This window comes from Rhamphochromis longiceps, linkage group LG3 (assembly GCF_057381845.1).
Source record: "Rhamphochromis longiceps isolate RC_006_pf linkage group LG3, R_longiceps_female_GT1.1, whole genome shotgun sequence".
NCBI lineage: Eukaryota > Metazoa > Chordata > Actinopteri > Cichliformes > Cichlidae > Rhamphochromis > Rhamphochromis longiceps.
In genome coordinates, this window is record NC_140559.1 from 1421426 (window position 1) to 1550937 (window position 129512).

At 42.1% G+C, this 129512-nt stretch overlaps 3 protein-coding genes and 3 long non-coding RNA genes across 12 annotated transcripts; 3 read left to right on the forward strand and 3 right to left on the reverse strand.

The window, feature by feature from the left end:
• Positions 1-17760: 17760 nt before the first annotated feature.
• Positions 17761-28593, forward strand: LOC146672462 (uncharacterized). Its single transcript, XR_014908279.1, has 3 exons — positions 17761-17806; positions 28302-28433; positions 28518-28593. It is a non-coding gene; the product is annotated as an uncharacterized LOC146672462 (long non-coding RNA).
• A 1982-nt stretch (positions 28594-30575) lies between these two features.
• On the forward strand, positions 30576-44432 carry LOC146672463 (protein NLRC3-like). Its single transcript, XM_085385988.1, has 5 exons — positions 30576-30685; positions 30848-31058; positions 31215-33003; positions 42518-42564; positions 42715-44432. The coding sequence occupies exons 1-5, from the start codon at positions 30683-30685 to the stop codon at positions 43263-43265; spliced, it is 2601 nt and encodes an 866-aa protein (XP_085242114.1). The 5' UTR covers positions 30576-30682; the 3' UTR covers positions 43266-44432.
• Positions 44433-58571: 14139 nt separating this feature from the next.
• LOC146672464 (nuclear factor 7, ovary-like) lies at positions 58572-60283 on the reverse strand. Its single transcript, XM_085402223.1, has one exon. It carries the CDS (start codon positions 60278-60280, stop codon positions 58895-58897), a length of 1386 nt encoding a protein of 461 aa, XP_085258349.1. The 5' UTR covers positions 60281-60283; the 3' UTR covers positions 58572-58894.
• A 6835-nt stretch (positions 60284-67118) lies between these two features.
• Positions 67119-70580, reverse strand: LOC146672465 (uncharacterized). Of its 2 annotated transcripts, XR_014908252.1 has the most exons (4): positions 70499-70580; positions 70181-70361; positions 69406-69491; positions 67120-69321 (listed from the first exon to the last, which is right to left on the reverse strand). It is a non-coding gene; the product is annotated as an uncharacterized LOC146672465 (long non-coding RNA). The 2 variants fall into 2 exon arrangements; XR_014908251.1 differs by having other exon boundaries at positions 67119-69321; positions 70181-70527.
• A 406-nt stretch (positions 70581-70986) lies between these two features.
• LOC146672466 (uncharacterized) lies at positions 70987-76708 on the forward strand. 5 transcript variants are annotated; one of them, XR_014908263.1, is made up of 4 exons: positions 70987-71113; positions 73016-74821; positions 75044-75105; positions 75208-76708. It is a non-coding gene; the product is annotated as an uncharacterized LOC146672466 (long non-coding RNA). The 5 variants fall into 5 exon arrangements; XR_014908262.1 differs by having other exon boundaries at positions 73016-75951; positions 76208-76708; XR_014908264.1 differs by having other exon boundaries at positions 73016-75951; positions 76235-76708.
• A 1287-nt stretch (positions 76709-77995) lies between these two features.
• On the reverse strand, positions 77996-105087 carry camta2 (calmodulin binding transcription activator 2). Of its 2 annotated transcripts, XM_085385866.1 has the most exons (26): positions 105036-105087; positions 103940-104031; positions 100974-101077; positions 99977-100044; positions 99749-99884; positions 99368-99439; positions 98066-98213; positions 97840-97968; positions 97543-97753; positions 96100-97132; positions 95306-95977; positions 93295-93421; positions 93071-93205; positions 88723-88889; positions 84280-84461; positions 84128-84206; positions 83426-83693; positions 83128-83343; positions 82848-83050; positions 82564-82745; positions 82276-82480; positions 81706-81777; positions 81582-81602; positions 80606-80799; positions 79163-79237; positions 77996-79086 (listed from the first exon to the last, which is right to left on the reverse strand). In XM_085385866.1, exons 2-26 carry the CDS (start codon positions 103971-103973, stop codon positions 79032-79034), a joined length of 4788 nt encoding a protein of 1595 aa, XP_085241992.1. In that variant the 5' UTR covers positions 103974-104031; positions 105036-105087; the 3' UTR covers positions 77996-79031. The 2 variants fall into 2 exon arrangements, with proteins under 2 accessions (XP_085241992.1, XP_085242002.1); XM_085385876.1 differs by lacking the exon at positions 81582-81602.
• Between the last annotated feature and the right edge of the window lie 24425 nt (positions 105088-129512).

Here is a 129512-nt window from a genome sequence, read left to right on the forward strand (position 1 = left end):
CAAGCGGCACACAGGCTAGAGAGCACTGCGTAGCCAAATATGATCAACTGTGGATTAATAGAGAGGACACCGAAGTTAGCATCTTGCTCAGGCCGGAGATCATTTATTTCTACATATACACAATACAAATCACACTAGACCATGCATTCTTCCCATAAAATAACAGAGTTCATAAACATAAATAAAGTTACAAAAAGCATTCTCTCAAAAGCAAAATAAATACAAACTAATTCAAAATGACTTTACATACTCACAACTTAAACAAAACACTCACGGTTAAAGCATAACAACATACCAAAATAACCCATCTCACATTCATACAACCTTTCCCCACATTCGCACCATATACGCTATTACTTTTGAACATGGCGTCCCCTGAACGCAACACAACATGGCGGCAGACGACTGCAAACATTGTTTCACCAACAAAAAGCTTTCCCCTTAATACATGTACTCAGTACTGCTTGGCTAACACTAAAACAAACACTACAACACATTTTCTGAAGCCGCAGGTTGCGACTGTCATAGCATATACTTATAGTGCTACGTAGCATTATAGCATTATGTCGATGATACACTAATACTCGTTACAACAAAATGCCACAAAACAACATCATCACTATCATCTTAAAATATAGCCGAACAGTTGTTAATCAACTTACATGACATTTAGAACCAGTTTGGTAACATAAGAGTTTGTTTGTCAGTACCTGTGGATTAATAGAGAGGACACCGAAGTTAGCATCTTGCTCAGGCCGGAGCTCATTTATTTCTGAGCTGCGCAGGTGCAGAGCCTATTGCTAGAGTCTCTCTGGTAGTTCCACAGCAGTGCAAGAGCACCATCTACTGGCATGATGAAATATGACTATGGTCTGGCAAAACATAACAATGTCAAAATAATAAACAAAAAATAAGGGGGTAATTGGTTTTCTTACAAAAATAAACATGTAGTTTTTTCAACCTGCTACAGTTGCATGCAAATATCATGTGATCTAAAAGTCAAATATCTGCTGATGGAGCAAAACAAGGCCAGATGTTGAGCAGCTGTATTGCTGCATGTCATCAGTGTCATGGAACGGCTGTGTGCAGGCAGGAGAAGGACCCAAAGTGCAGACTCTGGAGACAGAAAGTAACTCAAAACAGCTTTAATGCTGAACTCTAGTGATGGCCCGCTTGAAGCTGACGCTCCGATGCCTGTGTCAAAAAAAATCAACACACTGCTTCAGAAGCACTGTGTCGAAGCTTGATTCGCTTGGCCAGAGTCACGTGATCAGTGACGTCCGAAGCTTCATTTAGAGCCTAACTGCTTCGGTGTCTGATTCAATGGTTTATAAGTAAGTGAATCATTCGCGGAATTTGTGGTGTTTTGATCAGCGAACCACTGATCATTCCACTGAGAGACTTGAAGCCAGCGAGGAATAGAGGAGGTTCTGTTGTGTGGGAGTATTTTGAGTTGATTTTGATCAGTTGGGTGGGTTTTCCAGTTTTGTGTTCTGGCCGTTTGCTTTTGTTTTGTGCGTGTTTATTTTAACTTATAATGGGAAAAAACTTAAAATGTCAAAAAATCTGCTTCCATAATATAAATATCGTTAAATAACTTTAGAAAAACTTCCACTTGACTCTTTACATGTAATGTTATAAAAATATATATTTTATTGTTTAATTAATCTGAAAATGTTAGTCTGCCAAATGTGCAGCAATTTAATCTATTTATTCTCTTTAGCTGATAGTTGGTGGGGCCCAGGTAGACTGTATAACTGCATCTCTACCAGTTTCTCTGCACTCCAGCCTCTTCTGTTCCATGTGAAGGGATTTTCCTTAATGCAGAAGAAATTATCTCCACGAAAAGGAACAGGTTCATCCATCGCACAGAGGAACAAATTCTCTTCTTAAATAAAAATGAAAAAAGGGTTACCTTAAATGCATCATGTTTTTAATTGGCAAGTTCATAAGCATTTGCCTTTTCCATTTCACAATCAATTCCACCCCCAGGTCAAAAATATGTCTAGGAAAATTTCCCTAATATAATATTATTTATTATATTAGGACCTCACAGCAGAAGCATACTCCATAATGTGTTGTACATTATTATATGTATATTATATGTAACGTGGTATTTTTCAATTATTGTATTTACCAACATCAAGAAGTCACAAGCAAAGAAAGACCACACCATGGTGCATGTTTGAACAAGGAGAGTTTACTGATCAAGATTATTTATTAAACAAATAAACCACATTTTTTTAACCCCCCAAAAATACACGTTCAAAGCAACACAACGGAGGCCCAATATCAGACAGAATTCCACTCTGTGGAGTGGGCAATCATAATGAAGCGGTTGGTTTTATTTTGTGGATTCAAGCTGCTCTTCATATTTTTGGCCACCAGATGTCACCAGAGAGGACTTTGTTGAAAAGCTTCGAGTAATGAACCGTTTTTCAATACAAGCTTCAGTGCTTCAGAAAGCTTCATTTGGCCATCACTACTGAACTCAAAAGGGTAACAAAAACGACACAGACACAGACACAGACACAGACACAGACACAGACACAGACACAGACACAGACACAGACACAGACACAGACACAGACACAGACACAGACACAGAGCACGCTAAAGGTAGATCGCGACAGAGACACAAAGAAACAGGGCTTAAATACACAGAGGGAGCAATCAGGGAATGGGTAACAGGAGGGAAACACAGCTGGGGCAAATCAGAACTGATGAGACAAGGAAGCGTAATCTGAACACACTGAGATAAGACAGAGACCTTCAAAGTAAAACAGGAAACACATAACACAGACTGAACAAAAGACACAGACTCACATGCAGGCACTGCAACAGAGGGAACAGAGACGTGGGACCAGGGCAGACACACACACTGACTGCACACGGGGATATAGTGGACATGGGAGACAGCAACTAAGGATTACACAGAGACAAACCATAAGACATGACTCTAACAAAAACCCAAAGACTAGAAATTATAAATAATAATAATAATAAACTCAAAAACCCTGGGTCAACGACCCAGGCATCCTAACAATCAGCCCACAGCAGCAGAGACCATGGAGCCAACATGTGAGAAACAAAGCAACACGCTGAACATCTGAACCACAGCAGGAAGTGCGACTCTTTGTAGACCTGTGGACAGGAAACACACAGCAGGTCCTGATCAGTAACAGGGTCCAAATACAAACATTTGTTTATCAGCATCTGTATATATGAGCACACAGAGAGCTCAGCTGGACACACACTTCAGTCCTCCATCAAACACAACACACCTACACACTGTTTCCACCAGCTGCAGCACAGTCCAGTCTTTACAGTCAGGGAGGGCTTTTAATTTGAAAGGCACCACACAGGAAGTTTCAGAGGAACAGAAGAAGAACCAAAGGATGGTCTGTGATGTTAAGGTTAGGGTGATCAGCATCAGCTGGAAACATGAAACATATCAAACATGTGAGGAAGAAGCAGCAGCAGCTCACACGTTTACCACAACCACACACAGTCCTCTGAGAGCAGCGTGGCCTCTATCTTTGAAACACACAAACTCAAACGCACAAACTCACTGATTGATTATTGATTGATTGATTTTAAGGGATAAATAATTAAAGTTTATTTATTAAGCTCTTTTCACAGCGGTCACAAAGCGCTTCACACAAAAGGATCAAATAAACATGAACATTAGGTGAAATAAAAGATTCAGTAAGACTGTCACGGTTCTGGGTCCGTTGGACCCAGTATTTTGAGTTTATTATATTTTGGTTTTATTCTGCTTCATGTATTGTTTGAGTTCCATGTATGTATTCCATGTTATTTTGTCTCTCGGTGTCGAGTCTGCGTTCTTGTTTAGTAATTCATGTTTCCTGTTTTATTGTGAAAGTCTTTGTCTTATGTTAGTGTGTGCAGCTTGGTTCCCCCGTCTCATTAGCCCTGATCTCTCCCAGCTGTGTCTCCCTTCTGTTGCCCATTCCCTCATTACTACCCTGTGTATTTAAGCCCTGTGTTTACTAGTGATGGGCAGATGAAGCCCCATGAAGCACTGAAGCTTTTCATCCAATTGGTTCACCCCAACGCGAAGCTTCATGAAGCTTCATTTGCTCTAGCAGGACACCTACTGGACGTAAAAATAATAGCTGGTATGAATTTGAAGAGTGTGGCATTTTGCACACAGCCTGTAAATGTCAACAACAAAAGGAGTGTGTAAAACATCTATATTGTAGTGATGCAGTATACTGTGTATATTTATGCTGGCAGTATGGAAAGACAATAAAAACAAAGCACAAATTTAAATATCACACACGTCACTTATTGCATTGTATGATATTGTTATATCATTTAGTAACATTACAGCATGCTATAGTATCATGGCATTTGATGGCTCACCTGGTCTTGCTCCACAATCGGTGTTCCCCTTATTCTCATGCATAGCTCTGTAGTGCCTAAGCATGGATGAGGTGTTGTTGTTATATCCCAGCTCCCTGGCACATAGCAAACACCTCACCTTGTACAAAAGTACAGACAGCCTAACATAGGTTTTATTGCACCATCAGTATTATGAAAATCCATCTTCTGTGGAAATTCACATACCTTGTTGGGAGGAATAAGATCAAAATGTTCCCACACAGGGGAGGACATCCTCCTCTTCTTAGCTGGCTCCATTCTCTCCTGACTTTCTCTCCTCACTCTCATAAACCTCCAAACTGTCTCCAAACTCTCACTAACCGCAACTCTTCATCAAACACCCACATTTTGAATGAAGTCTGAGGGGTTTATATCGCTCTCATAGCTCGCGGAAAAAATTCGAACCGCTTCATGAACCAGTCACGTGGTACAGCCGGGCAGCGAGGCTTCGGACGTCATCATTTTCAGCTCCTCCCATAAATGAAGCAAGCCTCGATACGCGCTTCGCGGAAACGCCCCCTCATTACTCGACACACGCTCCGAAGCCTCGATACAGAACGTCCCATCACTAGTGTTTACCCATGCTCGGTGTTGCGTCGTACCTTCAGATTATGCCTGTGTGTTTTTGTGTCAGTGTTTCACGGTCATTGCCATTGCTCAGTTTATGTTTGTTTTCTGCCAGCAAATAAAGCTGAGGTTTTTGAGTTACAGTTCAGTGTCTGAGTCCTGCGCTTGGATCCTCCTCTCCGCCTGCTCGCACACAGAGCCCTGACAGAACGACGCAACCAGTATTGGATCCAGCGGACTCACTGAGGAAGCGCAGCTCCCATTTTGACGGGACCCGGCTAGCGCTTGGAGGGCCCCCATGCTGCCGTTCCTCGCTAGCAGCCTACCCTTAGGCCCACGTACCTGCTTATTCCCCCCGGATGCCCTGGTCTCACAGAAAACGCTCCAGCCGGTCCCGGGAGGATTACTATGAGACCGCAAGCAATCAGCTTACACCTGCACAAGCTTTTTACAGGATTTTAGGGATTATTATCGTGCCACCTGACTCACCCAGCGTTTCCACATCACAGCAGGAGCAGCCACAGCCGAGTCCTCCCTCGTCACATTCCGCCAGCGCTGCTCCCTCTTCAACAGGGAGGCAGCGAACACGCCGCCAGCACTCACAGCCCCAGCAGGAGCCTGGGATTCTTTTCAAACAACCGCCTAGGGTGAGTGACAGAGTCTCCCTTCAAGTGTAAAGTAAAGTGTGCGTGTTAGTCCCCATAGGGAAATGGTTCCTCTGCATTTAACCCATTCACCCAGTGAAGCAGTGGGCAGCCACCAATGCAGCGCCCAGGGAGCAGTGTGTAGGGACGGCACCTTGCTCAGGGGTACCTCAGGGTAGCCGTTCAGTGGAGTTGAACCCCCGACCTTCCGATCATGGGGCCACCACTCTACCTACTGAGCTATCCCTGCCCTTCATTCACCTTTTGTGCCTAGGGATAAACAGACTGTTTCCCCCAAGGCTGTGAATGCCAGCTTCGTGAACCCTAGAGCTCGTGTTGCTCCTGTTTGGGGAAAATAACAGTATTAGTTTTGAGAACGATTATTTTCCCCCTGGCTCAAGAGACTGTGCTCCTGCTGTTCCTTCGGACCCAGGAGTTAGGACTGTTTCGTCTGGAACTCTTTATTCTGGGGCTATGTTTATTCAGTTAGCTAATCAGCAGCCACCTTCAGCTCACTCAGCTGACCAGCAACCACCTTCAGTTCAGCTAGCTGCTCAGCAGCCACCTGTAGCTCGCAGAGCCCGTCCAGCCTCAAGTGTCGTCAGCTGGAGGGCCCGAGTCGCCCGTCCAGCCTCAAGTGTCGTCAGCTGGAGGGCCCGAGTCGCCCGTCCAGCCTCAAGTGTTGTCAGCTGGGGGTTCGGGTGAACCCAGCCATTGTCCTGCCTCGTCGGCTAGAGGGTCCGAGGAGCCCGTCCAGCCTCATGCCACGTCTGCTGGAGGGTCCGAGGAGCCCGTCCAGCCTCATGCCACGTCTGCTGGCAGGTTCGAGGAGCCCACACAGCACCACACCTTGTTAGCTGAGGGTCCTAGAGGACCGAGCCAGCACATCCTCACATCTGCTGATGGTCCGGACAGGTCTGTTCAGCCGTCACCTGCTGAATCATCCCCCGTGACTTCTACATAACCGCCTGCAGCATCACCGCCTGCAGCATCACCACCGTCAGGTTCCGCAGCCGTCCCGTCCCGCTGCCGCCTGGTCCAGCCTCTGTCGGGGACGGCCTCCGGAAAGAGTTCATTGCCGCCGTTGGCATCGGTCTTGTTTTGTGTATCTGGACTCTTGCTCCTTGTTTTTTGTTTGGTTTCTGTCCCTCTGTCCTGGACCCACTCTGCCCACCCTGGCCTGGTACTTTGTTTTGTTGTGCTTTTTTTGTTTAGGGCTGAGCCAGCCCTTAGAGGGGGGTACTGTCATGGTTCTGGGTCCGTTGGACCCAGTATTTTGAGTTTATTATATTTTGGTTTTATTCTGCTTCATGTATTGTTTGAGTTCCATGTATGTATTCCATGTTATTTTGTCTCTCAGTGTTGAGTCTGCGTTCTTTTTTAGTAATTCATGTTTTATTGTGAAAGTCTTTGTCTTATTTTAGTGTGTGCAGCTTGGTTCCCCCCGTCTCGTTAGCCCTGATCTCTCCCAGCTGTGTCTTCCTTCTGTTGCCCATTCCCTCATTACTACCCTGTGTATTTAAGCCCTGTGTTTTCCCGTGCTCGGTGTCGCGTCGTACCTTCAGATTATGCCTGTGTGTTTTTGTGTCAGCATTCATCCAATCACACACAACATACAGCATAACCCTGTTATTTCATCACATAATAAGTTTCTTCTCATGTAAATAAATGTGTGCCATGGTAAAACTTCACACACCAGAAACTCACAATCAGCTCACTCATTTAAGACCTCTCATCAGCATTCTGTTTTCTACTCTATGATGCAACCATCTGTCCTCCTATAATATTCAGTCCACTAGTCTATGTATCACTTTCATCTTACTTGGATGAAAGTTGGACAAGATGACAAACAGAATCTCATGCTTAAGATGCTGTCTGGTCTTCATGAGTATCATGTTTTGTGTATGCATATAGGGTTAGTATAGGTAATGCATTTTCTGTATGTTTTTGTGTTCCTCTCTCATCACATTTTCATTATTCTCATCACTGCTTAAAACAACACACATCTCTCTCTCTCTGTTTTTTTTAAAAACTGTCCTTTTCTCCAAAACAGAAAGTAGCATTACAGCTGTTTCAGACTGAGAAACACCAAACACTCTTCATGCTATCATTCACCAACACAACTATTTTATTTCTTTTTATCCACTGGGCAGGTGATCTGCATAATCACGTCTGCCCCAGCTGGATACCTTTTCACACACACCGTGACGTCAGACACACTCACACTCGCTTCTGCTTAGAGCACAATTTCACTTCATTCGTCAACAATCCACACACCACATGCTGCCCAATAAAAACTTTGCAGTGTATTTCATCCTCTTTCAAGACAGACTTACAGTTAATTCTCCATTACAAGACAACAATCATCCACACTCACGCAGACCACGTCTGGCCCGCACACGCACAACATAGGCCTATCACTTGCGTCTACACGCACAGCTCTCATGGACCTGCGTCCTAAACGCACAGTCTCAGTGACGCATAAGGCCTTTTCTACTCACTGTTCGTGTTGTTTCCATTCATGGGAATCACCATCCATCCCCAGGGGAGTTTAGGCGCAAATTGTCCGGCCTGGTAGCAAAGCAAAGTACTAGGGCTTTGGTCAATCGTCCCAGACGATGGCTGCTAGCAGACTGCGGTGGCGTCCTCTCCCTCTCCTCGGTGGATGCGATGTGTTAGGATCCCGCTCCGAAGGACCAAATAATGTTGGGTCTAAACTCAGACCCCGCTGTATCCAGGACTCATTCCCGTGAAAGAAAAACAAGACAACAGCGATCGATCGTTTCACTTGCAAGGGAGGTCTTGTCGGTATCTCAGCTCATCACAAATGACCCCGACGACGACCTCCGCTTGCGGCCTTTTATTGACAACGTTCACATAATAAACAATAGTTTACAACACGTACCTTCCCCACGTAACCCCCCTTGGTTACAAAGACAAGGCACTGTGTGTGTGTGTGTGTGTGTGTGTGTGTGTGTGTGTGTATGTTACCTCCTGCTGACCAAAGGGTCATAAACGCAGGAGCAACATCACAAAAAACAGATCTTCCAGATAGGATGTATCTGCAATAAAATACTACAGCCCCCCACCCAGAATCTCGAGAATCTGGGGGTAAGGACAGTGGAATTTCTTTCATCAGAGTAGGCAAGCATAGAAATGACAACATTTAACAATTCACTCTACCAATAAGCTTGAGGTTTGTGTCTACTTGAATTGATAAATGTGCCTTTGGATCGATATGATTTCTGCTTATATGTCAAGGTTAGTGCTGTGGCAAGCAAGATGAGGACCCAAATGCAGGACTCACAAGACACAGGGGGATAGGGAGGCAGCTGTATTAGTGTAGCAAGCCATTCAAATATAAAAGCCCCAATAACCAAAACTCAGGAAACTAGGAACTAGAAACGTGGAACTAAAGCTAGGAAATTGGAAAACTAAGACAGACAACTTGGAATTACGTGGCGCTCTGCAGAAACACACAGCAACGAAGGATAATGATGTGACAATGGACAGAGGAAAACACAGGGTTTTAACACACCAGAGAGTGATGAGGCAATGGGACACAGGCGGGAAACACAGGTGGGACCAATCTGACAAAATGAGGCAGGGCGGAAGAAAAATTGAAAACTGAACCCAGGACACAAGACTGTCAAAGTAAAACAGGAAACATAAGAGAGGCACGGGAGAATGTGAGGAATGAGGAAGCTGTGAAATTTCAGTCAGAAGATCTAGAGTGATTTAGAAGATTTTGAGTGATAAATGCTGGTGTGTTTTATTTTTTTCCATTTTGGTGTGTGAGGTTTTAATTTTTATAATAGTTTTTTCTTTTAGTTTAAGGCTGAATAAGCAGTTACTGGGTGTTGTCTACTTTCTCTTTCTGATTCTAAAAAGCATGTTTCATAAAATCCTCTTAGGGAAGCGTATTTTAAGTGATTCTAAGTGGGTGAATGTTGTGAGTACTGGACTTGAGTGATTCTGTGATTTGTACAAAATAATAAATAAGTAATAATAACACTACGTAGGTTCATAGTGCGGGAAAAAGAGGAAGTCTGAGAGAAGAGAGTGTGTGTGTCAAACAGCAAGTCTGAATATAGCTTGTGAGCTGGTGAGAGACGTTGCAACATGAAAACAGAGGAATTAGAGACTGAATGTCTTAAGAAAAAGTAATAAAATGATATTAATTACATGTTTTAGTGTGTCAATTGTAGGAATGTTTAGCTGATTTAGAGTTTAGAAACGTGTAAACATAGAATGTCGAACTATTGTAGAGATACTGATACTGCCCTTAATATAATAAAGGGCTCATTGTGTTGTGAACTTAGGAATAGATTGTAGGAGACCCCTCCCCCACTTGAACTGTGAAAGTAAAACAGAGAGGAGTTAATGCTGAGTGGAATTTCCCCAGAGGATGTTTGGGTGGGGGTCTCAACATTTGTAACTGGATAACTGTGGTCTGGAAGGGAGATGGGTTTTTATGACCTCTAGGGAGTCACCTACCCCCACAGTGTTTTAACTGTCACACACACACACACATCCACACACACACTCACTCATGTGCACTCACACATACACACAGGTATACGTACACAGTCACACACGAGCACTCATATAGACACGCGGGAACGCGCACATGTAGGCATTCACAGGTTCGTACACACACAAGTGAAAGTATGTAAACATAGTACGTAGTTTTATGGCACCTTGTAGAGGGTTTAGAAAGGGGGTCACTGATACAAAACTGCATGTAACAGACAAAGAAGTTGAGATCTGCAGAGGAGTTCCGGGGTCCTGTACATCTCCCTTCTAGAAGGTGTAATCAATAGGTATAATCAATAAGTGTGATCAATGAGTGTGGATTAATAAAAGTGTTGTGAATTGACTACTGAGTCCCCGGTGTTCTTTCTGGAGGCCTGAGGAATCTACGAACCGGGCGAAACTGTGGAAAGGTAACACAATACAGGTGGAGTCTTCTCAACCTCAAAACATGAGTGCAGCGGCAAAAGGAGAGATTAACAGAATTGGGATGAGAAACAGGCCAGCCTTTGGCTTAAAATTTTACAGCTTGACCTCTCAATTTGTCCCAATCCTACGAAGAAGTTTAAAGGACAGTCGATCTCCTGATGAAGACAGACAGAACACCATGGACTTGAAGAGTTAACAGCAGGCAAAAGTCAGTGCAACTGACCTATAACACTGAAGGGTCAAGCAACAGCATGTATGAATACCACTGATGGAACATGAGCTTTGAATGACAAGCTGGAAACTTGACAAGTGACATGACTGTTTGAAGGCACTGAACGGGATATTTGCCAAGCTGGGAGTTGACCTACAAGAAAAGACTGAAAAGATCAACGGAGAAGAAACAGAGAAGAAGAAACAGCTGAGTTGGGCCTGTTATTACCTGTTATTACCTGCTGGAGATTTGAAGATTTGAAGGCCACACAGGACACTGTGAGAAGAGGGACAGGGACCAGTGAGAGGTAAAGCTCGGACGAGCTCGAGTGTAGTGATGTTCGATTCGTGAACGAATCGTTCAATACTCGAGAATCACTTTACTGACTCGTGAGTCATGATTCACAAGCCCAACTGACTCACTGACTCATCCCTGTTGCTGTTAGCAAACTAATTCCACTAGTAGAAATATATCTAGCTTATAATTAAAATCGTGGGGGGGGGGGGGGAATAACAGCCAGTTTCGTAACAAAAGCATTTGTGCTCTGAACTGGAAGAAAACCCCCTGAGTAGAAGCTCACATCAAGAAAATAGCTCCTCGGTTCACAGTAGCATCGCGCTGCTAACATGCTAACAGCACATTTGAGCTACTCACCCCCTCCCTTCCTGTGCTGAATCGTAAGCATAAGCGAATCACTCAGGACTCGCTCACCCCCTCCCTCCTGTGCTGAATCAAAGAGCGAGCGAACGAATCACTCAGGACTCACTAACCCCCTCCCTCCTGTGCTGAATCAAAGAGCGAACGAATCACTCAGGACTCACTCACCCCCTCCCTCCTGTGCTGAATCATAGAGCGAGCGAACGAATCACTCACTCACCCCCTCCCTCCTGGCTCACAGCTTCTTCTTCTTCTTCTTGGTTGGCAACCAATTTTAAGGCGCATTACCGCCCCCTGGCTCATAGCGCAGTGGACATTTAGATGAGAAAATATATATTTGACACACTTAAGGAAAATACTAATAAAATACAAATAAACAAAATAAATGTTTATTAAGCAATTTTGATAAGAAATTGCTTAATTTTAGAAATGTTTTTGGGTTTTTTTTATCATTCATCTTAGCAGTGGGATTTACATGAAAAGAGAAACAAATTAAGTTTGAGTGAAAATGTTAAATTTTTGCGCTCTCTGGTCAACTGACTCAGTGAATCAAATGACTCAAAACACCCGATTCACTTTGGTGAATGACTCAATAACACTCGATTCAGTAAAAAGAATCAAATTTACCATCACTACTCGAGTGCGAAAATACAGGATATAATTGGATTGAAAATGGAAGCTGAATCATGGAGGTTTAGGATTGTCCACAACATCAAAAAAAAGAGGCAAAGAGGCATGAATTAAACCTGATTATAAAATACACATGCAATGAAGAAGCAGCTTCAATTAATATTACCACATAACATAAATGCAATGAAGAACACGCTTACACTTATAGACATGACATGAATTGGTATTTCTGACCGGAGAGAGAGAAGCGGGTCGGTTAAGCACTCATGATCTGGATCGATTTTCCACATGCAGCGGTCGGAAGAAAGTTATAGGTTAATATCATTAGAAATGTTCAGGCCAAGTTTTTGGTTGAATTGTTTACAGCGCCATGTGTTACTAAACCTCACCAGCAAGCTCTCACCCCTGGCTGAAGACAAGGAATGCAGTTCCAAAGAGCAATAACATGGATGAGAAAAAGAAAGCTAAGCTCAAAAGCTCTTTGCCCGAAAATCAAACTTGCAGCGTAACATCTCACAGTCCATGTCCACACTGGGGACTCAACCTGAGAAGGATTCATCTCTGAGTGGCAGCCGCTCATCTTGCCTCCTCAGTATCAACTCTCCTGATGTTAAGAAGAAATGCAAATTGGGACTGTTGAGGTTCAAATATTGAGGAAGGAGAGTACAAACAACCAGGTCCAGAAGATCTTGGTCAAACAATTGATTTTAATGAATACACGCGTGGGAAGACCAGTCCGTACGCAGACAGGGATTGATCTTCAACTTAATCAAAGCATACACAGATTTTTATAGCATCAGGGTTTGAATTAATGACGCCCCTTCATACGTCACAGACAGAATATATACATACGTCAAATCAAAACCACAATGACTTTTAACACAGTTTAAAAGAACATTGTCTTCTATCTCGTCTGGAACACGAGCCCCACATCCTGCCAGACGCTGTTCCTCTTTCTTGCAGAGACAACAAGAAACTGTTCCTCTTTCACAGTTGCGAGTAAACATAACTAACCTCTCACCTATAAATTATTCCCTCTAACTCAGTGTGTGTGTGTGTGTGTGTGTGTGTGTGTGTGTGTGTGTGTGTGTGTGTGTGTGTGTGTGTGTGTGTGTGTCGTCCTCAAATGCTCTCTTATCACACCTGTTGCACTTCTGACCTTTCACCAGAACAGAGGCTCATCCTTATGTGTAACAACCTAACTGAAACTATATGTACTATATTGAATAAATGTTTTAATCAAGAACCTCTACTAAAAGCTTAATAAAAGAATATAAAAGTATACCAGACAATTTGAATAACCTAGTAATTCAAATAGCCTCGTCTAACCAGCTCCTCAGAATAACTTAGACTCTGCTCTCGGTTTCATTTCTACAAAGCCTGCAACTTCCTGTCAGCCTGCAACTTAATCTTTCTGAAAGACACACACTGTTTAAACATCTGAATGCAATATCAATGCTGCCGATTATATTATTAATGCAATAGTAATGTTGATGATTATTAACAATAGCAGTAAAATAATTTCCCTGCTCTCCACAGGACACAAACGAACCGGCAGCTCTGACAGCAAGGTGTCTTTGGGTCCTTTCTCACTGATGGGCCACTCTAAGCAGAGCAACAGCGACCTGAACAACCTGTGCATTAACGGCAGCCATGTGTACACAGAGGAGACCAAACCCAAGAGTGGATTCTGTCTCGGAAGGAGAACTGCCTGGTACTGGACAGTTGAAGTGAGAGAGGACAACAGAGTGAGAGGAGGAGGTGGAGAACACAGAGGAATGCTGTTATTTAATGTGGGAAATCAAAATTTGGGAAAGAGAAAACTGACTGCTCAAGTTGGAAAATTGTGAAGGAGTCTGACACACTGCAAAAAGAAACATATACAAACTCACACACAAACAGAAAATGCATTGCACTTAGAAATACAAGAGAGCTCATGAAGACTAGACAGCATGTTGAGCATGTGAGTCTGTTTATCATCTTGTCCAAATCGCTTAGTGTGGAGCAGTTTTTAGAATAGCGGATTAGAAGTGCTCTTGTACAGATGGATCAAAAAAAAAGTGATCACTGTAGAAAGAAATAAAATAATTTAATAAGGTGGTAATGTTTAAACATGTCTCGGGACAGGAAAAGAAGAAGAGGAACTTGGGTTTCCTGTCTGACTGAAGGAGTGAAGCTTGCACTGGAGGAGACACTGTGACTGTGTGGCGTTTAACAAGATTTTCTGTGTATTGAGCAGGTGAAATTATGTCAGTTGACCTGAGAGTGTCAGGACCCTGAAGAACTTGTGGCAAAACTTTTGTGTGTTTAAGATTTTTGAGGTTGTTGTTGTAGTGATGGGTTGATTCGGTTAGTTTGCTTTGGGTGTTCTTCTTATTTTAATAGAGGGAGTTTCATTGAACACGGACATGTCTAAGAGGGGCCCATTATTTTTGTAAAAGTGCACTTACAGAAAACCTGGCAGGTGATTTTGTTTTGTGCTTTGATGAGCAAATAATCAGCTCTCTCTTTTTTCTCATTTTTAGTAAGTAAGTAAGTAAAACTTTATTTATATAGCACCTTTCAAGATAAAAATCACAAAGTGCTTCACAGAAGCTAAAACCTAAAAATAAAAATCAACCAAAAGCAAGTTTAAAAAGATGGGTTTTTAGCTGTTTTTTAAAAGCGACCACGGAGTCCACAGATCTCAGGCTCAAAGGGAGAGAGTTCCATAATCTGGGGGCCACAGTTCCAAAAGCTTTGTTGCCTTTTGTTTTCAGCCTCGTGTGTTGGACAGCAAGCAAGCCCTGGTCACATGACCTCAGGGACCTGCTGGGAATGTATGGATGTAAAAGTTCACTTGGTTGGTGCTTGTCCATGCAGAGCCCTGAAAGTCAAGGTCAAAACCTTAAACTGGATTCTGAATTTAACGGGGAGCCAGTGCAGCTGAATCAGCAGGGGTGTGACATTGGAAAACTTGGAGGACTTGGTCAGAAGCTTTGCAGCAGCGTTCTGAACAACTTGCAGACGCTCCAAAGAGGCTTTACATAAACAAGTAAACAAAGAATTACAATAGTCCAGACGAGATGAAACAAATGCATGAATGACAATTTCTAATTCGGAGCGCGATACAATGGGACTCAGCTTAGCAATGTTTCTCAAGTGATAAAAACAGGAGCGAACCAAAGATTTTACATGGGCATCCAAAGTCAGAGCTGAGTCAATACTAACACCAAGGCTCCTGATAGACGGTTTTGCAAATGTAGCAAGTGGACCCAAGTTTTCCATAACACTAGGTACAACATTTTTAGGAGCACAAACAAGAACTTCAGTCTTCTCCTCATTTAGTTGAAGAAAGTTTCCAGCCATCCAACATCTAATGGAGTCTATGCACTTGTGCAAAATCTGTAGCTTGGAAACATCATGGGGCTTAAAGGAGATATATACCTGAATATCATCTGCATAGCAGTGATACGAAATGTCCTTAAAAGTGCTCAATAAGTGTTGAAGAGGAAGTAAATACAGTAAGAACAATAAAGGCCCCAAAACTGAACCTTGTGGCACACCATAGGCAGGAAAAGTAAGGAAGCCCGAGACCGAACGGAACCAACCAGAGAAAGGAGAAGAACGGAGCATAAAGACACCTAGTTGTTTACATTGCAAAGAAGATCAAAAGCTTGTTAGACACAGGTTATAATGGGAGCATAAAAGTAATGAGAGGGACTTTAGGAATAGTTGCAGGATTTATATGTTATGTAAATTGCCCAAACACAGTGTTCAGGCCGGATATGCGCTACCCGTTAAAGGGGGCGAAGAAACCAGGCTTAAGTTTTAAAGATGAAACGGTTTAACTAGAGGATGTTTCCAAAGGTTGACAAAATAATCTAGGACCCTTTACCAGGAAAAGCTAATTCTATCTTTTGGGAGTTTACAGTGAGCTCTGAGGGAAGTAAGGAGTGGTTTTAAACTAGTTGAAAAGGGGGTGAAGGAAGTAGATTTAGGGCAGCTCACAGCCTGGCATAGATGCAAGGTGCTGTCTCACAGCTTGATTTAATTGTTTGATTTATTTTTATGACAAAATAATAAGGAAACATTGAAAACATACAACCCATTGAGGGGTAAGATAGGGTTGGGCAATTGAAAGGTTTTGTTTGTTTAACATAATCTCTTTGGTTATATTTTAGCTTTTAACATGGAACACGCCTGTCTGGACCTTCTCTCCTGATGCTACCCCGTCAAAAAATCCTTATCCATAGAGATTGTTTCAGCTCCCAAACAGACAAAAACAAACTAAAAGCCAGCAATAAACAACTTAAACAATCACAAAGAAAGAACAACACAGAATCCACATCTGAACCAAAGATTAAAACAGTGAAATGTGGATTATTAAATATTAGGTCTCTCTCGTAAAAGTCTCTGTTATCTCACCCCAACCGGTCGCAGCAGATGGCCCCGCCCCTCCCTGAGCCTGGTTCTGCCAGAGGTTTCTTCCTGTTAAAAGGGAGTTTTTCCTTCCCACTGTCGCCAAAGTGCTTGTTCACAGGGGGTCATATGATTGTTGGGTTTTTCTCTATACCTATTAAGCGCCTTGAGGCGACTTTTGTTGTGATTTGGCGCTATATAAATAAAATTGAATTGGATTGTATTTAAGTAAACTTAATGTGCTAAATTAGGAATTAGTTCATTCCTCAAGTGAGAAATGAAAAAGGGGGACTGTTAGGGATAAGAGAAATATTTTTTAATGTGTATCTGCTCATTATATTGTTTTATGTACTTTAATAAAGGCTTGTAGAGCAAGGCCACTTTTAACTCACAAACTAAGTGCTCAGCCAGACTGAAAAACAGGAAGTTTTAGTGCACAGCCATATTAATAGATAAGACACTGAAATGAGGAACTTGCCATATAAGCAATGTTTGAGACTGTGTGATGTGTAAAGTACCAAAATAACACCTATATGAAGCACAGTTTATGATTCTAATGTTAGAGAGCTCTTGCAACTGGCGTTTGAGCTGTGCAGAGGTCTCTCTCTTCCGGAAGATGATTGAATAAAAGAAATATCAATATTTTAACACACTATGAGTCGGTTTTCTCTGTTCTGTCATGGGGACAAATGAATCGGGGTTTAATAGCCTTTACCCTCAAACTGCAACATCAGGTTTCAGTATTTACAGTTGGATGTTGGAGCTGTAGCATAAAAAAACCTAACAGGTCATTTCATTTTGTTTATGTTTGCTTACACAGCTGAAGGACATCAGGGTGATGAGGACAGTCACTCCTGATTATTCACAGTGTGCAATGTTGTTGGTGTGCAAAAGTGTGTTGGAATGGTGATGTAACCGAGTGAAAAGTAACTGCCTTTATAAACCTGAAAAGAAAAAAAACACACAAAGTTAAACAACAAGTCAGTTTGATAACCACAAATCATGTCTCTTAGTTCTCCTAATGATTATGTTTAACACGTCCACCTCCACTGAAATCAAAGCTCAGTGTAAATGGAGCTTTGGAAAGGATGAAAGAAAAAAGGGAAAGGGACCTGAAGGAAGCCTCACTTTTCACATCAGAGTCTGTTTGTCAGGAACTTCAAGTATGTTGATAAATGAACTCGGCTGCTGCTCCTGCTGAGCCCCTCCCACCTGTCTTGTTTCAGGTGGAGTCCCGCCTCCTTCCAGGAAGCAGGTTACCTGTGTGTCCGTGTTTAGTGTCCAGGTGTGGAGTGGAGCTTGTTGTTGGTGTGTGTGTGAAGAAACTGTAAGTTTGCTTTGTTTCCTCCTTTAACAGTTTGACTGTTTGTTTCTTTTGATGTTTGGACCTGATGTTCAGCTCTTATTTCAGGACAAACTTTGATCACTCTTGTGTTTGAAGACAAATCTACATGATAATAGATTATTGATTGACTGAATCCACACTGGTTAGCAGTCAGTAACTCTGCATAAAAACACCGGTTACTGTGATGAACAGTTTAAATTGATCAGTATGAAACTTTAGACACATCAGACGCTGATCCGTGATCTGATGGAACATTGTTCTGCCCTTTAACTGGAAACAATTAGATAAAATCAGTTTGTTCTTAAGAAGTTGACATTCAGGTTTTACTTAAGTGCCATTGGAAAAACAGGAAACAAAGCAGCTCCAGTTCAGTTCAGGGTTACTACAAGGAATGTCAGAAGAAAATATAGATTCTCACAAGCACCGTGAACATTTACAGCATGTTTTAAATCCTGTACCTGCTGATAGTATCTGTATGTGGAGGCTGTTACTTGAGTCATGCATAATGTGCAGAAAAGTAGCTTGGTCTAAGAAGCTTGGAAAGAAAATGTCCGAGAAGCTTCTTCAGTTCTAAGGTCAAATGGTGAAGAGTCCCAGATTTAAACCCCGTGGGAGTATCCCCCCCAAAGAGGGACAAAGCACCCCCTGATGATCCTCTACCTAATCACATTAGCCAAGGTGTGAAAGCGGGTGTGGGTCACAATCAGCCAGGGTTTCGGGTGTGAAACCTGGCCCCCACCCTATCATGTGATTTCCTGAGGTCAGATGGCCCAGGATGTGAGTGGGCGTTAAGGCGTCTGGGAAGGATCTCAAAACTGGATTATAGATGGCAGAGAGTTGGTGTCGTAAACCACCGCCTCTGTTCAAAGATGGTCGCTCACAGTGGACATAGATGGCTTCTTTCACTCCTCTTTCAAACCATCTGTCCTCTCTGTCCAAAATGTGAACATTGGCATCCTCGAAAGAGTGTCCTTTGACCTTTAGATGCAGATGGACTGCTGAGTCTTGTCCCGTGGAGGTGGCTCTTCTGTGTTGTACCATGCGCTTGTGAAGTGGCTGTTTGGTCTCTCCAATGTAGAGGTCTGGGACTCTCCACCATTTGACCTTAAAACTAAAGAAGCTTCTCGGATGAGAGGTGAAACATCTTCAAGCAACTTAAAGAAGTCCAGACGTTTTTCTTTCCAAGCTCCTTAGACTAGCATGACCTGAATGACTGAGAACCTTCACAGATGTGCAGAAAAGTATTTTACCTTGGCAGTTTTTTCATGTCTTCGTGTTGCTGTCATGTTCACTTTGTAATTTGTGTTTTTAATCAGTAGATTTTAGTTTTGTTCTTAAGTGTTTGAAGCTTTTAATCATTAATAGTGTTTCTCCCTATTTTGAGGTCCCAAGTCTTTGGATTTTCTTTGTTTAACACTTTGAATTTTGTTCTTTTCGAAATGTTTTCAGTCTCAATTAAAGCTTGATCTTATTTCAGTCAGTTTTCCTGGATTTGGTTACAAACCTCTGCCAGCTAATGCCAATAATTTTATGTTAAAGACATTTATATAGTTCCTAATTGGTACATTTAGAAGAACTGATACTTGTTAAACTTCTAAACGTCTGAATGCTGGACACTCGGTGTCTATGAGTGGGAGACCAGAGATCACATTAACATATGTATCCCTGTATTAACAAACATGCCATATTGGCTCAGTTTATTTTTCTTATCATTGTTGTGAGGAGACCATAAATAGCATTTGTATTTTCTGTTGTATAGTTCATTTGCTGTTATTGAGTTCTTGTTATGGATAAAAAGTGTCTTTTTTTTGTTTCAAAACAGCTGATACCTATTCGCTGATAGCTGCCAACATCTGTGAACAAATATAATTCTATAAAGTGGTTCTATATAGTGTGTAACTGTTAATATAGAGCGTTATTAAATTTATTGCTAATGCAATATGTGCAATATGGCACACTGACTTCTGAGGAAATTTTAGATGGCACTCGTCATCAGAAGGGTTGCCGACCCTTGGTCTAGACTATTAATTCTGATGGTATTATAGTTAATCTTGGTCTTTCTGTCTGCTTAATATTTAGCTTCCTCCACTCACAATGGGGATGTTACTAAAGGTTGTGTTTTAATCCAAAACATGATGATGAAAGAGAAATTACAACCAAACACTCTCTCCTCCTTTCTGGTGTGTTCAAAGATGTTGGTCTATTAGAGATGGTCTATCTCTAATCTCTTCTATGCCATTAAAAAAAAAAGCAAAACAAAAACAAACAAAAAAAAAACCAACTGGATTTAAAAAAAGAGAAAATCTGTTTTTTTTCTTGGATTCAAATATATTTTATTCACTCTCCACTGCAGTGGGTGGAGGAGATGGAGCCTTCAAGCAGAAGAGAATTGAAAAGGCTTTTAGACAGAGGATGAGATAGAATGAATCTTAGTTAGTTTAAAGAGGGCATAGAAATTATTATTTTTTAAACTTTGAATCACAGAGTTACTCCAATCACTAAATTCTCAATAAATATTGACTGAAATATAAACCTCATGTAGCACTGGTGGTGTAATACTGGTAGTGGGCATGTAAGACCTGTTAGCGCTACTTCTAGCCTTCTTTACCTGTAGTACATGCAGTATAGTTACCTTTAACCGCAGTACGAGGACAGAAGGGAAATATGGGCCAGATCAGACAGGTTCTAGATTCGGGGGAGCCAAGGGTGTATGACAACAGAGGAATTAGCAGGTTATGCACAATTAACAAAAGTAGAGCGGGCTTCTTGAAAATAAAATAAAATAAACCCACAAATAGTCGACCCAAGGATATATTGTCTTTTGTGTCCTTTTTTAAAGTCAGTTTCAGTCTGTCAATGTTCAACAGTCATTGTGTGTCTGTAACCAGTCGGGTTACAATCTACCAGCTCTTTGAGCTGGGCTCGCCATCCAGTACTGGAAAAGGGATTCTCGATTCTTCTTGAGTCCTCAAAACCAATCCAAATAAGCAAAGAAAAAAACCATGTGAAGCAACAAAAGCAACAAATGCTACACGGGACTTCACAGTGCTCATGCTGGCTCACGGCCTCTGGAATACGCTATCACTGTTATTATTTTCACCGGAAAAGCTTTTAAATCCAGTTGGCTTCTTCACAACCCGAGTAATTGATCTCTCTCTGCCTGTATCTCTGTTGTAGCTGACTAGTACACAAAGGCATACACAGGTGTTAGAGCAGCGCACACAGATTGGGGGAGGGTCAGACCAGCCAATGATTGGTTGCTCAGTGGATCTAACAAAAACACTCTAACGGACAAAGTACGTTGTATTTTATCAAAATTTATTCCCATTATCAAATCATATTTTAATTAAAAGAGTATTAATATTTATGCTTTTAATCCCGTTTTTAACACTGGGTTACACTCAGTTACAAAAGAAATATCAAACGATAAAAGAAGTAAATCAGAGTCTATTTACAGAACAAAAACAAATCTGTCCTGCTCAACTAAAGCTGAGAGCCAGTGAGAATAAGTAGTTTTCAATTACTGACAGATTAGGCAGTACTTATGTGAAAGGGCGGGTCTAAATCATATAAGCCACTAACTTAAAGACTCACCTCGGGTTTGAGTCCAGATTTCAAAAATATCTTAAACCACTTGGTGCATAGATCTTGGGGTCATGTTAAGACTGACAGGCTGGGAAATTTCACTTCACAAGTAGGGTTATACCAAACCAGACCGCCTTCGCTAAGAGCCAAACAAGAAACGAGTTTATATCAGAACTGGTGCAATAATGGCACCGGATATCGGTACCCATCCCTAGTAGTAGACAGTCTTGTCAATGTGGACTTAAACTGTGGTGAGAAGTTTAATTCCTCTTTAAATCTCATGAGACAAAGTTAAACAGCCAGAAACTCTGACCCCTCCCTCCTCCCACCTGTGCTGAGCTTCAGGTGGAGTCCTGCCTCCCTCCAGGAAGCAGCTGTCCAGGTGTGGAGTGGACCTTGTTGTTGGTGTGTGTGAAGAAACTGTAAGTTTTCTTTGTTTCCTCCTTTAACAGTTTGTCTTTATGAACTTTGGGAGCAAAACAGAAAGTGAGACATTTTTATTTACGTAACATAAAATAAATCATATAATGTATAATCAAACAAACTCCTGACGTGTGTTAGTGTTTTTACAGCTCTGTTAAATAACATACTGTTACTGTTAATGCTTCACAAAGATCAGGTGTGCTGTAAACTGAAACTATGCTGCATGCAGTTACTAGTTTTTCTAGTTTAAACTTCCATGAAGAATGTTTCCTTGGATGAAAACACCAAAAGGCTTTCAGACAGAGTATGAACACGGTTAAAATAAAGAGAATAAAGGATTATTTTTTAACTTTTAATCACATAGCTAAATACCAGTAAAAATGAACTGGTTTTAAAGTGTTATTAAATTATTGAAAGTTTGGGCAGCTCTTATATGAAAGTGTAGTTTAAAGATTAGGATCCATCACAAAAAAAACTTTATCACCTCTAAATGTGTATAAACAGTTGGTTCATGGACCCCCCAGGACTCTGATGTCTATGAATGTAATATGACAGGTAGTGCAATAATACTAATATAATAATAATAATAATGATAACAACAACAATAATACTTACTCCTGTGATAAATAATGTACTGCATTATTTTAAGAAAGTAATGAGCAATGTGTAATACAGTAATAATTACTTTTCTCCAGTAATAACCTCAACAGTGCACGTCAGCAAGGAAACTTTACTCTGGCTCAGTCTGACTAGTCAGACGACATATTTTTGGAGTGAACACATGAGTTGTGGCACCAACACACACACAGTTAAATCCAGTTTGAAGTGAGGCACAAAGATCAGTTTGCACACAGACAGTAAAAAGCTGCATTTAGATAAAGGAAAACTTCTTAGTGGAATTCTTAATTTGTGTGATCTCAGGATTCAGTAAATGTGGGCTGCATGACTGTAAACTCAGGTCTGATGTGTTCATCAGTTGAATCCAGAATGATTTTCCTGCCTCCCTCAGTCTGTGGAGGAGGTGTAGAGGAGCCGCTGTCTGACCATTACCAGTTATTGTGTCAACAGCTGTTGGAGGTTGGGGGTCTTTATAATTACAGTGTAGGTGGATGCATAGATGTGGTAAAGAACTGAATTAGCTGAATTGGCTTCTGTGTGAATAAAAATACTGCGTCACAAACTGTTGGATCTGCTTCAATAAGAGGTAATTATGACCACCATTCTTTATATAATAATAACAAAAAGGTTTATGCGTTTATTTATTCAAACTGACTTCATTAGAACAACCAAAAATATTATATTACATTTGCATGTGTCGTTTAATTACTGTTAACTTCCCAGAAAATTAACATATGAGTTCAAATTGGTATGTCAAAAAACTATGCCAACCTTGACACATCATGTGTCAGATTTTGAAAACATTTTTTATTTCAAAATATGTTTTAATAAGATCATATTGATGAGATGGACGATATAAAAATACAGTTGCTTGTACTATAAAATGGTGTAATTCTACATGATAATATCAAATGACAGTTATTGATTTCATTTTGTACAAAGACATGATTTAAGTCAAAGTGCAGATGCCAGTCTTTCTCTCGCTCTCTCTCCAAAGTGTTTGCAGTTAGCTGTCCATCTGATATACTCATTTCTAATTGTGTCCCTGTTGGTCTCTTTCAATGATAATCTTACACCTCAAACTTTTAGGAGTTACAGCTTACTTTTCCCCTTTCCCCTAGTTTAAATTATAGCTACACATACAGAAAAAATGCAGACTTAAGTGAAAATTCAAACTCTTCTTATTGTGAAAATCTGCCTTCATTTTGTTTGCTGCTAACATTAATCCTGACCTTACAGACACGGTTTCTGAGCTGTCTAAAAATCAGCCAATCCGCTTCAGATTTAGTTTTTCTGGCCTTAGCCCAGGCAGCATCCCTTTTTTGAGTAAACTGGAGAGCTGAGGAGAAAACCAAGGGTTGTTTCTGCATTTTACTCTATTTGCGCATGGGGGCATGTTTATTTATAATTTTGATAAAAGTGTCATAAAAATAATTCCATGCCAGCTCAAGATCAGTTATCAGGTAGATTCTACTCCAGTTATAGTGCCATAAATCATGAAAGAAAGCTTGCTCACAGAAATGTTTAAAATCATGTTTAAAAGTTATTTGTGGCCTTGATTTTGGGAGCTTTAATTGTCTGACTACAGCTACCACACAGAGGTCACTGATATCATTTGTGAAAACCCCAGTGTGAGAATATTTATACGGCATGTTAGTTAAAAATAAATCAATAAGTGATGACTTTTCTGGACAGTTAAGATTTGGACGAGTTGTGCTGTAAATTAGTTGTGTGAGATTATATGAATCACACATGGATTTAAAACTGTCTGAGGCAGAGGACAACCAGTCCCAGTTGAAATTTCCGGCCAGAACAATTTCATTAAAATCTAAGGTAGATAGTTTTTCACTTAGTGAAACTAAAGCCTCACTACTAGCCGAGGTGGGTCTATAACAGCCCAAAATGGTAATAAAATAGCCCTTGAAAAGTTGGAGCTTGAGGGCAAGAAGTTCAAACTGTTTACAAACAGATACAGATGAATCGACAGTAACATGGAATTTGCATTTTATCTAAATTGCAACACCGCCACCCTTTCTGGGGCGATCGCAATGGAAAAGATTATAGCCTGTTATTGCAATGTCTTTGTCAGTAATTGATTTTGTAAGCCAGGTTTCTGATAATATAAGAATATCAGTATCTAACTCTTTCATCCAAATTTTCACAAAATCAAGTTTGGGAAGAAGACTTCTGACATTTAAATGAGTGATACCAAGACCTGTTCGAGCTTTAAAATCACAAGGAGTACTTAAGCATTTGCAGTCTGGACCGGGATTAGGTTGCACATTTCCAGATAAAAGAAGCAGAAGAACAATGAAACATTTTCTTTTCACAGATTTTTTTCGTAGGATTACAGACTGATTTCTCTTAGTGCCCGATCTCTTTGGGGGGTAAGAGAATTGGGAAATAAACCAGTGATATGGAATAAATAAATCAGTTAAATCAGTTGGATCGAGATCTCTGCTGATGATCACATTTGAGAAGCTTCTAAAAGACGTAAGATCCCACCTTGTTCCCTTTGAGAGGAGTAAGAAGTATGGTTTCTCTTGCTCTGCAGACTGTTCCTGCACCTCATGTAGACAAAAAGCTTTCAATAAAAGCAATAAAGGAAAAAAAGGCTACTGAGTACAACATGCTGACTGAAAGAGGAAAAAAAAAAAGGTAGACCTGGTAGACCTGTGGTAGAGCCTGGTTGTGGCCTGCTGGTTGGACCAGCTAGCTGATGGTGGAGCCTGGCTGGACCTGCTAGCTCAGTGGTTCTCAAACTTTTTTTGCTGGGCCCCCCTTTGTTTTAAAAGAAAAATGTTGTCCCCCAAGCCCACACACACACACCCCGCGCGCGCACGCACACACGTACGCACTAACACATCCTCCAACCACACACGCCGATATTTTGCTCCATTGCGGTTTATTTCACACCTCAAACATTTAGTAAACAATTAAGCAAATACAAGTAATCTGCAATAAATTACAGGTAGTAATAAAATAAACTACTAAATCTTTTACGCTACGTCCGCACCTACACGGGTGATTTTGAAAACGCAGCTGTTTCGTCCACGTAAACGGCGTTTCAAATCACCGAAAACTGAGATTTTTTAAAACTCCTTTTTTTTGCGTTTACGTGTGGACGAGGAATACAGAGTTCGTCACGCAACGTCAAAGGTATGCGCCTTTTTTCACATCACACTGTGTGCCATGTTATTGTTTACATGAGATGAATTGCAGAATGGCAGATAGAGACAAAATACTGTTAATCTGACTATCTGCAGGTTTTACACGCTTACATAAACATGCAGTTACTGTCCCTCCATTTACAAAGGCAGAGGCGTCACGGTGTAATTATTTTACATGTAGTTGTTTTTTTCCTGTGTAATAATATTCAACATTGCTATCAATACATTTTTCAAAAAAATGCCTCTCTGTGCAAAATGGGTTTAAAAACATAAACAGCTGTGGGATACTGTTAGTCCGTGATTTGAACCGAGGGAACAAATCGTGGCAGGATCAGCCCCCCCACACCCTCTAGCAGATTATTACATGAAGGAACCTTTTAAAAAAACAAAAAACAAGCGCGTCCATGCTCACAGGTGTACACACGGGTGATCACACCCACAAACTACACCCTTTTTGGCTCCTACCTCAAAGCACACTGTGTTCTGTTGATCTTACGTGCTGCACAATAATGTTTACCATTTAGTATTTACTGTCATATTCCCATATATCATTGTGATGTTGTTTATTCTATTACTCTTGTTCTCTTCTGCTTGCTTTCTTTTTTCTTTCTCAGCAGGTGATCCAGGTGATTGATATATGCATTTTTTTTTCTCTGCCCGTTCTGTTGGTTTTTGTCTTTTGCCCTTCTCCCCCGTCCTTCTTCTCAGCTGTTTCTCTTTCCCTCTTTCTTTCTCCCCTTCTTTCCCCCAGTCAAGTCTGTCCCGTATTCAGTAAGTGAAAATAAAATAAACAATAAAAGGTGAATCAAATGGACCATTACGGCAAGGCTGGGATGGTCAGTTTGGTAAAGTAAATCCGTTGGGCATCTTTCTTCGCCTTTAGACAACAATTCTGATGGCAAAAGAGCCAAACGGGACAGGCCAAAAAAAAAAAAAAAAAAAAAAAAAAAAAGGAAATCCACTATTTTGCAAGTGAGTTAATTACATGTATTAGATATTAAAATGTTATTTAAAAAAAAAAAAAAAAAAAAGAAGAAAGGATCAGCCTGATATTATTTGTAACAACAACAACAATCTTTATTTATAGAGCACATTTAAAAGCCTTGGGCATACCAAAGTGCTTTACATAAAACAATAAAAGGTTCAAACATTGATAACGGATAAATAAAAAATAACGAGTTATGTTCATAGATAAAAGCTACCAATAAGAATGACTACAGCACATGGGTAATAGCAAGATAAAAGCTGTACCACCATAATAAAAGACACCAATAGAAAGATAGGAGGGAATTAATACAAGAGGTCAATAGGTCACAGCAACCAAACAAACAAACAAACAAACCAGCAATTAAAAGGTGGAGAAGGCAAGTTTAAAAAGATATGTTTTAAGCTGTGATTTAAAAGAATGAATAGAATCAGATGCCCGGATGCCAATCGGGAGATTGTTCCACAGCACAGGTGCAACAAGAGCAAACGATCGATCACCTCTAGTCTTAAGTCGAGATCTGGGCTCAGCCAGCAGTAACTGTGACGATGACCTTAAAGCCCTAGCAGGAGCATAAGGGTTTAAAAGGTCCTTAAGGTAGCTGGGTGCAGTGTTGTTAGTAATTTTAAAAGTAAACAACAAAATTTTAAATTGAATACGATATTTGACAGGCAACCAGTGCAGATCGGCAAGGACAGGAGTAATGTGGGCAAACTTGCTGGTTTTGGTTAGAATGCGAGCTGCAGCATTCTGAACTGTCTGTAATCTCTGTAAAAGGGAAGAGTGGAGACCACAATAAAGTGAATTACAATAGTCTAGCCTCGACGTTACAAAGGCGTGGATGAGCTTTTCGAGATCTTTATGCGGGATATAGCGCCTAGCCTTAGAGATATCCCGCTGTAACTTTACTGTATAAAGAGCTAACATCTCCAAAATATCAGGAGTAGTTAGTCATTACAACAAGTGTTAGTGAACTAAAAATCAAGAATGTGGAATATGGTTTGTCCATGATTTGAAGAGCCAAGCCCACGCTCGCAACAAAGGGAAAACCAATCCTGCAGGGAGACCTACCTCGGCACTTGTGCAGGTGAAACCAAAGGGAAGATTTGCTTCACCATATTTTCTAGTCTTAGAATGAAGTTGGTTTGGAAACATATTCAGCCATGCTTCATCTCCTGCTTTGCGTTTGTGTAGGCGCCCCATGCTAGCAGTGTCCAAACGTTGTTGTTCTTTTTTTTTTTCATGCCGCGACCCCCTACAATGGCTCTGTGCCCCCCCTAGGGGCGGGCCCCACACTTTGGGAAGGTCTGTGCTAGCTGATGGTGGAGGCTGGCTGTGGCCTGGTGGTTGATGGTAGAGCATGGCTGTGGCCTGCTGGCTGGACCTGCTAGCTGATGGTGGAGGCTGGCTGTGGCCTGGTGGCTGATGCTGCAGCTGGGCTGTGGCCTGCTGGCTGATGGTAGAGCCTGGTTGTGCCCTGAATGCATCATGTGTGGTTCGTGGCTCGAGCCAAGTGGACTGATAGTAGAAGTAGAGAAGCTGATGGCAGCTTCCTCTGCCTCACACTGCTGTCTGACTGCATTCAGCTGACACTGAGATGAAGCAGGAAAGAAGCAGCTGATATTTGGACAGCACACATGATGGAAAGGAGGATTTCAGTTGATGTGCACATGAATGATTTGTGTTTCCTCTGCAGGTGAAGGCAGAAATTGTGTGTGAGCTGATGTGAATTCAGCAGCATGGATCAGTGTAAGGAAAGAGAGGAGGGAGCCCCTCCCTCTAAAACCACTCTGTGTGGGGAACATGAGAGCCAGACCAAAGCTCAGAGGTGAGATGACCATCTCTAACTGTCCATGACTCTTCTCCATGTCACAGCTCAGCACTCACATCACTGCTCCATCATTATTCACAGGAACCCACCTGGACCTCCACCCAGCTCTCTGTCCTTACAGAGTGACCAGTCTAAAGGTTATGGTATTGACTTTAAAGAGAGGTAATGTGTGTGTAAATGTGGTTGTGTGTTTGTGAATAAATCCTCCATGTTTAATGTCAGCTCTGTTTCACACACATGTTCATTAGTGATGGGTCGTTCGCGAACGAAATGGCTCTTAGAGCCGGCTCTTTGACGTGAACGACGAGAGCCGGCTCCTTATCGCGAGCCGTGACGGCTCGTGGGTTTTTGTTTTTGTTTTCTTTCTCTCACCCTCTCTCTCTCTCTCGCACTTTTTTTCCGCTTCACTCTGCACGCGAGCCTTGTGCTTTACGCTGGGCAGAGGGGGGAGGGGCGGTAGTTACACTCAGTAGCACAGGAACAGAGCCAGAGAGAGAGAGAGAGAAAGAGAGCCAGGGACAACAACTTCACATTAGAAAGGTATAGTAATCATCCACAACTATTTTCGGTTGCAGATGATAAAGGATTCAGAAAGTGCGGATTCATGCGGGCCCATATGACAGAGAATGTGCATGTTCTTTTTGTTTTCATATTATAATTTATATTTAATTGTGTTTTGCAGTGTTTTGTGTTGTTTTCACTTTAAATTTGTAAAAGGAAACAGCTGAAAATTTAAATAGTTAAAAGTTGAAATGTGAATAGTTGATTTTTGTATTATATGATTTATTTATTACATTTTATGTGGCGTGAATAAATAAAAATATATTTACAGTGGTCCCTAGAGACAAAGCACATACAAACTTCAAATCACGTACGAACTCTGAAGCATGTACAAACTCAAAAACACGTACAAACTCCAAAACACGTAAAAACACGTACAAACTCCAAAACACGTAAAAACACGTACAAACTCCGAAGCACGTAAAAACTCAGAAGCACATAAAAACTCAAAACACTTACAAAAGACAACAGAAGTGCTCCAGGATGCTGGGCGCAGTGTTGAGCTTTTGTTATCTTGTGGCTACACAATCCAGCAAGTACCAACGACCGGATTTGGTGTGTGATAGTAACAGGTAGATGAACTTTTTTTTAAATTATTTGAATATATTTGAGTGCCTGTGTATAAATACACAAACAATACACACATGCTTTCAATTGTGTAATTTAAGTGATCTAGTAGCTCGGCTTTGGAAGTTCAGTTCATGCTAGAAATGTGTTTTGGAGTTTGTACGTGTTTTGTCTCTAGGGGCCACCGCATATATTTATATATAAACATATATAAATAAAACCACTTTTTTTAACGTTAGTAATTCCTTTTGTGCATAATTTTATATTATTGTGAATAATAAATTAATTAAAGCAACAAAACAACCTGAAGAGCCGGTTCGGAGCCGAAAGAGCCGGCTCTTTTTAGTGAGCCGAGCCGAAAGAGCCGGATCTCTAAAGAGAGCCGGAAATCCCATCACTAATGTTCATATGTGCAGTGGTGTGTGTTGGAGTGTTTCCACAAACACAGCAGTAACTCAGATTATTTTTAGGAAGGGGAGATGTTCTCAAACTCTCTGTCCTAAAACTCTTCACTCAGTCTGATGCCCACTTCCTGCTCCTTAGCAGTGCTGCCATTTTCATGAACTGAAGTGTTTAATGAAAATTTCTGTGACTGCAGAAAAATTCCTTCAATCAATTCATTAATTATTAATGAAATACAGCAAGCAGCAGCTGAACAGGAAGTAGTTTTTTGATTCCAGCAGTGTGATGTTCAGAGTTCAGCTGTGAGTTTAACAAACTGTTGTTGACCTCCTGATATATTTTAACTTTTTATTAAGTTTGGAAAAAAAACAAAAATGATTGTAGAGTGAAAAACCCAACAAAGAAGTGTCAGTGGTCAGGATAACAGTGGAAGGACTCTGGAGTGTAATTTGTATCATTGATCATTTTGATCTCTGACAGCAAAACTACAAATACAGATGCAACAAGGGAAGCAGCAAAAGTGACTGAACACAGCTTTTAGAGGCTAAATTCAAATTTCAATAATTAAAGTGTGTGTGTGTGTGTGTGTGTGTGTGTGTGTGTGTGTGTGTGTGTGTGTGTGTCCATGGTTCCTCCACAGAGTGGACCAGCAGAGCTCAGAGGTTCCCAGTGGTCAGTCTGCCAAGCAGCATCAAACACAGCTGGACTCCATATTTATGGTCTGTACATGTACAACAACTACTGTTACATCTATTCTGTTCACAGTCATCTCCATGCTGCTCTTTGTAGACCATTGGAATGTCATTGTGTCCAACATGGATCTGATGTTTCGCTCCATGATTTCACTCTGATTGGATCATTCATAAAGTATTCTGTTCCAGCTGCTAGAGGACAACATCATCACTTTTGTGAAGAACGAGCTGAAGAAGATCCAGAAGGTTCTGAGTCCAGATTACCCAGAATGCTTAGAGAGTCAGGGGGAGGAGGAGGAGGAGGAGCAGAGGAGGAGCAGCAGAGAGGCATTTGTGAAGATCACAATGGACTTCCTAAGGAGAATGAAGCAGGGGGAGCTGGCTGACCGTCTGCAGAGCAGTAAGAGGATTTCTATAAAGATTTAAACATTTGGATGAATGAAAGTTTTCTAATGTCTTAAGAGACGGACCAACAGGTTTTAAAGATTCATTCATTTTGGAATTAAGTCTTTGTTTCCACTTTCACGTGATAGTCTACATATTTCTTCTAATTTAGAACTTCAAGCTGCCGCTTGTCATCGTAACCTTAAATCTAGCCTGAAGAATAAGTTCCAGTGTGTGTTTGAGGGGATCGCTAAAGCAGGAAACCCAACCCTTCTGAATCAGATCTACACAGAGCTCTACATCACAGAGGGAGGGACTGCAGAGGTCAATGATGAACATGAGGTCAGACAGATTGAAGCAGCATCCAGGAAACGAGACAGACCAGAAACAACAATCAGACAAGAAGACATCTTTAAAGCCTCACCTGGAAGAGATGAACCAATCAGAACAGTGCTGACAAAGGGAGTGGCTGGCATTGGGAAAACAGTCTTAACACAGAAATACACCCTGGACTGGGCTGAAGACAAAGCCAACCAGGACATCCAGTTCATATTTCCATTCACTTTCAGAGAGCTGAATCTGCTGAAAGAGGAAACGTTTAGCTTGGTGGAACTTGTTCATCACTTCTTTACTGAAACCAAAGAAGCAGGAATCTGCAGCTTTGAAGACTTCCAGGTTGTGTTCATCTTTGATGGTCTGGATGAGTGTCGACTTCCTCTGGACTTCCACAAAACTACAATCCTAACTGACCCTAGAACGTCCACCTCAGTGGATGTGCTGCTGATAAATCTCATCAGGGGGAAACTGCTTCCCTCTGCTCACCTCTGGATAACCACACGACCTGCAGCAGCCAATCAGATCCCTCCTGACTGTGTTCACAGGGTGACAGAGGTCAGAGGGTTCACTGACCCACAGAAGGAGGAGTACTTCAGGAAGAGATTCAAAGATGAGGAGCAGGCCAGCAGGATCATCTCCCACATCAAGACATCACGAAGCCTCCACATCATGTGCCACATCCCAGTCTTCTGCTGGATCACTGCTACAGTTCTGGAGGATGTGCTGGAAACCAGAGAGGGAGGACAGCTGCCCAAGACCCTGACTGAGATGTACATCCACTTCCTGGTGGTTCAGGCCAAAGTGAAGAAGGTCAAGTATGATGGAGGAGCTGAGACAGATCCACACTGGAGTCCAGAGAGCAGGAAGATGATTGAGTCTCTGGGAAAACTGGCTTTTGATCAGCTGCAGAAAGGAAACCTGATCTTCTATGAATCAGACCTGACAGAGTGTGGCATCGATATCAGAGCAGCCTCAGTGTACTCAGGAGTGTTCACACAGATCTTTAAAGAGGAGAGAGGACTGTACCAGGACAAGGTGTTCTGCTTCATTCATCTGAGTGTTCAGGAGTTTCTGGCTGCTCTTCATGTCCATCTGACCTTCATCAACTCTGGACTCAATCTGCTGCAAGAACAACAAACCACCTCCCAGAAGTCTAAAACAAGAGAATCTTCAGCGTCTCACGTCTACCAGAGTGCTGTGGACAAGGCCATACAGAGTCCAAATGGACACCTGGACTTATTCCTCCGCTTCCTCCTGGGTCTTTCACTGCAGACCAATCAGACTCTCCTACAAGGTCTGCTGACACAGACAGGAAGTAGCTCACAGACCAATCAGGAAACAGTCCAGTATATCAAGAAGAAGCTCAGTGAGAATCTGTCTGCAGAGAAAACCATCAATCTGTTCCACTCTCTGAATGAACTAAATGATTGTTCTTTAGTGGAGGAGATTCAGCGGTACTTGAGTTCAGGAAGTCTCTCACTTCTTTCTCCTGCTCAGTGGTCAGCTCTGCTGTTCATCTTAATGTCATCAAGAAAAGACCTACATTTTTTTGACCAGAAGAAATTCTCTGCAGAGGAGACTCCTCTGAGGCTGCCGCCAGTGATTAGTGCCTCTAATAACTCTTTGTAAGTAAAGATGCTCTCATCCTTTTATTTTGTTAATATTTATTCTAATAAGCAAAAAGCTGGTGTGTACAATTAAAAAAAAAAAAAAAAACTGTCATGGGTGCTAGTGTCTGGAAAATGGATCCAATTTTAAGTGTTCGTCAATACTCATTTCAGTAGTGAATGTTCATGTAGCAGGATAAATTTTCAGAATTTCTAAAATATTCCTTGGTGTAATTATTATTAAAGAGACACCCAGATCCAGCCTGTAGTGAAAACAACTCTTCAAAATGCAATACATGGAACAAACCATTGTTCTGTTACTGCACTGTCTATATTCAGTTGTCCCGCATTTTCCAAATGTTTTGTGACAATGCTAAGTTAAAAGACATTTTAATTCTTATGTGCTGTAATTGGCGTTACTTGTATGATCACTCAATTTCTGCAGTTTGTGGTGAACAGAATAATTTTCTTAATGTTGTCAGTGGGTTCCCTTTGCAAGTTCGAAAAAAAAGTCACTCTTTGTTCAGCTTTCCCTAAATCAGTTAGTTACAGTGGCTTGCAATTGTATTGGGCCCCCTTGAACTTTTCCACATTTTGTCACATTACAGCCACAAACATGAATCAATTTTATTGGAATTCCACGTGAAAGACCAACACAAAGTGGTGCACACGTGAGAAGTGGAATGAAAATCAGACATGATTCCAAACATTTTTTACAAATAAATAACTGCAAAGTGGGGTGTGCATAATTATTCAGCCCCCTGAGTCAATACTTTGTAGAACCAGCTTTTGCTGCAATTACCGCTGCCAGTCTTTTAGGGTCTGTCTCTACCAGCTTTGCACATCTACAGACTGAAATCTTTGCCCATTCTTCTTTGCAAAACAGCTCCAGCTCAGTCAGATTAGATGGACAGCGTTTGTGAACAGCAGTTCTCAGATCTTGCCACAGATTCTCGATTGGATTTAGATCTGGACTTTGACTGGGCCATTCTAACACATGGATATGTTTTGTTTTAAACCATTCCATTGTTGCGCTGGCTTTATGTTTAGGGTTGTTGTCCTGCTGGAAGGTGAACCTCCGCCCCAGTCTCAAGTCTTTTGCAGACTCCAAGAGGTTTTCTTCCAAGATTGCCCTGTATTTGGCTCCATCCATCTTCCCATCAACTCTGACCAGCTTCCTGTCCCTGCTGAAGAGAAGCACCCCCAGAGCATGATGCTGCCACCACCATATTTGACAGTGGGGATGGTGTGTTCAGAGTGAGGTGCAGTGTTAGTTTTCCGCCACACATAGCGTTTTGCATTTTGGTCTCATCTGACCAGAGCACCTTCTTCACATGTTTGCTGTGTCCCCCACATGGCTTGTGGTGAACTGCAAACAGGACTTCTTATGGTTTGCTGTTAACAACGGCTTTCTTCTTGCCACTCTTCCATAAAGGCCAACTTTGTGCAGTGTACGACTAATAGTTGTCCTATGGACAGATTCCCCCACCTGAGCTGTGGATTTCTGCAGCTCGTCCAGAGTCACCATGGGCCTCTTGGCTGCATTTCTGATCAGCGCTCTCCTTGTTCGGCCTGTGAGTTTAGGTGGACGGCCTTGTCTTGGTAGGTTTACAGTTGTGCCATACTCCTTCCATTTCTGAATGATGGCTTGAGCAGTGCTCCGTGGGATGTTCAAGGGAAATCTTTTTGTAGCCTAAGCCTGCTTTAAATTTCTCAATAACTTTATCCCTGACCTAGTAATGGCTCGCTTGAAGCTGAAGCTCCGGTGCGTGTGTCAAATAAATCAACACACTGCTTCAGAAGCACTGTGTCGAAGCTTGATTTGTATTGCCAGAGTCACGTGATCAGTGACGTCCGAAGCTTCATTTAGAACCTAACTGCTTCGGTATCTGATTCACTGGATTATAAGCAGGTGAATCATTCGCGGGATTTGTGGAGTGTTTTGATGGTGACAGATAGCAAACCACTGATCATTCCACTGAGAGATTTGGAGCCAGCGAGGAATATGGTAAATGGTAAATGGCCTGTATTTATATAGCGCTTTACTAGTCCCTAAGGACCCCAAAGCGCTTTACATATCCAGTCATCCACCCATTCACACACACATTCGCACACTGGTGATGGCAAGCTACATTGTAACCACAGCCACCCTGGGGCGCACTGACAGAGGAGGTTCTGTTGTGTGGGAGTATTTTGAGTTGATTTTGGTTTTCCATCTTTGTGTTCTGGCTGTTTGCTTTTGTTTTGTGCGTGTTTATTTTATCTGAAAACAGGAAAAACTTAAAATGTCAAAAATCTGCTTCCATAATATAAATATCATTAAATAACTTTAGAAAGACTTCCATTTGACTCGTAACATTTAATGTTATAAAAACATATATTTTATTTTTAAAATAATCTTAAAATGTTAGTCTACAAAATGTGCAGCAATTTAATGTATTTATTCTCTTTAGCTGATAGTTTGTGGGGCCCAGGTAGACTGTATAACTGCATCTCTACCAGTTTCTCTGCACTCCAGCCTCTTCTGTTCCATGTGAAGGGATTTTCCTTAAGGCAGGAGAAATTATCTCCACGAAAAGGAACAGGTTCGGCCATCGCACAGAGGAACAAATTCTCTTCTTAAATAAAAATGAAAAAGGGTTACCGTCAATGCATCATGTTTTTAATTTGCAAGTTCATAAGCATTTTCCCTTTCCATTTCACAATCAATTCTACCCCCAGGTCAAAAATATGTATAGGAAAATTTCCCTAATATAATATTATTTATAAATTAACCCGTCTAGCAATTAATTGCAAAAGTACATGGAGGCAGGACCTCACAGCAGAAGCATACTCCATAATGTGCATTATTATATGTAACGTGGTATTTTTCAAATATTGCATTTACCAACATCAAGAAATCACAAGCAAAGAAAGACCACACCATGGTGCATGTTTAAACAAGGAAATTTTACAGGTCAAAATTATTTATTAAACAAATAAACCACATTTTTTTAACCACCAAAAAATACACGTTCAAAGCAACACAACGGCGGCCCAATATCAGACAGAATTACACTCTGTAGAGTGGGCAATCATAATGAAGCAGTTGGTTTTATTTTGTGGATTCAAGCTGCTCTTCATATTTTTGGCCACCAGATGTCACCAGAGAGGACTATGTTGAAAAGCCTCTAGTAATGAACCGTTTTTCAATACAAGCTTCAGTGCTTCAGAAAGCTTCATTTGGCCATCACTACCCTGACCTGTCTGGTGTGTTCTTTGGACTTCATGGTGTTGTTGCTCCCAATATTCTCTTAGACAACCTCTGAGGCCGTCACAGAGCAGCTGTATTTGTACTGACATTAGATTACACACAGGTGCACTATTTAGTCATTAGCACTCATCAGGCAATGTCTATGGGCAACTGACTGTACTCAGACCAAAGGGGGCTGAATAATTATGCACACCCCACTTTGCAGTTATTTATTTGTAAAAAATGTTTGGAATCATGTATGATTCTCGTTCCACTTCTCACGTGTGCACCACTTTGTGTTGGTCTTTCACGTGGAATTCCAATAAAATTGATTCATGTTTGTGGCTGTAATGTGACCAAGTATTTTCACTTGTTTCACTGGCAGATTTTTTTCACTTAATACAAGATATTTTAGCTTTAAGATTCACTGTCCTGAAATAAGTTCCTTTAGCCTACTGAAATGTTGCGCTTTAGCTGATTGTGTTCTATTTTATGAGTAATGAGATAATTTTGACTCAAAAATAAGACAAATATACTTGGTAAGATTTTGAGTTTCTGCAGTGTTCAAGAGGCTGGTGAAGGTTGTGAGTCTTTGCAAGGCAGTTTCCTCTGATATGCACAGCTTGCTGTACTTCTTAGGCACTTTTATTGCACCTTTTTGCAGCTTCGGTACTTGGCTAACCTCCCTCCGTACCATCTTGATTTTGGCCTTGTCGATCCAGACAATGTCCGAGCCGGTAGCCACTCGAAATCATCAGCAGTTCGATCCACGTATGGACTGAAGTGTATTTGTGAAAATGTTGGACTGTTTCTTTATCAGTGTCTATAGTGGAGATATCAAAGATAGGCACGGCTGTGGCACTGATTCAGTCTTTGAGCACTACGGTCACCCTGGTGTGTCGGCCAGAACACCACTTAAGGCCAAATTGTCCCAGAGTATGACAGAAGAAGGGAGCTTGAGGTACTGTTTGAGACACTTTATTGTCACCACTCAATTTCTGGGGCTGTAAACACAGCACATATATGTGTGGTTTTCTACAAAGGAAATAAACAATACAAATAAAAGATAAATAAAGAGAATAGAGAAGTAAAATACTCAAATATAGATATAATACAATATAGTTAATATAATCTCATATATATATATATATATATATATATCAGAACAATTTAGTACACTTCAAACTGCTCACACTATGCAACTAGACTGCATTAGTGCGAGGTTAAGTCACCGTGGGGACATAGGAACTACTTCCGGCAGTGGTACAATATAAAAGCGTTAAATAAAAAAAAAATGAATAAAAGCCCATTATAATCACCCGACCCGTAATGCTCTTATTGTGAACGCTAAGCGAGAACGCGATCCTTCCGGTCAAACTACGATCGCTATTTTATTAATCCTCGTACCTAATTGTACATAGAAGGTCTGATAACACAGGAATGACATTATGGACATACGAGCATCAACAAAGCTAAACCGGGATAGGCTAACAACATAAATTAGCATATGAAATGACAGTGAACTCCCGCGTTGCATGCGTGGCCTACCGCTCCAACTATGGACTATATTAGCTCCTAAATGGTAACATACTACAGTACTGACACAAACAAAGGCAAAATACAACACAGGTCACTACTTACTTGCCATTCACACACACATAACATCCCCCTGGAATCAGTGCACCTAGGGTTGCCAACTCCCTGAAAAATAAATAATGGACACCTCGTGGCCAGGTCCGGGCAACCCAGTTGTCTTCACCCTTCCCAGTGTGGTAGCTCTTTTTTTTTGTGTGAAATTATATTTTTAACCATTTGACTTGAATTTGATTCAAGCAGATGCATATTCTTTGTGATATGACCATATGGGAAACAAATGATCATTTAGCCATTTATTTTTAGCTCAAAATGACAACATTAACACAGTAAAACAGGTCTCTTTCTTAAACAGAAGCCTGTCATGCTTAACTTTTGAGAATATAAGTAAATCTTTATTTAAAAGAACTCTGTCCTGCTTAACTTAAAATTATATAAATTAATAGAAAACAATAGAACGAAAAACATTCTTGTAACAGTGCAGTGCGCTTTAAAGGTGTTATCATGCACTTTTCCAGCCAGGTGTTTTCCTTTTCCCATTCCTTCCTGTACTTTTGCCGCCTTTTTTTCTTTCTCTGAGGGGAACAAACATTGCTGCTCTAATGCTGGGCTTACACTGTGCGATTTTTGGCCCATTTTGAGCCGATTTTTGAGTCGTGCGACCGATTTCGTGATCGGCCCGATTTTGGCCTTCATCGTGCATCGTGTAGTATACGTGAGGTAACGAGAAGCGATTAACACCTCGAGCAGCTCCCGATCATCAATCGCTCGTGAGGGTGTCACCACAGCCACTCACACTGCTCATGCGCAAACATGTAAACGTCAGTGAAAAAGATGGAGCAGCACTGCTGTGCAGCCTGTGATCTGGACACAAGCGATGGAGGCACAACTTGTAGAACTTTGGAAAGCTCATCCGAGCCTTTTTGATGCGGCCTCACAAAATTATTATCATGACCACAACAACCGTGAAAATAGTTCGATTTACACTGCTGCTCAATCCCAGCTGCCCGATCAATGCTTTTCATTAGCAATTTAGCAAAGTTGATGGTGGTGGTGTGTCTGTGTGAGTCAAAGTGTGAGTTGGCACGGTCTCTGCTCAGAAAAAATCTGCGTTGCGCACAGAAAACAAATTCTAACCTGAATTGAAAATAAAGAAGGCTATGACAGTGCTCTTATCTGCCGACACCGGTGTTCTAGCTAGCAAAGCGGCGTGGCTGATGTGGGGTGAAGCCACGTTAATGACAACGTGTACAACCATTGGAGATGTGAGCAGGACAGACGGAACAATTGATGGAAACAGTGTGGACTTTATACCAGTTTTTAAATTGTGTTGATCGGCCATGTAAAACCAGAGTTATGATAAAAATATCTGCAATGTTTGGTTTTCTTCCTGAATAATCAGAATACTTTATTCATCGTTGTTTATATTTACTGCGGGAAGAAACAGTAAAAACGGCGTTTTATAAGGAAAATGCTTGAAAGCACTCTCCACCTGTGAGCAAAGACGAAACCAAAACATCCCACCCTTTCCCATTGGTCAAAAAATGTACCATGTCGACCAATCAAAACATGGCATTTAGTTGTTAAGAAACGGGAGGAAGTTTTAGGAGTGACGGCGGTGTTTGGGGATGTGAGAAATTTGCAACGTTTAGCGCAAAGCCTGAAGAAGAAGTTCCAGTGTGTGTTTGAGGGGATCGCTAAAGCAGGAAACCCAACCGTTCTGAATCAGATCTACACAGAGCTCTACATCACAGAGGGAGGGACTGCAGAGGTCAATGATGAACATGAGGTCAGACAGATTGAAGCAGCATCCAGGAAACGAGACAGACCAGAAACAACAATCAGACAAGAAGACATCTTTAAAGCCTCACCTGGAAGAAATGAACCAATCAGAACAGTGCTGACAAAGGGAGTGGCTGGCATTGGGAAAACAGTCTTAACACAGAAATACAGCCTGGACTGGGCTGAAGACAAAGCCAACCAGGACATCCAGTTCATATTTCCATTCACTTTCAGAGAGCTGAATGTGCTGAAAGAGGAAAAGTTCAGCTTGGTGGGACTTGTTCATCACTTCTTTACTGAAACCAAAGAAGCAGGAATCTGCAGCTTTGAAGACTTCCAGGTTGTGTTCATCTTTGATGGTCTGGATGAGTGTCGACTTCCTCTGGACTTCCACAAAACTACAATCCTAACTGACCCTAGAAAGTCCACCTCAGTGGATGTGCTGCTGATAAACCTCATCAGGGGGAAACTGCTTCCCTCTGCTCGCCTCTGGATAACCACACGACCTGCAGAAGCCAATCAGATCCCTCCTGACTGTGTTCACAGGGTGACAGAGATCAGAGGGTTCACTGACCCACAGAAGGACGAGTACTTCAGGAAGAGATTCAGAGATGAGGAGCAGGCCAGCAGAATCATCTCCCACATCAAGACATCACGAAGCCTCCACATCATGTGCCACATCCCAGTCTTCTGCTGGATCACTGCTACAGTTCTGGAGGATGTGCTGGAAACCAGAGAGGGAGGACAGCTGCCCAAGACCCTGACTGAGATGTACATCCACTTCCTGGTGGTTCAGGCCAAAGTGAAGAAGGTCAAGTATGATGGAGGAGCTGAGACAGATCCACACTGGAGTCCAGAGAGCAGGAAGATGATTGAGTCTCTGGGAAAACTGGCTTTTGATCAGCTGCAGAAAGGAAACCTGATCTTCTATGAATCAGACCTGACAGAGTGCAGCATCGATATCAGAGCAGCCTCGGTGTACTCAGGAGTGTTCACACAGATCTTTAAAGAGGAGAGAGGACTGTACCAGGACAAGGTGTTCTGCTTTGTTCATCTGAGTGTTCAGGAGTTTCTGGCTGCTCTTCATGTCCATCTGACCTTCATCAACTCTGGACTCAATCTGCTGCAAGAACAACAAACCACCTCCCAGAAGCCTGAAAAAACAGAATCTTCAGCGATTCACTTCTACCAGAGTGCTGTGGACAAGGCCTTACAGAGTCCAAATGGACACCTGGACTTGTTCCTCCGCTTCCTCCTGGGTCTTTCACTGCAGACCAATCAGACTCTCCTACAAGGTCTGCTGACACAGACAGGAAATAGCTCACAGATCAATCAGGAAACAGTCCAGTGTAGTTAGTGTGTAGTGTAGTCAATAGTTTTGTTGTGTGTGTCAGAACAATGAGGCGACTGCTGAATGTTACAGGTGCTACAGCAGTGATACATCTCCTATTGTCAGGCCTGCAGGTATCAGGCTGTTCTCCTTTATCTCACAGTGGACACAAATTATTTTTTGGAGCGGCACAAATAATTTGTGTGGCATCAGATTTGATGCAGAACAGCTGATTGTTCTGTAAATAGTTTGAAATGTTTATTTAAAAAACGCCTTGGCTGCATTTTTAGTTAAACAGCTGCAAAAAACTTTGTTGTTTGCAAAACTCAGTAACTTTTTTGAAGTAGTAACTATATAATTAATTGCCCAACATTGGTCATTATATATGGTATTTTGCAGACAGAGTTACAGGACTCTCTCCCAGACCACAGACTCAGACTCATAATAAGTCAGAGCTTTATTTAAAAAATAAATAAATAAAAGAAAGTTGTGTTTTCAAAATTGGAGTTCAAGTTATTTTTACTTCCAATAGTGTTAACATACTACACAGGTCAATGACTAGATTTTTATTTTTTTAATTTTCATTGTAAGTGGGGCTAAAGGAGTTAATTAAAAGTAGTCTAACATAAATGTAAATGCTGTAATTTTATTATTTTAATAAACATGTAACTTGGATGGATTCGATGCTGGCGTGACCACAGTGCACACGTCTGCTGTTGCTCACAGTGGTCCAAGGGACGCTCAGGGAGTTTGTGTGTTCGCTCAGACACATGAAAAATTAGAGGGAACATTGGTTATAACCTTCGTTTTATGGAGGCACAGTGTGAGCACTCAGGTTGCATCACAGCATCAGGCCGTATAGTGTGAGACCCTGCATCGTGACCTATGAACTTCTAACCCCTGCGAGTCAATCGTGCAGTTTGAAAAAAACAGTGTAAGCCCAGCTTTAGGTGTACTGTCGTCCGAGACTTGCACCGCCGTGTCGGCGTTTGTTTCCCTGTTGGCCATGCTTCTTGTTGTGGTCATCTGTTGTCTTCCGGTATTTTCTCCGTAAGCGACCTTTCCTCGACCAATGAGATGAGCGGTAATCTGAATTGTCATACTCGAATTGTCATAAGTGTGCTGTCAGCTCATTGGTCACAAAGCAGGAGAGGGGCTGGGAATTATGTTTTCAAACAAAGCGTTAATTCCATTAACATTTATAGACTACTTTTGATTCTCACTGTATTACGGGACAAAGTGCGTCCCTTATTAGCTCAATACGGGACGTGCACTTTTGTTTCTAAATATGGGACGATTCCGTTTTTTAAGGGACGGTTGGCAACCCTAAGTGCACCCTCTCCGGACCAACACTGCTCATCTGACATTAAACTGCCCACCTTACTAACCGGATGATGTCACTAGACGGTGGGCTGACCCAAACCGACAGAAGACTGAATATTAAATGAACTGCAAATAAACTTGTAAACACCAATAAAACTATTCTATGAACTTTGGGGCCTTTTATACAGTGTCTAACAGTATGTGTATGACAGCAATGTAATGTCCATGTGTGCATGCTGACTGTGCTGGTCTGACCCCCCTCCTCCTTTCAGGGTGGAGCCTGCTGGAGTCCAATGGTTGAGACCAGGTCTGAGGAAGTGTAAGTGTGTTTTTAATGTGATTCATGAAAACAAAGCAGCACTCATTCAACCATCATCATCATTCTGATGTCAGGAGTCATCATCAAAGTGTCAATCAATGATCAATGGATCAATAACTGCAGCTGGATTGTGTTTGTTCTCTCCATCAGATTCCTGTCAACTCAAAATCGACACAAACACAGTACACACACACCTCAAACTGTCTGACAACAACAGGAAGGTGACACGTGTGGAGGAGGTTCAGTCATATCCTGATCATCCAGACAGATTTGATGTTTGTGAACAGCTGCTGTGTAGTACTGGTCTGGCTGGTCGCTGTTACTGGGAGGTCGAGTGGAAAGAAACAGTTGAGATATCAGTGAGTTACAGAAGAATCAGAAGGAAAGGAGGCAGTAAGGACTGCGCATTTGGATGGAACAATCATTCCTGGAGCCTGATCTGCTCTGAGGATGGTCCTCTTTATATCTGTCACAATAACAGCCACACATCCATATCCTCCTCCTCTTCCTCCTCCTCCTCCTCCTCCTCTGTCTCTAACAGAGTAGCAGTGTATGTGGACTGTCCTGCTGGCACTCTGTCCTTCTACAGAGTCTCCTCTGATACTCTGATCCACCTCCACACCTTCAACACCACATTCACTGAAACTCTTTATCCTGGATTTTGGCTCTGGTCTCCTGGTGCCTCAGTGTCCCTGTGCTGAGTGGAGTGTAAAGAGTGTCTCCTGTTAGAGAAACACTCTGACTGTTGAACAGATAGTTCAGTCTGTACATGTCTGTCTCTTTCACTCACAAACACGTTTTCAGATTCATGGATTCAATCAGTTGATGTTTGAAACTGTTCTGAATGATTCCTTGTAAACTTCTTCCTCTTCAGTCCTTTAAAGATGGAAGCTCCCATTATTCCCGGATCCACATGTTGTTTTCTGTCTTTTTCCACTCAAAGCTTCACAGTGAATCTCAGTATGTTGTGTTTCTCTGAAGCTCAGTTCACAACCAGCTCCTCTGCATTTTCAACAAGTCTGAGCTCATTAAAATGAATCTAAATGTTTGATTTCTCTTTCTTAATCGGATGTTTTCAAACTCTCCACATGCTCTTACTGTTTCACTCATTGTTGGAAGCTCATCATTTGAAAATGAAAGCAAGTTTGTATGTTTCATGCTTACTGACTGAGATCTTTAGTGGGGGGTTGACATCAGTCTTCCCTCTAATTTTTCATGTGTCTGAGCGAACACACAAACTATTATTGATATATGATATTAAAAGAAAAGTCAGTTTAAGGTAGATGGTGGGTATATTATTTTAATTTCTTACATGTTAAATATGTAATCAGAACTGACTTCCACCACCTTAAAATCTAATCTGTAATAGGAAATTATGTCATAAGCAAACAAGAAGGTAGTCAGTAAATTGAGGAGAAAGATTTTACTCAGCTAGTTAAATCCAGCTTTGTCCGGATACATCCATTGCCTTTGGTGGCTTTGTGGGTATGTATGTATATACAGAGTTGTTTTATTTTTTTATGCTCATGTATGGATCATTCTTGTTGAAGAAGGTAATTTTCTCTAAGTATAATGATAAAAAAACAATCTCCTACAATTTATACTAGCGATCGATCACTGAGTTAGTTAAAGGGCAATCGGAAAAACAAAATAGAGGTGCAAGCAATTAATTACAGCAAGAGTTGTTTAAAATCATAATTTAATATTTATATGTGTGTTAGAAATGGAAGAAATTCACATAAATATTGTAGGAATATATGTTGACTTGTATTAAAAAAGTGGTTATTTTATTTTCATCATTTTATCTGTACATATGCCTTGAACTGTATGTTGCAGTTTCAGCTTTCCCTTTGTCAATAAACCTTTGAACCAGGAACTGTGTCATTAGAGTCTTGATGTGGGGAAGGAGTTTAGCTGACTGACAAATCATAGCAGAGGATGTACAGAATCCAAATGTTATATTTCTCTTTTTTCTTTTCTTTTTTTTTTAAATTTTTTAAACCAACCTCTCCAAATGTGCTCACTTGCTTTTGAAACGGGAAAAGAAGAAAGCTCTCAAAATGAGTATATTTTCACATTAAGAGAACATTTTCATGGTTTTTGCTTTTATTTTCTGTCTAACCCTCTTAGAACTGTGTGGATGCTCCATGGCTGAAAAAGATACTAACATCTCCTTGAATTCGTCACTGATAGTGATTTGTGGCCCTCTGCTAGTGACAAGATATACTGCATGATGTCATTTTCATGAACACAGATGACATGAAGTGTTTTTAAATCTGCTTTTTCAAATTTTTCAGGGTCCTGCTCCAGGAAACAGCTTGAAAAAACTCTGAGTTTTCAATAAAATCTGTTGTTCTGCAGTGGAGAAAAGAGTCACTTGAATCAGTTTAACCACTCTATCATCATCATACTCAGAATCAAGTTTGATATCAAATATATTATTTTGATCTTGAAGGCAAGCTGTCTTGGTGCTTTTCTAATAGTGAGGACAGGATAGTGAGGATACTTTGTTTCATGTGTAAATGATTCATTCAATTCATTCATTCAAATTCATGTGTAAATCAGCAGCTAAGTATTCAAATGAAGTCAAAGTAGCGAGGGCCATCATTTTACACACAGGTTGGTTTGAGTGAAGAACTCCAATGCCTCCACTATTCTGATGGTGTCTCACAGCTTGGAAAGAACCTATGTTTGGGGGTCAGGTTTAATTTCTAACTGGGACACCATCCTCTGTGAGCCAGGTTTACACAAGAAACATTCAATCTGATTCATTTTCACTCATTAGATCATTAATAATAAACAAAAGGTCTTATTTTCGTGGGAGTTGACATTTAATAGTCAAATGTGAGTTTGGACACAGTTTCCGAGCAGGAATACATTTACAGAGCTGTAAATCAGACTAGAAACACGTCTGGAGAGCTGCTGAGCTCCGGGTCTCTATATTTGCAGGCACAGCAGGAGACAGACAGCGCACTTTGTTCTTTTTTATTGATGTATCTTAGATATAGAACCATACTAAGAAGTATTAGGACCACATTAAGAAAACAAATATTATTGATCATTTTGAGAATAAAGTTGTTGTTTCAGGACAAATTGCCAGTAACAGTAACAGAACAGTAACCAATCACTGCAGTCTGAATGCTTCTCTTTGGTCATGTGACCATTTGATCTCTGATCAGTGTGTTCTTCAGTGGCTGTGTCCAAATTAAGAGACCGCAAGCTTGAAGTACGCATTTTGAGTGCGATTATGTCACCGCCACGCGACAACGGCTGCTCCAATTTGAAGTGTACTTCAAATGCGTACTCCAAATGCGCCGTCGATTTTCCCCAAATATCAAGCGTGGTCCGGTGCGCACTTCATGGTCCCATATATCCCACAATTCCCACAATATCCCCATCCCGCGGCGGTGGGTGTGGATAATTTTGCTGCAAAATATGGCAGACGGCAAAAGCAGAGCGGCCGAAAAGTGAACTGTCAAAAGTAAGTACTGAATATTATGTCACTTATTTATGTGTGAATGTTTAATAATGAAGAACATTAAAACATTACTGTTGGCCACATGTCGGCAAAGTTATGTGACATTAGTGATGTTTGTACTTTCAGCGTCAGCTTGGTTTTAAAGCCTTTAACCCTTTAAAGCCGGTCGGAGCGGGCACGCTCCATTTTGCATAACTATTTTTAAATCCCGGTAGCACTGCAACCATATGAGCTAGCGCAATAATTTTTTTTGCATATGAAACCGGAGTTGTACTTACATCTTATGCCATCAGCTTGTCCTCGGTCACAGTTTCCTTCCACATATAGCTTTGCAAAAACTGCATAAAAAGCACTTGCAGCAACAAAAACATAATATTCCAGAAACACGCTTTGCCGATCCGATCAGCTGTTCATAACACTTCCTACGTCCATCAGCGTGAACTATCGCATGTCCGCCATAACCTGCCCGAAACAGGAAGTGACGTCATTTTGCGGAAATGTAGTTTTTTTTACCATCGTGGCCTTATGAGCCTCTACTGGTGTTTTTAAAAGTTATCTTTGACTTTATGACTTTCTGTGTCGTTTCTGGGATGCTTAGGACTCATATTGCACTGCTGGAAATAGTTTATTTTGATGCATATGCTGTTATTTTGCAAATTTGCACTATAATATTTATTTTCGTTTTTCCTGCAGTATATAAAAATTGGTGTATTTCAAAAATAAAACTATGAAGACACTTAAAATAAATTTCCTGTGGTGGGAAACTATTTTGTGCAACTTTTTTGTATTTACAGTTTTGAGGGATAAGCCTCTTAAATTTCTCTAACTAGAAATATATGTTAAAAACACAAAAACGATTTTAAATTTTTTTGTAGTTTATTGCACTTTTTTGCAATGTATGTAATTACTATGCACTTAATGAATACATATTATTAAAATTTGGGCTGTAATGGTTGTATTGATGTATATCAACTTGAAATGCTCCCAAAAATGGCACTACAGCATGTAAAAGTATAAAGTAAGCTCTGGCAGACTTGGTTCTATGGTAGGTCTTAAAGGGTTAAACCTTTGTGGCCGTTTTATATACCAAAATGGTGTTTCTCACCCTCCGACGTCTCACTGGTGGTTCGGATCATCAGACTGAATCCCAGCGCCGCGGACAAGACTAAAAACACCTGCCCAGACCCGAATTCACGTCCTGCTGCTCTCTCCTCATCTATGAGGGTTGTCAGGAGGAGTGTGGGACGAGAAGGAGCAGTGAGCACGGGGAGTGCAGGGACACTGGGGCAGAGAGCACTACACGGGGACTTTTGGAAGAAGACACTACACGGGAGTCTGAGAAATGGGGGGATTTATTGTTGTTTACTTCACCACCTTGTAAATAAACACTGTTGCACTGAAGAGTCCGGCGTTTGGGTCCTATTTCCCCAACTCCTCATGTTCTGCTAGCCAGACCATGACAATATACTTCTAAACACAAATGATTACATGCAGTATTCTACCATATGCAAACTTATATCATTAAAAGATATCATTCTCTTCAGTCATCTTCTGCTTTGTTGTTTGTCTTTCCACTGAGGTTACATCTGTGCTAAATTATGCTGCGTGTTTCATCAGTACTTTTTAAACACTTAAGGAAGTAATTTTCTTCAGTTTGACCTCTGAATGCAGTATTGCCTTTTGCCCTGTAATTACAGCAGGTGTTGGGTTTGTTACTGACCTTTGACCTGCAGCTGGATGTCTCCCAGTCTCCGTTCTTTCCCTCCAGCACTGATGGAGCAGGTGTAGTTGCCGCTGTCAGTCTTTGTGGGATTCCTCAGAGTGAGGCTGAAGTCTTTAATGATGAAAGCGTAACGATTCATTGATGTGCGTCTGCTGTAACGCTGGTTTTGTCCTCTAACATTGTCTCCTCCTTCTCGTCGTTGATGTACAGATTTGGGATCGAGGTCACTGCGAGTCCACATCACTGTGGTGTCCTCAGGTGTAATACCTGAGAAAAGACAGGGCAGCAGGACAGACCTTTCCCCCTCATTCACCTCCACCACCACAACCAGAGCATGCTGGGAAACTGAGGACACACAAAGAGAAACTCAAATCAAATATTTTGGGTTTGACCCAGAGTTTAAATGACGAATGAAAAGTAACATTTTATGCAGGATGTACGCATGTGTAAGATAATTTTATGTGTTCTCAGACTGTTTCCTATCTGTGTGTGGATTGAAGCATGGGCTTGTGAGTCCTCAAACATAGCACACACATCGCTGCACACATTTGTACATCTTAGTTTACGCTTGGGATCATATCATCTACATCTGAACGCTTTTGAGGCAAATTTCTGAGCTGCCGAGTCACCACACAGCAGAGCAGGGAGGAGAAGATGCACAAACATGTCTTCTTTCTAATGAAGAACAGCAACACACTGAACCTACAATTAAAGTATCGATCAGATAGAAATACCAGCAATCGCATCGATATTATTGATACCTGCATCAGTCCACCTACATGCACTTTCAACCAGCAAACAAACCCTCATAAATGTCTGTCTTTAAATGTTATTCTGAAGGTAACAATACGTCACCTGCATTTTCTTGGACTAAATGCCGCAACGAATTTTTGAAGTGATCAACAAGCCACAATGAGCTACTCATTAAATGGCATTTTTATAATTCCTTGTTATTTATAGTACTAAATTGTTTTCATTCTAAACTCAACACATGGTCTGCTCTGCTAATATGGAGGAACTACACTGGGAGCAAACAAGAGTGGGGCAACAGAAAGAGCCACTCATACAGGATGTTTCCATGCGGTGGAGTTCAATGCTGGATAAGTCAAGAGGCTGTTTTTGCTGCTTTAGACAAACAAAAGCACAAGCTAGTCATTTTAACTCCATCCGAGCTGGTAAAACTCCAAAAGCTGGCACTTTATTTGGAAATTTGTATTATTATTATTTAAAGACAATATTTTTAAGTACATTTTCAAAATGGTAAACTGCTATTTTAAGTACTTTACGTCTGCCCAATTTTGAAAAAAAAAACCTTATTGTTATTGTTACTGGCCTGCAAAGATTAAAAGATATTAGGTTTCATCATTAAAACGCTGAAAAAAATTTAACTGTATTGCTTTTTCCCCTAAAAAGTTAGTAATATGTAATTTAACTGGTATTTGAAGGGTATAAGTTCTGAATTTGAATTAAATTGAGGGAAGCAAAGGACACCTACAGGAGGAAGGTGGAGCAGAAGTTGGAGAGGAACAATATGAGGGAGGTCTGGAATGGTGTGAAAACCATCACAGGCCACAACACCAAGTAAAGCACAGTGGGGGGGGGGGGACTGTGGAGAAGGCAAACGAACTCAACAACTTCAACAGGTTTGACCAGCCCACAACCCCCCCACCCTCACCCTCACCTTCACTACAGAGTCCTCTCCCCACTCTCCTACCTCCCTCGCTTCCCCCCCTTCCTGACACCATGACACCCCCCTCCTCCAATCCCTCTCTCAGCAGCAAGACATCTCCCCCCCTCCCCTCCTTCCAAACATCTCCCGTGTCACAGTGGATCAGGTCAGGAGACAACTGAGGAAGCTTCGCCCCAGAAAGGCAGCAGGCCCAGACAAGGTGTGTCCTAGGATGCTAAAGGCGTGTGCTGCTGAACTTGGGGAGCCGCTACAACGAGTCTTCAACCTCAGTCTGCGACTGGGGAGAGTGCCCGCCCTATGGAAGACATCCTGCATCGTCCCGGTCCCCAAAAAGAACCGGCCCAATGAGCTGAATGACTTCCGACCGGTGGCACTGACGTCACATCTTATGAAGACTCTAGAGCGGCTCTTCCTCAACTTCCTCCGACCACAGGTACAACATGCCCAGGACCCACTACAGTTTGCATACAAGGCGGGTGTCGGAGTGGAGGATGCCATCCTGTACCTCCTACACAGAGCCCACTCACACCTGGATGGGGGAAAAGGCACGGTCAGGATCCTGTTTCTTGACTTTTCCAGTGCCTTTAATACCATCCGGCCCTGTATGCTTCAGGAAAAACTGAACAGGATGGAGGTGGACCCCTGCCCGGTGGCTTGGATCTCCGACTACCTCACCGACAGACCACAGTACGTCAGGCTGAAGGACATCACGTCTGACACTGTGGTCAGCAGCACAGGAGCACCACAGGGAACTGTGCTGTCCCCTCTTCTCTTCACCCTGTACACCTCTGACTTCTGCTACAACTCTGAATTATGCCATATTCAGAAGTTTGCAAACGACACGGCCATCATGGGGTGTATCTGGGATGATCAGGAAGAGGAGTACAGAAGTCTGGTGAGGAACTTTGTCGCATGGAGTCACACAAACCACCTGCAACTCAACACCTCAAAGACTAAGGAACTGGTTGTGGACTTCGGGAGGTCCAGAGAAGGTCCACTGCCAGTTCAGATAGAGGGGGAGGAGGTGGAGGTGGTCAACAAGTACCTCGGGCTGTGGGTGGACAATAAACTGGACTGGTCATGCAACACAGAGCACCTGTATAAAAAAGCCCAAAGCCGACTGTACTTCCTCAGGAGGCTGAGGTCTTTTAACATCTGCAGGAAGCTCCTGAGGATGTTTTACCAGTCGGTGGTTGCTGGAGTACTTTTCTATGCTGTGGTGTGCTGGGGGAGCAGCACAGCAAAGAAGGACTCATCCAGGCTGGAGAAACTGATCAGGAGGGCTAGCTCTGTGGTCGGCATGAAGCTGGACACTCTGGTGACAGTGGCAGAGAAAAGGACATTAAAGAAACTGCTGGACATTATGGACAATGCTGGGCATCCTCTGCACACGGCCATAAACAACCAGAAGAGTCTGTTCAGTGACAGGTTGCTTCTCCCAAAGATAAGAACTAACAGACTTAAAAACTCCTTTGTCCCACACGCCATCAAACTGTTTAACTCCTCTCTGGAGGGGAGAGGGAGGGGAAACAGGAGGACAAAGGAGGGAACAACTAAGCTGTAGTGCCTCTTCACCTCACTGTACAATAAAGACTTTTCTTTGTCTGCACAAAAAAAACAACAACAAAAAAAGCATAATAATCGATGTTGTTGTTAATCGATTACATGTCCCAGACTCTACTACTAACAATACAAGATCCAGTAGCACTGCAAATATAGGAAATGGGTATTTTTGAGGCCGTCTTCCAACAAGTGCATTGTACAAACAAACTGGTGTTTTAAGGGTTAAAAATGTAAAAAGTAATTACTATTTTATACTTGTGAAAAGAACTGATGTTAGTTTAAAAACTTGCAGTAAAACTGGCAAAAAAAAAAAAAAAAGCAAGCAAGCAGCTGAAAACAAAGTGCTGTACACTTGACATGCCAAAAACGATACATTGAATAAAAAGAAAAAAATAATAAAATGATTGGAATTAAATTTTAATAAAATCAGCACATTAGATTGAGCTAAAACAATAAAACCAGGGTCATACAGTGTCATAAGCCAAGGAGTAAAAATGGGTTTTAAGACACATTTTAAAAGTGGACAATGAAGGGGCCTCTCTAATGTGCTGGGGCAGATTGTTCCAGAGATTATGAGCAGCATTAGAGAAGCCCTGTCCCCTCTGAGCTTCGTCTTGGACCTGCTTGGTACCTACAGGAGCAGCTGGTCAGCTGACCTGAGAAACCTGGGGGGTGAGTAGGGATGAAGAAGCTCAGAGAGGTAAGGCGGAGCAAGACCTTTAAACATTTAAAAACAAACATGAACTCTAAGATATACAGGCCGCCAATGGACTGAAGCGAGGATGGGAGTTATGTGCTCTCTTTTACGAGTTCTGGTTAAGAGTCGTGCAACAGCATTTTGGACCAGCTGCAGACGAGAGAGAAGAGACTGACTAACTCCACAATACAGAGCATTACAGTAATCTAAATGAGACGAAATAAAAGCATGGAGTAACATAGGTCTTACCTTTGCCAACAGCCTTAAATGATAAAAACTGGACTTGACAGTAGTTCTAATTTGAGTTAATTTAAAATCACTGACCATCTTAAAACCCAAGTTAGTAACAACAGCTTTAAAATACTCTGCCAGGGGTCCCAAATCAATAGTGGAGGGATCACAAGGTCCACTAGGACCAAACACAATCACGTGCTGCTGTTGTTCAGCCGCTGGTTTCCTCTTTCTGGTGCAAAGTGGGCCAAAAGCAAACAAGAGACACGGACTCGCGACAGAAAAGCCGATCAGCTGATCGTTAAGCAGTTTCATGATTGAAGTAGCAGCAAGAAGAGGCAGTCGCTCCATATATCGTTTGTTAAGCTTAACGCAGGAATGCTTTACAAACATTCAGAGATGGACTTACACACTTGCTTTACTTCTCTCGGGGATAACTTTGTTGGAGATGAAATGCCGGGTTGCTAGCGAAGCTCCAAATGCTATCCAGACCACCGACAGGTCCCGCATGCCACAGCCGCTCTATCACGTGATGCATACTGCTCCGACGTGCTAACGTTCTGAGGTGAGTTACGGCGTGTTGCAAGTTTTGTGAGGTGCTTTCGTGATATTTAATGGATCAGATTACATTTTTTATTTTTCTCCGATATCCGATCCAGTAATTTAGGTCAGTATCGGACCGATACCGATACGTAATATCGGATCGGTCCATCTCTACATTTTACATCAGATTAAAACTTTGGTTGTAAGATTCAGATAATTTTTTATTAAAAGCTTGATATTTTAAATGAGAATAAGAAAGAAATGTCTTTGTGCCCTCCTTTCCCTGTTCATGCCCTATCGGCCCCCCTGGCTAAACTTTGCTAGATCCGCCCCTGCACAGTTACCAGCCGTCAGCTACGTAGAAAAAGATCCTAGTGTAGAAAGTAATATTAAATAAATCCTAACCACAGATTATCACGCTTAAACGTGCTGCTGTTGTTCAGCTGCTGGTTTCCTCTTTGTGGCGCGAAGTGGGCGATAAACAAACAAGAGAGACGGACTCGCGACGGAAAAGCCAATCAGCTGATCATTGATCAGTTTCATGATTGAAATAGCAGCAGGAGAGGGAGGGAGAGAGAAGAGGCAGTCGCTCCATATATCGGTTGTTAAGCTTAACGCAGGAATGCTTTACAAACATTCAGAGATGAACTTACACACTTGCTTTACTTCTCTCTGGGATAACTTTCTCGGAGATGAAATGCCGGGTTGGTAGTGAGGCTCCAAATACTGAACCAGACCACCGACAGGTCTCCACGCCACAGCCGCTCTATCACGTGAGCACACTGCTCCGACGTGCTACGGTTATGAGCCGAGTTACAGCGTGTCACAAGTTTTGTGTGTGCTTTTTTGATATTTAATGGATCGGATTAATTTTTTTATTTCTCTCCAATACCCGATCCAGTAATTTACGTCAGTATCAGTACCAATCAGTACCAATAATTTAGGTCAGTATCGGACCGATACGTAATATTGGATCGGTCCATCTCTAGTAAATATAATGAAAAAAGCAGTGGCCCTAATATTGAGTCCTGCAGGTCCTAAACTGAAGGGCGTCAGAAAAGGACTCATGCCCTAAAAAGTTAACACTAAAAGTTCTAAGACCTAAACCAATTCAAAGCAGTACCACGAATGCCTGCAAGATGTTGTAAATGAGACAGTAAAATGTTGTGGTCTACAATGTCAAAAGCAGCTGTTAGGTCAAGGAGGACAAGAACAACATGATTACCAGAATCACAGGAAAGGAGGATATCATGAAAAACCCTTAAGAGTGTTGACTCAGTGCTATAGAGGTTTTTCAAACCTGATTGGAAGACCTCCAAGATACTGTTCTCATTTAAAAAAAAAAAAAAAATCCATCAATTGGAAATAGACAGAGGGGTCAGACTCAGGGGAAGAAATGAGAGAGTAGCTGTAACCTCAATGAAAAAACACATAAAATCATTAGACAGTTTATGAGAGGCCTCCAAACAGTCACTTTAAAACGAAGTCAATGGAGTTAAATAACACACGTGATTATTACTGTTGGAGGAAATGATCTTAGATAGGTTTTTTTATTTTAGCCTCTTTGACCATATCCTGATACGTCAGCAGTCCTTTAAGATTTGAAGAGACACCTGCAGTTTGTCCCTCTTCCATCTGCGTTCAGCTCTACAACACTACTCCTCACAGCCCGAGTGGTGTCATTAACCTCCTAAGACCCGAACTCTTCCATGTCATGCATTTTTAATTTCTCTTTGCTATTCGGGCTGATTGGGACTTGATGAATGTAAAAACAAAGAATTATCTTTTTACCTGATTTTGCTCTACAGGGGCCTGATATCCACATGTGAGGACATTCGTTTTAAATTTCAATAGAACAGTGGCGGTAAAATGTCCTCGTGAGTGGATATCAGGCCCTTTAGAGCAAAATTTATTATTTTGGTCTAGACAACCCAAAGTGTGATGTCCACATGTCAGGTTCTAGGAGGTTAAACCAAGGCTCGGTTTTAGCCTTGGGCTGCCTGGTGTTGAGATTAGCTAATTTGCAGTGCCTCAATAATGCTATGCTTTTTATTAATAGGTGTTATAAAGTTATATAGTGTAGTATTAAGTGGATACAGCCCTGAAAAATAAAGGCATGAGACCATGTGTCCTTGGGGAGTAGAAAGCTGCAGACTCTCACTCACGCTTGCCTGGGAAAAAGTAGATAAGAGGGACCATCTCTAGTGGAAAGTTACTGGGACACTGTTGTTTAGACTAGAGTGGGACGCCCTGTAATAAAACTGTCAGGGGCACACCACTATTTTGAGATCTGCAGCAACGTGTCATGCAGGACGCATCTCCCTTCAGGAAGTCATGTGAAAGAGAAATAAAGAGTTAAATGGTCTACTGAGCCGTGTTTTGTCTTCCATCAGATGCCTCTGAGGAATCAAAAGAACTCGGTGAAGTGTTGGTACTTAACACTGGTTTTTAATGGTGCCTCAGAGTTCAGGATAGCTAGGCAAGAAGATTCAAACCAGGAGCTGAGGTCCTCTGTGTCCAAGGGAGTGAGATCAGCAGGGTCAGACAGGCTAAAAGCAGAGGAAAACTGGGCGGCAGTGGAAGAGTTACTGATCTGACAGCGGCGAACAGTAGTTTGAACGGTAGTGTGTTAAAACACAGCATCAAATAATACAATTATATGGTCAGGAAAGGCAGTGTCAGACATTTCCACGTTACACACAGGCAGACTGTGTGACAAGACCAGGTTTAGTGTGTGTCTGTATTCGTGTGTGGGACCAGATACGGACTGGACCAGATTAAAAGTCAATAAGGCTTAAAAACTCCTTCACCAGAGGTTTGTCAGGACAGCAGACATGGATTTTAAAATCTCCCACAATGAGAACGTGATCGTTCTTATCGGCCCCATCTTGGATCACAACGGTCACAGACCTAATCTGTTTGTGGCCAAAAACAAGCCGAACAGATATTGATTTTGAACAAATCCAGAGGGTTAAACTGTGGGCGGTAATAATCTGAGAATGACCTGATGTCATTTTCTCCAAAAGTTGTTAATATTCTGATGTGACTTAACGCTTATCAGCCCTGCACTCTGGCACATTGAGCTACTTTGGCACATAGTTAGCCTCCCCCATGGTAGAAACTCTCAAGCTTTCACCTGAAAGCCCGCAGTCCGTTAGTCCTGACCCTCTCAGACATCGTTCACACTCTCACAGGTAAAGTCAACATCATGAGGTCGCTGTTTTCCGACACTGAGTGAATTTATGGCGCTGTGATGTGACTGAGTGCAGATTAAACAGTTTAACTGAGCTCAGAGTTTCTTACCGCTCAGGAGGAGAAACAGCAGCATCTTCATCCTCCTTTAAAAACCACAGCAGCCACAAAGTCCGGTAACCCTGGATGAAGCAGAGCTCCCACACACGCCTCACTGTGGCTCCTGTTCCTTGTGTTTTGTATATGCGGGGAAACACCCCGCTTTCCTCCAGCTGTAAGTACTGACAGTTGCTGCGTTCAAAACACCTCGGATTTACGGACTACATTCTAGAAAACGGGACAAACAGGATTTGTTTTGCTTCTCAGCACGTAGAACCATTCAAACACCACAGCATAATGTGGTGTCGCGATGAGGAATAACCGGGGACGGTAACTAAGATGTTGACAACGCCACCTGGGGGAGGGAGTTACACCCCAGGAAAGATTTCTCTAGCCAAAGTATCACACTGGCTACCAAAGCCCACAGACTCGTTATTAACGGCAGAGGTGAGACAGATGAATTTTACAAAGTTTATTAAGAACTACTACTAAAAACATAGAATTGTAAAATCAAAAAGGCACCTAAGGTAGCAGGGTTGAGACGGCAAAATAGATAATTAAAACACTTTATTAACAAAACGACCAGACTCCCTACCACGATGCTACCCTAAAAACAATCACAACATGTTAAAAGAATAACTAAACAAAATAGTGGAGGCCGGCCACTTGAGGAGGCAACCTACAGGGAGGAGTGCCCAAGGGTGCCACCAATTACTCACCTGTGCAACTTCACTGCAGACCTCACTGTCACTCACACTAAACTCTAAATGGTGCAATCTACCTATGCCCGGTGCATACACTCGCATGCATCGGGAAGGGGATTCCACCTCACGTGCCTAGCCCCTCAGCAAGCGGCCGCACCTCCACTAAAACAATAAAACAGAGCATAAAACGTTACACACATAAATAAAAGATTTACATAAAACAATTACACCCCAAAGTACTGTTCGTTATAAAAGCATCACATAACAAACAAAACAGCATGTGACAAGACAGCAGCAGTATAGTGCAAACCTGCAACAAAAGAGGGAAACAGTTGTCAAGGTCCACCCTACTATATGCCACGTTATGATGAACACAAGGGTCCCACTTACCACTCTCTAAAGGGTGGCCTTTTGTTGTGGGCAGTCTGAGGTACACCTGTGCACTACTCATGATGTCAGATCAGCATCCTGATGTGGCACACCTGTGAGGTGGGATGGATTATCTCAATATGGCAGATGTGCCCACTACCACACATTTGGACTGATTTGTGACCACTGTTTGGGAGGGATGGTTATATTGTGTATCTGGAATGAATTTTAGGTCTCTACGTCCATCCCATGGGGAATGGGAGCAGTAACAAAGGTGTTGCGTTTATATTTTTGTTGAGTGTATATATGAGAATCAGAATCAGAATACTTTATTGATCCCTGGGGGAAATTATTTTTTTGTTACAGTGCTCCATTATAAACCAACATAAACCAACATTAAGACAAGACAGACAATACGCTAACTAAGAATAGTACAATATATACACATATATACATAAGTCACTCATTAATAAATAGCTGGAAAAGAAGCGTGTAGTTGTAGCAGTAACCAGTGTGTTAAGTGGATGCGTTGTACAGGGAGATGGCCACAGGCAGGAAAGATTTCCTGTGTTGTTCAGTGGTGCTTATATACACATGTATATACTGTGATGGACGCCCAGATCTGCACTCCAAATACAAACAGACTAAAGGTGTTTCCTCCAGAAACAAAGACAATATTTACAAAGGTCTCACAGGTAAATTGTGAGCGATCACAGCAGCATCTCATCCTGACTAACAGCTTTTAGATGCAGGGAGAGCGTCGTGGTTCAGAGGTGGTTCAGCAGATGATGAAGGCCTTTCTGTTGCATTGTGTAGTGCTGTGGAGGCCATGATGGTCGACTGGGTCTGCTTCTACTGAACTCACAAACACTTCTGAGGTATTTACACCTGAAGCCTCATTGAATGTGAGTCAGAAACAAACGGCTCAGCTGTGATTAATGGATGTTTCCCTGCATTTCTATTTTCACACAGTTTATTTCTTACAGCAGGAAAACTGAACAGAATGTATGTAAGAGGTCAGAGTGAGGATGACGTCACTTAATACAGGAAATACATGTTTGTCTGTTTTGATGATGAAGGACTTCTTCAGCTCTGTAAACAGCTACACTTGAGAGGACAGAGGTGATTTCATGGATCAATAACAATGTGTTTATCAGCTTTCATCATCGCAGTGGAGACATGACGTCAGATCTATCAGAGTGAAGGCCGTCTCTCTGATGACGTCACAGAGCAGAGTCCTTCTGTCCAATAAAGGATCTCAGATCAGCTGCTGCCATCTTGTGGCCACAGTTGGTTACTGTCTCTGAAAGTTGTCTCATGTTTCCTGTTGTCCTGCTAACAAAGGCTGGAGCTCATCATGCTGAGAGGGCAGCAGCATTTTGTGGCTCTTCACACATGTTCATTATATTCTGATGATCCTGGATGGAGACAAACTACAGATAAGTGTGTTCAGCCCAACTAGTTTATCTCATTACAGCAGTTTGATGTTTCCCTTTGAATCCCCCTGAAGATCCTGACAGTGAAGCACGTACATAATACTCCAGCCTTTCAACTCTGAGCTTATTTAGTTCTATTAATACACTGAAATCTCATTTGTGTCATGAAGAAAGTCTTTAATCAAACAGAATTCAAAGATCAGAAACATTTCATATATGGAGTTAAACATGAATCATTGTTTCAACAACATATTTATTGTTGTCATAAACAGACAAGAAGACAACAACAAACTGCTCCTCCCATTCAACACATGTCAGTCCATATCCCAGCAAACTAAATCATCTCCATTTACACATCAAATAGAAACATGAATCACTTGTAATGATTAGAAACTTGATAGAATTTCAAATCTAGTTTGGGGAGTCATTCAGTGAGAAACAGTGAAATGATTTTCCATGTGAAAAGGTGGACAGCAGAAACAGAAAGAAACAGTGAAACTAAAAGAGAAACAAAGAGCTTTGGAACAACGAGGCAGCAGGAGGACAGCTGCAGTTTAACAGCTTCAACTCACTGACAGGAAACAACATTAGAAACATCATCATCCTCAACTCATCTGCTGCACTGACACTGACACCTTCAACGGACACACCTTCACTTTACCACCAGTGTTAATGTATGGAAACATCCTGTGAGTGAAAGTGTGTGTGAAGGTGTGTATGTGTGTGTTAGTATCAGGATCAGAGAACGACAGCTTTCCTCTGTTCCAGTCCAGATTCACTCTGATCCTCTGGAGCTTCTTCTGGACTGAGAGAGCAGATTCTGCTGATGGTGAGCATGCTGAGTATTTACCTTGATAGAACCATATTGACCATAATCCAGGCTCTATGTCTCCCCTCCTCTGCACAGACTCTGCTAACATGCCCAGGTCCCAAAATAAATTGTCTCGAACTTCAACATCCCAGCTGTGAGTCCCTGAGTTAAAGCCCTCAGAGCCCAGGACAGAGATGTAATTATCAAATCTCTCTGGATTATCAGGAAGCTGCTGCTTCTCTCCTCCTCGTCTCACACTGGTCAGATCTTCAGACAGGATGAGTTGTGGATGAGCAGTGTTTGGGTCCAGAATGAGAGGAGTGTAGGAGACCATGTCCTTCATGTTGTTCCAGATGTTGAAGGTCAGGTTGCCCAGGTGTTTGGCCTGGTCTATCAGAGCTCCTGAGGGCAGCTGTGGATCATCCAGCAGGGGGCAGCGCTGGACTCTTTCCACTGCAGCCTTGTAGTTGTGCAGGAATGAGACGTCTTCAGCTCTCAGCTCCTCCTCTGTGGCTCTGACTGTGTCTGAAAGAGCTGCTATCTCTCTGCTCAGAGCCTCCATCTTCTCCTTCATCATCCCACTCTTCTGCTCCTCTTCCTCCCTCAGTGCAGCCAGCCTGGCCTCCTCTTCCTCTGCTAGAAACTGGTGAAGCTTCTTAAACTGCTCCTTAATCTGCCTCTCTGTGTGTCGGGCCTGGACCTTAATGTGTTCTGCTGTTTGATCAAACTTCACTTGAACTCGTTTGCAAACCTTTAACTTCTTCTTTAAGGGCTCCAGAGTTTCCTGAAGTTCCTTCTTGTGTTGTTGTGCAGCTTCATCGATGGGTCTGAATCTGTGATTGGTGTGTTTTTCTGAGTCTCTGCAGATGACACACACTGGCTGCTGATGGTCCAGACAGAAGAGTTTGAGTTTCTCAGAGTGCAGACTGCAGAGAGCCTCTGAAGCTCTCTGATCTCTCTCCTGTAAGAACGACTCACACAGGTTCTTTAAAGCCAGGTTTGAAGGTGGATCATCCACTGATATTTCCTTACAAACTGGACACTCGTGTGTTGGTCTCTCTCTCCACCGTCTCTTCAGACAGTGTTCACAGAAGCTGTGGCTACATGACAGAAGAACAGGATCTCTGAAGACCTGCTGACAGACCGGACAGCAGAGATCCTCCTCTGATCTGGAAGCCATTGAGTCTGTGAGTGAAGCTGAAAACAGCAGACAGGCAGTACAGTCAGTCCTGGCTCCCCTCCCTCCTCTACCACCTTCACTGAAACTTCCTTTGAGTCGTGTTTTTGCTCAAACTCACATTCAGTGTGTGGAGCGTCAGCAGCTTGAAGCAGCAGTGTTGGAGTTTTCCACTTTTCTCTCCTGTAGCTGGACTCACTCAGAGGAAGCTGCTAGTTTGGTCTGAGCTCAGTCTGATCGTCTGTGCGTCTCTCTTTACGGGGGAAGAAAAACAGCCTGTTTCCTGGTCTGTTGCATTTGAGTAATGTGGGGGGCGGAGCTTCATTCAACTTCCTCTTATAAATGTGTGAGTGTGACATCAGAGCGCAGAGTTATATTGCAGGTCAGAAATGAAACCTTTTCTGAAACTCAGAAAACAAAGTGTGACTCAGTGGTGCAGCTGTTTGGCAGTTTTTTATTTCAGACTTTGTTCTGGTTATTGTTCAGGTTCCACAGCATTGGGAGTGTAATGCAGGCTCACAAACAGGGTGGATGTACTTTGTGACAGACTTTTAAAAGTGAAATGGATTGTAAATGTGTGTTTTTGGCTCCTCTCACTCGTTTAATCTTCACATATCTGGCTGGTTTGTCAAGAGAGAGCCTCTTTGCATAAGTGCTTCGATGATTTTGGAGATGTCTGCCCATATGTCCTACATGTTTCAGTCGCCAATTCTGAATTATAACTAACATTAAAAACATGTTTTATTTATTTATTTATTTATTAACCTTTATTTTAACCAGGAAGATCCCATTGAAATTAAAAACCTCTTTTTCAAGGGAGACCTGGCCAAGATAGGCAGCAGCAGATGTCTCACAGTTACAGAAATTACTCAAACACAGGCAGCAACAACACACATGCAACAATAAGTGAAAGAATACAAATAAAATAAAAATAAAATTCAATAAAATTCAAATAAAATAAAAAGTCAGTTAAAATGACAATCAATCTAATTGAAACAGTTGCATGTTATGGACTTGGCCTAAAGGATTCGTAGTTTAGATTTAAAATCACTGTTTATGGAAGACAGAGAGCAAATAAATCAGATTAACATCCGATCGTTGGGGTTTTGTTCAATAATCAGCGTATCCTTTGTATAAACGCATGAACTTTATTAAAGAGATAATCAGGGGTGATTTTAGCCCATTTCGCTAAAAGTGGAAGGCCTTTTTTGAAAAATTAACCTGTAATAAGACATACCATATCAAGATAGAATTGTTACTATAAAACTAAAGACGAATCAAACTGTTGACAATTTTAATCTAGTTCTCAATTTTAAGAAAGGCTGGTGACCCCTGCTATTGAGTCTGACAGCTGCAGGGATTATATACAAATATTCAACTGGTTCTATGCCAGATTTAAACCAAGTCTAAATTTTAAAAAAGGACTTTATAAGATAGATCTTTTGACTATCACTACAAAGATTACCAACAGTGGTACTCATACCACAGTTTGATATCAGAAAACACCGAGAGCATACATTGATATGACACCACAGCCAAGGCCAGGAAGATCGTGAAGGACCTCAGCCATCTGTTCTCTCTGTTGAGGTCAGGAAAGCGATTCCGCTCCCTGAAGACCAACACAGAGACTGAGGAGGAGCTTCTTCCCGCAGGCGATACGGTCTCTCAATCACAATCACACCACCACACAGTACTGACCCACACATATAGTTCTTACACACACACTGGACATTCTGGACATTGTTTTCACTTCATCACTTAAATCACTTTAAGCATATTTGCACTGCACAAGACATAATGTGGATTGCACAACACTGGACATTATACTCCTCATTTCCAGCTAATACTTGTACAGCTGCTGTTATTTTGTATATATATGTATATATATATATATATATATATATATATATATATATTTATTTATATTTCTTCATACATTCTTATATAGTTCTATACTGTGTATTGTGTATTTTGTTGTACAGTTATTAGTACAGTTACACTGAAAAAGTACACAACAATGGGGAAAGTACAAGAGGAAAAAAAGAGACCTCTGCTCATGCTGGGCACCTATGGGAGGACAGCATGAGAACAGGAAACTAAAAAACTCCTCTGCACAGAGAGCACATAAATGTCCACAGTACAACATTGGAGCACGTGACAAGCCACGGGGTTGGGTAGGCGGTGAGGAGTAGTGCGAAGGAAAACACAGCAGTCATCCTGCACAGCGCTACCATTCCAGCGCGGCACACAGACCCGCCATCTTCCCCCACAGGAAAAAAGGATCGAAGGCGTTTGGAAAGGGAGGGGGATAAGTGTTTGCTTTTCAGTGTAAATGTATGTGTGTGCGTGTCCAGAGTTCAGCGGGGACAGTGTCCTTCGCCCTATCAGGCTAAGTAAACAGTCTGCAAGCCAACCCGGGTGGCCTTACACAGAATGGGAAGGATAGTCATCACACAGTCGTTATCAGGGAATTGTTTTTGTTCAGCACCAGCCTTGGACCCGCAGCTGGCGCCGTGGTGTCCATATGTTGATGTCGTTGATTTTTCTTCTCTGCGAGCAGCTCAGGAGAATTTCAAAGCTGTTCTTTAACAGTCCGACACTGGTCTCTCAATCTCCCGTTGGATAGCCGCGAGCCTCCCCACGATGGTATCAAACTTCTGTTCCGTGGTGTTGGTGAGACCCCACAACTGCGGTGATCCGTTCTGCGATGTGATCCAACTTTCGCTCAAGGGTCTCATTTTGAGCAGGCCTCTCTTTGATGTATCCCGCTGCCAATTTTATTTTTTTGACGGTGCAAAATGTTTCGTCAACATCGTCGACATACAGCACTGCACTTCAGAGTCACACTGCTAGCGATCGATGCAGCGATTCTGTACTGTACAGGAGACGGCACGGAGGAGATCGTTTGCAGCGATCAGGACACAATGTGATGTAAAAAAAAATGCAAACTTGCACTAAAAAAATCTGTGAAACAGCGAGGTGAAAGGTGAACTGCGTTATAGCGAGGGACCTCTGTAATTTTGAAGGTAAGTCACAACATACCCTTCGTAAATACTAATGTATAGAAACCCTTACCAGCAATCGTTCATTTTTTGTGTGGCTTTTTTTTTTCACAGTTTGTTAACATGCTGTGTAGTTGTGTACTTGACTAGCTGATATCGACATAATGGGGAAACATCTGGTTTGACTATTGTTCACCTGTAGTTTGAATGCTGAACATTTGCCTGTTTAAATCATGAGACCAGTCACTATACAGAGATGTGCTTCTGAATGTGGACGATGTGTCTTCTGCTGCAGTGATGCCGTTCTGCTTGTGTTGAGTGATGTAAACAACTGATCGATCTAAACTCTTTAAAGGTCAAAGTTGATCATTAGATTTTTTATGACACAACAGTGGTGAGTGTTCCCACCTTATGCTCTTTGTAACGTAATGCAATCTTTCAGTTTTTGAGTTTTGGACATGATTTTGGAGGATATCTTCGCAGTAGCGATTGACCGCAAAGTAAAGCTACAGGAAATGTATAACCCCACATCCTGTCATGAATCGCTGTGCGGTAGGCAGGAGTTGGACCCAAAATGCAGGACTCACAGACTCGGGGAGGTGAACTCAAAACACAGCTTTATTTGCTGGTAGAACAAACATACAAAACTAGACTAAACTGGGAAACCATAAACTAAGAACTCACAGGGAGACACAGGGAGATCCACACACAGCATGAGGGACGACGCGACACTGACTCAGAGAAACACAGGGTTTAAATACACTGGGAAGTAACGAGGGGAATGAGACACAGAAGGAGGGCACAGCTGGGAGAAATCAGGACTGACGAGACAAGCAAAGCAGGACGCATTCACATGAGACACGGACCATCAAAGTAAAACAGGAAGTATCACACAGAGACGTGAACTTGACACAGTGGAGACAGCAACTAAGAAATACAGAGACATAAACCATAAGGCAGAGGTCTAAGAACCAAAATACACAGGGAAATACTCAGCTGGGAACACAAGAGACTAGACTAGAGAGAGTAACAAAAAACCAACCATGAGAACATAATGCACAATGCAGAGTGACAGAAAACAAGAAACTCAAACATGCAAAGACACACAATTACACAGAACAGAGGGGACACAGAGAGACATGAAGGGCAAGGGATCAAAACTAGAAGCCATAGAATAAATCACACACAAGTACAATAATACAAAAATCACAAAGAACTAAAAACGCTGGGTCAGGAGACCCAGGACCGTGACACATCCGGTCTCAAACCAGGAAGTTAGCATTTTCTTGTGCACAGGGTCTATTATGGATCTTCAGATCCACATTATGTCAGCAGCTATTCTCCACCGTGAATTATGTTAAAAACAAACACCGCTCGCGCCTCACAGATGGCAGCTTACAGTCCTGCGTAAAGATGAAAGTAAAGCCCCGATTTGCAGACGCTGTGCGTAGAGGTTCTGGAGCAGAAGTCCCATTGTAAACATACCACGGCAGACCCGACGATGTTTGCATGATGGTTTTTTTTTTGCAATATCTTTTGAAAGCCAGGTCAAGTCTCCAAAAGTCCAAAGGCGAAATAAGGGAGGCGGCTCACAACAGTTTTTGTTTGCTTGTCATGGTCCCTGTGCCTTCTTAGCTGACTCTGTAAGGCTAGAAGTGTTTCCTGTTGTGCTGTCTCTCTCTCTCTCTCTCTCGCTCGTTTTTTTTTATGGGCGATCGTTTTCAGGCTTCAAGTAGCACCATTATACCAACATTTCACATTCTACACATTGTTTTAGGTGTATTTGACCAAAAGTTTGACTGAAAATTCACATGCAAGCTTTTTTCAAGGCTGTGGTATTTGCCCGCAGACAATACCTTTCAGCTAGCTAAAACAGAATATTATGCTATCACCGAGCAACATGGCTAATGCCTTTCACACAGCTTTGTCTCAACTCCAAAGAGCCACAGAAGTAAAAGCTAATAGAAATAATTGAAACAACCTTTGAAAAAAATGACTTACCAAGCATGGCAAACAACTCAAATATGTAGAGCAAAATGTTCTGAAACGGCTTCACTTCAGCTTCGATTGGAGCCGTGCTGGGGGCGGAGTCTGTGAATTTACTCTGTTGGTGTCATAGCCCCTCTAGGAGTTCAGAGTTAAGAGGTCAAGAGTTAATGTTTCCATTGTAACACCTCCAGATTTGACATAGAAACACTCATTTTTAACACTCGATTTTAACTACTATCATTTTACACCTCAGAGTTACATTAAAAGAATGTGACTCTGCTTAGAGTAAAATTAACTCTACTTTTGCAAGAAGACTATTAACACCAAAACATTTAACACTTTTGAATTTTCTGTGTAGATCTTGTTTTAACATATGGCAAAGAAACTGAACATTTAACAGTGTTTCCTGTCTGATCATTTCCTGATAACATTTACAATAATTGATTACACAGCAGTGGAGAGTAGATTTTATCACAGTAGATGTCTTTCTGAAAGCGCTGTAACTAAGTTTAAGAATATAATCCCCACTGTTATCATCTTCAATGCCCTGAATCATCATCATATACAAACACAAAATCTGATTTTAAGAAAAGAAGACATTGCATGTAAGCTTTAAATGTAAATGTTTTCAGTTCCCACTAAGCAGTCCTTACCTCTAAATATCACCTCTGCTTTTTCCATCTCTGAGTGACGTTCCCTCTCATTCTGGGAAATATAGCAGGTTTACCTTCAGCTTGCAGAATGTGACAGACTGCACACAAACAGTTTGTGTTCTTGCTGATATACCTGCCACTTAAAATTTTACTCCCCCCCCCCCCTACAACTTTAAACAAATTTCTGTACTTTCTAATCCCTACAATTTCAAAAATGTAATACGTTGTGTTCATGGTACTTCAGTGTACAGGAACAAAGTATTTGTACTTTGCTACCATCTCTGAAGGTCTGACATGTCAGCTGTGTATGGAAAGCCAATTGGATTGTAATTCATTGGTTTGGGGTTTGAAACTTAGAATGGAAGAGGCAAATTTTAAATCGCTCTCTTATGTTCGCTGTGTTGCTGGTCCATTGCTCTATAACGCTATAATTGGCTGTTTCAGACAACTTTTGATTTTACCTTTATATTTCACCTTTAAAAACTATTTGCCTTGCCTTGTTTGGTATCTTTCTTTTCCATACAACATCAAATCTCTAAATTTACAGTTATTTGTTCATTGACATGCTGCATTAACACAAACAATCTAAAAAAAAATACAATCTGAGTAGAAAAAGTGTATTTTTTTTACTGTAAAAACCACATACATGTTTAAAAAAAATCATTTTTATAACTTGAAATGCAAATATAAACTGTAATCTTGAAAAAAAATATGTTAAAAACTGCAAACAGCAAAGTTATATCAAACTATTTACCTAAAAATGCACCCAGTGCATCAGGTGTTAAAACTAGAGAAAGATCAGGTGTTACACCACCTCATCGGCTCATCTTCCTTTCATATTTCTCAAAATATGTCTTCCATTTTTAAAAATGAGAATATCTTAAAAATGTGTTTGTTTACAGCAGGGCTTATAAGATACTGGACTGTAGCCTGCTGAACTGTACCCTGTACTCTGCTGGACTGCAGCCAGCAGTCTGCTGGACTGGTATCAGTTGGAGAAAACTCTGCAGTCTGCTGGACTGACACTGCTGCTGAAATTTCATTATAATCTTGAAATTTTCGAATTTAGAAGTTCTTTTTCTATTACCGTCATATTGTAACTGAATTTATACTCTCACAATAGAATAATGAACCACCATAAATGAGTTTGGAATGGAGCCAAACCCTAATCCCCCCCCACAACCACCCGCCTTCGCCCCCAGTTATTGTTATTACAGTTTATTGATTACAATTTTTTGAAAACTGTGGTTTTTATCAGCAGCTTCTTTCTTTTGAAAACAGATGTTTACATATTACTCAGAAGTATATATATTTTCTCTATATATACACACTCTGGTCAAAAGCTTTAGACCACCTCCAGAGTCTTACTGAAACCCAAGCAGTTTAATGTCTCTTTTTTATTTTGAAGTGAAAGCACAGAACAAATAAACAACTGAGGTTAAAAAACAAAATCACAGAATCCATTTGTAATCAAAATTTAATCTAGACTTTTGACTCAAAATAGTAACCTATTTGACACCTATGACAGCTGAACACACTAGTGTCATTCTTTCTACAGTGGAAACCAAATATTCTTCGAAAGGTTTTGATGCATGATCAGTCATCTGGGTAGGTAAATCCCAAAAGGTTGATTTCTTCATCTGGAAAAAGCATTTTCAGTGGCAGAAACATTTCATTGTTCATTCAGCTAGCTTCAGTCATTGTGCAAATGTACTGTTTATAAGATTGGTCAAACCTGTAGACAGCTGAGACTGAAGAAGTCATTTGGATAAGTGATGAAACGTTTATCCCACTTTGGGGATGTTCTTCAAAAGGTTCTTCCCAATTCTGCTGCAAACGTTTCCATAAATGGGTAGCGCTTTTTGGGTGCTTTTTAACCTTCTGTCCAGTTCATCCCAAAACAACTTGATGGGCCCACTCTATGATGGTACCTCCATGTTTTTGAGCTCATCTTCTTCTTTTTTTTTTTCTAAATTAGAACTATCATAGCTTGAATTTTTAGGTCATTATCTTTCTGTAGAAGGACCAACTGGACACAAACCAGTGGGTCCTGCACAACACTGCAGAATGCTGTGGTAGCCATTTTAGTTCAGGGCGCCTCGCACTCTGTATAAGTCACCGATCCTGGATTCAGCAACAGTCCCATCACGTGTTCTACATGTCTGACATTTGATGCCACATATTGAAAAATCACCGTGTGATGTACAAAATATTTCAGATTTCGATTTATCAGTTCATAACACCTTCTTCCAGTCTTTACCAGTTCATTGCTTGTGCCTTGTGCCTATCACACAAGTTGTTGACTTTTAGAAACTTGTCTTCTGATTTAGCTGTGGCTTTGTGTTTGCCAGAGTTCTTCCTCTCAGTTTGCACCAGTTCCTGAGTGCCTTTTCATGGTGAAGGAAACTGTACTCAGTGACACATTGACTTTCTTTAAGAATTATTATGATATCTCTTCTATTGTTAACTGCATTTTTTGCATCGTTTTTACAACAACACACTATTTTTGCAGTACAGTACAGTTTAAATAATACTCATGAAGGTATGGTACACTATATACCATCAGTAGTTTTCCACCCTGCTCGCCCCCTGCAGACAGAGGGGAGTAGTTCAATCATTTCTTTTTAAGTGAACAAGACAGCATAAGGAACAAGTTAATAGCTGTAATATTTTACCTTTTTTTGCTTCTCAAAAACACAAAAGCACTGAATGTTAAACAACTGATCTGTTCATCTGAGTCACAGAAAACTGTCAATTCAATATATCATCTCAGAGGTTTAGAACAAAACATTTGCTCCACAAGTCTGATTGATTTCATCTGCTCAGTTTCAATCCCACAGATGTCAAAGGTTACTTCCCAACAGCCTTTCTAACATGTATAGACTACTTGCACAATACATTTTTAACTCTAAAGGTCTACACTAAAGTCTGGACTTCAGTGTCTCGGTCAGCTGCAGCACCATCTGTCAGTTTATTCCCTGCCGTGAAGGTTTTCACAGTGCACTAAATTCAACCTTTTCCTGAAAGTGTTTTGCATTCTTTCCCCCAGTGTGGTCTGTTTCCAGCCTGAACTAACATGTGGCACACCAGAGTACCTTTCTGAGTAAAGGTTTTCTAGGATGACTGAGGTCATCTAAGGGAACATAAAAGCATCAAAGCAGTTCTATATTCATGACACATGTCGAGTTTCTCTCCAGTCAGCTCTTTATTTGCATTTCTACTCTAAAGGTTTTTGGCACAGTTAAACGTTTCCCACATTGGTTAGAGCTGTATGGTTCTTCTCCACTGTGAATACACATATGTATCTTTAGGCTACCTGACTGAGTAAACACAGACCCACACTGGTCACAGCTGGAAGACCTTTCCTCCATATGGATTTGCTGATGGCGACTCAAGGAGCCTGAAAGAGTAAAAGCATTCCCATATTTTCTGTATGTGAACAGATTCTCTCCAGTATGAATTTTGATGTGTTTCTTCAGGTTACCTGATTGAGTAGATAGTGATCCACATTCATCGCAGCTGTACAGTTTCTCTCTGGTGCAAATCCTTTGAAGGCTAGCTGGCCTCTCCCTTACAGATAGGGTGAACAGTTTAGTCATTTTATATACTAACTATTAAAATATATGTGTGGGTTATTATTGTTTTATTGGTACTGTAAAAGTCAGGAATAACATGTTTTTATTGGTGTATGTGGTGTCTAAAGATATTTTCTGGTTATTAACATGTTATAATTAATGTGTGGCTTTAATTCTTTCTGTGAATTATTAAACTTCGGCATTTAAAAACACAGAAAACTAAGGCACTACAACAGAAGAAATCCACCTTAACAGTCAGATTAACGAAGACGATAGAAACAAACAGAAGCACAAAGTGTACATGTAGCTATAATGCTCATGGCCATATGTGAACATCGGGTAACAGTAGTTTGGATGGTTATTTAACCTGTAGCACTGCACACCCCCACAAGTTTACAGTGTCTGGCTGTTAGTAATAATGGTTTATTAACATGAGCCTGAACCTCAGAGAAGCCTGACTGCAGCTCTCAAACCCGGCTGTCTGCAGGACAGACGACAGCTTTCTGGAGCACGGTACTCTCATGGGTACTCTCGTGGACGGGTTGCCCCGTCTTATTAGTTTGTTTTTCAGAGGCGCCAAAAGCCCAACCGTCTTTATTTTCTTTTTCCGAAACCGAACTAAAACCAGAATAAACCGGATGATAAACGGTCCGTTGTAGAGTAAAAAACATCCGGGACACTGACCTGGAGCTCGTTGGGAGCTTCGGAGGGCTGCCCTCCGTCGCTGGTCTCTAGGTTTATGGTCTGCTGGTCCTGGTTCTTCTCCGCCATGATTCACGTTAATCCGGCTCCTCTTGTCGCCGCCATCTCCACAGCTGCCACATTGCCCCCATTGCGGTGCTGAGTAGTTGCATTACAAATGGCTCTGTTAAAAAACAATGTAATTTAACTTTTTTATTCATCTCAAAAGGAAATAAAACCTCAACGACTAGATTCTGTTTTTAAATAAGGGACGACATATTTATTATAAAAAAGGTAAAGAAAACATTTCGGCAACCCTACTCGCTGACTCGCCCACTGGTGTCTGGCTGCAGGACAGCCCATAATCCCCGCCTCCTCCATGTTAGCGGGTGGGACGACAACCTCCCCCTCAGATAAAGGCTTCCCCAAGATTTGTCTTTGGGGGTCTACTTTTTACTACCATAAAACTGGCCATTGCCACATTTTGATAATGCTATTATGTGAAACAGTGACGCAACACAATACCAAACAAATCTCCCTGTTATATCAGACTGTCGATCACTGTGATCGTCACGTTTTGGAAGTAAATAAAAATAACAAGGAAATAAAAATAACGAGACTGTTAAAGACAGAAAGCGGTGACAGCGCTGATCGATGTGCTTCAGTGAAATTCTCCCTCTGTTAACATTCGTGTTACTCACAATAACTCCGTTTATAAAGCCACACTCTGTACCATAAATCATCCTTGCGGGGGTTGTCGGAACTGTTTGCGCAGTCGCACTAAGGACAGATGTGCTCAGAGGCATGCCCCGTAACGTGTGTGGAGCAGTCTGTCGTGCGGCAGGAATAAGTTGAACAAAGTCCATCCAGACATGTGTGTCATGCAAGCTAGCAGCTGCAGCACCCGGAGTTTGCACCCTTGGCAAGCGGACTGAGGTATGTGATGAGAGGTGATCTGTTGTTATATTTTATTTAACCGAACTGTGCATTTATTTAATCTGTGACTGTATATCTCAGAATTACTTGTTTGAACTTACCTGAATTAACTTAAGCTCATTGTTGTTGCTCCTTGTTATAGTTCAAAAGGACTGTACGGGTATCAATTTTTTCTTATTTTATAGTTTTCACGGTGCTCAACGTCCAGAGAACGAGCCGTGTGTGGAGAGGAAATAAATGGCTGCAGCCGTTAGAGACTCTTCTGTTGTTCTTGACATAGAGAGGAAAGACTGCTGTGTTTACTGTAATAACCGCACAGGTTTGCAGATGGTTTGCGGCTCGATCGGCTTCGTTTTGTGTTCTCAGCCCTCAGAGTTCTCTGTGTTTTCTGCTTGTTCGTGTGATCCGCTTTGTTTGTTTTTACTCAGTTGTATATAGTATTTGTATTTGTGTTCTATTTTTATCTTATTGTATATTTATTTTATTTTATTCTACTGTATATAGTATTTTATTTTATTCTATTCTGTACAGTTGTGTACTGTATTTATTCTTATTGTATTCTAATTTTTGCCTCATAACTCTTGCACTGTCCACTTCCTGCTGTGACAAAACAAATTTCCCACGTGTGGGACTAATAAAGGTTATCTTATCTTATCTTATCTTAACACACTGTCAAGCAAAGCTAGAAGCTGGCATGGCGCTAGATTTTTATGTTTAATTCATTTAAACATATATAACTACAGGAAAAAACACTAAATGTGCTTTTTTCTTTATAAAACTGTAACATTTATCAGATTTTCATGGGCTAATTCTCACCGATCGTAAGTACGTTTTTAAATCCTCCTCCGCTGAGTCAGCCGTGAAGAAAACAGTATCCTGTAACACTGGCATGATGTTTTAGTGATAATGAACCTTTCCAAGACTGTTACACACTGACAGCCTGAGGTGTTATTCAATAAACTGAAAATAACCGACAGACGGACCCGAAACCCCTCCGCACTGTTTCGCTAAGTTAACTGTGTTTTTAGCTGGTTAACTAACGAGCTAGCGGTCAGGGAAGGCAGGTGTTCGTCAGCTAGTCCGTGTGCATGAATGAATCTTCTCCGACTAAAGAAATCTGTGTGAGTCAGTAATAACGTCACTGTTACTGTGCTTTTATTATGCGTGTAGAGCAGCAGGCAGGACTTTGTCTTTCTTTATATAAACAGTAAAAGTAGACTTTCAGATCTAGAAGTGTGTGAGCAGGGCTGTGCAGAGAGGTTTAAAGGGGCGGGTGCTCAAGCCCCTCTAGCCCCCCCCCCCCCCCCTCCCCCTCTGCACGTGCCTGTGTGTGAGCAGGGCTGGTTATTGTCACTGATTTCTACAACTGATTCTATTCTGATTCACAAGGTCATGATTGAATTCAATTCAATTTTGACTCAGTCAGAAATATTATAAATACGATCATTTATTTTGGATATGGGCTGTTAAAAGAACCCTGTAAACCTTGTAAATTAAAGATATTTCGTTCCAAATTATTTGACTGTTCCTCTGCAATTAAAAACTCAGTGTAAACTATCTATCTAAACTAAGCAGACGCTTGTGAGGTGTGAGCATCACTGCAGATGCTTTTGTGTCAAAGTAACTGAGGATAAAACAGAAAAACATGAAGGAGCTTTTCCTGGCCTGGTTTTGTTTTTACAGCAGAAAACCTTAAAGATATTCTGCAGTAGATCAAAAACTGAAGAAAACCATGAATCAACATATGAACATTACCTGATAGAGACACAGATAAGAGTTTTGCAATTTGGCAATCTGTCACTCCTTCAGCCAGCTCAAACATTTTTTCGTGTGTTTGTTTTTTGTTTTACAGTTTTGGACACTTTACATTTGCAAAACATATGATATGTGTTCCTCCTGTAGGCTCACCAGGGCAGCTGGATGCTGGACGAGGACGGAATCCCTTTCAGAGCGAGGGAGGGTGTTGAGGGCTGGCGACAATGGCGGTCCTAGCCTGTTTGGCGCCCTGGGCGAACACTCCCTATGGTGCCCCCCACCCCCCCACACACACACACACACACACAAAACATATTGAGAATTGTACATTAGCATAAAACTGTCGGAACCATACTGAATTTCACCAGAGAAACACACGTTGCTTCCTGCTTTTATGACCTTTTCGGTCAGCAGGAGGTCACTCACACACATTCTCACATAACACACACACACACATACATACATACAGTGCCTTGTCTTTGTAACCGAGGGGGGTTATGAGGGGAGGTACTATTGTTTTGTGTGAACTGTGTTCCCAATAAAAGGCAGCAGTCGGAAGCTGGATTTGGGGTCATTTTGTTGTAGACACCAACGAGGCCTCCCTTGCAAGTAAATCGATCGATCGCTGACTCTCTTGTTTTCTTCATGATGAATAAGTCTCTAAACCAGCGGGGCTTGTGGAAACACAGACCAACACACACATATGGAGAGAGAGAGAGTATGCATTGTATGCAAATGGATACCAAACAGCCATCATAATGTGTCACACAATGAGAACAGGACAAATCAACAACTGACAATGACTAATTAATATTAAAATCTGTAACATAATGTATTGTTTGGAGTTTAGTCTGTTACTGTTGCTATTTTTACCATTTCTTCTTGGAGCAACTGTAACCCACATCATTTCCTTAGGGATTAATAAAGTATTCTGATTCTGATTGGTTCAGGATGTCCTGCCATTATCCAATCACACATCTGCTTACCTGCATCTTTTGCTCGTTTCTCCTCCTCTTCTTTTCTCTTTTTCTAAACTGAGCACCTGATGGCTTTGAACTTTTCTTGTCCATCTTGGTTTTAATTTTGTACTCCAGTATGAACACCCATCCTCCAACCCGAGGATCACCACAACATGACCTAACACACCTACACCTTAGTTCACAGATTCACTTTGTCTAGCGTTTATTTCTGGGATTTCACACAACCCAGGATTCAAATCATGAATACATGATGGGCTTGGATTTACAACAATATGAATGAAATGTGCTCTATTTGGAAGCAGCCGGCCCTCCTGCCCTTTCGACGGGTTGTGTGTGAGACTTTAAATCAATGGCGATTTTAGCCATTGATTTAAAGAGCAACCCCCCCCCCCCCTCCCCCAAAATGGTTTGTTCCAGCTCGCCTCTCCCCTACTCTGGCTCCAGCGCCGTTGCTGCCAGAGCGATGGTGGCTGAGACGCAGCAGAGCGGAGGTGTTAGTGTCTGGCTTAAAACAGGACATATTAGCTGCATTTAACCTTCAGTTACTCTTTATATAGTTAGGTAGGAGTCACACCATGTTTCTTTTAGCTGAAATACATTACACCAGTTAACCTGCAGTGTTGAAAACTTTTCCGTCGATGTTTGCTACCCTACAATCCGTCCTGCTCTGTAATAAAATCAGCCACATTTGACCGTCCTGTTGCTCCCATTGAAATGTATACAGCCTATTTAAAATCTAAAACTTAGAATTGTCCGTAGCCTGCTGTTGTTACCACTGTCCTGTTAGAAATGGATACTTACTGACTGAATGCCCATTAACCTTATAACTCCTGTTGTGTGTGTGTGTGTGTGTGTGTGTGTGTGTGTGTGTGTGTGTGTGTGTGTGTGTGTGTGTGTGTGTGTGTGTACAGAGACACAGCCAGGTTCATAATGGATATGAGGAAGTTTTTTCAAAAAAAGGAGCCACATTCAGGTAAAAGTGTAAAATCAAATGATCCGTGAATCAGGAATAATGTTGGATCAATGTTTCAATGTTTATCTTTTATTAGATGTTCATGTGGTTTGGTTATTTGCCTTTTGGTTGAAAGTACACTGAGAGAGGACTTTTTATTAGTGATCTTAATAGTATTTTTTTTTTCATATTAATGTAATTTTTCATCTGATTGAATACAATCTACTTGTGTATGATTGTCAGTCCAAAGAGGGAGAGAGGAAAGAGGGAACGTGAGGAGAAAGTACAAGGTCAGGAAGAACCAGGTAAGCAAACAGACAGGGAGCAGTGACAGGCACAACAGAAACTGTTAAACTGACAAAGAGAAAAAACCTGATTTTACTTTTACTGTCCTCCCTATATTAAAGCTGCTGTACAGAATCTGCAAAACAAACTGGGTTGAAACATTTTTGACCCTCTTTAACAACATTCCAACATAACATTATAATGGATTGGGGAGATTAAAATTAATCAAAGGAGCTTGCAAAGAAAAGCGTCTGGACTTCTTTAAGTTGCTTGAAGACGTTTCACCTCTCTCCCACCACGATGCCGCCTGGGCAACCGCCCGTATCAAAAACCGCTACTGGCTGGCGACATGGCATAGATGAATGGTCATTCCTTTGGCACCGTTCTATCTCTCCGGAAGTGGCAGGCAGTGGTCCTCTGGTTCAAGCCCCAGTTGTTCCAGTATTACCTGGAGGACATCTGAAAAGTTGGCCCTTGCTGTTGCAGGAAGGGTCACCACTGGCACTTTCAACTCTCTGGACAGCAAATGCAGCAGCTGCAGTGACCACTCCAGTGCGGGCCACTGGTACGCCTTTGCTGTTGCTTGGAAGACCTCCATGAAGGCTGGGGGTCATATCCCTTGTCCATCCGGTGGAGTGTCACTGCGGGGGCCAGGGGAAGCAGTGTTGGCAAGAGACACCGAACCTCCAGTGGTTTTGTCCGGTGTTTGGCCTGGTCCTGGTCCTGCAGTCAGTTGAGCTGTCTGTGGTGCTCCACCGCCTGCTCCTGATCCAGCGGTTAGCTCTGCCACCATTCTTGCCAGTCATCCTATGACTGGGTTTTGGCATCACTCATGAAAAATAACCCGGTGCACACAGTGTTACAAGGTAAATTAATGTTTATTTACAGTTCATTTTTAAACAGTTTCTTCTTAGCAGCTTTCCAGCTGCACCCTTCAGTTCTGTCCTGCTCTCCAGCTCCCTTCGTAACCTGGCATCCTGCTCATATACAATAGAACAGACCTTTGTCATTTTACATGTAAAACCTGATTGTGGGAAAATATATAGAAGCATGATTAGCTGATGTAAAACAGCTGTGTGGATCAGCTGCTCATGATGCCACACCCACCCCTCCTTTTCACAGATGATGTTGTTCTGATGGCTTCTTCAGGTGCTGGCCTCCAGCTCACACTGGAGTGGTTCGCGGCCATCAGCACCGTCAGGCCATGGTCCTCAGATGGAAAATGGCAAAGAGCCCACTTCGGGTCAGGGACAAGTTACTGTCCCAAGTGTAGGAGTGTAAGTATTTCGGCCTCTTGTTCACAAGTGTGGAGAGAGGGGAGCAGTTTTATGTATCAGGCTGTAAACGTTTATTTCTGCTGTGAAGTTGGACTGCGAAGTCTTAACACTGGAGTTTACAGGGATTGACTCCCCTTAGGAATGACAAGTTAACAAAGGTTAAACTTTGTTTTAAAAGCTTTTAGGATCTAATTTACACATTAATACAGAAATACACAAAAGGGTGAAGAAAATCACAAATATATTTGGGCTTTCCCCTCTTTGGTTCACTTATCAAAATAAGGAATCAAACAACAGAGACGAGTAGCAAACAGTTGATTTAATCATCCGAGTCATACAACAATGATTTCATCTTAAAGGTTTAAAATGCAGAACAAGTCAATACAAACTCATGCAAAGCTTCACTGCAATGGCTGAAGAAGAAAAACTGAGAGCAAACAACTCGTAATGAAAGCTCATGCTCGGGCGCTTCAGTGTCCGCCTAACAAAAGCACATCGTTAAAAAACACAGCAGGACTTGGAGAGTACTTTGTCCTCAATGTTGCCCTGAAATAAAATGCTGCACAGATTAAAATATGGAAGAGAAAGGAGCTCCATCTGACCTCTGACCTCATCAGAGGAAGAATAACGTGGGATTTGATCAAATGGAAGCGGCTGTGCTTAAAAGTTCAAAGTACCATTTATAATAATAACTTACAAAGAAAACACATCTTACTACCTGCATCTGTGTTGCTATCTTACTTAAAGGTTTATCGCTCAACTGGGAGGAGAATCCTGGGGGGAACTAGACTGTTGAGCATCTGGAAGGACATCCAGATTACCTGCTGAGCCTCCTGCCACCACAGCCTGAATTCAGATAAATGGAAGATAAAGGATGGAGGGCCCTTTAAGTCTTATCCAGGTGCCTGATGAGTGAAGCACTCATTGCATTGTTTTAATTGACAGGTGTCGCGCAGTAGAAGACATCGAAACAGGAAGCAGAGAAATTGTGGAGTTTTTTCATAAAGTGATCTGAATCCCTCCACTCCCTTGGTGGCAGTACTTATTGCAAGTTCTACTTCCCCACATCGGACTCTGTGTTCCACAAATCTACTACTTTTTATTCCCTAAACCTGGAGCAGACTTCAAAACTGCCAAATAAATCTAACATGAATACTGATTAACATATATATTAACATGTTCTCTGTTTAGCATCTAATAAACCTGAAAATAAAATTTGATTTTGTTTCTACAATCTGCTTTACATTTTATCAATGTCCATCTTCTGCAAGTGGATACACTAAGAGCCTTTATTGTGAAAGGCAGGAACAGGAAGAAGCCCTTTTTGCACATGTGAAGAATAAATGAAGCTTCTGGTTTAGATCAGGCAGCAACAACCAGATCTCTAAGGTACTTAAGGTAAACAATAAACAAGCTGTTTAATTCTCTGATTTCTGATCAGATCTTCTCACTAAAACAGAAAAATCAGCATCTGACTGAGGTCAGAGGTCAGGGTAGGGGAAAGCTTCCGTCGCCTGGGGGGTGGGATTATTAAGACTCGACCTCACAGTCTGTGCAGAACTCACACTCGCACATTCACTCACAGGAACAGTTCATGCTGTAATAAATAAAAACATCCAGAGCATCTATAAAGTCCAACGCTAGAATATATATATGTATATATGTTTCTATATGTGGCTGTGTTTAAATATATTTATAAGTAGCTTTGATAGAATCATGTACATTTCAAAAGAAGCAGAGCTCCATTCAAAAGTGCCGCAGCTGAAATCAAACATTCACACGTCCCTTCGATCCCTCATATAAAAAAAACCCCAAAATGACAAACAGCAGTGAATTATGGGACAAAAAACAAAAGAACAACACTTGGATGTGGGCTCACTGTGCCCTGAGCTGTGCCTCCCAGGAGGCAGCTTTCTCAGTGTGCTTCCTTGTGAAACCAAAGCGCTCTTCCTTAACTTCACGTCTCTGACTCATCTGCTGCTGATTGTTATGGAAAGGAAAAACCAAACTGCAGACCTGTTGGAAGAAGCGCCCGATAGAGGATGAATTTCAATCTGGCAGTGTGAGGAAGGCTTTTATTCACCGCACTGAAAATAATCAATAAATAAATATAAAGGTAAACAAATGCAGTGCGGTCAATATTAACAGGGATCCTCAGCAATTAATCTGAGGATTGTTTTTTTTCTGTTTTTACTAAAAAAAAGCTTGATTTGTTTTATTACAAAAACAGTTCATTTTTTTCTGTCAGTGAACTCACTGATCAGATCAATTCCTGATATCATCTTCAGTTTGTAAATATAGACTGAAAGCTCTGATTGTCCTGTCAGATGAGGAGTAAGAAAAGACCGCCAGAATCTCACTACAAGACACTGCTCAGGGCAAAGAAGCGAGCCCACGGAGGCTGAGCTGCTTACGAACGGAGCGCTTCAAGCTGCAGACAGACAGCTACATTCAACAGGAGAGAAGACATAGATCGATAGATAGATAGATCAGTAGATAGATAGAGTTGGCGTGGGGTAAGGCATCTCTCCGTCACTGTCCTTCTCTCCATCTGTCGTTTCCTCGTTTGGTTTTTCTCTTTGTATACATCAAACTAAACCTGCTGAACTTTCTCGTTCCCGCCGTCATCCCTCTCCCCGCTGGAGGAGAGGAAAAAAGGTTGAAATGGTTTAGGTGGTCAGTCCTCTCCTCTCCAGCTCCCTCGTCTGTTTCAGCTCTTTGATCCTGTAAAAATATATTTAAAACTCAATTCGAGCTGGCAGAAAAAATATCATTATAATTTTAAAATTCCTCCTGTTACCTGTGTCTGCAGCGCCGCAGAAACCTCATGATCTTGCGGGCTGCCTGGTCCTGTTTCTTTGTCAGAAACGACCCCCTTAATGACAACGAGAAAAGAAAAAATCTGTCATCAGTGTGTGTCTCTAAACCTCACAACTTAAGAGATCTATCTAACTCAAACGAAACCCTTATCTTAAAGTTTAAATTGGGCCCTCTGTGGTCACTTTGATCAATTATTCTCTGCTCTCCGGCTCTTTACCCAGGCGCTCTAAACAGCAGATATTCAACCTCTGCTAAGAACTACAGACCACAGACAAGCTACAGACCCATTTTGAAACTTCCCATCATTACAGAAATATTAAAACAAGTCACAAGTAAGTAAGGCACTTGAGACACATAATATTCTTGATAACTTTCAGTCAGGTTTCAGGAAGTTACACTCCACAGGAACAGCTCTCCTTAAAGTCACAAATGACCTTCTGATGGCAGCGGATACGGGTTACTGCAAGGCTTTCAACTCACACTCAAAGTCTCACATATCACTCCACTGTTAGTTGCAATGGCTTGCTGCAAGGCTTGTGGTTAGCTACAGATATCAGTTTAAAATCCTCACTCTTACTTTTATGGCCTTAAAAATGCATCACACAAAAACAACATAACTTAAGTTCCCTGTAAAGCACTTTGTAGCACATTCTCTTCTTAAAAAGTGCTACATTAATAAATGGGACTTACTTAAAAATGAGGAACTAAATCTGTGTTTCGATGCAGAGGCTTATTTAAAGAGAACTTTTACATTAAGCTTCATTGTTGACATGAAGGCAGCACAGCAACTGATCTTTTCGAGAAAAACTTGAGGGAACAAGTGATTATATTTAGAGAAGATTTTGAAAGTTATTTTCTTGTGTGAAACAAGTTAACAACATATGTCCAGATGTTCAACACGTCGGTGAATATCCCAAAGGAGCAAGTTATTATCATGATGGGACAAATGATCTTGTTGTGGGAAAACAAATTATTTTTCTGCAGACGACAGAAAGAAGACAGCAGCTTGTTCCCTCAAGTTTTTATCCTGAGGGAACAAATTACCTTTTTGGAGGAAAAAGTTATCTTGACTGAACAAGTTATTAACCTGTTTTAAAGAATGATTTATTTAAGGGCTAAGTTGTATTTCTTGAAGGAACAAATTCATATTCAGAAGGAACAAGGAGAAACTCGTTTATTGTGTTGAGAGAACAAATTTTTATCTTGTGGGAAAAGATAAAAATTTCCTTGTTTTCTTGAGGGAACAATTTGTAATCAGAATAAAACTTTTTTTCCTTTTAGGAAACTATTATACTTAAGAGTATGGAAGAAGACACCGTCTTAACCTGTCATTACTACATTATTTTTGTGGGCAGAAATGAATCTTGTTTCCATGCGATCAGACCAGGTTTATTAGCTTGTTTCAGGAGTGATAAGGTCTTACTTGATCTTGGAGTTGTGGGAGGCGGTGCCTCTTGGTGCCTGTTTGAGCCGCTCATACTCCTTGTAGCTGCGGTAGTACTGCTGGATGAGGACGGCGGCCCGCCGGCTCTGCTGGAAACGCTTCTGCTCATAGTACGACCTGAACTTGGACTGGATCAAGATGGCTGCCTGGGTCATCTTCTTATAGAGAGCGTACTGAGGGGGCAAACGGAGTGTTAGAGTTCGTACAGAAGAAACAGTGTTTAGAGAAACTGACGGGGAGATGATCCATCATCTGTTTTCTGTTTGATGTCGTCACTCCGGTGAACCTCAAATACCGTACCTCAGTTCAGGACTCTTTATAAATCTGACTTTCTTTTTGTTTTACTCAGTGCTGTAAGCATCAGCTCGCTAACGGAGATTTGCCGCATTAATGCGGTTATGGCGTTAACATCATTTTAACGTGATTAACGCTGACAGCACTCGTTTGGTTTTCCATTTCGCCCATTTAACCTCTGAGCAGAGTTTAACAATGTTTTTTAAGATGTTCATGTTGGGCATAAACTTAATCTCAGTTTTGCTTTCACAGTAATAGTAAAAGTTTATCCCGCTATGAACTCAATATCTCGATGAACATAACTTGCTGGGACTATCTTACATTGCTTTTGCCACTAAAAGAGAAGGGAACATATTTGCTGTTTTACGCTGTCAAAGGTGATAATTTTTATTTTTCTTTGTCACTTGACAATAAACTTGTTATCTTTGAGTATTTTATTGCTGCACAGTGAAGCCCTACTTTAACAATATTATGTAATTTCCCAGGTTTGGGCCTCTCTGTTCCAGCTCGAATGAAAACTGGATCTAAAATAAAGTGACATCATGAGCTCGAGGTAGTACGGATACATTACTGCGGTCGTTAAACAGTGAGCCACACACCAACACACACACAGGGCGATGTACTGACTACACATCACTACGTCTACTGTCAGCCATATTACCTTCAGAGCTATCCATGTTAGCTAGCCAGAGAAAGAGAGAGAGAGAGATGGTAAAGAGACATGGCAGGTTAGTTTAGTGTTAGTGAAGCTCGAGACAAACTCAAACAGCTCAGCACACACACACCTGTTTGTACTTCCGGTAGCATCTCTGGATGACGGCCGCAGCCATGTCCTGCTGCTCCTTTAACCTCCGACCCTGAAAATAAAGAAAAAATACTAAGATTCCTGGGAATAAACTGCCAAACCAAACCTAGATGACAGCAGATGGATGGTATGAAAGAGTGACCTCTGAAGTTTAAGGATGTATTTCCTCTGGTATGCTTATCTGACTGCAGACATCCTGCACATATGAGGTGGATGTTTGAGATACTGAGGGCATTTCTTTCTTTGTTAGCAGACACAAATTTGATAAAGAGCAGTGGAGAATACAGAAAGACATTTTTGGTGCTGAATGGGTCCAAATGCTTTGTTAACAGTTCAGCCCTTGTTAAAAAACCTTTGGAGAATTAGACTAGGATGACCAAATTCAGCTGGGGGAGAAGGAAGTGAATGATCGGACTAGATTACGGGACTGAACTGTGTTCTTGGACACACAGACTAAACTTAGAGGTGGATTACGGCTCGCCCTGCACTAGAAGGAAACCTTTATCCCTAATATTGCTCGCTCCCTCACTTCCCATAACGCCATGTGCACCTTGTATCTCCTGAAGGCGTTCTGGATGATTCTAGCGGCCTCGTAAAGCTCCCTCTGCTCGCCGTCTGTCAGCGTCAGCAAGGCGAAATCTCGCTCCATCTTTCCATTGGCTGAGGCGTTGAGGAATTCTGCCCATGCTGCAGAAGAGGGAGGGCGGAGCCTCTGGAGGGCTAAAGCGCTGAGTGGTGAGGGGGGGCACACGCGCCTGCAAGCACATGTGCACACTTCTCATGACAACGTTTGGTTCTAATGGTTACATTTTCTGGCATCTTTTGGGGCGGGGCTTACCTGGGCGGGGAGTGTGCGTGGGTGTCGACCGTTTCCAGGTATGTAGCCAGCCAGGTGTCCTGTATGGCCGGGTTGTCCCACCTTTCTCGGAGCGGTGACTCCGCCCCCCTGGGGAAATCCTCCTGTTTGATTCGCTCTGGGGTTGCCTCGATGATTTGCTCTGCTAGCGTTGCCATGTCAACCTGTTGTGTGGGGATGGTAACCATAGCAACAGTGAATTTTTTTTCATTAAATACATTTAAAAAAATGAGTGTGGTCTAAACTAAGGGACTATATTTTGGTACCTGCAGCACCTCCTCCTCCAGATACGCCTCTTCCTCGCCTTCGTTCTCGGCATTCTCACTGTAGCTCAGCAGCTGCTCCTCCAGTGTGGCGTGCGACCGCCGCCTGCTCGCCGTGTGCATGTATGACTGAGCGTGACTGGCAGAGACGCTCTCATAGTCCATGAGGTGAAGGGGGGAGTCTCTGGAACCACCAGGGTTCAAACCTGCAAGATCGAAATTGACGATCAGTGACCTCATCAGGTACGTCAGCGAATTACAAATAAATGAACGCTAATGCTACCTGTGCTGAAAGTGGTGTTTGTCTCCTCCCCCCACATGGACTCCAGAGGGAGGGAGGAGGGGGAGGGAGGGGAGACAGATAGTGAGGAAGAGGAGGAAGGAGACGAAGGGGAAGAGGGCGATGTCTCCATGGGGGCGAGGCCACTGGAGTAAGCAGAGCTGGGGGAGGGTGAGGAGGGGTCACTGGGGGAGGGGAGACTGCTGGAGGAGCTCAGACCTGTTGGGAAGAGTGCATACTGTTACAGCCAATCACAGAGATGGATTCAGGCCACATGATGGGCAACATGTGTAAGCAGTACCTGTATCTGGGCTGGTGGAGAGAGGGGACAGTGGTGGCTGTGGTGTGTGCGTGTCTGCTGGAGGCGTGTGCACGTCTCTGGACACCACGTTAGCGAGCGTGCGCTGCATGTGCAGCTCCTCCAGCGCCGTGGCGAGGCGAGTGTGTCCTCGGGAGCGAGCAACGGCAAGAGGCAAGCGTCCCAGAGAATCAGGGATGCCCAGAGCCAGACTGTTCCAGCTGTAGAGGAGCTCTGCCGCCCTCTGATGGCCCAGCGCACATGCCCACATCTGGAATACACGTGACACAGAGGTGAGGGAAGCAGCAACCAGATGTTGGCATGACAACTCTGACACTTCCATTTATGAGGATGGAAGATGGTCTCTATCCAAAAAGTGAATAGATTTGCTTTAATTCACTCTGTATTGATTAAGGATTGCTCTTCAACATTTGTTGAAAACTAAAGTCACTCTTTTAGTGTTGAAGTTGTCTTTTACATTCCTCATATGGCGCTCACTGCGTTACTGCTGGACAATGAAAGTTGACCTTTAGTTGCAACTCAGTTAGCAATACGACAGCAAGTAACACAACAGGATGCAAGCTGCTCTTTAGGGATCAAACTTGGTGTTTTAAGGCAGAAGTTCCTCTTCTTGGTACAAATTTGAAATATTGAACAATGAACTTTGACCCCGTTGGCCACTGATGTTTGTGTGTGTATATTTACCAGCGGCGTGCAGGAGAAGTGGTCGACATTCAGAGGATCGACTTCCTGTTCCAGGTCCAGACTGTCGCTGTTTACATTCCTGTGAACAGCAACAACAATGTCAACAAAGCAAAAACAACAGCAGTAACAGGAAAATGTGTGTGTGTGTTTACCTCCAGTGTATGAGTGTGTGGATCAGGTGTGTGTATCCCTGTGCAGCAGCCAGGTGGAGCAGCGTCATGCCACGGTGACGAACGGAGTGATGAAGCCTCTCTCCTCCTCCCCCTGACCACCGACCGCCCCTCATCATCCGCTCGCACACTCCCACAATCCTCCTTTCGAACCACTGAGAGGACTGACACACACACACACACACACACACACAGATCAGACAGCTTAATGTCAGCTTTGCCCTTTTTAACCTGCTCTGACCTCACCTGCTACCTGACTTCACAGGGTCATGTGACACTTTAGACCAATCACAGGGGAGCTCCTTTAGCTTGATAACTGATAGTTTATAAATCACCTCCTTCTCCTCCAGCTGGTAGGAAACATTACATTCATACCCTCCTCCCTCCCCTCCAGTTTTCCCTGCGACTCACCCAGGCATGCACACCTCCCCCTCCCCTCTCTGTGAGGACAAGCGCGGCTAAAAATGACTGAAGGCAGAAAGGGAGAGAGAGAGAGTCTCTGTGATCCACCCAGCTGTCAGTCATCCATCAGGCTCTCGGACAGCTGCAGCACCAACACCATGCTAACACCGCGCTAACCGCACGCTAACCCGCGCAGTAAATAAACTCTGCGGTCTCCAGTTTACGCGCAACATTTTTATTTTAATTCAAAGTGACGTTTCCAGGCTGATTGATTACGTTCGCTCAGGTCAGCAATCAAAGACTCTAGGTCTGCAAAAGTGCCGCGATCGAGCTAAAACACTGGGTCTCTTTCTGACGCTCCTGGAGGATAAGTTACTCTGACTCATTCTATGAAAGGTTTAAGGAAAAATAAATGCCTTTAAGTTGCTAGAGTTGCTTTTAAAGTTGTTCTTTTGGTATGGAAGCTGCCCTTGAATTTCATCTTTAAGGCATCGCTCTTTAACTTTATGCAGATATTATTTGCGTAATATATTTTGTTTTTGAAGGATTCAAGTTGCCGCTGAAGTTGAGTGTTGTTCTTCACAAGCCACCCTTAGTTTCTGTAGTCCGAGAAAGTACTGACGGTGCTCTTTAAGCAATAAAGGATTAGTGTTAAAGGATGACTTTAATCCAGTTCCAGTTTAATCCACTTTAAGCCTGTTAACTTTAATTTGCTCTTTAAGGACTGAAGTTAGTTTCAAAGCAGCTGTTTGAGCTGAGTTGTTGTTAAAGGTTTAAAGCTGCTCTTTCATTTGCTCCTCATGGAATAAAGTTGCTTTTTTAAGCAAAAAAAGTGACTGTTAGGAATAAAAGCTGATCATTAAGTGATAGAGTTGCTGTTAAAGCTTAAAGGATTAAGGGTTTTGTTAATGTTTCAAAGTTACCCTTTGGATGAAAGTTGCTCTTTAAGTTACTCTTTAGGCATTAAAGCTCCTGTTAAAGGCTTAAAGCTGCGCTTTATGTTGCTCGTTAGGAGTTTAGGTTGCTGGTGAATCTCCTTTAGCACAATTCAGTGTAGATTAGTTGCTGTGTCCAGCTGCTCAGACAATGTGATTTTTAATTTTCTCGATCAGTGGAAAAAGCCAGCAGAGTTCAATCCAAGTGGCACCATGCTGACGCCTGAGGGTTGACACACACAAACATCTGTGTGTGCACAGCTGACTGACAGATGTGCACAGCTGCGTAACAGCCCGGGCACGAGAGAGTTAACGGGGCCTCCCTGAGCAGCTCTTCTTTCTCAAGACAACAGCAGATTGTTTCAGTTAAGGTCAAGTGTCTCTCTGTCACAGCGAGGCTATTTTAACTCGACCGCGGCGTCTGCCAAATTCCCATGACATCAGAGGGAGGGCGAGGGGGCGGAGGGAGGTTCAGCAGAGGTCACACCGTTTGTTCTTCACAGGATCCAGCTGTACGCGCTCGCCGCGAGGCCTCTGCTGCAGTTTGATGAGTTTAGAGGAGGATCCATCCAAGTTTCAGTCTTAGTGAATTTCAAATTAAAAGTTCAGCTGAACTGTTACTGCTCTCAGAATCGAGCTTCATTTGTCATCTTTTACTCTGTGAAGTAACTTTTCAGTTACTTCATGGTGGTTTTGATTGTTGTTGTTTAGCTCCAGGCTCCAGGTTGCTACTTTGAATGACCTGAGTGTGGGCACCAAATGAAAGATGTGAAAATAACGACTTTTAATTTTATTTTTTTTGACGAACAGAGGGCATCACAAGACTGAATTGTTACTTACAGTTCAGTTTTACAGCTTTCTTACAAAGACATCATCCATACCTTACACTATAAAGGTGGCTGTTGTTGTGATTTGGTGCTAGATAAACAAAAATTGTCGCTGTTAGTTATCCATTAACATGCACTCCATTTCCTCTGCTGTTAATTTTAATCATGGCTTCCTCAGGGCTCTATCCTTGGCCCACTTTTGTTTTCTATATATACACTGAACAAAAATATAAACGCAACACTTTTGTTTTTGCTCCCATTCCCCATGGGATGGACGTAGAGACCTAAAATTCATTCCAGATACACAATATAACCATCCCTCCCAAACAGTGGTCACAAATCAGTCCAAATGTGTGGTAGTGGGCACATCTGCTATATTGAGATAATCCATCCCACCTCACAGGTGTGCCACATCAGGATGCTCTTCTGACATCATGAGTAGTGCACAGGTGTACCTCAGACTGCCCACAACAAAAGGCCACCCTGGAATGTGCAGTTTTGTCTCACAGCAAAATGCCACAGATGCCACAAGCAATGAGGGAGCGTGCAATTGGCATGCTGACAGCAGGAATGTCAACCAGATCTGTCGCCCGTGCATTGAATGTTCATTTCTCAACCATAAGCCGTCTCCACAGGCGTTTCAGAGAATGTGGCAGCACATACAACCGGCCTCACAACCGCAGACCTCGTGTAACCACACCAGCCCAGGACCTCCACATCCAGCAGGTTCACCTCCAAGATCGTCTGAGACCAGCCACCCTGACAGCTGCTGGAACAACTGGTTTGCACAACCAAACAATTTCTGCACAAACTGTCAGAAACCGTCTCAGGGACGCTCAACTGCATGCCCGTCGTCCTCATCGGGGTCTTGACCTGACTCCAGCTCGTCGCCGTAGCAGACTTGTGTGGGCAAATGCTCACATTCGATGGCGTCTGGCACGTTGGAGAGGTGTGCGCTTCACGGATGAATCATGGTTCACATTGTTCAGGGCAGATGGCAGCTGAGAATGTCCCAGTTCTTGCATGGCCAGCATACTCACCGGACATGTCACCCATTGAGCATGTTCGGGATGTGCTTGACCGGCGTATACGACAGCGTGTACCAGTTCCCACGAATATCCAACAACCTCGCACAGCCATTGAAGTGGAGTGGACCAACATTCCACAGGCCACAATTGACAATCTGATAGACTCCATGCGACGATGTGTTGCACTGCATGAGGCAAATGGTGGTCACACCAGATACTGACCGGTTCTGGGTCCCCAGACCCCCAATAGCGCAAAAAACTGCACATTCCAGGGTGGCCTTTTGTTGTGGGCAGTCTGAGGTACACCTGTGCACTACTCATGATGTCAGATCAGCATCCTGATGTGGCACACCTGTGAGGTGGGATGGATTATCTCAATATAGCAGATGTGTCCACTACCACACATTTGGACTGATTTGTGACCACTGTTTGGGAGGGATGGTTATATTGTGTATCTGGAATGAATTTTAGGTCTCTACGTCCATCCCATGGGGAATGGGAGCAAAAACAAAAGTGTTGCGTTTATATTTTTGTTCAGTGTATATATATATGATTTCTCCCAGCCAGACCACTCTTAGCTGTGATACCGCCCACTGCAGCTCTATGTCCCCCTGTCAGCCTCGACAGTTTGCTCACCTGCGTCAGTGATAGCAGACGCTGGGTGCTAAACACTTTCTAAGAGCTCAGCGATGATAAACACGGCGTCCGCTCTGACCTACAGTCAGCTCAGTTCATGGAACAAACATAAGAAGCTGTGTTAAAGTGTTCATCTTGGTTCTCTTTGTTTAAAATGTGCTCAGAATTGGATCATTGTCATCTGCTAATGCTTTGCACAACGTCACAAGTGCATTTAATTTTTCCCGCCATGATTATCGTGCTCCTCTCTACGCCACCATCAGAGCTCCCTTCACCGATATTATTAATAACTGTAAAGCACTGGATGGCTTTGCTCTGAAGTTCATTAAGAACCTCTTAACTCTCGGTGAATGTGAGTAAACAAAGATCAGCAGGCGTTTACATTCAGAGCTCAGTCCACCCACTGAGATCAAAACCTCTTTACTGACATTTTAATCTCTTCTTAAAAGAGTATTTGTTGACATGCTTTGAGAGGAGTGAACACACGGAGACAGAAATCCAACACAATTGTGACTTATTGTAGGTAAGCAGCGCTTTCAGGAAAGTTTGGTATGAAGTGACTTCAAATGGTGTTCAGATGGAGAACAGCAGTCTCACCTGTTCGTGGTCCTCTGGTGGAGGAGGAGGGGGCGTGGCCAGCTGGCTGCCGTGCTGCTGTTGATTTTGCCGTTGTTGCTGCTGTTGGTTGTTGTCGCGGGCCATCTCCACCATCCTGCGCTCCATCTGCTCCAGCCGCTCGAGAATGGACATCCTGAACTGATTATCTGCAGGAAGAGAACACGGAGGGTGAAACCCTGTCATCCATCGTCTATAGTTACTGACGCAGCGCTGCGGGGTGATTTTTTGTAGGGCGTTAGCATGGCGAAACAAAACTTTACAATATTTATAGGTTTATTTCTGAAAGGTCGTCTCCACTAACAGACGTCACTTATTCCTGAAGCGTAAACTGCACAGGGTTGCTACTAACAGGGCTGCTGAGTGAGAAAACTCCCTGGGTCCTACACTTCCCATGATGCACCGGTATCGAGGGTTATCTCTGGTAAACTGCTGCAGATTCAACAGCAGAAGGACAAACCGTCAATCATCGGAGTCCTGAAGCTCAGAAAACTGTGTGTGTGTTGACAGCTCTAACCATGAGGCTGCTCCTAAATAACTTTTTAAAGAGCACCTCTTTATCACTCACACACGCGCACACACACACACAGACACAGTGTCTCACATGGAAACTATCTGACTGACTTCAATCGCTCAGCCGCCTGGCACACCGAGTGTGTGTGAAGGAAATAAAAGCAGAGTCCCTAATATAGCCTGTGACCTGGACCTGACCCAAACACACACACTCTTACACACAGGGGACTCCCTGCTTTCTAACAGCTGCTGTGATTATTTTACCCGTTTCTCTGGATCGACCTTCGTCTGCTAACGAACAAAAACACCTACAAAGAGACACAAACTCAAAGAAAACGACGTCTGATTCGGACTCCTTCAGCCGGGGCGGCGGCCACGGGGACCTGAACGTCGTGACGGCTTTGAAAGTCTAAAAAAACAGTGCCGAGTTTAAAATCCAAACAGAAATGATGAGATGATCAATGCTTAAGGAAGAAGCAATGATTCAGATTCTCTCCTCAGAGAATGACAGACAGCACATTAAAGTTAACATTTTCTAGGTTTAAGGTCAAAAATAATTACACGTTACGCGTCGCACAACGTGAGAGATGTGGCTTCAGTTTTAAAACTTTTAACAGTTACTTCCACCTGCAGCTCTCATGTTCGTTCCTGTTATTAAACACCTAATCAATACAAGTTTACAGAAAGAAAATTACCTCTCTGATGACTGTGGGTGGTTGCCGTGGTTATGTGGCAACCATGTAACCATGACAACCATCACATTTAAAAAAAAAAAAAAAAACCCACACACACTCTCTTAGGTTGGTCCTACCGGCACCATCCTGCTGCCGAGTGTCCATCGTCTGTCTGTGGGCGTCTGATTTCAGGTGAGGAGCATGCTGGGTACGCTGTGATGTCACAGGACAAGTCTACACGGGATCCTTATGTGTGCAGCAACGCACAAAGACACGCATGCCATGAGGAGGCAGACTGAGCGGCGGTACGAGGATCAGAGAGAGAGAGAGAGCAGGCAGGACGTCCAAACACTGCAGAAAGGCATGCTGGGAAACCCACAAAGAGGGAAGGGGAGGGGCGGGGAGGGGAGGCTGATAGAGTGTCTCCACTGACTGTGTGACATTCCTGAATGTGAGACGGAAACCCTCGACAGACAGACAGCTGAGGCCAGACAGCTGCCCTCTCACTCTGACCACAACAACCAACCGAGCTGAAAACAAGATGCTGCAGTTCCACTAATGTCCACCAGAGGCCCCCCAAGTGTGTAAGTGTTAAAAAGTCCAACTTCACAGCAGAAATCAGCATGTCTCTGTGTCAGAAAAACAGGAGTACACATTTAACAGCCTTTAAATGTCTGACCTGAAGTATTTTAAACAAAAATCTGAGTTTTCCTGGATGCAGGAACCGACAGATCACAGAGAAAAACAAAACTCAGAATGGAGTTCCACAAGGCTCTATTACTGATCCTCTGCTTATTATTCAGATTATATCATCTTGTTTGTTTGCTTCTACAAATGTACAGAGGGTGTTTTTTTTTTTAAATATGCCACGTGTTAAAGTTATGATAATTCATTATTAGGGGCGTGATCTCTGACAGGTTGCTGTAGCTGCTAGCTGTCTGCTAGGCCTCGCATCAGCTAATTGGAAACCTGTACTGGGCCTCTAGAACTTGTGCTGTGGGATCCTTTTTTTTTTTAAATCCAATAATCTGACAAATAATATGACTGCTGTGTGGTTAAATGTACTGCCCAAGAATTCTAAGCTCTAATTTCAATGAGTGCAATTCAAAGACTTTATTTAAATGTTACTCAGTGCTGATTTAGGATGGATCTGATTTTAAGGCAACTAGTATTAGCTGACATCCTGGTCACTTCTGGCTCAATAAAAATTAGACTATTGCAGTCAGCTGCATCAACGTAACATGCAGTTATACCTTTAGGAGGTGGACGCCAGCGTACAGCGGTGAGTGCAGCGTTAATTAATACAAACAAAAACGACTGTGGCTCAGAGGGTTGGGAATCGCATCTGTAACCGGAAGGTCGCCGGTTCAATCCCTGGGCTCTCTGTCCTGGTCGTTGTGTCCTTGGGCAAGACACTTCACCTACTGCCTACTGGTGATGGCCAGAGGGGCCGATGGCGCGATAAGGCAGCCTCGCTTCTGTCAGTCTGCCCCAGGGCAGCTGTGGCTACAACTGTAGCTTGCCTCCACCAGTGTATGAATGTGAGAGTGAATGAATAGTGATGTTGTAAAGCGCTTTGGGTGCCTTGAAAAGCGCTATATCAATCCAATCCATTATTATCATTATAATAAGCAACTGTCACTGATGAAAGACTTCCTAATAGGAAGTATCCCTATACTGCCACAAGGTTTCAGCAGCAGACAGATGTGAGGACTGTAAATGAATTTAGGAATAAATATTAGAATATCTGGGAGGAGGCCCAGGGCAGACTCAGGACACGCTGGTGAGATTATATCTCTCGGCTGGCCTGGGAACGCCTTGGTGTTCCCCCGGATAAGCTAGAGGAGGTGGCTGGGGAGAGGGAGGTCTGGGCTTCTCTGCTTAGGCTGCTGCCTCTGCGACCCGGATAAAACAAAATCTTTGCCATACGCAAAGTTACAGAAAAAAAGACCAAGTTAAAATAAAAGTTCACTGTATGATGATAAATAATGACAATGACTAAAGTGAAGGTAGAGACTGGTCTGAATCAGCTGTTGGACTCTGCTGCCCTCTTGTGGACGAGCAGCTGAAGCCCACACTGACTCTAGCAGAGCAGCTCAGAGTATCACCTACTCGTCTGATCAATATCCCGATCACTGAACAGTAGTTGCTCCACTGTAAACCTTCTAACTACACTTCACATTCATACAGCACTTTGGCCTTTAAATGCTTTCAAACCATCAACATTCTGATTAACAGGCAATTTGTTCCTGACCGCATGAGTCAAACATGAACTCAGGAACACGTTAGACGAATGTGTAAACCACTACAGTACAGAGGCACTGAACCCAAAATGCTGATACAATTTATTTAAAACTTCTACTACTACTAGTTTTTTTCTACTACATCATTTTCCATCCAAGAACAAACTACATATTCAGACAGACGTCCGTACAGTCCTCCAAAGAACCAACTGGAGGGAGTGTAATGGTGATGACACCATGTGTGCAGGGAGGATGTGATTGCTTAACAAATTGGACGCTCTTTATATATTGGAACAGTTTCCATTGCGGTATAAGGACCACCAACAACAAAAATACTGTAGCCCACAGACTGGTTGGTCCTCACATCTTTAACACTTTGGCTGGTTTCGCCTCATAAGTAAGATTAAGGAGGTGAACCTCTGATGGGACACTTCGCCTGGTGGATAATCTTCCAGAATACTTCCAGATACTTGACTTCTGTTTGCTTTTTGTCCTTCTGTGTTGGTTTCTGTGGGTTTGTGGCTGTTCTTCACGATCATAAGAACAAACTGGGATTTTGGAACATCCTAAACTGAGTGAAAGTTTGGTTCTGAGGTTGGAGTGAGCTTTGAAGAAGTGTATCTGACCTCTGAACCGCTTGTGTGGTAGAGTTTACTTGACTGAACTGACTTTTCGATGTTTTGTAGGCTTGGTTTTGATTGGTTGATTTCACTGATACAGACTGCCTTGTGTTGGGGTTGTCATGTAATGCCTGAGATTCAAACATATCAAGCATCATCTGTTTTTTGTTTTTTGGCAGTACAAAATCTGAAATATCAGGATCTCTAAATTCTCTTTCAGCCCACTTCCACGTTAATTATTTGCCATGTGTAGGTGGCGACATAGAGAGGGAAATCTGACCGTCTAGTGAGAGCCAGTCGAGCTGAGAGCTGGGCAGAGAGCTGGCGTTCCTCGCTCTGTACTCGAACAGGACCGAAGACGAAACCGAACCTCCAGACTCCAGGACCTGCAGACAGACCAGGCCGGCCTCATGGGCTGAAAGACAGGAGATGGGAGAGTCTGTCAGGTCACACGCGCCATTTCAATCAGCATAGTCAGGCTGGAAGAGGAAAATCTGTGTGTACCAGGACAGTAGCAGCGCAGCACCCCTGGCTGGATCAGCGAGGCGGGGACGGTGCTCTGATCGAACACGCATGAATACCGACCCGACGGCTCGCTCCACGGCCCTGTTATCAGCACCTTTACTCCGCCCTGCAGAGGACACGACGATGACTGATGAGTCATCACTTTAACACCTTTACATACATGTATTTAAATACAAAATATTTATTATGTATTTAATAACACACAGTTAGTTTATCCTTTTATACTGTGTGACGTGAGGATGACACATCTGTAATTCTGACAATAAGTTTTTCAACCTCTTGCCTGACATTTGACTCTGCGCAACACTTCGTCTCCAAAGACAGAACAATCGACGCGTTTACTGATCAAAGTACACAAGAAGAAGTTCGTTATTAAAGATGAGGATGTTAAAAGTTTGCTACCCCTGTTAGTAGAAGCACCCGTGGTACGATTTCAAAATCCTACATCACTTCGTTGTTGAATTATCGCGTTCACAAACTTGGGTGCTCACATCACCAACTCAGCAGGGCGACGACAATCTGTTTGATTACATCCTGCAAAAATTTCCATCTTTTTTGTCACGTCGAATCTTGGATAAATTGAAAGTTGTGTTCCCTCCATCACATACAGGGTTTTTTGCAACCCATAGAGAGTTTGCATTTAGAAAAAAAAAACCACACACACAACATCGATGAAAAAAATATTAAAAATTAATATTTTATTACAATTATCTATGCATAATTTTTCTGAGAGACCTTACCTTTCACTATGAGCAAAATACACCTGTCGGGACATAATCATCTGAGCTCCTCGCACCACCAAACCCACCGTACTGTCCCCCTTCAATTCATCACATTTCTCTTGAGTCTCCCTCTTAGAAATATTTAATTAAGCCTCTGGGTCCAGGGTATAACTGGCCGTTTTTGACTACTTTTGATTTTACCTCTATATTTCACCTTTAAAAACTATTTATCTTGCCTTGTCTGGTATCACTATTTTCAGCACAACCTCAAATATCTGAAATTGGAGTTATTTTTTCATTTTTACACACTATAGTATCACAATTGATCTAAATTCAGACAAAAAAATGTTAAATCCAAGTAGAAGCGTTTCCACTGGAATCTGCCTTTGGTGGCTTTTGTGGAGCAAATGTGACATTCAGCAGTATAACTGACACACAAAACACAACACACTAACTACAGCCTCCAAACACTAAACGTCACTAATGTCTCGAATATGAAAACTCACTCTCTCTCTTTCTTCCACTCGCCCGCTTTCCGTCGCCATTTTTTAATCGTAACTGGTTTTACGCGGCCTATCGACACAATTTAAAATCTATAGTTTGAAGTCCTCCCTTTCTACCCAATTTGAAATGGAGACTCTGGGTCACTGCATCTTGTAGCTGTGTCGTCTTAAATTGGTCATGTTGTGCCAGCTTTCCCTCAGTTAGAAAGAACGAAACAAAAAACATTTTTCAATTGAGAGACGAGTAAGAACACAAAGAAATCATCATGCCACGAGGGAGCCTTGAATTCCTGAGCTCGCTCTCTGGGGGCGGCTTATGATGTGCGATTTGTACTTCTGTGATAAATGTACGACGTGGCCTGTACAAATGTCCAACACCACAAGAAGCAGCAGGAGGGTCTGACCATAGTGAACAGGCCAATCCCAGTCGGCTGCATCGATGCATCATGTCGTTTTATGGACGTCAGGTTCAATCTTCTGACTTTTACCCAGTTAAATCAATAAAACCTCACTGACGATAAATAATAACAATGACGACAGTGAAGGTAGAGACTGGTCTGAATCAGCTGCTGGACTCTGCTGCCCTCTTGTGGACGAGCAGCTGAACTCCACCCTGCCTGTGAAAGAAGCTCAGAGCATCAATCACTGACTCGTCTGATCAATGTCCCGATCACTGGACTCCACTTCCTTCACTGTAAACGTTCTGACTGATTTTCTATTGACTGATTGCTCGACTGTGAAGCGGATTTATTGGCGACTGATTACCTCGGGGTACGACCACTCCGGGGAGAAGTCTGTGATGGAAGCGAGGCGTGTGGAGGAGGCGGGCAGCGGGTGAGGAAAAGGGAGAAAGGAGGAGGAAGGGGAGGGCTGGGGAGGAACGACGTAGCGGACTCCTGCCGGAAACACGGCAGGGCTTGGCACGGCGGAGACGGCAGCGCAATGAGCCGCAACAGGATTGGCCTCCTCTGTCATGAGGTCAGAGATGAGGTCAGGAAACTGACTGTCAAAGGAGATGTCAAGCTCCTCCCCTCCCCGCTCGCAGGGCTCCGCCTCCTCCTCCAGCTGAGTGTTCATGCAGGTGTCCTCAGAGTCGGAACCCCGCCTGCTCTCCTCTTTCACCTGGATAGCAGTATCCATGGCAACAGCAGCAGGTGTGGAGTCCATGTTAGCGTCACTGTTGGCAAATATTGAAGACTGCTGCTGCAGCAACAAGGGCTGACGGGATGTCTGAGCGGGGGTTGGGGCCTCAGGTATACACAGGTGATTGGAGTGTTGCCCGGGGTTTAACGGATGCTGATGCTCGCCAGCCTGTCGGTAAGTCTGATTGGCCGGCTGGCAGGCCTGGGTCGCCGCACTCTGACACACCAGGAGCAGGGAGGCAGAACTGCTAATGGTCTGTTGCCGTGGTGCCAAGCTGGAGGAGGCATGGTTTGTCTGGAAGGCAGAGAAATAAAAAGGGTGTTGATGTAGGAGGAGGGTCACAAGCTTCTGCTACAGGAAATAGTCCCCCACTAAAAGACACTTTTTAAAAAGAAATAGATCGAGCACATCCTCACCTGCAGGAGAGCGAGTTTAGAGGGAGGAGCACTTCCTTCATCATCATCATCTTCCCCCCTCCTGTCCTTCACCTCTTCTTCTGCATCCTCCCTCACTGCCTCAGACTCCCCCAGAGCTCCGAGCTCCAAGCAGAGTGGCAGCAGGGGCGGGGCCACAGTGGACGTGGGAGACAGTGATAGGGAGAGGGAGGGGGGCATTGTAGACTGAACTTGGGGAGAAGAGGAGGAGGAGGAGGAAGGAGAGGCAGAAAGAGGGAGGACTGAGTCTCTCCTGTCCACTTCACAGGAAGATGAGAGGGAGGACAGTGAGGAAGGAGGGGAAACAGAGGATGGAGGGGTGGAGGTGGGGGACAGGGAGAGAGCGAGGGAGGGGGGAGAGAAGGGGGAGGAGGTGGTGCACATGACAGAGGTGGGGGTGGACGAGGAGGAGGGAGGAGGAACAGGGCCGCCGTACGTCTGGCCTTGTTTGGGGGAGTTGAGGAACGAGTCAGGATCAAAGGCAGGGGGAAGGGATGGGGGAGGCGGCGGCGGGGGTGAGGGGGAGGAGGGGGGAGAGGGTGGGGAGACAGCGGCAGCAGGAGGTGGTGGGGAGCAGAGGGAGGTGGATGTGTTGGAGGAAGACGGGGTTAAGAGAAGGCCTCCAATAACCGGGGAGGGCAGAAGAGTGAGTGAGAGGGTGGTCACGCCTGGTGCCTGCACAGGAGGCGGGGGGAGGGAAGGGGGGGCAGGTGAGGAGGAGGAAGTTGGAGGGGAAGGGGAGGTGGGCTTGATGCCTGGGGGAGGGAGGGCCGGGGAAAGCAGCAACTGCCCAGAGCCGGTGAATGACAGGCTCCTCCGCAAACCCGCCTCCTCCGCTCTCGCCACGCCGCCCCCTCCTCCCTCTCCTGTTATGGCAGCAGTCGCCATGACAATGACTGCGTTCTGTGGCAGTGCCACCGTCGTCAGGTTGCCATGGCGGTCTCCGTAGAAACCGTTACCGTTGTTACTCATGGTGACAGCAGCTCGGTGGGATTGAGGCGGGGAGGAGGAGGAGCTGTGGGAAACAAACAGGACTAATCGATCAATCAGGAAACGAGCTCATGATCAATACCCTCTGACAACTTTCTGGCACAAATTGTTCATGAATTTCACAATCAGTGAGTCCATATGTGTTCTCTGCAGAGTCAGTGTGAATCTGAGGCAGAGCTGCTTTAAAATAAAACGCTTTTCTCTCAGGATCAAACAGTTCAAAAGGACAATAACGAGAATTACAGATCCTCCAACAAAGCCCATTTTTTAACTATTTTAATTGAAGTGCTTTATGGCTTTTTCTTTGCTCGTGAAATTCAGTTTAGTAGTTTTTGGGCTATCTCGCTTAAAACGAACCACCAAACCAAAAGGACTCGAGCAGGAACGTTCACAGTTCGACCGATAACTTCCCTTTTTCCTGTGCGGATGACTTACGTGGACGAGGGGCAGGGAGATGAGACCGGGCTGGTCTGAGCCTGAAGGTGAGGCAGTTTGGCTTCTCCTCCCGCTCCTCCTCTCCCCACCTCCCCCAGCTCAGAGGACACCGGCGAGGCGGATGGCCTACAGGAAGAGGGCGGGAGTTTCGGGGAGATGATGCGATGCTTGGTGCTGTTACATCGGTGGGGAATGTTCACTCCGGATGACACTGTGCTCAGAGATAAACAGGGCTGGGCGGTTAGTTTCACTCTGTGATGTCATAGCGATGTCACAGTGAAGGTGTTCAGGGCTCACCCTGGGCAGTGTTACACAGGCAGGTGTGTGTGCGCGGCTGTGGTTTGGTTCTTTGTCGGTCCAGGATTTGCTGAACCAACTCCTCAATACTGAAATCTCCCGCACCAACTGAACACTTCATACTGTGGACTGAAACGCAGTAAAACTACACATTAGTACTACAAAACATACACACTCTGCATCCACACAGTGTGGCAAACACATGCAGTTAGGTGTTCGTGCATACACATGGGCCTCAGCTGGCTCAGCAGGTCGTCTCGGCTCCAGCGCACGCTGTCATGGCGGTCGGCCACCGCGCAAAGCAGTGGACTGCATTTCCCAGAATCCTCCAGGGATGGCACGTTCAGGTAGTGGACCAGCACGATGTCTGGGTTCTGTCGCACAGAAACACACTGATTAATACTATTTTAGGTTTACGTTTTCTATTATTTTGTGTCTGCATGTATGTGCACGTGTCTGCATGTATGTGCACGTGTCTGCATGGGAAAGTACTGCTAACTGAGGCTGCAAGTGCGTACACGCCTGCAGTTGATGTCTTAGTTCTGATACGCAGTTTTAGGGACCCTCTCACTCTGCTCGTGCTTACCTGCAGCCTCATAACTAAACTGGCGACTAAACTCAGGAATTCAAGTAATAAATAATAAAACAAATAATAAATCTAGGATCAAACACTGGTAAATAAACTTGGAAACTAACACCAGGAACTAAATACAACAACTAAACTCGGGAACTAAACTCTGGTCTGAAGTCAGGAGCCAAATCCCAGGTAACTAAACTTAGACATGAAACATGGAAATAAGTCTGGGACTAAACGCTGGAACTAAAGGTGTAGTTTGGGAACTAAACTTTCTAACTAACTGGAAAACAAGCTGTAACCACTTGGGAACCAAAAGTTCAGTTTGGGAACTACAAACCATGGTCTTAAGGTAAGAACTAAATCACTGGGAACTAAATTTTACAACTAAATTTGGAACGAAACAAGTTTGGTAACAGGTTGGAACTAATACTAGATTAAACTTTGTAACTAAATTACAGATTGGGAACTAAACTCTGAGTAAGGAACTAAACCCCAGGAGAGACTAAAATTTGAAAACGATGGAAAAACATGGAACTAAACTCTGAGCTAAACTCAGTACCATAACTGGTGAACCAGTCTGAGACTAAATCCTAAACTTTACTTTTAAATTAAAAACAGTAAATAAATTTGGGAACTAAACTCAAAGAATAAACTGCATCTATCAATAAACTAGGGAACTCAACTTCATACTTCAGGAGTAAAGTCAAGCTCTGAACTTTGTCAGTGGAAACACCAACATTTAATCTCAGTGTTGCTTAATCTTAATGATGTTTAAGCCTGCAGTCGCTCACACACTGCAGTAAATAAAAGGAACCCGTAAACAAGCTGAGGACAACTTCTTTCTATATGGTTCCTTGTAAGCGCTGAATCAACACCACTTGGAAAACTGGCTGCAAACCAGTGGCAGCGTGGTGTGTGTTAATGTGTGTGTGACGGGGTGTTTATTCTGACCTGCAGCAGCCAGTAGCATCGTCTGTGGAATGTTGGCACGATGGAGGAATGGACGTAGCAACCATACAGGCACTGAAACCCAGAGACCAGCACAGTTTAGCAGGGGTCAGCCTCAACACTCGCTAATAGAACAGCACGATCCTTTCAAAATAAGAGCAGACGCTGTGTCGCTGCTGCAGCCTGGACTAACTGACTGATCTAAAACAGGATGTGGACACGAGCTTCGTCTTTATTCATAGAGATAATGTTCAGGGCAGCAAATGCATCTTATTTCCTCCCACAATAATCTCACAAACAGTATTCCTTCTGCTGTGCTGTGACACTGTGCGTCCTGCAGGGGGAGCAGCTGTGCTCAGGTGTGTGTGTGCACGTGCTGCAGACCTCCATGCCCTGGACCTTCAGCTTCATGTGGTCTTCTCTCGTCGTCTTTCCATCCTTCCTTTTCTTCCAGCAGTATCCATCCTTTCTGTACTTCACCTTCTTCCTGTTGTACAGGATGATGCTGCCGTTCTTCGGCCTGACACACAAACCGATCAATCAATCAATAAAATCCAACAGGAGAGAGGCCCTCAGCTGTTTGTGTATGACAGGTGTGCTCTGGGTCTGTACCTGGTTTTGAGGGTGCAGGAGAGCCACTCGTCATGTCTGTCGAAGGATATCAGGTAGGAAGCGATTTCCTGCAGAAACAAAGACGATTTACATGATTTCAAATCACACGTAGAGCTCAGAGTGAACTGCTCGTAAAAACAGCGTTACAGTCGACATACAGGATGAAACGTTTTCTGCTGACGCTCAAGAAAACGTTTTCTGTCATATCGTTTAGTGACCCCGAAAACTTCAGGAGGCTTTCAATGTCCCAGTAAAACATCGGACTGAGCAGCAGTTAGTTGTTAGTTAGAACGACCAGAATATCCGAGTTATAATTATGTAAAATAAAACAATCAGCCACATCTGTGACGCTGACGCCAAATCTTCCTTTCAAACTCAGAAAACCCCACAGATGGTGACGGCGGGAACTGTCAACTGTAACGGGCTCATCAGGTTTAGACAGTGTGGCGTGTGCAGACTGAATAAATAACGGGACTTCTTGAGTTTCTGTTTCATATTTATCAGAGCAGAAACACTCAGAGCAGCGAGGCCTGTGCAGGTTTTAGTTCCTCAAACTGACGGTTTCTGCCTCACATTTAAAGAACGGCCCCTCTGCTATTGTTACCATTGTATTGACGTGCATGTCCGACCTGATGCAGTCACCTATGCTCACAGTGGGTGGAGGCCCAAGGGCTCTCTGACTGTCTTTCTGGGGCAGGGAGGGTTGCGGGGAAAGTCGCAAGTAAACACCAGTTTTAAAGGGATCGCACCTCTGAGCCTGCCCCGAAAGTCCTCACTTAAAAGTGATGATAACAGCAGTGATGGAGGACACGAACGTGGGTAATAGAACAGCTTACCTTTAACGTTTGAAACTCTGCTTTCATTCTTAACCTGCTTCTCTGATCCTACCTCGGTCTGTTGTTCTAAACAGTGATAATGATAATATCCTCCGTGTGATGTCACTTCCTGCCTCCACCGGTTGCGTCAAACAGGAAACGAGAATCACACGAGAACTCACCTCGTTAGTGTTCCACCTGAGCCGCTCATTAGGCAGGCTGGACGAGCGAGGGAGACACTCGAGCAGCTTGTTGGGAAGAAACACCTTCCTCTGTCCTTTGTTCTCTGCACACACACACACACACACACACACACACACACACACACACACAGTTAGTGGTTCTGCTGGTTCTGATGCGGACAAACACCTCAAATTCTCATCATCATCACCCTCAGTGAGAGAGGACACGATTAGAAATGAGTCCATCACAGGGACAGCTCAGTCAGAGAGGCTGAGAAGGTCTGAGCATGTGCAGAGGAGAGTGGAGGATGAAGGTGGAGCTGCCAGGCAGGAGGAACAGAGGAAGAGCTCAGAGGAGGTTCAAGGATGAAGGAGGACATGCAGAGCGTTGGTGTAACAGAGGAGCATGCTGGGATAGGAAGAGGTGGAGGTAGATGATGCGATGTGGAAGAAGCACCGATCAAAGGCCCGAATCCTGAACATTAATCTCTGAATATCTCAGGATCTCAGCAAAGACGGCGGAAAACAGTCACATTTTAGGTAAAAACAAACAAACACTTTTTTAGAGGTTTTTACAGGATATGACATGAAGGACAAAATGACCCAGGACTGATGAACAGACAAACAAAGTGTCAGACAGTGGACACGTTCCACCAATCGCAGCTGGGCAGAGCCAGCGTTTCACTCACAACTGAGACTAAAAATAGACGCGTCTGAGTTGGCAACGTGTGCAACCTCAGTTTGACCACAGCGAGCAGCAAAAAGCCGCCGAACTCAGGTGTAGCTGGGCGCGGGGGTCCGTGTGGATGACTGCGTGCCAAAGTTCAACGAGTTAAAGGTATGAAAATGTCCTGTCAGGGGCTTCATGCACCATCACTGGCTTTACAATATAAACAAGTTCAATTAGAGACTTAACCGTTTTTCCAGCCTGCCTCCATCTTTCTTTCTTTTTCTTTTGTACTTTATTATTTTGCTAATCTTGACCCTCAAACTCTCAGGTCTAACAGAGGAGCCGAGCTTGAAGATCTCACAAACCCCACCCCTCCTCCACCAGTAAAGATACATGGGGACCCACTATATCTCTGATGTACTGCAGGAAACTGGGACACTTGTTCCGATATATGTTACCGAAGCACCCAGGAGCTCATTCATTTCATCGAGAGGAAAAAGTCAGACTGTCACTGAGTCTAAAAGTAGGAAAGCATTCAGAAACACTGAAACAGAGTTTAGTGGATGAGGTCACTGAGTCAGAGCAGCACTGACTTCTTCTGTTTGGTTTACTGAGACACAGCTGACACAACAGAGCTCTACAGCAGCAAGCATCATCAGACCACAGTGAGTCTGCAGGGCGTTATCTGACTGAAGCATCTCCATGTCACTGGTAGCTGAAACAGATTACACACGATGAAATCCTACACGATGTACCGCTGTGAGCTGCAGTCAAACTTTGGTAAAGACTTAAAACAGGTAAAATTAAACAGCTGCAGACGCCTCGGCAACCAAAGCGTCTCTAATGTTCCCTCAGAGGAGCTTCCTAACATCTGCCCTCCAGCAGGTTCATCCTTTGATTTCATCAGATTAATATGTCTGCACTCTTGTTTTCATACCGTCCTGTAGTACAGGACCTGCGATCAGCCTTTCACTGAGTCATTTCATACGCGAACAGAGCAGAAAAACCACAGAACACCAACAAAACGGCTTCTTACTGTCCACCTCCCTTATTTACAGCTTTCCATCAGAGAGCAAAGGTCACAGGGGGCGCCATTACATCGTCATAGCAACACTAACACTGCTAGTGTTGGTGTTGCTAACACTAGCAACACTAACATTAATTAAACAAAAATAAATCTTTTAACCGACTAATGACGTTTTTTCTTTCAGCTAGTTGAAAAAACCCAAAACAAACATCTAGCCGTTGCTCTGAAGAGAACGGCTAGATGTTTGTTATTATTATTAAAAAAAACTACATATTAATATACATATAATAATAATTATTACAAATTGTATAATATCTAAACATTTTAAAATGAATTAAAACATGAATAAACGCTATGAAATGATTTTGTTTAATCATGATTTAATTTTTTTAACAATTTTTTTTACATAAAGTTAAAATGATCAAGTAAACTAAACAGTAAATATATAAAAACAAAATGAAAGTAATACAACACGAAAATGAAATTTAAACAATATCTAAAGAGCTAATGTGGACAACAAGCTTAAAAAAGTATCCAACTTATATTAATAATATAAATAAAAAAATGTTAAACTTGAAATATTTGTTTTTTATAATTATTTTTTCATTTTTTCACTTCAATAAAAATAAACCTTTTTAGAACAGATTTGAAGGAAAGGGGTAGAAGTAAAAGTAATATAGCATAATTTATAACTACTACTAACAATAATAGTAATAAAATATCAGTAATAAAATAAAATTCGTTTATTTGAAATAAAACTAGGTCCAGTAATATTAAAATATACAGTTCAGTAATAATATACCCGAGATAGAACCAAAAACCCTAATAATACAAAACCGGTTAAATAAATAAGAATAAACACACGTTATCTTACATTTATTTAATAGTTTTATATAAAAAAAAAGATAAATAACAACAAATATCAAAGCGAAAACAGACACAATAACAAAGAAACAGCATAAATAATAAAAGAAGGACAGCAAAGTTTAAGAGGCGGTCCAGCTGGACAAACAGTCACAAACAAATACACGAGAAGACAGAAAGAGCTAAAACACTTCAACTGCAAGAAGAAGTGACATATTGATCCTCTGACTCACAATGAAAGACACAACCAGCTACACCGACAGTAAGACACACAGCACCAAACACAGCAGCTCGTGAGGCCTGGCAGGAAATCAGAAATCCGTTAAAGAAGAACTCATTGATCTGATGGACACACAAACGCGACACCATGCAGTCACTGTCTGTGTGCAGGTGGATGGGACTGACCTGTCTCCGGGGAAACCATCTCCTTGTTGCTCATGGTGACGAGTCCATGCAGGATGAGTCTCACACAAGGCAAGGCGGCCTGCACTGCCCCGCTACACACACACAGAACAGGTCATCAGTGTGATCAATGACAAACAAGAGCTGCAAACACACACATCTGATATCTCAACTGACCAGCTCCACACAAACAGCCACGCACTTCTTCAATAGCTCCCTGTTGCCTAGCAACAGCTGAATTTGCACCCACTTTACATGGAGAGCGTGTAAAGTGGGTGTGTGTTGGGATAGGAGTGTGTTTGTGTGTGTTTAGTTACATAACAACAGCTTCACGGTGTGAGTGTGTGATGATTAACCCACAGAATGACTTCTTTGATTAATTCGTGAATAAAACCCAAACATCACCTGCTGTCTCACACACACACACACACACACACACACACACACACACACACACACACACACACACAGAAAACATGCCAGCTGTCACTTGATCGATATCTGATTTAGCTCTAATCATCAAGACGCTCACTGAGGCAGGTTCACAGATAACAGATGACGCTGAGCCTCTTGTGTAGAGGATCCATCCTCCTCCCACACAGGCTCGGTCTCCACAGGCCGGGCTCAGACCCCGGATTCTCATGGGTGCTATGGCCGCCTCGCAGAGCACAGCACCCCGCCCGCGGGAGCTCAGCTGCAGCTGGCTGGTCAAAGCTAACGTTTCACGCCTTTGCGTTAACAATTAGCACAGTTACCCAGACAACAACAGGTTTTAACGCAGTGCTGCATTTATTCAAGCCCTCATGATCTACACTCGGAGGGGAACTCAGATGCGAGTGCGGATGTTTGGGTGTTAGCTGCTCTGCTAGCCGTCTAACTCCACCGGCGGAGCTCGGCTAGCTGCTGGTAACAGGCTCGCCTCCGCGGTGATTAAAGCAGTCCCGGAGCCCAGCTGCAGGGCTTCACCTGCCGGTCACAGCACGCTACACCGAGCCAGCCAGCGGTGGCTCCTTTCCAGATATACCGTATAAAACAGAGCGAGCTAGTCGAGAGCAGCACAGAGTTCGGAGGTAAAACAATCTGTTTAAAGCTCCTTTACCTTCCGCCTTCAGCACAGCCGCCATCTTCTCTGGCTATGACGTCACTGCGCAGAAACGTCTGGCGGGAGGGAGGACTAGTTTTTTTTCTGTTTATTACTAGCACATTGTAAAAATACAATACTAAATTCTTTCTTGTGTTAATTTAATTGTACTTGTGAAAAACGTAAAGGAATATGCAGTTGCATCCTCTGATTACACTTTAAAGGTTTTATCTGGAAGGAATATTCCAGAGTTTGTGTGTGTTATAATGTGTCATTTTGTTATCTGGCTCTTTTTCTCAATTTTTGTATTTTTTGTGCTCAGGTCTCTTTTGACTAAGAGAACTTGATCTCATTGTTTAAATAAAGGAGCAAATAATAGAAGCAATAGTGTTATATAGTAGTGTAACAATATTATTGTTGTTGTTGTTGTAAGTGTGACAAAAAGTACTAAATCTGGATTAAAGAAATTTTCTTCAAGAAAAAAATATGGGGGAAACAATCCACAGTTGATGTTGTATTGGTGCAGTTCTTGTTAAATCTTGTTTTTGGTGTAGTCTGTGCAAGTCTGATGATTTCTTCTTATGGACTTTTTTTCTCTCTCCTTGTGACTGTCACTGTCACTTTGTAAATAATATGAAAACATTTTAATCCAGAAACTCAATTTTCTTCCTCCTTTTATAGCATCCAACATCCACCCAGAATATTTGAGAGTATGTGCACTGATAAAACTTGTGACAGGTGGGTAAAGACCAACAGCACAGTCTTCTGCATGAGCTGTTATCGTGACCTGAAAGCCACTGACTTCATCTTAATGCACTTAGACCTACTACTCCTCAGTCACCGGATGTGAATCAAGCTAAAAGCCATTTGAGAACTTTGACCATAAAGTTCTTAATTCAAAAAGGTTGTTTTGTTTCCCTGCAGTGTGACAGAGGTGGGAGTGTGTCTTTAGACATCTTGAAAATAATAGATATTAGGTCTAGACCAGTATTTTTTCCTTCAGCAACATACAGCTGACTGATCGTTTCTCAGACGATGCTCCACACATCCCTGAGTCACCTGGACACTGGCAGAGGGAATTATGCTTGGATGCTGTCCATGGACTACAGTTCAGCATTTAACACAATAATTCCCTCAAAGCTTTTCACCAGGTTGAAGGTTTTAGGTCTCATTGACTCATTCACTGTGTCAGTGGATCCTCAACTTCCTCACAGACAGACTCCAGTCAGGGAGGGTGAAAAAAAAACATGTCTCCTTACATCTCACTCAGCACTGGAGTGCCTCAGGGCTGTGTTTAAAGCCCCCTGCTGCACTCACTGTACACTTATGACTGTGTAACCAATCAGATACCACCTCCATTGTCAAGTTTGCTGACGACACTGTTATTGTGGCCTGATCTCTAACAACATCAGAAGAGATTAGAAACCTGGAGAAATGGTGCCAGAAAAACAACCTCCTCCTAAACATCAGCAAGACTAAGGAGGCTGATTATAGACTTCAGTACAAAGCAGGCATAGAATTATGAGACCCTGATCATCAGGGGCATATAAACTCCACCACCCTAAGTGGGTGAATCTTTCAAATCATCCTGTTCGTCTTGATTGTGATGGGAAATTAAAACTTACTATTACGAACGTGATGTCTGTCTGTCTGTTTGGGTGCAAAGCGCCCCCCCACCCCCAAAAAAGTCTTGATTTCAGGATTGATTTTTTGTGGAAAAGCAAAGATAAAAAGGCTTTACCTTTCTCTTTCAGGATAACTCTAGTATCCCTCACTCTGAACCTCTCACCATGGGCATTCTGGATAAAGACACAATCCAGACCAGACCCAGGAGATTGGTTCTGAAACCAATATGCTGGGTGATATTACAAGGGTCAATTGCTCTGCTTAGTCCAGCTCCCAGACAACAGGGGCATACAAACTCTACCACCTTAAGTGGTAGTAGACCATCAGCTTCCTGGACCATCAGCAGCCAGTGTGTGTCGTCTGCTGTGGCTCAGAAAAACACACCAATCACAGATTCAGACCCATCGATGAAGCTGCACAACAACACAAGAAGGAACTTCAGGAAACTCTGGAGCCCTTAAAGAAGAAGTTAAAGGTTTGTGAAGAAGTTCAAGTGAAGTTTGATCAAACAGCAGAACACATTAAGGTCCAGGCCCGACACACAGAGAGGCAGATTAAGGAGCAGTTTAAGAAGCTTCATCAGTTTCTAGCAGAGGAAGAGGAGGCCAGGCTGGCTGCACTGAGGGAGGAAGAGGAGCAGAAGAGTGGGATGATGAAGGAGAAGATGGAGGCTCTGAGCAGAGAGATAGCAGCTCTTTCAGACACAGTCAGAGCCACAGAGGAGGAGCTGAGAGCTGAAGACGTCTCATTCCTGCACAACTACAAGGCTGCAGTGGAAAGAGTCCAGCGCTGCCCCCTGCTGGATGATCCACAGCTGCCCTCAGGAGCTCTGATAGACCAGGCCAAACACCTGGGCAACCTGACCTTCAACATCTGGAACAACATGAAGGACGTGGTCTCCTACACTCCTCTCATTCTGGACCCAAACACTGCTCATCCAAACCTCATCCTGTCTGAAGATCTGACCAGTGTGAGACAAGGAGAGAGGCAGCAGCTTCCTGATAATCCAGAGAGGATTGAGTGTTCCTGCTCTGTCCTGGGCTCTGAGGGCTTTAAGTTTTGGTAAATACTCAGCATGTTTATCATCAGCTCCAGACGCTCTCCTAATAAAGAAGAAGCTCCAGAGGATCAGAGTGAATCTGGACTGGAACAGAGGAAAGCTGTCGTTCTCTGATCCTGATACTAACACACACATACACACCTTCACACACACTTTCACTCACAGGATGTTTCCATACATTAGCACTATGAATAAAGTGAAGATACTACTAGTGAAGGTGTCAGTATTGTCTTAGCAGTGCCATTTAGGATAATTATATTTATAATGCCTTCAGTCATTAAATGTGGTTCATGTTTATGTACATATATCAAATGTTTTATTTAATCTATGATATTCTGTATTTGCTAAATTTCTGTTCATTCTAATGAAGCTGAAATGATTGAATGATTCTGTCTCTTTCATTTACAACTATTTCCCAGACCGGTCGCAGCAGATGGCCCTGCCCCTCCCTGAGCCTGGTTCTGCTGGAGGTTTCTTCCTGTTAAAAGGGAGTTTTTCCTTCCCACTGTCGCCAAAGTACTTGCTCACAGGGAATCCTATGATGGTTGGGTTTCTCTCTGTATTAGGATCTACTTTACAACATAAAGTGCCTTGGGGCAACTGTTGTTGTGATTTGGCACTATATGAATAAAATTGAATTGAAATCTTAACTGTTATGAAAAACCTAAAAAAAACCCCCAAACAAACCCAAACCACTAAAAACTGGAGAAAAAAAAAACTAAAGCATTTTCTGATGACATTGTTTATTGATCAGTATCATCAGTGTAGATAATAGAAGGATAAATTCAACAACCGCAGATACCACAATGGACCAGACCCACAGTGAAACATGGCAGAGGAAACATTGAGGTCCACTCCACCAATGATGACTTTAGACTTTTTGTTAATCATAATATTTTATTACAGAGATTAGATCATGGAAGCAGACCCCACAGAGTGTAACAAAAAAACAGCTCAAAACAAGTTTACAATCGGGACAGACTATCAGCTAAAACATTTTCAGAACCATTTTTATGATGAATACTTAAATTGTATTCCTGCAATAACACAGCCCAGCGCACGAGATGCTGGTTGTGATTAAACATGCGAGCAAGGAATATGAGTGGGTTGTGATGAGTGTACAGAACAAGTGACATGCTGCACCCCAAGAACAAAGGCAGGGTCTCCTTTTTGTGGAGTAGTTTACCTGTTTTTTATTAAACTTGCAGGAATAATAACAAACGGGGCGGTCTAAACCCTGCAAGTCTTGCAACAGCACTGCCCCAACCCCGACAGCACCGGCATCAACTTCATGTTTGAAGGGTCGCGTCAACCTATCCACATGCCACCTGAAAGGTTCTTTTAACAAAAGCCTTATCATACTGGCATTTCATTTTTTCCTGGGAAACAGCAAGGTGCTGCTTAGCCAGAGCTTTGGCTTAACTCAAATGCTCAAGGAAGTTTTTCACATACCTCCTTACTTTTGTTTTGGAACTCCCCTCCTGAATCAAAAGTGTCTCATTCAGAACTTTGAGGGGTCGGCGTGGTCCCTCATCCCAACTTCTCTCAGCTTTTAGGCAGTACTCACGTACCACGGCGTGGCGTATGGCCAAATACTGTTTCAGAAGGACTAAACCCCAGTGATTCCTGAACAACATCACGGGCAGCAAATAACACAAATGGGACTCCCTTATCCCAACTTCTTTCAACTTTTAGGCAGTACTTACGTAGCATCTTTAAAGTCTGATGCCGCCGCTCTATTGGACCTTGCAATTCAGGATGATAAGCAGAGGACACAACATGTTTAACACCTAGGTTTCACTTCTGCAAAGGGCACACTCTGCAAACCTGCAATTTCCTGTCAGCCTGCAACTTAGTCTTTCTGAAAGACACACACTGTTTAAACATCTGAATGCAATATCAATGCTGTAGATTATATTATTAATCTGGACAATAGCAGCAAAATAATTTCCCTGATCTCCACAAGTGCTAGCAACTTGTTTAGATAACATAGACTGAAAGTTTGAACCCTGGTCAGTCTATATGACCTTGGGCAAGTGATTTTCTTATGTAATGGGACAGCCTCAGGGAAACGGGTAGCTGCACACATGATTGTGAGATGACATTGCTTTCCTGATTTTGTTCTTGATAGTGGACCCACACAGTCTACTATGACACGGTCAAATGGGTGATCCACTACAGGAATGGGACACAAGGCGGCATGGGGTATGATCTGGTTAGGCTTACCCGCAATCTGGCACACATGACGACTACGACAAAATTGTGAAACATCACACTTCATACTAAGATATCAACAAAGAATCAGAGAGGGTAATGTCAGCACCTTTATTTGCTTGTGCATGGGTAACCGCCAGTATTGGGCAAGTTACTTTGAAAAAGTAATTAATTATAGTTACTAGTTACTTCTTCAAAAAAAGTAACTGAGTTAGTAACTGAGTTACAATATTCTAAAAGTAATTAATTACTCGAAAAGCAACTATTGCGTTACTTTAAAAAACGTTTAACCCTCTGGGGTCCAGGGTATAATTGGCCATTTTAACTACTTTTGATTTTCCCTCCACATTTTACCTTTAAAAAATATTTATTTTGCCTTGTTCGGTGTCATCCTTTTCAGCACAACCTCACGTGTCTGAAGTTACAGTTATGTTTTCATTTTGACACACTGTATAAACACAATTGATCTAAAATCAGACAAAAAACATAAAATCAGAGCAGAAAAAGTTATATATATAAACAGGGGTCTGGCACCTTACCACCACAACCATGGACCTCATTACGGGCTTCAGCTTTTACAAAACCAACCCCTTTGGCTTGCTGAGAATCTGACATTTTCCAGCAATACATTCAAATGCTGCAAAGTATGTATCAACCTCAGCTTCTCTAAAAGCAGGTAATTAGTGATAGTGAAAGCAGAAGCAGACGATGAGGTGGAACCGGGATTTTCAGCAGAGGCAGATAAGGCTGCGACTCCAGCTCAAGCTTTGTCTGCCTCTATCTCCAGCCTTCTGGTTTCGAGGAGTACAAGTATATCATTTTATGTATTTAAGTTTTTCAAGGTCTTAACTGTTCATTAATAGCATGTATTTGTAATATAACGTTACTTTTTATTAACTATTTTATCAGTTACATATTTTATTATATTCTTGAAAAACTTTACTTGATGAGTTCTTTATTTTATTGTATTCACTTTTTACATTTTATTTATTTATTTTTCACATAACGACCAAAAAAACGCCTTTATTTGATTTCTTCTATCACTTTGTGGTTCTGGAAACACCAGAGTTTTTACTGCCATCCCCTCTTAATTTAACTGTGATTATTATGTTATGAAGCTTAACTTTAATCTGGCCCAAACCAATTTACTCAGGAACACATAAAACACTAAAATAAACCAAACATTAACATTTGGAAGTGATCTAAGTGACTTATATATCGTGTTTAACCTGAGTAGCGAAAGATTGCGGGGGGGTTGAAAACAGTGTGCTGGGAGTTTGCTGTTCTCGCCGGCTCTAGTGAGCGTTGAAACCCTGGCTAGCTATCAAGCTGGTGGGTAACAGAGGCCTCCGAAAACGTGGGAGCATTTTTAGAAATATGTGATGTCTTGTTAAATTGAGCAGACATTTGAAGTTTACACAGCTACATTCTCGCCTGAAAAAAAGTAAACGTTTATTTTGTGACCCAGAAAGAGTCATTTTTTAGCTGCGCTTCTCCGCTACTGTATTGCCGCGTTTGAGTTGTGGAAGAAAGGCATTCTGGGATATTTAGCTGTACCAAGTCCACACAAGTCACCACCGATGCATGCTCGATAAAACACGTCCAGGAATGTTTTGCGTTCTTGTCTTGATGCGTACTTTGAATTGAAACAGTAGTTGGTCTCCGACTGATGACGTATGAGGAGTACACGAGAACGCAACTACGCACAAGTACGCATATTTAGACTCGCTAGGTCACTGCAATACGCAAGCAATATGTTCACATGCTGCAAAGTATGTATCAACTTCAGCTTCACTAAAAGCAGGCACTAAAGAAATGCAATTATTGTTATCGAAAGCAGAAGCAGACGATGAGGTGGAACTGAGATTTTCAGCAGAGGCAGATGAGGCTTGTGGCTGAGACTCCAGCTCAAGCTTTCACAGCCTTACAGCTTTGTCTGCTTCTATCCCCAGCCTTCTGGTTTCGAGCTCTAGCTCGGCCGCCTGTTCTGGGCCTTCTCTTCAGCCTTCAAATGGAGACGTGCCAACCGCACCTTTAACAGAGATCCATCCCTGCTTTCTGAACTCCCAGAGGAGAGCGGATCGTAGCGAGGAAGCGTGTGCGGCGTTTTCAGAATTTTGAGAAAAAAAGTCAGAATTCTGGAAAAGAAGAAAACAGACGTGTCCACTTTTCTTTTCTTTTTTTTTACGGTGGCCCTAATCCCCTTCCGTATGGGAGGAAGGAGTACAAGTATATAATTTTATGTATTCAAGTTGAAGTTTTTCAAGGTCTTAACTGTTCATAAATAGCATGTATTCTTAATATTATTTTACTTTTTGTTAATTATTTTATTAGTTACATATTTTATTATATTCTTGAAAATCTTTACTTAACGAGTTCTTTATTTTATTATATTCACTTTTACATTTTATTTATTTATTTTTTACATAACGACCAATAAAACTTCTTTATTTGATTTCTTCTATCACTTTGTGGTTCTGGAAACATATATATACGTACAATGTATTATTGTTGTTAAATATCAACACTTCACCGAGTTCTTTTGATTCCTCAATCTGATAGAAGACAAAACACTGCTCAGTGGACCATTTCACACTTTATTCTCTTACACAATTACTTCTAGGAGGGAGATGCGTCCTGCATGACCCGTTGCAGTGCATCTCAAAATGGTGGTGGACCCCCAACAGTTTTATTACAGAAGCTCTCTCCAGTCTAAACAACAGTGTCTCAGTAACTTTCTACTCAAAGATGCTCCCCTGTTATCTACTTTTTCCCAGGCAAGTGTGGGCAAGAGCCTACAGCATTCTGCCCCCCAAGGACACGTAGTCTAATACCTTTATTTTTCAGGGCCGTGTCCATTTAATACTACACTATATGGTTATATGGCATTTTAGTTAATATAAAGCATAGAACTGAGGCACTTCAAATAATTTCCTCTCAACACTGTATAAATATCTATTATATATTCTTAAATGCTCAACAAACAAATTCTATTTAAAAATTTTGGTCCCTATAATTAGAAAGAGCTAAAAAAAAAAAAAAAAAGAAGGAAAAGAAAAACAGTATGAAGATGAATTTGATTTTATTATTTGATTTTATTATTTATCTGGTATTACTCTTCAACAGGTTGTTCTTACTTTGTGTCCATAATGTTATAATGTGTAATATTTTTGTGTAGCTTATGCATAAAATGACAAAAGCATAAGATTATTATTAATATTAGTATTATTATTTTTTTATTAACTGTTGCAAAAGTACCAAATCTGGTTCCTCTTTTTTCTGCTTTTATAGCTCTCAACATTCACCAAGTATGTATCAGTGTATGTACACCAACAAAACACATTACAGACTCACGCAGGGCATCATAGTCCTTGCTTTTAAGGCAATGCACCACTTATCAAAGAGGGTCCCCTTTTTCCAGCAATACGTTCACATGCTGCAAAGTATGTATCAACTTCAGCTTCACTAAAAGCAGGCACTAAAGAAATGCAATTATTGTTATCGAAAGCAGAAGCAGACGATGAGGTGGAACTGAGATTTTCAGCAGAGGCAGATGAGGCTTGTGGCTGAGACTCCAGCTCAAGCTTTCACAGCCTTACAGCTTTGTCTGCCTCTATCTCCAGCCTTCTGGTTTCGAGCTCTAGCTCAGCCGCCTGTTCTGGGCCTTCTCTTCAGCCTTCAAATGGAGACGTGCCAGCCGCACCTTTAACAGAGATCCATCCCTGCTTTCTGAACTCCCAGAGGAGAGCGGATCGTAGCGAGGAAGCGTGTGCGGCGTTTTCAGAATTCTTAGATTAAAGTTGGAATTCTGAGAAAAACGAAAGAAAATTGTGACCTTAATCTAAGAATTCTTACTTATATCTCTGAATTCTGTAAAAGAAGAGAAAAAGATGTGCCCACTTTTTTTCTCCCGGTGGCCCTAATCCTACAAGTACATGATTTTATGTATTCAAGTTACATATTTTATTTATTTATTTATTTTACATAACGACCAATCAAAAGCCTTTATTCGATTTCAACTATCTCTTTGTGATTTGGGAAATATAAATATACGTACAATGTATTACTGTATAAATATCTATTATGTATTCTTAAATGTTCAACAAAGAAATTCTATTTAAAAGTTTTAATTAGAAGGAGCTAAAAAAGAAAGAAAGAAAGGAAAAACACTATGAAGTTGAATTTGACTTTATTATTTATCTGGTATTACTCTTCAACAGGTTGCTCTTAATATTGTAATATTTTGTGTAGCTAATAGCAGAAAATGATAAAAGCATTACATTATTATTATTTTGTCTTGATGTTTGCTCAATCATCCAGGTAAGTAAATCTCCAAAAGTTGATTCTTCTGGACGTCACAGCTCACCTGGCAATCCTCCTGGCACTTAACAGCGTCATAATTATGATGAAGGAGCTGACCTCCCAGCCCATTGTTCATTCAGTGCTGCTAGTTTTAGTGCAAATATACTGTTTATAAGACTGGGGAAACCTGCAGTCAGCTGAGGCTGAAGAAGTCACTTGGATGAGCGACAAAACGTTTCTCCCACTGAAAATTTCCAGATGAACAGAATCAACTTTTAGAAATTATTATTATTATTATTAACTGTAGAAAAAGTACCAAATCTTGTTCCACTTTTTTTCTTCTTTTATAGCACTCAACATTCACCAAGCATCAGTGTATGTCCACCAATAAAATACATTACAGATGGGTAAAGGGCAACAGCACAGGTAATCTAGGTATTTGCTGTTATCATGACTTTGGAGCCATTAACTTCCTGTTACTCTCATTCTGTTTAAATTGTCAAACCGCGCACTTGCAACATTAGTCCTAATTCAGTGGCCAGGTGTGAATGGACCTAAACAGCTTCTTGACAAAAAGACAGATTTTCTGCTTCCCTTGTTGTCAGTCAGTCTGGTAAATGGTATTTTTCTTCCTCTGACTCAGGATATGTTTTATTCCAAAGTTCAGACGATGAACTGCCAAAAGCTGTAAATGTTAATGATAAACAAATTCTATCTTATGTGTCCGGAGATCCGTGATGCAGTTCTTGGACAACTTTCACCATACTATACCTTCTGAATTCATGCCAGCATGTTAATAGCTCGGCCTTTGTCATTTTCAGCCCCACAGTGCTGTGCATACACTTGTGTTCTGAGACAGCTTGCTTGAGAATGCAAAAAACGGAGCCAGTTCTAAGGTATACAACAGGGTTCATTTGTGTTGAATAAACAAAGTTTTGTCCCACCACTGGCACTAAAACTATTGAACTATAACCGAAGACTACTCTCAGAACATGTCTGAGAGTAGTTACACTTACAATTACTTAAACTTATATAAAAATCTTTTTAAAAGTAGCAAATATAAAGCGTCTTGAGGCAAATGTTGCTGTAAACTAACAATATCTAAATCATCACAACCCCAGGTATTTAAGCTGATCCACCTTCTATCTCCCTCTCATTCAAATATATGTAATCTTTCTTGCTTCCACTGATTCTAATTCCTCTTCTCTTCAGTACTTCCATCTCTTTGGGCTTTTTTATCATTACTCCTCTCCTCGTCTGCGACGCTCGCACAGAGAACATATGCACTTTAAATACTCGCCCAGACGCTGAGGGCTAATCAGGGGAATGAGACACAACTAGGAAACAAGACCGGTGAAATGAATGAATACAATCACAGACAGGAACTAAACTAAATTAAAGAGACAAAAACTAATCAATTAAAAGAGGAAGTAATGAACAGAGAAACTTGACACAGGAGAACACAGGGGAAAGCTGGAAAAAAAACCCATGGTGGACTAATTGAATTCAGGGAACTCAGAAACTACAAAACTGTATTACAGGGGTCCTGGGTCCAAGACCCAGTACAATTACACATCTCTTTGTTGACATACTTTTGCTCATTAACTTTTACCTTTATTCTCACGGCTAAATTCACAGTTTTGGAAAAATTATTAACTTTCAGAAATACATCTACTATAATGAAATGTATTCCCAATTGCTGTGTAAGCCATTATTATAAATGTGAAATATTTATACATTTATTAAAAACAGACACATCTAGTTCATTTTATTACCAACATTCTACTAATAGCAATTTAAAATACAGGAGCAAGTAGTACACTAACAAAATAATTTTTAGAGCACATTTTAAGATCTGGGTACAATGACCTATGTTTTAATCAGGATGTTGAATCAGGAAGGTCATCCGGGTCTTTATATGTTTAAGATATTCCAGCAGTTCAGGATCACAGACCATGGATAGATAACGTTGGGTATTATCTGTACAGCACTGAAAATATATGCTGTGCCTTCTATTGATACTCCCAAAGGGAAGGATGTGCAAACCTCATGTCATGGCTGTGTGAAGGTAGGCAGGAATGGTGGACCCAAGAGCTGGAAGCGCAGAGGCAAAGTGAACTCAAAACATACGGCTTTATTGTGGTGTGATATTATTCTGTTATTATATGTTACCTTATATATGTAATCAAAGTAGTTGAATTAGAATACTGCTGTAGATCATATTATACCCTTTAAAATAGAGTGTGTGATCTGTATGTAGTTTAGTTCTCATTATACTTTTGAGTTAACAGAACATATTCACATATTAGTTCATTAGATAAATGTGCATCACTCTGTATCCTTGATCTGCTGGGAATGTGTTACACTGTTTTCTTGACATGCTTAATTGTTGAATCATGAAGAGAAGGTTGTAAGCAGGAGACTCTGTGTCTAAAGACAGGGGAGATAGACAGACCACATTCCACACCCCCACCTTACAGAAAGCAGAGAAACAACTGCCGAGGTCATAACTTAGGCGCTGTAACAGAGAAAAAATGTGATGTTTTGGCTTTTACGACTAGCTGGGGGCCACAAGAGACTATAAAAAGCTGAGCAACCCGTCACCATTTAGAGACATGTGCCTGACCCTCTGGTAGCATCTCTCCCGTCCGGACGTTGTAATGCTCTGACTGTTGAATTGTATGGAAATAAATGATTGTTGATTGAGCATTTATACACCGAGTATTGTCCCTCCTTCAGCCCAAAGATTCAAAGAACTGCGTGTTTTCAACAACTTGGTGCCGTGTGACCCGGATCCTTGGTGTGCTGAGGAGGTGTAGATTTGGCCTTTGGTGAGATCGTGGGGCAAAGTGAACAGAAGGCCGGCCTAAAACAGAAAGGTAAGCACAGCCTGTTGTATTATAAATACCAAATGTGCATATTGGGCTTTCCAAATTAATCTGTTCGCTGAGTCACATGTATTTTCACAGTAAATTTGTCGGTGTCTGGTTTTTGGCGCAAGATACTAACAACATAAGTTGAGGCTGAATTCCAGGGTGTTAAATAAACTGCTTCTACCGAGATACTAATAACATACTACGTTGGACTAGAGTGCAGCCACTTTACCTTCCACATTTAATTTTGTCTAATACTGGCTTCTGTAGCAATAATACGTTAGAATTTATTCTGAAGACGCGGCCATAAGTTCAGTACATTGAAGTCGAGGTTTGTTTATTTTGTTTATGGTGTCAGTGACGTCCTGGCTTTTGCCGGCTATGAAATAGAAGTTGATTTAAGGACAAGCAGATACTGGCTTCACGGTGCAGTTGGACGCTGGCAACGCGAGAGCGAAACACGTCCGTAGGTTTGGTTTATGATACGGCGTGTTCCGGTGGTGCGGCCGTGAAGTGCAGTAGTGGTTGGTGCTAATTTTAGTACATTTGAGAGAGGTTTTGACGGTGGTTTGTGGCGTCAGTCGAGTATAAAGGGCTGCGGCCATAATACAAAGTAAAAATTTAAGTACAGAGCAACACCTGGTTTATGATGTCAGGTATAACTTCGGGGATGCAAGCATCACTTTTATGATGCGACTTTGCCCCGTGGTGGCGGTCATAAGCGCAGAGAAAGGGGTATTTTGGTCTATGGTGCAGTGTGCTTTAAGAAGATCTAATAGTTGAGCTCAGAGGTTTCTGTGTAAAATTCCCGCTGAGGAAAAGTGTTGTGTGTGAGTGTCAAAGCGCGCTCTGAGTGAGAGTGTGTGTGAAGCTGCGAGGCGCGCTCTGGGTGCTGTCTTGTGGGTGAAGCGCGCACTGAGTGAGAGTGTGGGTGAGGCGCGCTCTGAGTGTGTTTTTGTGTGGAGTGTGAAGCGTGAACACAGTGACAGTGACGGTTAATGTGTTTGAATAGGAGGACATTAGAGCAAATACACATTTTAGGATCAAAGGTTGATGCCTAGTGTACCTGTGGAACTTTGCCTATGGAGTAGCGACCCTCCTGTCCGTGGACGCGTGGCCAGGACCGGCGTTGTCCGGGTGCTGAGGTGGTGACTTGGGGAGGTGAGGGCCCCCGCATAGCCACGGAAATAACACTGGAACGGCCGTGTAATCACGGGTTCACATTTATTTCCGGACTAGAACAAGACACATTTTGCGAACAAACGTTGAGTCTAGATTAGTAAAGAAATATAAAAAGGTTGAATTCCTCGTTTCAGCGGTTGAAATTGTTGTGTGCCTGTCCCCTGACGAGTGTGAAATTAAAATAAAGAGGGAATTTGGAGCCACATAGAGATAGACGGGCATAATTGGGTGTATTACTCTGTGGTGTAATAAAAATAAAAAGGAGAGATAGTAAGAGGTGTGCAGTGGAGAATTATGGAGGAGTAGAGAGAGGAATGTGTTGGGAGACTGGCGTACAGTTTACGCTGTCAAGGTAGGCGGGTTGCCTGCTTATCTGTTTAACAGTGATGAAAATGAAATTAAAATAAATCTCTTAGTGTGTTAATACAGGAAGCTGTGGACCTGGACCAACTGCCCCCACAAGCACAGCGGCCGAAGCAAAATTATAGGTAATGGGAACCACACCCAGCACGAATCAGCAGCTGTGAAAAAGACAGCAGCGAGGAGAGAATTAGAGGAGAAATTAAGAGAAGTTTTAACACATAAAATTGGGGCCAACGGACTTGTGGAGGTTGGGAAGGCGTCCGGAGCATCACAACAAAAAGGTGAAACAAAAACACACACAAGCAGAGAAATCTGAGAGAGAGGCTCCTTTTAAGGTAACGCCTAGTTTGAGAAAAGATAAAACTAACCTGCTTTTATACAAATGCACATACACGCAATGAAGAAACAGCTTACACTCATGAACACGTGAAGATTTTCCAGCAAGGTTAAAGAAAAATTAACATACTTAAATGATGAAGTCTATACATTACTGACAAAGAAACCCTCTGGGTTGCAGGACAACAATTTAACTAAAAAAAAAAAAAAAAAAAAAGGAACACTGGTCTAACCAACCAGGCAAGACACAACAAATTTAGTGGTTAAAAGATTCAAATTGTGACATGTTTTCTGTTGATTGATTAATAAAAGTGATTACTGAATGAAAGAAAGTTCCTTTTTTGGGCTTTTAAACATGATCTTAAGAATTTTAACATATACCGGTGTTGTCCTGTCAACTTGGTGGGTTAGGAGTTGATTATATCGGGAGACAAAAAACAAAAAAAGGGGGAGAGAAGGCTGACACAGGGCCTGGCCCCATTGTCTCCCCTCTGAATAACACAGCCAACACAACAACATTTTCCTGTTCGTTTGTTTTTGTTTTTTGTTTGTTTTTGTTTTGTTTTGTTTTTGTTTTTTCTATACATATTTAATTACAGGCTGCTTTGCCGGCCCTGAAAGCCGAGGCTGACTGGACTCCTGCTCTCCCCCATACGTGACACTGACCAAATGCTGCAACAGCTGGACCCACAACAACGACCTGAGAATGTCAACAGACCTGCAGGAATGTGATCTCATGCAGCCGAGACGGAGAGCACTAAACCTAAGGCCCGTTTCTCTACACGGGGGAAAATTCCCAGACTGCGTCAGCTGACAGAGCTGTGACGAGACGCCCGCCAAGCCCGAATGAAAAGTAAGGCCGAGCAAAAGAATGCTGACCTTGATAACTTTGCATTCACACTGTGCAGGACAGTGATGGACCAACACGGATGATCGGGTGGCGAAAAAGGGCGTGACCGAGACAAGAGGAGTAACTGAGGACAGAAGGCACCTCAGAATGGACAAAAACACAGAAGAAGATGCAGGTTTCACCTGCGGTGAACATCGACACTGGAGAAAGGACTGCCCCAATTGGGGTCAGAACCAGGATGGACTGAATTTTGAGCAGCAGCAGCAGCAATGGTCGCAAACAAACTGAAAAAGGAGGGGGGCAGGACCCCAGGGCACGCTTCAGGCCGTGGTTTACCCAGAACACCAGAACAGGAAAGTGATGAACACAAACACCCACACAAACACACACATCTACATGCACTGACTCAGAATGAAGAGAAACGCATACACACACACACACCCACACACACACACACGGGAATGTTGATTCACTGAGAAGTGATGCACACACATACACATGCACACGCTTGTGCAATGAAGAGTGATCCACACGCACACACACATACACGCTGATGCAATGAAGAATGCTTTGCTTATGCTGATATGCAAAATGCTGCACACAAACATCCCAATGCATAATTTTTATGAGGAGCCATTGATTACTTAGAATGTGTTATATGTCACCTAGAAGGCATTTATGTAGATTTTAGGAATAAGCTCTAAAACGGTTTGGTTATGAAAACAATGTCTGTGCGTGATGTCTGTTTATGGCTCAAGGCCTTGACTGAATTCTTTGCTGTGCTTCACACAGCCCTGATGAGGAACAGTGGCACAGAATGAAAATGATGAATTAATAGTGTAAGGTTAGGTTGGAGTACGGCATTTTCTGTGATTGAGTTTTAATTCAAGGAGGAACAAAAGGTGTTACGGCACCTGAGGTTCTCATTCCCACACAATATTGTCCCGGCAGGAAGCAAAATGTTCCTGTGAATTTCTGGTTGATTGTTTAGTTTTGTTTAGCGCTAGCTTGATTTTATCAGTGAGCTTTGGCTTGTGTTCTTTCTCGTAAGCGAGAGAGGGATAGTTTTATGCTTGGACATGTCTGCAACGGGCCCTAGTTTGTGTTATTTTAGTAGTATTTTGTTGGTTATGTCTGTTTTCGTTTTTGTTACAGTGCACTGGAGAAAAAACATCTGAGAGGTGTGATCCACCGGTGGTGATATGTTGATATTTTGTGAGTTCATGATTTAACAATCAGCTCTTTAAACCAGGCCTGAAAGATTGAAATTTAAAGCGCTATAAAATATTATTACTGTAAACAGTTGCAAAGTGTGCTTCTCCATGATTGTAATTGGCTTGGGAGAAATTCACTTATAGGGAACACTGAGAAGTTCTGAGTCTAAAAGGATTGCACCGAGTCAATCCGGCCCAAAAAACAACAAGGAATTGTTTTCCTTTAAAATGATGACGTCATCTTGCTGGTGATGGACGCTCGAATAGGTTGCGCGGGAGACTCCATTATCAGCAACATCTGGTATGAATGTGTATGGAGGTATGCATGTGAATGGACTGTGATGGACTGACGACTAAAAGTTTTGACTGACTTGATACTGAGACAATGACTGCACCCACTTTAGGATTAGTAAATGCCAATAAACAATTCACCCAGCCGACAAGAGAAGGGTGGATGCTTCGCTTTGTTTTGTTTTGTTTTTTCAGGAGCAGGAGGATAAGAGAGACTGGAGGAGGAGACTCTAGCTTCACATAAGTATGAACTGCAGACTGAACACTGTGGTTGCTGATTTTGAGTTACTGACGTTTGCATCAAGAAAACTGTGCTATATTAACTGTGTTTTGATTAAGGTATCATGTTATATTATTGGGAATGCCAAATGCTACAGTGGAGAAGACTTTGGATATCACTCATGACTGGAATATGTTACTATTAACCACAGCAGGCCACTGTAAAGAAGTCAATTAAATTTTATAGAGGAAAATCGCCAAAATTGAACAATACCTATGAATGACTGGCCACATTCAGAATAGAGATATGCAATAATAAACATTGGTCCACGTGATTTAGGTTCTCACTTGAAATAGTAAGTTATTAAATGTAGAATATAATCGACAGGGACATTTGATAGGATGTGGTACTGCAAAAGAACAAGAGCAAAGTAAATAAAGAAAATATTGTGTTTAGTTTGGATAAATTCAAATTAAAATGTACCATTACACTCAGAGGATCAATATGGAATAAAACATATGCAAAATTTGTAGGAAGTACATGACTGATAACTGTTCTGTCCTGAGCGTTTGTTTCCAGAGCACCCACTTGACCACACCAACAGTTTCTCGCCACCGAGGAGGGGTACTTGCAAAAAGAATAAAATAAAAATCTGAGTTTAACAAAACATTTTAAATGTAAATATCAGGCTTACCTTTCTTTTTCCATGAAATGTGCTTGTGGGCACGCCAGCCATTTTGAAAAGGTGGGCAAAACAATTGGCAAGGCCACACCCCCACACATGTGATATAATTTTAAAGGTACTGTTGCCCTCTCTAAGAAACATCAGGACTTAGAGGAGTGGCAAGTAGAGTATGCGAGCTACAAGCAAAAACTAAAATGTGTACTACAGTGTGCAAAAATGAAATACTGGGTCATCAGGGGGTCATGAGGGACATTTATAAAACTAAAAGTCCCACTAACCTTAAAGTGCACTTGAAAAGCTCACACAAGAAGGTTAACCTAGCTTACCTAGAAGACCTCATCAGGGGGAGCACACTCCCCCTCCTTGAAGAGCTCACCCACTCAACCCGCATCCCCAGAAAACAGCTAACCCCAGATAAGGCAGCGTGATGTATCCCGAGACAACAGGACTGGGACATCTAAATAAAGGTGTGAAACAATCGCCTTCAAAAGGTTATCAATTCACTTGAACCAAAATTAGGACCACACGGTGCGGCAAGAGTTAATAGTTATTAGTCTCAACACCCAAGGATAACCAGAAGAGCATGACTGATATGGTGGGACTGGGATTTTGTTACACTTAATTTTTGCAAAACACAAATAAAACTAAATTGAAACTAAGGATTTTCAGAAAATAAAAACTACACTAAACTAGCAAAGAATTGGTAAAAACTAATAAAAACTGATGAAAATTGCAAAACTATTACAACCCTGGTGCAGAGATTGGCAAATCTGACCAGGAAACGTTATAAAATGGATTGTCAGGAAAGTCAGCGTTAAAGCCACATTTGACAGTCCATACTAGGATGGCATTGGACATCTTCGGGGCAGAAAAGGGTTGGTGTGACCAAGGTGTGGTTTGGCTTGTTGTATGTACATTTCAAAATGTTACAGCTCTGGATGGACCAGTTACCAGGGCATGGAAGGATGACAGACTTTATTACATGAGGAGAAGGGACATTTTCGGGATCGAAGATCCTCAGGGATGACAAGGCTGGAGCAACGGTACTCGAGAGAAGAATTTTTGATACTTTCTGAGATATGATGTCACTAACCTTCTCTTTTAATTGTCTAGCTCCAATGAATTGACACATGGGAGTGTGTCAAAAAGGGGGAGTTGAGTTTGAACATCAAACAATGGTGATATGAAAATTTCTATGACTTTATTTGTGTGTTTAATAATTTAGCTATGGTAAAACTTAAGCTTATAATGTGTTAGACTTAGAAAGGGTTCACTAATTTTTGATTTCTTTTACACACACATAGATTATGATTAGAATTAGAATAAGTCCTGAACATAATATTTTAAACCAAATTTGAATCATTAGAAGAACAATGGATAACAATATTAGATTATCAAGGCTAGCGAGAGAGGTGTTTTGGTTTTCTGTCTCTTGCAGAGAAAGGAACAGACACCAGACGGGGACCCGGAGATGTGAGGACCCTTCACAGCAGGGACAGATGTAGGGACTGCCGAGACAGCAACTGGGGTCAAGTGTCATGACGTTTGGGCTCCTGGAGAAGATGGATCCCACAAACACAGCGATAACCATGAAGGGGTTGGCGAAAACCAGGAACACCAGACCAACGAGGTTCGAGAGGCTCTTGGCAAAAAGGGGGACACGCCGGTGAACCCAAAACACACAGATCCTTGTTTGAAATCGGGGCAGAATAACTGTGCAATGACTAAAGGGTGGTCTAACCCCGGAGGTCGAAGAAAGAAGCTGAGAATCACCCAACTGGAAGACACTGGTAGCTGCAGCAATAAAAATAAAGGTTAAAAGCTCCTTAGACAGAGGTTCTAGTCTAAGTACATTTGAAAGGTATAAGGGGGCATTAAAATGGGAGTGGAAAACTGGAGCACCAAAATAAAGCTGTGGGAAAATGGGGAGTGATGGGAGTGTCATCTGTAACTGCTGTTATGGTTGTAAATCTAACTTTGCTTGCATCTGAACTGCGTGAACACAGAGGTCATCCCCCATATGGTCCACCCGTTAAAGGGGGACAGAGGGCCTCAGGATCAAGAAAACTTGGACCTTGCAACGCTGAAGTGCTTGTTATTAGTGATCTCTTTAATGAGAGATCAAAAGAGGGTATTGTGATATTATTCTGTTATTATATGTTACCTTATATATGTAATCAAAGTAGTTGAATTAGAATACTGCTGTAGATCATATTATACCCTTTAAAATAGAGTGTGTGATCTGTATGTAGTTTAGTTCTCATTATACTTTTGAGTTAACAGAACATATTCACATATTAGTTCATTAGATAAATGTGCATCACTCTGTATCCTTGATCTGCTGGGAATGTGTTACACTGTTTTCTTGACATGCTTAATTGTTGAATCATGAAGAGAAGGTTGTAAGCAGGAGACTCTGTGTCTAAAGACAGGGGAGATAGACAGACCACATTCCACACCCCCACCTTACAGAAAGCAGAGAAACAACTGCCGAGGTCATAACTTAGGCGCTGTAACAGAGAAAAAATGTGATGTTTTGGCTTTTACGACTAGCTGGGGGCCACAAGAGACTATAAAAAGCTGAGCAACCCGTCACCATTTAGAGACATGTGCCTGACCCTCTGGTAGCATCTCTCCCGTCCGGACGTTGTAATGCTCTGACTGTTGAATTGTATGGAAATAAATGATTGTTGATTGAGCATTTATACACCGAGTATTGTCCCTCCTTCAGCCCAAAGATTCAAAGAACTGCGTGTTTTCAACAGTGGGATTGCAGACAGAACAGAAAACTAGCTAAACTGGGAAAGCAAAACTAACAGGCAGGCAAGTTGGCAAACAGAACACACAGTGAAGAATGAGGGATGACGCAATAACGAGCAGGGAAAGACGCTGACACTAAAAAGCAAAAGGACAATGAAAAGGTTAGAATATTTTCTCCAACGAACTTAATTTCATTTCCTAAACATAAATACATTTAAACATTGACGACAGCAACACACTCTAAAAATAAAAAAATGAGACAGAGGCAGATAAGCCTGTAAATGTAGCAACAAGTAACCAGAGGTAGTAAAAGTGCTGATTTTCTTTACTTAAGTAGAAGTACAGATAACTTTGTTTAAAAATACTCCAGTGAAAGTACTGAAGCAACTTTTTTACTCAAGTAAAATTAAAAAGGTACCTGCTCTGATACTCAAAGTGAAAAAGTGAAAAAGTAGCTCTTTGAAGAATAATTCTACTAACAAGGAAACAGAACCTTGTGCTATATTAACAGGATAATAATGATAAAAATAATGTGATATTAGTAAATCCTTAACTTTAAATTCTAATTCCAATGAATGTCCTTACTTTGAATCTGTTATGTATGAATCTGCAGTTCAAGTACTATTTCCTGTTGCCTATCGGGTGTAGGCAACCTTTTTGATGACGAGTGCCATCTAAAATTTCCTCAGAAGTCAATGTGCCATATAATTGCATTAGCAATAAATTTAATAACGCTCTATATTACTGAAGCATTTGAAGTGTCAGAACGTGGAAATGTCAACATCGCTTGAAAAAACTGACAGCTAGCAACGTCCCTCTCACCAGTAGGTTAAGTGATTTTTAGCCAGTTACAAGTTGAATCTGGTAGTTGGGGTTGTTAGCTGAGATACCGTCATTAAGAAGAGGCACAACTAATGTGTCTATGTGAGCTAATTTGCGATGTGTACCTCTGGCCATTTATTTTTTAATGCACCCTCTCAGATTAATTCTCTCCGTGTCGTGCCCAGGGCTGAACTGGGAAAAAAAATCGGTCCGGGCATTTTGACTAGAGACCGGCCCACCAGGTATTACAGGAAAATCCATAAAGCCTTTGAATGAAAAGAAACGCTGTTGTGACAGTGATGTACAGTCTTGTTGGTATATGTATGATTTCTATACATTTTACGTCAGATAAAAACTTTGGTTGTAAGGTTTGGAGAGTATTTGTTAAAAGCTAGACATTTTAAATGAGAATAAGAAAGAAAAGTATTTCTTTGTGCCCCCCTCTCCCTGTTAATGCCCTACCTGGCCCCCCTGGCAAAACTTTGCTAGACCCGCACCTGCACAGTTACCAGCTGTCAGCTGCTTAGAAAAGGATCCTGGTGTTATTTGTCTCTCAGAAACTGTTCATAACTTCACTTCAACTCATTCATGTCACCTGAAAGGTAAGCCTGTTTCTCCATCACCTGTTCAGCTCTGATGATTCAGTAAGGACGTCTCCTGGTTTCATCCTCATGTTTCCCTCTCACCAGATAACCAAACCGATATCATGACCAGCAGGTTTACAGCTGTGGCTCCAGCAAACATCAGCTGATACTAGAAATTAATATTAAATAAATTCTAACAACAGCTGATCAAGCTTAAACGCGCAGCTGTTGTTTAGTGCGACATCCGCTGGTTTCCTGTTTCTGGTGCAAAGTGGGCGATAAACAAACAAGAGACGGGGCTTGCGCCAGAAATACCGATCAGCTGATCATTGATCAGTTTCATGATTGAATGAAAGAAGAAGAGGCAGCTGACAGGGTAAAGACACAGAATAACTCCAGCTTTGTGTCTTTTTTCATCCTAGCTGAAGTCCGGGACAAACTGCATTCCTTTTCCGTTCAGTTCCTTTTCAGCACCAAACGTGTAATATTTTCTCTGAATGCGGGACGATTGCGTTTTTTACGGGACGGTTGACAACTCTACTAACTAACCTTAAGCATAAAATAAAGTTTAACATCAGTAACATCATAGCACCCACCCAGCTGTATAGAAACTCCGTCATGCTAGCTAGTACGCAGTACGAGTTATTGTAACTGACTGTAAAAACTCAGCATAACGAAAATAAACTATACCTAAACTTAGTTTATATCTGACCCAGATAGGCTGCAGGTCATAACTTCTTACCTGAAGTTCAGTTCACCTGACACTCGGACCGGTGGCCGCCTCGGGTCTCTCCTCCTCCTGCCTCCCCTTCCCTCATCCACCTGGCCTCTTGTGGCAGCTCCGCCAAAGCCACCACCAAACAACTGAGTTATTTTTACACATCTGCCAACATCTTTCATTGTTTATAGTTCACGGTGGAGCTGCTGACATAATGTGGATCCGAAGATCCATAATTGGCCTATCTGGGGTTGAAAGTCTCGATAAATGCACGGCGTTTTGGCGGGTATACCGGCTTCCGCGAGTGTGACGCTTATTTTGAGCGATGAAAAAATAATAGAATATAATTTTATTTTTATATTTCAATATCACAATAATCTTCCAATTTAGAACTACAAGTTAAAAAAACTAACATAAATAAAATACACTTCAGCTAAATACTTCTAATTTATTTTCCGAAACCACGCGGAGCCGCACTATAAGGACTAAAGAGCAACATGCGGCTCCGGAGCCCTGACCTAAACAGTAAAATGAGAACATTCAGGGTTTAAAGTGAGATTCAGCAAGTGGGGGAACCCTAAGATCTGTGTAGAGTCTCAGCACAGGGAAATGAATCACAGCTCACAATAATTTATAATGTGAGCTTCAGTAGATTTTCTGTTTAGACTGTGATCAGCTGACCTGCTGCTCCTTGTGGAATTACACAACTGAATTCAACAAGACATCAGCAGTTTCACAAGCTATCATGGCTGCTATCTATCCCCTACACTGAAACAATATACTATATACTTGTCTTTATACCAGTATATATGAAAAATTCAGTTAATTAATCCAAACATCATTATCTTAAATGCAAATTAATCTCTGTTATACTTGATGTAAACCTTAATCTGACCATGAGCACCACAGACACTCTGAATTCACCACATTAATGCAGACTAACCTGTTTATCCTTCACAAAACTACACAAAGTCAGTCTACTCAGTTTATTTGGTATAAATCAAAATACATAATTTATCAAATCACATCATATACAAATCCAATATGTGAGTAAAATGATGACGTCACGTGTAAGCTTTAAATTTGCAGTTTATCAAGTGTTACTGAGCAGTCCTTCCCTTTAAATCTAAGCTCTCTTTTTCCTCTTCTGCCCTTTCTTTCTTATATTTCTGAAGTACCACAAACACAACAGGACACCTGCACTCCCTCCGTCCCACTTTAACACCCCCAAGTATAAATGCTACAGATGATACCACTGAACCTAAAGTAAGGAGTCTGTTTTGAAAGTGCAGATTGTACAGATTATATAGATATTTGTTTAAAAATCTAGGGAGCAAAAATATAAATACTCAAGTAAAGTACAGATATCTGACAATTCTACTTAAGAACAGTAACAAAGTAATTAAAAAAGTACTTATTCCCACTTCTGCATCTACTAATCGTCTCAATTAGCAGGTTAAGAGATAACTCGTGTGCATGTCAAGCTTTGGTATAAACTTTATACTATAAAGGAAGCATCCACCAAAGGTTCAGTCTTTGCCAGCAGAGAGGAAAGAGGAAGCAAATATTAACTTCGTGGAGAAATGCCAATGAGTTTTTTCAGCTTAAGATCATCTGACATGGAACGCAAGACTATGGAAATGTCTTCTGTGGTAAGACGAGTGCACATTTCAGCTTGTTTTGGGGGGATAACTGGACCTCATATACATTGCAAAGACGAGAAAAAACCCCTGCTCCAGATTGTTACCAAAGAAAGGTGCAAAAACAAACCTTTGTGATAAATGGGCGTACATCAGTGTCCATGTAATGGGGGATTTGTGAAGGCACTATTGATGCGAAGGCTTACACAGGAACTTTGGAGCGACATATGCTCTTTTCCTAGCAACTCCATGTGTATTTCAACAGGCCTCATTCTGCATAAATTACAACAGGCTGGCTTCACAGACATAAAGTCTGTAAAAAAAACAGGGGATGTGACCCAATGGTAAACTTGCATGTCCCAACTTTTTTTGGAATGTGTTGCAGGCATCAATGTTTAAATGTGTTTCTTGAAATATTTTGTTTACCCCTTTGCCCGCTAACTAAATGTTTAAATGCCGTACCAAATCATAGATTTTAGTGTTTATTGCAGTTTTAGAAATAGTGCCAAGTTTTCTGGAAATGGGTTTTGTATAATATAAATAGAATCAGTGTCACATACAGGACCTTTGGCCATGTTGCTTTAACGACCACACAAACATTAGGTTTGTAATTGACTGTACTGGAAAATGACCAAAACCCAGTCAAGTAGAGACGAGCTGTGAGTCAAGCCAAGTAAGTACCAATGAAAAAGGGACATTAGTGTTAAAAAACAAAAAAAACCCCAAAAGATCTCAGAATATGACTTTAATATGCA

Coding starts and splice junctions, on each gene's coding strand:
- LOC146672464 (XM_085402223.1), bottom strand. CDS start 60,280: ATGGCTTCCAGATCAGAGGAGGATCTCTGCTGTCCGGTCTGTCAGCAG.
- LOC146672463 (XM_085385988.1), top strand. Junction 31,059..31,214: donor GGCTGACCGTCTGCAGAGCA/GTAAGAGGATTT, acceptor CTTCTAATTTAG/AACTTCAAGCTGCCGCTTGT. Junction 42,565..42,714: donor GAGACCAGGTCTGAGGAAGT/GTAAGTGTGTTT, acceptor TCTCTCCATCAG/ATTCCTGTCAACTCAAAATC.
- camta2 (XM_085385866.1), bottom strand. CDS start 103,973: ATGAGCAACAAGGAGATGGTTTCCCCGGAGACAG. Junction 82,746..82,847: donor TGGAGGAGGAGGTGCTGCAG/GTACCAAAATAT, acceptor CCCACACAACAG/GTTGACATGGCAACGCTAGC. Junction 82,481..82,563: donor CACGCACACTCCCCGCCCAG/GTAAGCCCCGCC, acceptor ATGTGCTTGCAG/GCGCGTGTGCCCCCCCTCAC.